Source organism: Drosophila erecta, unplaced genomic scaffold (genome assembly GCF_003286155.1).
Source record: "Drosophila erecta strain 14021-0224.00,06,07 unplaced genomic scaffold, DereRS2 tig00000092-arrow-pilon, whole genome shotgun sequence".
NCBI lineage: Eukaryota > Metazoa > Arthropoda > Insecta > Diptera > Drosophilidae > Drosophila > Drosophila erecta.
This window is the reverse complement of record NW_020825207.1, coordinates 1,978,326-2,086,436: the sequence shown is the minus strand read 5'-3', so window position 1 is coordinate 2,086,436 and position 108,111 is coordinate 1,978,326. Positions and strand designations below refer to the sequence as shown.

At 48.3% G+C, this 108,111-nt stretch overlaps 24 protein-coding genes across 36 annotated transcripts; 11 read left to right on the top strand and 13 right to left on the bottom strand.

The window, feature by feature from the left end:
- Positions 1-9,781: 9,781 nt before the first annotated feature.
- Positions 9,782-13,979, bottom strand: LOC6547444 (aminopeptidase N). Its single transcript, XM_001976344.3, has 6 exons — positions 13,603-13,979; positions 12,299-12,759; positions 12,084-12,239; positions 10,614-12,018; positions 10,063-10,559; positions 9,782-10,005 (listed from the first exon to the last, which is right to left on the bottom strand). Exons 2-6 carry the CDS (start codon positions 12,748-12,750, stop codon positions 9,789-9,791), a joined length of 2,727 nt encoding a protein of 908 aa, XP_001976380.1. The 5' UTR covers positions 12,751-12,759; positions 13,603-13,979; the 3' UTR covers positions 9,782-9,788.
- On the top strand, positions 12,911-13,791 carry LOC6547445. The gene has a single exon (XM_001976345.3). It carries the CDS (start codon positions 12,956-12,958, stop codon positions 13,787-13,789), a length of 834 nt encoding a protein of 277 aa, XP_001976381.2. The 5' UTR covers positions 12,911-12,955; the 3' UTR covers positions 13,790-13,791.
- Positions 13,980-17,838: 3,859 nt separating the features above from the next.
- LOC6547760 lies at positions 17,839-18,372 on the top strand. Its single transcript, XM_001976346.3, has 2 exons — positions 17,839-17,964; positions 18,026-18,372. The coding sequence occupies exons 1-2, from the start codon at positions 17,945-17,947 to the stop codon at positions 18,288-18,290; spliced, it is 285 nt and encodes a 94-aa protein (XP_001976382.1). The 5' UTR covers positions 17,839-17,944; the 3' UTR covers positions 18,291-18,372.
- Positions 18,373-21,205: 2,833 nt separating this feature from the next.
- LOC6547762 (ribose-5-phosphate isomerase) lies at positions 21,206-22,224 on the top strand. Its single transcript, XM_001976348.3, has one exon. It carries the CDS (start codon positions 21,254-21,256, stop codon positions 22,085-22,087), a length of 834 nt encoding a protein of 277 aa, XP_001976384.2. The 5' UTR covers positions 21,206-21,253; the 3' UTR covers positions 22,088-22,224.
- Positions 22,225-22,445: 221 nt separating this feature from the next.
- LOC6547763 (protein TEX261) lies at positions 22,446-23,651 on the bottom strand. Its single transcript, XM_001976349.3, has 3 exons — positions 23,351-23,651; positions 22,987-23,288; positions 22,446-22,763 (listed from the first exon to the last, which is right to left on the bottom strand). The coding sequence occupies exons 1-3, from the start codon at positions 23,418-23,420 to the stop codon at positions 22,539-22,541; spliced, it is 597 nt and encodes a 198-aa protein (XP_001976385.1). The 5' UTR covers positions 23,421-23,651; the 3' UTR covers positions 22,446-22,538.
- Positions 23,652-23,901: 250 nt separating this feature from the next.
- On the top strand, positions 23,902-24,783 carry LOC6547764. Of its 2 annotated transcripts, none has more exons than XM_001976350.3 (3): positions 23,902-24,094; positions 24,164-24,449; positions 24,500-24,783. In XM_001976350.3, the coding sequence occupies exons 1-3, from the start codon at positions 24,015-24,017 to the stop codon at positions 24,605-24,607; spliced, it is 474 nt and encodes a 157-aa protein (XP_001976386.1). In that variant the 5' UTR covers positions 23,902-24,014; the 3' UTR covers positions 24,608-24,783. The 2 variants fall into 2 exon arrangements, with proteins under 2 accessions (XP_001976386.1, XP_026836032.1); XM_026980231.1 differs by having other exon boundaries at positions 24,507-24,602.
- Positions 24,784-24,844: 61 nt separating this feature from the next.
- Positions 24,845-25,436, top strand: LOC6547765 (ATPase inhibitor A, mitochondrial). The gene is made up of 3 exons (XM_001976351.3): positions 24,845-25,008; positions 25,074-25,212; positions 25,273-25,436. Exons 1-3 carry the CDS (start codon positions 24,959-24,961, stop codon positions 25,339-25,341), a joined length of 258 nt encoding a protein of 85 aa, XP_001976387.2. The 5' UTR covers positions 24,845-24,958; the 3' UTR covers positions 25,342-25,436.
- A 34-nt stretch (positions 25,437-25,470) lies between these two features.
- Positions 25,471-26,496, top strand: LOC6547766 (5-formyltetrahydrofolate cyclo-ligase). Its single transcript, XM_001976352.2, has 3 exons — positions 25,471-25,838; positions 25,901-26,156; positions 26,213-26,496. Exons 1-3 carry the CDS (start codon positions 25,641-25,643, stop codon positions 26,443-26,445), a joined length of 687 nt encoding a protein of 228 aa, XP_001976388.2. The 5' UTR covers positions 25,471-25,640; the 3' UTR covers positions 26,446-26,496.
- On the bottom strand, positions 26,484-32,534 carry LOC6547767 (protein virilizer). Its single transcript, XM_001976353.3, has 6 exons — positions 32,369-32,534; positions 31,629-32,305; positions 28,688-31,569; positions 27,938-28,634; positions 26,814-27,875; positions 26,484-26,751 (listed from the first exon to the last, which is right to left on the bottom strand). Exons 1-6 carry the CDS (start codon positions 32,432-32,434, stop codon positions 26,577-26,579), a joined length of 5,559 nt encoding a protein of 1,852 aa, XP_001976389.1. The 5' UTR covers positions 32,435-32,534; the 3' UTR covers positions 26,484-26,576.
- A 441-nt stretch (positions 32,535-32,975) lies between these two features.
- LOC6547768 (little elongation complex subunit 1) lies at positions 32,976-37,596 on the top strand. Its single transcript, XM_026980014.1, has 2 exons — positions 32,976-34,536; positions 34,594-37,596. Exons 1-2 carry the CDS (start codon positions 33,219-33,221, stop codon positions 37,515-37,517), a joined length of 4,242 nt encoding a protein of 1,413 aa, XP_026835815.1. The 5' UTR covers positions 32,976-33,218; the 3' UTR covers positions 37,518-37,596.
- On the bottom strand, positions 37,529-43,202 carry LOC6547897 (golgin subfamily A member 4). Its single transcript, XM_001976355.3, has 8 exons — positions 42,974-43,202; positions 42,697-42,784; positions 42,456-42,631; positions 42,199-42,402; positions 38,413-42,123; positions 38,279-38,350; positions 38,099-38,215; positions 37,529-38,036 (listed from the first exon to the last, which is right to left on the bottom strand). Exons 1-8 carry the CDS (start codon positions 43,055-43,057, stop codon positions 38,019-38,021), a joined length of 4,470 nt encoding a protein of 1,489 aa, XP_001976391.1. The 5' UTR covers positions 43,058-43,202; the 3' UTR covers positions 37,529-38,018.
- An 881-nt stretch (positions 43,203-44,083) lies between these two features.
- On the bottom strand, positions 44,084-49,564 carry LOC6547898 (ATPase inhibitor A, mitochondrial). Of its 2 annotated transcripts, none has more exons than XM_001976356.3 (4): positions 49,456-49,564; positions 49,127-49,201; positions 48,695-48,839; positions 44,084-44,377 (listed from the first exon to the last, which is right to left on the bottom strand). In XM_001976356.3, the coding sequence occupies exons 2-4, from the start codon at positions 49,174-49,176 to the stop codon at positions 44,249-44,251; spliced, it is 324 nt and encodes a 107-aa protein (XP_001976392.1). In that variant the 5' UTR covers positions 49,177-49,201; positions 49,456-49,564; the 3' UTR covers positions 44,084-44,248. The 2 variants fall into 2 exon arrangements, with proteins under 2 accessions (XP_001976392.1, XP_026836631.1); XM_026980830.1 differs by having other exon boundaries at positions 49,407-49,501.
- Positions 44,563-46,563, top strand: LOC6547899 (protein yellow). Its single transcript, XM_001976357.3, has 3 exons — positions 44,563-45,460; positions 45,515-46,264; positions 46,320-46,563. Exons 1-3 carry the CDS (start codon positions 45,056-45,058, stop codon positions 46,452-46,454), a joined length of 1,290 nt encoding a protein of 429 aa, XP_001976393.1. The 5' UTR covers positions 44,563-45,055; the 3' UTR covers positions 46,455-46,563.
- On the top strand, positions 47,243-48,673 carry LOC6547900 (protein yellow). The gene is made up of 2 exons (XM_001976358.3): positions 47,243-47,536; positions 47,589-48,673. The coding sequence occupies exons 1-2, from the start codon at positions 47,341-47,343 to the stop codon at positions 48,629-48,631; spliced, it is 1,239 nt and encodes a 412-aa protein (XP_001976394.1). The 5' UTR covers positions 47,243-47,340; the 3' UTR covers positions 48,632-48,673.
- Positions 49,565-49,825: 261 nt separating the features above from the next.
- Positions 49,826-50,822, bottom strand: LOC113564254 (transmembrane protease serine 2-like). The gene is made up of 3 exons (XM_026980133.1): positions 50,603-50,822; positions 50,441-50,534; positions 49,826-50,210 (listed from the first exon to the last, which is right to left on the bottom strand). The coding sequence occupies exons 1-3, from the start codon at positions 50,811-50,813 to the stop codon at positions 49,826-49,828; spliced, it is 690 nt and encodes a 229-aa protein (XP_026835934.1). The 5' UTR covers positions 50,814-50,822.
- Positions 50,823-50,940: 118 nt separating this feature from the next.
- On the bottom strand, positions 50,941-52,395 carry LOC6547902 (serine protease grass). 2 transcript variants are annotated; one of them, XM_026980829.1, is made up of 5 exons: positions 52,372-52,395; positions 51,897-52,137; positions 51,793-51,835; positions 51,556-51,737; positions 50,941-51,500 (listed from the first exon to the last, which is right to left on the bottom strand). In XM_026980829.1, exons 2-5 carry the CDS (start codon positions 52,114-52,116, stop codon positions 51,076-51,078), a joined length of 870 nt encoding a protein of 289 aa, XP_026836630.1. In that variant the 5' UTR covers positions 52,117-52,137; positions 52,372-52,395; the 3' UTR covers positions 50,941-51,075. The 2 variants fall into 2 exon arrangements, with proteins under 2 accessions (XP_026836630.1, XP_026836629.1); XM_026980828.1 differs by having other exon boundaries at positions 52,284-52,391.
- A 244-nt stretch (positions 52,396-52,639) lies between these two features.
- Positions 52,640-53,233, bottom strand: LOC6547903. The gene is made up of 3 exons (XM_001976361.3): positions 53,149-53,233; positions 52,869-53,069; positions 52,640-52,803 (listed from the first exon to the last, which is right to left on the bottom strand). The coding sequence occupies exons 2-3, from the start codon at positions 53,047-53,049 to the stop codon at positions 52,736-52,738; spliced, it is 249 nt and encodes an 82-aa protein (XP_001976397.1). The 5' UTR covers positions 53,050-53,069; positions 53,149-53,233; the 3' UTR covers positions 52,640-52,735.
- Positions 53,234-53,238: 5 nt separating this feature from the next.
- LOC6547904 (translation initiation factor eIF-2B subunit delta) lies at positions 53,239-55,809 on the top strand. 3 transcript variants are annotated; one of them, XM_001976362.3, is made up of 5 exons: positions 53,239-53,375; positions 53,546-53,583; positions 53,732-54,361; positions 54,427-54,987; positions 55,045-55,809. In XM_001976362.3, exons 2-5 carry the CDS (start codon positions 53,554-53,556, stop codon positions 55,726-55,728), a joined length of 1,905 nt encoding a protein of 634 aa, XP_001976398.3. In that variant the 5' UTR covers positions 53,239-53,375; positions 53,546-53,553; the 3' UTR covers positions 55,729-55,809. The 3 variants fall into 3 exon arrangements, with proteins under 3 accessions (XP_001976398.3, XP_026836627.1, XP_026836628.1); XM_026980826.1 differs by having other exon boundaries at positions 54,430-54,987; positions 55,045-55,764; XM_026980827.1 differs by lacking the exon at positions 53,546-53,583 and having other exon boundaries at positions 53,242-53,375.
- Positions 55,767-63,482, bottom strand: LOC6547905 (myotubularin-related protein 6). 2 transcript variants are annotated; one of them, XM_015156068.2, is made up of 10 exons: positions 63,202-63,482; positions 60,097-60,213; positions 58,524-58,686; positions 58,167-58,450; positions 57,965-58,099; positions 57,665-57,894; positions 57,085-57,597; positions 56,786-57,028; positions 56,499-56,721; positions 55,767-56,442 (listed from the first exon to the last, which is right to left on the bottom strand). In XM_015156068.2, the coding sequence occupies exons 1-10, from the start codon at positions 63,223-63,225 to the stop codon at positions 56,305-56,307; spliced, it is 2,070 nt and encodes a 689-aa protein (XP_015011554.1). In that variant the 5' UTR covers positions 63,226-63,482; the 3' UTR covers positions 55,767-56,304. The 2 variants fall into 2 exon arrangements, with proteins under 2 accessions (XP_015011554.1, XP_001976399.1); XM_001976363.3 differs by lacking the exon at positions 63,202-63,482 and adding an exon at positions 61,690-62,183.
- Positions 63,483-63,548: 66 nt separating this feature from the next.
- Positions 63,549-69,121, bottom strand: LOC6547807 (focadhesin). 3 transcript variants are annotated; one of them, XM_001976364.3, is made up of 8 exons: positions 68,918-69,121; positions 68,432-68,707; positions 67,129-67,347; positions 66,042-67,065; positions 65,775-65,986; positions 64,637-65,715; positions 63,916-64,574; positions 63,549-63,860 (listed from the first exon to the last, which is right to left on the bottom strand). In XM_001976364.3, exons 2-8 carry the CDS (start codon positions 68,701-68,703, stop codon positions 63,711-63,713), a joined length of 3,615 nt encoding a protein of 1,204 aa, XP_001976400.1. In that variant the 5' UTR covers positions 68,704-68,707; positions 68,918-69,121; the 3' UTR covers positions 63,549-63,710. The 3 variants fall into 3 exon arrangements, with proteins under 3 accessions (XP_001976400.1, XP_026836625.1, XP_026836626.1); XM_026980824.1 differs by lacking the exon at positions 68,918-69,121 and having other exon boundaries at positions 68,432-68,856; XM_026980825.1 differs by lacking the exons at positions 68,432-68,707; positions 68,918-69,121 and adding an exon at positions 67,410-68,418.
- A 5,214-nt stretch (positions 69,122-74,335) lies between these two features.
- On the bottom strand, positions 74,336-81,175 carry LOC6547808 (PE-PGRS family protein PE_PGRS26). Of its 3 annotated transcripts, XM_001976365.3 has the most exons (7): positions 80,976-81,175; positions 80,742-80,810; positions 76,689-76,857; positions 76,356-76,624; positions 75,400-75,657; positions 74,908-75,027; positions 74,336-74,648 (listed from the first exon to the last, which is right to left on the bottom strand). In XM_001976365.3, the coding sequence occupies exons 2-7, from the start codon at positions 80,799-80,801 to the stop codon at positions 74,523-74,525; spliced, it is 1,002 nt and encodes a 333-aa protein (XP_001976401.1). In that variant the 5' UTR covers positions 80,802-80,810; positions 80,976-81,175; the 3' UTR covers positions 74,336-74,522. The 3 variants fall into 3 exon arrangements, with proteins under 3 accessions (XP_001976401.1, XP_026836633.1, XP_026836634.1); XM_026980832.1 differs by lacking the exon at positions 75,400-75,657 and having other exon boundaries at positions 80,976-81,171; XM_026980833.1 differs by lacking the exons at positions 74,336-74,648; positions 74,908-75,027 and having other exon boundaries at positions 75,619-76,252; positions 80,976-81,172.
- On the top strand, positions 77,385-78,974 carry LOC6547809. The gene is made up of 2 exons (XM_001976366.3): positions 77,385-78,129; positions 78,193-78,974. The coding sequence occupies exons 1-2, from the start codon at positions 77,920-77,922 to the stop codon at positions 78,382-78,384; spliced, it is 402 nt and encodes a 133-aa protein (XP_001976402.1). The 5' UTR covers positions 77,385-77,919; the 3' UTR covers positions 78,385-78,974.
- Positions 81,176-82,945: 1,770 nt separating the features above from the next.
- On the bottom strand, positions 82,946-94,177 carry LOC6547810. 3 transcript variants are annotated; one of them, XM_001976367.3, is made up of 4 exons: positions 93,895-94,177; positions 83,828-83,959; positions 83,379-83,681; positions 82,946-83,319 (listed from the first exon to the last, which is right to left on the bottom strand). In XM_001976367.3, the coding sequence occupies exons 1-4, from the start codon at positions 93,922-93,924 to the stop codon at positions 83,134-83,136; spliced, it is 651 nt and encodes a 216-aa protein (XP_001976403.2). In that variant the 5' UTR covers positions 93,925-94,177; the 3' UTR covers positions 82,946-83,133. The 3 variants fall into 3 exon arrangements, with proteins under 3 accessions (XP_001976403.2, XP_026836780.1, XP_026836779.1); XM_026980979.1 differs by lacking the exon at positions 93,895-94,177 and adding an exon at positions 87,162-87,311; XM_026980978.1 differs by lacking the exon at positions 93,895-94,177 and adding an exon at positions 84,031-84,111.
- A 7,314-nt stretch (positions 94,178-101,491) lies between these two features.
- Positions 101,492-102,686, bottom strand: LOC6547811 (odorant receptor 59a). The gene is made up of 2 exons (XM_001976368.1): positions 101,962-102,686; positions 101,492-101,906 (listed from the first exon to the last, which is right to left on the bottom strand). The coding sequence occupies exons 1-2, from the start codon at positions 102,684-102,686 to the stop codon at positions 101,492-101,494; spliced, it is 1,140 nt and encodes a 379-aa protein (XP_001976404.1).
- Between the last annotated feature and the right edge of the window lie 5,425 nt (positions 102,687-108,111).

Here is a 108,111-nt window from a genome sequence, read left to right as displayed (position 1 = left end):
AAGTGGGTCAAAAAGAGGAAAAATGCGAGGCATTTCTCGCGGGTGTCACACACACACATATACGGCTGCTCCTTTGCGCACATGTTAAACATCCTCGCGCCCTTGTCATGGCCTCCACCCACATCCCACCACCCACTAGCGACCCCGCGCCCGCGCCTCCTGCCACAAAGGCCCAGCGGTGTCAGCGGCGGCACTTTGACATTTTTGGAGCAATGTGCCCTGCGGCTTGAGCGGAATGGGGGATGCCGGATTGGGGAGCTGGAGAACTGGGTAACTGGAGAGGGGCAAGGATGCGGGACACGCTCTCTGCTCGGGTGAAAGGCAAATCATGTGCGGCAACAACAGCATATGAAACAAAACAACGCAAGTTCAGCGGCGGGCAACATAAATCGAAGCCCAGATACCCTATAATGCAAATGGACGTGAAATAATTGGAAGCTGTCCAAAAGTGTGCAACAGTCCTTATTCACTTTGGTGTAAGGACTATACTTCTTCACTATATACAAATATGACTTTTTTCTTGATAACTAGCTGCTTTTATCCATTCTGTGAAAGAGGCAAGTCGAGGAATGTGCCTTCTGCCAGTCAGGAAACACCAATGCAACATGCAAATAGAATAAATGGAGCAGGAGGAGGAGGAGCGCTGGAGTGGGGATAGCTGAATGTCGTGGGGGGAGGATGAAATGGGGAGCGGGAGCCGCCGGGGGAATCAAAGGAACCACGACATTGATTTCGCATTTGGCATTCGGAGCCGCCGTTTGGAGACCGGAGTTTGGGGATTCCCCCGGGGAGCGGTGCGAATCAGTTTACGTATGTCAATGGCGTTCGTTTCCTTTTGTAATAAAATTTTATGAGCCGCCGTCGCCTCGGCATTGTCAATTTTTATTGTTATTGTTTCGGCAACATAAACTTGAAATCGATTAAGGGGCGGTGGACGGGGACGGGGGGCGAGCTGAGGCAGAACCACAAGTTTCGCAAGTCAAAAGCTCAAGTGACAAAGTTTTATTTTGATTTATGGCCCGGAATCAGGAAAGCGCATAGAACAGCTCCCAAGATCACCAGGCACCAGGCAGCTCCCACTCCCCGCCATTCCTGGCCAGAAATCAAGAGTCATCGTCAGTCGGCCAGATAAGCGAGGGCCAAAAAACGAACCGAAACCAAAAGCCAAAAACTTGGCCAGCAGGCTGAACAAATAAATCACACAAATTAAACACAGAGTCGAATGCAATTTGACGTCGCAAGTTGCAAAGTTCTTCCGCACGGATGGGGTGGTGGGCAGAATGAGTGGCCTGGGTGGTTCTGGGTGCTTTTCGGTGGGTTTTCCGGCTGGTGGCGCCGCAGAAATGAAGACGCAGCAGATTGCGACCGCCGCTTTTATGATGCGGCCAGCAAAAGTTGGTTCTTAGCCCGGCTTATTTGCGCGTCGCCTTCGTCCTCACTTCGTCCTTTTTTTATGCATTTCCCTTAATTGCATCAACTTGGGAATTGTTTGACCAGCGAATTGGCCAAATAAATTGTTGACGAAGCGGGTAAGCGATATGCCCCCTGGCGTGAGTGCTTTTCTAAGCTCCTGCATATAAACTAAATGCACCAAAGTCCTTTAAATCCTTGCAAACGCAGAGCTAAACTTGAAGCTACCTCCTCTAATTCAACATTATTTACCCACTACACAGTCACACGCCACATCCACTTGATTTATCATATACCCATTAGCAATCGATAAGCTCGAGTCGCCAATTTCCGCTATCTGCCAGTCAATGATTGTCGCACTCCGACTCCAGAGATGCCTCTTCCGGTGCCGCACCAGAGCTCCCAATCCCCAGGGGGATGGGGATGATGATGAGATGAGGTCTCAACGCATTCACACGTAAGTCGTTTGTAATTTGGTCGAGTTCATAATCATAATAATTATGGGGTGTGTGGGGTGGGAAAAGTGGGGCTTATGGCCAAGTGCTGCTCGGAGTTGCTTGCTGCGGAGTTTCCGCTACAGATTCCCTTTATGAGCCTTTATTTTTTGCCGCATGTCCGTAACATGCGCAAATAACATAATTTCTGGCATTAAAATCAATTTTCATCTTTCCCCAGACACCGTCAATTGTAGCAGCTGCTTCCATCCGCTTTCCCAGATTTTCCCTTAGCTCCCTTATTTTCTCCGCTCGGATTCGCTTCCGTTCTATTTGCCATGAATTGGCCGTGGCATTGTCGTGAAAATAATGCAAATAGTAATTTCTGGAATTGCCATTTTGGCTGCCATAGTCAACTTCTGCAAATAGCCATTGCCATAGCCGTAGCCAGAGATTTCTGACTGCGAAGGCCTCCTCTCCTCTAATGACAATGGGCATCATTTTCATTCCCATTCCAAATTTATTCCCTCGTTGTCTGCGGACTGCGGACTGCGGTCTGCGAAATGGCGCCCAACAACAATGTTACCCGAAATTGTCGACCAGACAATATTTTCCACACGACAACAATCATAATGGACACACAGGCTGTGGGGAAAAGGAAAGTTGGGGAATGGGTGTATGCATACTGCCAGGCACTTATCTCTTAAAGTTGCAGCGTAAAAATTCCTCTAAACTATTCGGGATATTATATTTTCAAGTTTAAAATAAGACTACCCTAACGCCAAGTGAAGGCACTTTGAGCCACAAGTTCCATTTCGAGGAATCTGCTATCTGGAGACTCAATTCCTTAAAGGCTTAACCGAAGTGTCAAAGCCAAGAGGAGTGGAAACTGGGGAGTGGCAGTGGGTGGGGAGAGCTTTCCCGAGCGGGTTCTCAAAGTGAAATAAACATTACAAAATAATATAAATGCGAAATATATGCGGCAGTGGAGCGGGCAGGGTGGGGCGCACTGAATGTGTGAAAAATGAAGGGAAATGCCGCGACGCAGGAGCGGAAATGAAAAATGCACGAGTAAGAAGGAACGGAAATGCTACCAACGGCGATAAGAATGCTTAACAGCAGCAGAAGGAGCAGAAGGAGCGGGATCGTGAAGGAAGTAAGCCCACAATGAAGATGGAGTAATGCTTCCGCAGTACTACTAAACATTGGGTCTCCAAACGGGGCATTAAGCGGGGAATTAAACACTAAGAATGCATTATTAAATAGGAGATTGCACTACTAAAGAGGAGGCTTTCATGGCATACTTTTAGGCCTCTATAAAAACCTCAACAGGTTCCAATTTTCTGATTTGCCCCGAGGCAATTTGGCCATCGAAGCGTGTGGCAAATGCCCCTCTGTTTGTTTGTGCTATGACTCCTCCGCTTTCATCCCAGTGGCTCCACTCATTCCCCCATTAGCCCAGCTTGTGAGCATGTGTCACTCGATTGCAGGTTAAGCGCCAAATTGGGACCCCGAGGGCCATCCGACATCGCCTGATTTGCGCTAATTGCGTCCTTGAGTGGGAGGACTGCACCTCCACCTTCGACGGCAACTCCTTCGCGCCCTCCAGCCCACTCAACCCACTCCAAACGGGAAGCAGAACGTGCCATTTGGCCAGATCGTCGGAGCACGGCGAAGTTTTCCTAGAACACTGTAACAAATAAAGTTGCGCTGCTCATTAAATGTGCAGAAACAGTAGTTACCAAATTATTATGATGTATCTACTAAGTACTACATTTTTCAATACTTTTTTAAAAACGGTAGTATTAAAAGTAGTATCACCTTTCTCTCTGTGTGGCAGCCTTACTCCTTTTTTTGAAGTTATTGCTGCAAGCGGATCTCTCAGGGTGCCAAATCAATTTGTGCAGCGTGTCTGTTTGGCTTTTCACACCCGCCACCAACTCTTTGTGCTGCGAAAAGGGGTATCCCTGAGCAAAAACAAAGGACTCGAAAGGACGCCAGCGAGACAAGAAGCGAGTCATTAGGCAATAAGCAAAAAGTAAAGCAGTCAAGAAACAAAAGCCAGAAATTTGCACACGCGCTATCAATTTGAGGCCCAAAACAATGCCACTTTTTAGCCCTTCTACGGGCTATTTGTCTCCTGTTTTCCGCTTTCTTTTTATTGTTCTGAGCGCTGTGCCCGAAACGCGTGCCGGCCATCAAAAATAATAAACACCCCTAATTTCGAGGACCAACAGGACGAACTGATGGCGTTGACGAGCTCAGTGCCCCAACTCCATCCCCCAACTCCTCAGTTTCAGTCTCTCATTAAAATCAACACCCAGCGCTGCTGATGATATTTCAGACCTCGTCATCGTCGACGATGCGTCATTAATATTTGGCGCTTAGGCGAATGCAGCCGCATGAATTGTGGCCAAGTCCTCCCCAACAGCAACATCCTGTTTTGGGTGGAAGGACCACCCGGCCGGCGTCGTACGCTGGAAAAAAACAAATTAGTCCTGCAATCTATGTAGCACTTGACAGCGTAGCTAATGATTGCGACAGTGATCCATTACGGTTGGGCAGGATAAATGTATTCGAAGCCTATATTCCTCACCTACTTGGGATTTCTTGCAGTGCACTCCGAATGGCAGGATGATGCGTTGTTTTGTCCCATTTGCAGCGGGAGCTGCAGCACACGGAAAAGCGACAGCAGAAACAGGATCAGGAGTAGGAGTAGCAGCAGGAGCAGGAGCAGCAGAGATTTGGATCTTTTGGTCTATTGTTTGCAGCATCGAAATAATGCCGTTTCATGCATATGCATTCACGATGGGGCATCGGGCCATCGTGGATGAAAAAAGGGGGTTCCGGGATATAGAATAGGGAGGAGCTGTATGCAGACAATCAAATTTGATGTCAGAATGTGCCGGCGAATGAAAGCGGTCTGTTTAATATGCATATATGCATCGCAGTCCCAGTTAGGTTCCAGTTTTCGTGTCATTCCGCACACCCCACCTCGATAATAGCCAAGCCCAAGCGCTCATCCTTTTTCTCGCTGTGTACGCGTATGCATGGATTTGCCAAAGCGCATCAAAATAATGAGCAGCCGCCCGTAAATATGCTTTAAAATTTTACGAGTTGTCATGGGGGATTAATGGGAGCCAAAAAGGATATTGGTGGATCCATTGTTCGGCGGAGTTTTTCCAAACGAAAATTGAAGCTAGATTAGACCAGTATCATGTGGTGAGAGCTGATGCCGAATGGGTGCAGAAAATGTACGGAAAATTCTTATTGCTTAACAGCGAACGGAAAATCCCAGGGAATTACATTCAATTTGGCATGCCTGATGTGGCACTCATAATTTTAGTTGCAACAGAAACTTGTATAAGTATAGTTTCGCACAAAACCGTATACTTAATTAGGGGTTTTAAGTTTGTTGGGGCCAACAAATTAAATCAATCAGCGTCCCTCATCGACCCAAATGTGTGGATATCATGGCTTTCCATTCTAGTCTGTCCTGAAGGCAGGTGGGGAAAGGGGAAGGGGTGGTCTTCCAGTTCATGTGCTCGGACTTTGGAGCCTGGCTGTTGCCTCTATTGGTTTTCCTTCGATGCGTGCTAAAAGTGTTTTTCCTCAGACGCTTTACTTGTGTTGTCTTCGGGGGTAAACAGAAACTCGACAATAACAACGGAATCAACTATAAGGAGCACTTAAAAGAAACACGTAGAGGAGCAGTAGAAAGTGGTTGCAAAAAGGAGGAGAACGTGATCCGAGGAGTGGGGAACTCGATGCCACTCCTTCTCGGCCACTCAATGCTGTTTTTGTTGCCAATGTTGTCCTGAGTGCTTGCCGTTTTGCACTGCCAAGGTCACAACCCACTCAAAGTGGGGCCAATCTAGTGCTCGTTGAGGTGGTCAAGTGAATTATTGGACATGGACATGGGTTACATGACTTAGGCGAGTCGAATTTGCATTAGCATCAAGTGGCTGACACTCTCAATATTTATTGAGGTGTCGAGTGATTCCATTTCGATGATTGCTTATCGATTTAATGGAAATTAACCATCACAGCAATTACCCGCTCAAGTGAATAAAATACTGAAAACACTTCTGTTCAGTTGCTCAGCCAAGACAAAGGTACAGTGTTCCGAGTATTTAGACCTAAATGGCAAAAAACCCACCTCGGCTTAGCTAAAATTATTACTCTAATTCCTTGTAGAACAAATCTCATAAATCTCGGTCTTAATATTAACTCCAATAACTTACTATCGCAAGTACCCGAAACTTTAAAGTACTTACTAATGCTTTTACGCACTCACAGATGGAAGCACACACAGTTTCTAGTGCCAGTTGCCTGTGCCAGATGGCGCCACACGAATTTAAACTCTACAAGGCGAATTTCTGTTGCAAGTGCAGCAATAAAATATTTGCAATTTAATTAAACGAAATTAAACAATCCTGCCAGCATTTGTGCAAACATGTGTGGCAATTGTGCTTGCCTCGTAATCTAAATTTGTAAGTTGCCATCTCTGTGTCCCTCTCCTTTCCCTCCGGCTCTGTCCGTCCGTCCGTCCGTCCGCTTCTCTCTGTTGGCCGGACAAGGGGAAGTTTTTGGGCTTCTGGTCCCGTTCCCACTTTTGTGGCAACTTTCTTGAATGTCTCGCAGCCTGAAGGCGCCAGCAAGGAATAGTTTTCACGTTCTATTTCTTTCGCCCAGAATTCAACAGAACTCAAACAAAAGCACCGAGGCCCGGGGAAGGAAGCAATAAATGTAAAGTGAAGTAAGAAAAGTTTTCACTCTGATTATGAGAAGACAAGAGCGGTCGGCGGGCGGCGGTGGGCTGCAACACTCGCATTTGGTCAGCAAATCGATTCAATTCGGATTGTGAATATGCAACAGACCCCGCACAATCAAAACATGCTAGCCAGTGCATATTTGCATAAATATTTGCACACGCAACCACCGAACAAACCGGCCAAAGTCAATAGAAAGGATTTTCACATTGGCCAAAAGTTTTTAATGAATTTATTTTCCCTTGGCGGCATTAAAACAACGAACAATGCCACCCACCTAACCGATCTGCCTTAATTTACGACATCAACAAAATGTAATACACAAGTTAGACAATAAAAAGCATCGACATCTCCCATCGAAAGCAAACAAACAAGCTGCACAGCACGAAAATGGAAAATGGAAAATCGGAGAGCCCAAGAACAATGAAGCTACAAAGCTTCCACAGCAAAAAAGTGCACTAATTGAAATATATTTCCCCAGTCACGGACTTAATTTCAAAGAAAACTTGCCAGGTGAAAAGGTCAGTGCAATGAAAAGGCTCCAAGCTGTATTGGGGTCTTTAAAATGGATTCAAAAGTGATGTATTCAGGAAGTTATGAAAGGCTTCTTTCCAAGGAACGAAGCTTTTGTAAGCCCGTCAATAGCGCGCACATAAAACAAATGCAAGCCATTTAAGCCCTATTACTGTTTCATATATATATCGAAAAAATCGTTATCGTTCGAATCGAACGAATCTATCGAGAGCAACGGAAAGCATTTAGAAGCGTGATAAAACCAAAGGCCATCAATTTGTGAAGCGCCTTGTGCCAAACACAATAGTAATCACTTTTACAACTTCTTGGGAGTAGCAATTGACCCGATTGCCCGCCACAGAGCATAATCGACAATCGAAGCCTTGAATTGATAATCTAAACACTCCAATTGAATTGCAATTGCAGCTACACGCAAATAATTTGTCCTCTTGAAGGGGCAACGCGGTGGCCGTTGGTCGAAAGCTTCTCCTATTCAATTAGGGGCAATTAGACCATTTTCCATTTTCCATTTTCCAATGGACAGCGAATGGCGCTCCCCGCCTCCGTCACCGCCACGTGAACAGAAGCCCAAGTCCAAATCCATATGTATATTCGATATGCATTCGCAGGCGAACTCCCACACGGCACGCATCGAGAAATTTAATTTGAATGCGGCTATTACATAATTTGATCCCTGCCCTGCCAGACACTGAATGCATATTAATTAGGGTTCACAACATGATTGTGTGCCAAACTGCCGCATCCGAAGGATGCGACTATTGCATGCAGGTTACGCGTATGTGCCAGCTTAAATTCAGAACTATCCCCAGGCCTCAGGAACTCAGCCAGGCACACACTTTCGTCTCAGATTTCTTGGCCTCGAGATATATGTACATCCTTATCCATTTCGGATTGGAAAGCATATAACTTGCAGCGGCCAACGCAGCTTCAACTCTTCAATGCCGAATTAAAACTCGTTCATTTTAAAATGAGGATAAATATTTCCGATTCAGGAAAGAACAATGGGGCACGAAAAAATGTCTTTAGATGCTGCCCGCATTTAATTGGATGGCACATTCCACAGCTCTTTGAGGACACTTAATTTGACATTTCGATCGCAGTTTCCCTCTGTCGGCGCTCGGATTCAATTAATTTGTGATAAATAAATAAGTTAAGAGCAGCGCTAAATTCCGATGTTCGCCGTAAATATTTAACATGAAATATGTCTGTTTCTGTTCTTTTTCTGTTCTACACGCACGTCAAGCTGGGCATCGCATTTAATTAATTTAATAACCGCTTTTAACAAGCATTAATAGCGTTAATTTTTCTGACAGGGCCACTTTTCATTTGCATTCGCATTTATGTATGCATTTCCCAGCAAATATATTATAAGGCAGCACATGCTGGTTTCCATGCTGACCCATAGGTCATCAGATGATTGATTCAGCGCAATTGTAACTCCAATAAACCGTACTGTCCATAAATTGGCGGCCATTTTTTCGTGGCTCGTGAAGTAACAAAAAATTTTATTGAGCCATTTACTTTGTCCTTTTTCCAATTCCAACATGAATATATTTTCCGTTTGCTATGCATCCGAACTGAATAGGCCATCTTCCCCCGAAGTATTTTCTATTAATTGTTTTAATTTCAATTTAGCATGCAACAACGTGCTTAACTCTCAATCGGATTAGCTTTCATCATCTCCGGGCGATTGACAGCCAGTCCTGCTAAATATTCCTTATTGTTTGTCCAAGGAGTCAACAAACAAATAGCATAATCCGTGATGCTTGGGAGCTGCAAGAGAGCATCATACACGACTGAATAAGCCATCAAATTGGTTGCAGTTGACAGATACTTTCGCCTGATTGACGCCCTCAGTCTCACTTTTGCAATGCAATCCACTTGGCCCACGGCACATCAATTACAGACGATTAATTTATCTAATTGGCAGCTAGTTGCGGATCCCGAGTCCTACTCCTATTCCCAGTCCTTTTGGATGACAAACAGCTGGAAGCGGCGAACAAAGGGACAACCTAATGCCGGGCCGCCATTTCCATGTTCTTTCCACATGTCATCATCGGCGGATGCGGATGCGGATGTGAATGTGGCGGTGGCAGAGGCAGTGGCAGTGGCAGTGAGAAGTACATATTTTGACGTACCCGTGTAAACGTCAAATGCCAGAAAGGACCAAGCCGCTCCGCCAAAACAAAGGAGCTGCTGCATGGCCGAATGGTGTCGGTGTGTGTCCCGTGTCAGGCAATCCACCAGTCAAAGTCGTGACAGGACCCGTTTCTGACAGCCAACCTCCTTGAGCCTTTGCCCTGACCTGTCCTGCCCTGACCTGCCACCCAAATCGCATTCCTTTCAGTGCTGGCTCCAAGATTTCATCGCCATTGGCTTAATTAATACCCAGAACGTGGAGCCTGACAGCCCGCAGAGTCTTGGCCAGAATAGGTTGACACAGGTGGCAGCCTTGAAAGTTGCTCAAAAGTGGGGTACTAATTAAACTAAATTATGACCAAGATATGAGAAAGATTGCTGAATTGTGGGAAACGTGCTTAAAAGTGTATCTACTTTTGGAAAAGCAGAAAAGTAAATGTCACTCAATGATTTATTAAAAATCAAGAAAGGTAAAACTGAACTTTAAGTGGGAAGCTGCTTATAAGTGTTTCTCCATAGCGTCGATAAAATCGCTGGAGCAATCTGTCTGCCATTTCTGGTTCATTTTGCCCTGATGAAGCGCTTTCTGGAGAGGTTCTTCAAACTCCTTGAGGTCTTTTAAATGCGCTTCAAGTCGATCAACTTGCTCCGAACTCTGAAGATTCCTAGCCAAACTGAGCAAAAGTCCCGTGAGCTCCTTCTTCTTGAATTTCTCACTACAAATAAGGGTTTGTTAATGGGTTATATGTAGTGCTAAACTATTTGTGGCTTACCCCAGTGTCTTGGCATGGCTGAAAATATAGTTTTCTGTGGCAGAAACCAAATGTTCCCTATTTAGGGCAGATTTCACGCCTAACATATAGCAATCACTCAGCAGTTTCTCCTTGGATTGCAGTGTATAGTTCAGAAACTGCTCGAAGTTCCCAAAGTTACGAATGCAACCGAGGGCAGATGCCAATATCCTTCTCTGAGATCCATTGGTGGAGTTCTGGAACAGTTCAAATACCTCCTGGAACTCCGCATCACCGCCTTCATCCAGCAGCGAGCAGTATGCTACCTTTTGGAAATCGGATTGCAATTGACCTCCATGTCTATGGGTTATGGCCAGTGTCCTGGCCTGATTCGTGCAATCAGCCACGTGGTAGCGACAAGCCTGTGAATATGCAAAGTGGGCAAATGGAATGTCCTTGATGGCGGCACTAGATGCTGCTATCCCTGATAGCTTTGGAAAGCGGTTATACAATGGCAAAAGTAGCTTCTGCATGTAGTTCTGTAACAGAAATTGCGTTTAAATAACAAATAAAAAACCTCCAATTGAGCTCACCTTAAATGTATTTGCCTCCTCCACGTGCAGTAATGCTCCTAGGCGATTGAGGATACCAATGGCCCTCTGCCAAGGCAGAAAGTCCTGCTCCTTCGCCAGATATTCCAGCAAATCAAAAGCTTTGTCATATTTATGTACCTTGACTGCAGCCAAAGCCATGAGATCATCCAGCAACTGAGCTCGGTTCAGCTTGTGGATACCACCAGAATTGGGCTCATTCCTCAGGCTTTCTATTATCAAGCGCCAGTTGTGTTCATCGTAGTTAACTCTGAAGATGGTGGCTACTTGGGGGTTCAGTAAGAGCCACTCGTCAGGAGATGGCAGATCGGGCAACTGCAGAACTTTTGTGTTCAGGGGACACTCCAACCAGAACTGTGGGGTAGTCTGATCAAAGTCGGGTAGCTTTTGCCTGACAAACCTCAAAGGAACCCACCAGCAGGATGAGTCCTCTTCGATCTGCTGCCCCTGCAAGAACCTGCTCTGATTGAGGGTTACCTCGCCAGTTTTGTAGTTCCGAGTGAGGGTTACCAAGGGATAGCCGCCCTGCAGGGTCCAAGAATCCATGGCTCTACTTAGATTGAAGTCGGAGGAAACAATCTCGTTATTCAGAGCAGCCTTTTCGAGGGCACTCCAGAGATCAGCTTGGGCCACATTTGTGAAGGAGTAGCGCCCCAAAAAAGAGCGAATTCCCTGGAGGAAGGCGTCCTCTCCGACAAGTTTGTGCAGCATGCGGATGGTCAGCGATCCCTTCTCGTACACATACTCCGTGAATTGGCCGAGAACCTCGGCAGGATCCTTTACGTCCTTGGAGATAGCAGGCACAGTTCCATTCGAGTCCTGGCTAAAGAATTTCGCCAAATCCGCCGATATAAAGCGCTCTCCTCTTGACCGCTCGGGCTCCAAAGCATCGAGTGCCAGGTAGCCAAAGTAGGTAGACGGACCCTCCTTCAACCAGAGATCGTTCCACCACTGCATGGTGACCAAATTTCCGAACCACTGATGGGCATATTCGTGGGCCACCGTGAAGGCAGTGCTATCCTTCTGCTTCTGCGGATAATCACCCTGGTTTTGGGGTAATCTCTCCTCATTGTAGGTCACCAGACCCCAGTTCTCCATTGCCGTAAATCTGTGAGTGGGCACCGTCAGTTGATCGACTTTCGCCAGCGGAAAGTTAATTTGGAACAAATTCTCGTAGAAGGATAGCAGCTTCGGAGCCATTTCCATGGATATCATTTCCTGACCCACCAACTTCGGCTGCATCCAGTTGCGAAAGATCACTCTGTTGCTGGTCTCGCTCTCCTCGGTGGCGGCATTTTCCAGATCATGGACAGCAAAGGCTACTAAATAAGTAGAGGTCCTCAAAAGTGTATCGTGATCGCACCATACATAATCTGTGAGGCTATCACTGGCATAAAAATAATAATAATGACAGATAGAGTCCTTTATAATAGTCCTATATTCCATACTTACTGATCTTGACAACCGAGAACAGGCATGCCGCTCAATCCCGTGTAGTTCCTATGATAGCCCAGGGTGATGTTAAAGGTGGCCTTCCAGGATGGTTCATCGAAGCAGGGAAATGCCTGCCTGGCAAAAGTGGGTGAGAACTGGGTGACTGCCAGCTGACTGAGGCACCACAAAGGTTATTCATTTGACCCATGAAATGTGAAGATAAGATAACTCACTGAACTTCCTTGGTAATTACATCCGTGTAGTTACTTTTGTAGTAGCCACTTTGGGAGTCATTCAGGCCAGCCTTAAAGTGCATTTCCAGCTGGTAGATCTGATCCTTTTCCAGTTCCCGACCCAAGTGCAGGATGTAGAAGTTATGCACCTCACTAACTTCAATGCGATTGACTCCGAGCTTTTCCTGGCCACAAGCAACTGATGTTCGATTCTCATCTATCTCCAAGTACGCGGCGTGTAAGGTGATATTCTTGGTGGTCTCCCGTGCCAGAAGATCTATTTTAACAGATCCCTCGAATCTTTGATCGGTGTTACTTAGGTGTGTGAGAATCCGCAGGTTGTAGTGCAGAGGTTCCACGGATCTGGGCAAGCGATAATCCTCGTAGGCAGCTCTGATGGACGAAACCATCAAAGCCAAGAAGATCCAGAGACTTGGCTGAACCTGCCCCATGATGAGATGCTATGAAGGAAAAAGATACTACGGATTGGTTTGGATTCCTTAAGAGGGTATTAATCCTTAAGATTATAGGCTTAAGAAACTAGCAATCTTGTAGGATTACTTTGAGTAAGCCCACTTAGGAAGTGGGACTGAGATGCCTTTACTAATTTAATCTTAGTTTCCCAAATTATTTAGACAACAGTGATTTGTTTGGAATATGTATTCGAGGTGTTTCCGTGGTTCGTCCACCTCCCAAATTATGTGTTTAGTGCGGGGTGGCGGCTGTAAGTCAAACACATTGCAATCGCTCTGCTCCACAGCACTTCAGCCACACCGCAACATAGGTCATTTAACAGGGAGTCGGCTCCGCTGGAAGCTCGGCGTGATGCAGTTGCTCAGTGGCCTGCGACACCGATACTGCCTGTGGCGTCTGCGGCGCCTGTTGGGCGTGGCCTTCGACGAGGGCGGATTCCAGGAGGGCACTCGCCAGGCGGCGGTCACCATGATCGAGGCAGTGCGCCAAGCGGACTGGCCCTGCATCCGGAGTTGCTGCACGGAGCGGGGATCGGCCGATATCTACGGCTTGTCCCAGATGAGGAGTCCCTACTGGAGTTTGGTTCGCTTCCAAAGGGAACACCTGCGTCATGCTCTGCCCCTGAGGGTGGTACGTCGCTGGATCGATGGTCGCTATTACGTCCTGGTGGACATGCTCTTCGTCGGCCTGCGCAACCTGCTCGATCTCGGGACCGAGCAGGAAAGGGAGGAAATGCTCCAGCGGATTCAGAGCGTTCTGGTGGATTCCCGGATCGATGATCAGTTCGAACCGAACAACTGCCGCCTGGCGATCGCCGAACTAGTACTCACCTTCTCCAAGGAACTGGGACACAGCCAGTTGGATCCGCAGGATCCTCGGGATATTGAGCGTGAGGATCAGGAGAGTGGCTGGCTGGTGGACTCCTACAAGGTGCACCGCTTCAAGCTGATCAGCTTCAGTCCCAAAACACTGAACCTTCGCGTTATTGACTTTCTGAAACCGGTTCGCCAGAGGTAGTAGCCCACAATTCTCCGTTCTGAAGGTGGTGTCACCTGGTGTTGTTGCAGCACTCAAGCAATTTCAGTCACGTGCTGTTCTCCGGTTCATCGATCCCTCGCATTAGCATTACTCTAAGCCCACAATCCACCGATCGTCGCTCGACTCCGGTCCGCAGTAAACTGATCCGCTGGGCGGGCACGCTGGCATATTTATGGCATGGAAAGGTGTGGAGAGTTTGACTATCACTGTGATTTTCAAATTGCTTCGAGTTACTAAAAACGCGAGAAACCCACAATTAGTTGCTGGGAAGTGTAGGTCATTAAGTCGTATGAATAAAATGGAGTACCCTTTTTGCCAGTACATGATTCTAGCTGCACTTGCCACAATTTGGATCTGCAACTACAGGCAGCCTTTCATTTAAACCGCGGAGTACAATTTCGATAATTTGTCAAGCTGCGAGCTTTTAGCCAGATGGTGTAAGAGTTAACTATCAACTTGCAGCAGGAGTCCAAGGATGCCCCATCCGCATCCAAGGGGCTGGGAAATCACGGCGTGTCGCTTTCGAATGGAACATAAAAAATTGAGGGCTTAATTAAAAAGCAAAAATGTGCTGAGATTTTCCGCTTTTTTAACGCCAACAGCAGCAACTTCGGCAACCATGGCCCTTTGCCCGTAGTCGTATTTATATCCGTAGCCCGCACCCATGGCCCCAAAAAAGAGGGAAAATGCGAATGTGAAAACAACACATTTTCCGGGGCCAGGGAGTGAAAACTACTTGCCGACGACTTTTTATGTGGCCCATGTTCCTTGGAGGCGAAGGAAGCACTGCCAGCAGTTCCATTTGAAATTTTCCGGGCCTCATGTGTCTTTTTATTTCGCCTCCCTTGCTCGTACAAATTAAGCTTTCCCTCGCTTTGTTCCCTCTTTGTTGGCCGGGCCAGGAGGAGACCATGACTTTTGTTGTTAATTAAAGTGACGGCCAAAAACATGAAACTCTCAAGTGCTCATTAAAATTGAAATGCGACTGCAGGAACAAACCAAATATGTGCCAAACAATGATGCTTCCCATTTACTGCCATTCCGTATCCGTATTCCGTATTTCAAACAGCTACGTGTAGTTTGGATCACTCTACTGAATTTGGCTACTGATAGGTAACTGTGTAAATCAGTTAAAGGTTCCCTTTTAATTAGTGTATGAAAGTGTTTAATCTGCTTAAATTTGATAGTAAATTGTTTTGATGCACGCTGAATTCTGGTAAATCAATAACTTCTTTGTTACGGCCAACCTACATAATATTAAAAGTAGCATTCTTGGGGTGCCGCAGTTTCTGCAGTACTCCTTCACAAATCATTTGTTTTGCCAAGTCCAGTGCGAGGAGTCCACATAAACCAGCGGCAATCCCCACCCGAAATCAGGGCGATTGCAGAGCTTTAAAGTGCTCCATGGCAGGCCACATAAATAAATGTTTGCACATTTACTTTGCCGGGCTACCCACTTTGAGTTCCTGCTCCTGGATTGCGGGTGTTGTGTTCGCTCGCTTTGTTGCTCCCAGCACGTTCATAACTCAACTCCTGCTCCAGCCACGGCTCCTTCTGCAAGGATGCAAGGATTGTGCGCGGATGTGCCGGAGGTGTTGCTTCCCAGACGCTTTATTTACTTGCAATTCGAAGCGGGCAATCTCGATAGTTTCAATCCGAGGATACGCCCCGCATTGTTTCCTGGCGCTCCGCTGGCGATGATTCTCCGGGGAGAGATTGCCATAACTTTGTATAGTGTAATGGCAATGCAATTGGATGAATTTGGCAGCAGGAAGAGCTGCACCCATCACGGGCATCGAGGGCAGTTAGTGGGAGCTCAAATTGCAAGACAAAGGCTGCGAGCCCAAGTCAATTTGGCCAAGTCTCCCAGGCGGTCAAGGTGGCGCAGTGATGCAGTGATGCAGTGGACCCACTGAATGGGAATCGCAGCAATCACGTACCCAATGGGCATATTACTAGCTGACGAGGATGCGAATGGATTAGGTTGACCTGGCAGTGGCTGTTCACTAACTGCAATCTAATTCTGAGCTGGGGTGTCACATTTATCGGCATGGTTTTCCAAAACGGCATCAATCGGAAGGAGGGGTAACAAGCTTTTCGCAAACACTTGCACATGCTCAAACTTAATTTACCCTTTTTCGTCAAAATATTTTTAAAAATAAAATATAAATATAAATCCAAACTAAAACATATAGAACCCACAGTTCTAGGAAAATGCCAAAGAGCACGCATATTATTTTGAAATCATTTTCTAAGTTAACTGGAAGTAACATACAACGAATTTAGTTTCAGACACCTTCAAAAATGTTTTCCAAACTCTGCTGCTTCCTATGCCGTCCGCTTTATTGAGTTATTACCTATTTTAAGTAAACTCAGGGTGCTCGGAGCGTTGATCTGGCCATGGGGTCATAAGCTGGCCGACAATGGGCCGTGCGAGATGAGGTCTGGCTCCATTTTCAGGGCAGTTAGCACAATGTCACGTAGCAAATGCGACAGCGTGGTCAACATAATGAACGGGGCGGCCACCCGCTCCTCCCGGCCCCAGGCCACGCCCCCCGCCCGCTGCTCCTTTGGGATAAAGAGTGCAGCATGTTGCAGGTGCAGACGGCGAGTCCTTCGCGCAAACGAGTGCTGCCCGTTCGACTGTTTTACAAAATCTCTGGCGTTCTTACACTATGAATAGATACTTCTTTTAGAATGTAGAGTTTACCATTTTTTAAGGGAGTTTGTGAATTTTCTAGAATTCATTTGGACATACCTCATAGAAAGTATAATATATAATTCAGCTGTGGCTTAGGCTTCAATGTGTATCTTACATGAGTTAGCTACTTTCTCACGCCCTCCAAGATTCTGCACCTGAGAGCACCTCTAGCCACGGCTTTGGTGGCATCCATTCGTGTCTGGTGTCCACTGATTGCTCTGGCGGCGATTGCAATAACCTTTGCCCATGTCGACCATGTCACGACAACTCAGCTCGGTTTTCGGGCCAAAGGAACCCTCAGACAGTTGGCTCCGAAAAATGTGTCGATGCACGTGACATTCGGATGCAATTTGCAATTTGATTTCGTTCCCTGGGGAGGGAGTGGATGGGCGTGGAGCGGAGGGCTGGATCCCATTGCCAGCAGGTTGCAAGTTGCAAGTTGCAGATTCAGATTCGGCTTGTTGCCTAAGTTCAAGGATCAAATTGATTCCCCGTTCGGCAGCAGCAGGTGTGAGATGGAAGCTGCGTCTTTGCATTGTTACACTTGACCAATTCGGATTGCAATTACACACCTGACTGTTTACCGCCCCACCGCCCCAATTTTGAACCTGACTTTATGTCTGGGAAATGGGTGGGGCAGCCGGACTGTAGTTATTCTGGGGGCCAGGGGGGTCTTGCCTTGTTTTGCAATCTGCTTTCTTTGTTGGCGCCATCCCCACCCCGCCACTACTTAGTCTGTTTATCGTTTGTGCGATTGTTTGTGGCTTAAGTGGGCAGGGAGCCGTCGAGTAAGTGACAGACAGGCAATAAGAAGACAACCGAATGGACACTGGGCTAATTGAAGTCTTCTGTATGACAGTGGCTTAATATGATAACATTCAAGGCATCCCATGTCCATTCTTTTTAAACTGCTACTCATAGTATGACTGCAATCCTTATTTTGAAACCGATTTCAAGACATCTACAAAGGATTTCAACACCCTTTTACAGCCTACTCTTGGGCATCCTAATGAGCTACTCCTCTGCACTCGGCATTATGTTAAGGATGGATCAATTTATTCGCATTTAAGCCCAAAGCACCTAGTCAGCAATCCGAAATGCAAGTTTACGTACATCTGCACTCAGGCCCCGGAGTTAATAGCGCTCTTGTTATCGGATGTGGATATTCCGTTCACCCCGGATGCGCAACAGCTCCTCCTGCGTCGCCTGATTGACCTTCCATGAGTGGCAAATGGTGTTGGGTGTCAGTCAGGCGAAGCACTCCGCCCAATTTCCATCTCGTCCGGCAGTCCTGGGACTTCGACTAGGTGGGAAACTAATTTGGGAATCGAACCTGGCGCGGAGAAGGCTGTCGGCTGGGTTACATTAGTGTTTCAATCACCTCACATTAGGCACGCTGCTTTGTGTGCTACTCAGTCGAGCAAGTCGGCAAGATGAAGAAATCCGGGGACTTGTAAGCGAAATCCAGAGGGATTAGCACTTTGATCACCTGATTACCCTTACCCTCGCCTTAGCCTCTCACTGCTCAACAATCGCGACCTTCTGAAGACACCGTCCGGGAACTCCATCGTGAACTTCCTGGTGAAGCCCATGAGCGTGGAAATGAACACGGCGGACAAGCTGATCACGGGCGCCAGGCGCCAGCGGATGATGGAGCTCTTTAACGAGGATCGCGCCTGGGAGGCCGCCGAGTTGTCCCGGTTCGGGCTGAGCTGCATCAAGGCGCCGGATTGCTATCCCTGCTGCACTCCCTTCGAGTGCTCCAAAGCCAAGTTTTAGGCCTAAACGATGCGATGACCTGGTATTTTGTTGCACTCGCATGTGTAAGAATTAAATCCTTACGTTAATCGGACTTCAAAAATATGCCTTTGTGTAAAATCGGAGGAAAATGTTGTTCAGGATTCCTACTTTACAGAATTGTTCCGATTGTCTAGAAGATTCGAGAGCCCACCGCAATTCTTTTAAAATTTATTTATTTATGCGTTTTCCCTGGCCATGCGGTCAACTGTCGGCCGCGTAATAAATTGATTCGGTGGGCCTTGTCTGCGGCCATTAATCTATTTCCCGGGCAGAGGGCCACGCCCCCAGCTGGATGTGCTGTTCATTGTTTAGTGAATGGCAGGCAAATTTCGGCGCCTTTGTTTCGAGATAAAACCCTTTGGGCGGATCGTGTTTTTTCGGGAATGTGGGCCTCACCCGCTTTTTTGTCTTGCGGGCAACAAAACACAACTGATTATGGCGGCAGGCCACTTGGCCGGATTAATTGAAAGCCGAAAGCCTAAAGCGAACGGCAGGCTTTTTGCTCACTTCAGTTGGGATTCATTTCGGGCTTGAATCGGTCCTGCGACCGCTCCTCCATCATCATTTGTCATTGTCAGCTAACGGAGTGTGATGGCCGCTCCATTTCGCAATAGATGAGATAAGAGGCGGCGCTCGGGCTCAGCCGGTTTCGCTCAGTGCACTCGGCTGCACTTCCCGCCTGACTTTTGAGCGTGATTTTCTTTTCCGTGTGCAGTCAGCGATGCGCTAATCAAATTATAAATCGTGCCCATTGGAAAGTCGTTCGATGCCATCCATGGCCCCCAGGAGTCGACATTGTCATCATCAGCCCGGGCAATCATAACTCGCACAAAGGCAAAGCCATCCTGCATTTTTCTGCACTTTTCCCCACTTTTCTCCCACCGCATGCATCTGCGGCACTTTTTCTGCTCCCATTCGAGGTGCTGTGGCGCCACCATAATGGATGTCGCGGGCCAAGTGCAGCTGGGTCGGTCCATTTGCACTCCTCGGACCCTTTCTGCATTTGCGCACCCTCTCCTCCTCTGGAAATGGCGAAAATGTCTTCGATGCGGCAGGCTGCTAAAATAATATAATCGATTGTGTCTGCAGGCCTCCAGTTCCTGAAATGGAGGCACAGTGCATTTGCATTCGGAGCTTACTTCACTTCATTCAAACATTTCACTCATTACCCAAAGGAACTCGTTCTTAAATGGAAGTGCTTGGCTACCACACAAAGTAGAGGGTATCCCCAGATTCAGGCACCAAAGAAGGGCCTTCCTACATGTACATGCAGATGTACGAGTATATGGTGTTTAATTCATGTATAATGTTTTTCCACGAGCAAGGGAGGAGGGCAGCGAGGTGGGGAAGGAGTAAGTGAATGCATAGGAGGCGGGTTCAGGTGTTGGCCCGGAACAATTGGGAACATGGGTCGCATTAAACAATGCCCATTTCTTTAATTAACAATTTGCATTTGCCGTGTTCGCCGATTTTTTGCTGAGCCCTCTGTGTTGCTGTTAATTGGTGTTTACTTTGGGCGGCTTTTGTGGCACGCCCACTTGCAATAATAGAGCTTCATGTGCGGCGATTCCACTGGGCGATTTGGTTGTGGCAGCTGTCGATGCAGGACTTTCCCCCCTTGAGCACCTTGTAATCCCCATCTGGGGATTATCCCACATTCCTGCATTCCGGCTGCCTTTGAGCGGCATCTTTTTTGCTAATGACTCGAAATCCCATCCAATCATGCAAACTGCTTGGGACTTTGTTTGCGGATTCTCCCCTCCGGCCGGAGATAGTAATTTATTTCTTAAAAAGTGAAATCCATTAACACAAATTCTTTGGCCCACTATCTTTTCACCTCCCCCTCCTTTTTCCTTTTTCCATTTTCCATTTTCCATATCTTTATGTCTTGGTCAGACCATTCACGTGGCTCTTATGTTCCGGTTTTCCAGCTCTCCAGCTTTCCAGCTTTTCCGCCGCTGCCTGGCTAGAGGAAAATTGCAATCACCTTTGTGATTGTGTTCTGCTTTTCAGCTCTATCGCCCGGCATTCAACAGTTTTCGCTTTGTGCACTAAAAGTATTAAATTTCCTCAAATATTCTCGGTACATGTGTGTTTGTACATATATGTGTATGTATACAACTCTTTCCATTTTGACCGAGTGCAAGTCACTTTGAAATCGCACAGGATTTTTGGTATTTTTGTGGTCAAAGATTTGGTTTGAAAGACACATTTTCATAGCACTGTGTTTTGCTTCCGTAATAATATTTATTTATTTTTAGGAAATTCATTTTAATACAATTTTTTTCCAACCAGTACATGGAGTTCGTCAGCTCCAGCCAACTGAAGGATGCGGCCCAGAACACCTTGCCCTTCGTGGACGTGCAGGAGGTGGTACCCCAACAGGCGGTGCCGCTGGCCGGGCTGGGAATCTACTACAAGGACGCCCCGGCTACGGCGGCTTCTTTGCCCCCAAGATAGTGACATACGATTTGTCCAGCTTATTTCTGGACCCTCGCGTCTGAAGACCGCGAAAATCTATAAGTTTACCATTTAACAGTAAACTAAGAACTATGGTTTATCCATTTTTTTCAGTGAAAAGAAGAATAAGTTTTTCAAATGTTTGTCACGGTCAATGTAATGTAATTACATTACAATCACTTAATGTAATATTTACATATATCGATATAAACTAAGCAAAATGCGCAAGCTACTGAACTGCTTTTAATATCCAACTTGGATTTCAACCTAGCAACCATTGATGCTTTGAGTAGCGGATCAAAATATTTAACTATTTTACGCATAGCAATTCGAAAAGCTAACAGCTCGCGCGCTGTTAACAGCTCTGTTAACCTGGCCAGCGCAACGGCGGGAAATCCCTAGCGCCACACCACAAATCCCACAGTCGCCGGCTTGATCTCTGTGACATTGAAGTTGCGATTGAAACCGAAGCTGTTAACCACATGTTATCTGGGTTATTGCGTCGAGGCGTCCAACCAGCACGGTTCACCCAGCATCTCGGCGAAGATCTCTTACGCAGCGCAGCGGCATTACACTCCCAGGTTCGCAGGATGGAAGACATTGCTTTGGACGCGGCCAAGAAGACGGCGGCCCGCACGGCGGTGGATCAGTGGGTAACGGAGGACACGAAGATTCTGGGGATAGGCAGTGGGTCCACCGTGGTGTTCGCCGTGCAGCGGATCGCGGAGCGCGTGTGGAAGGAGGGTGAGCTGACGGACCTCATCTGTGTGCCCTCGTCCTACCAGGCGCGCCATCTGATCCTCGACTATAACCTCAACCTGGGCGATCTGGACAGGAATCCCAACATAGACGTGGCCATCGACGGGGCCGACGAGGTCGACCGACACATGGTGCTCATCAAGGGAGGCGGCGGCTGTTTGCTGCAGGAGAAGGTGGTGGCCTCCTGCGCCAAGAACTTCATCGTGGTGGCCGATTACACAAAGAACTCCATCCGTCTGGGGGAGCAGTGGTGCCGCGGAGTGCCCATCGAGGTGGCCCCCATGGCGTACGTGCCCATCAAGCTGCACATCGAGGCGCTCTTCGGCGGGGAGGCCTCTCTACGGATGGCCAAGGTGAAGGCGGGACCCATCGTCACGGATAATGGCAACTTCCTGCTGGACTGGAAGTTCATCGCCAACCGGGAGTACGACTGGGACGAGGTCAACCGCGCCATCACCCTGATCCCGGGCGTTCTGGAGACGGGTCTGTTCGTCAACATGGCCACCAAGTGCTACTACGGCATGGCCGATGGCCAGGTCAAGGTCCAGAATAAGTAGTTGCAGAAGCATTTGAGTAAGGGTTCCTTGGGCGGAGTTGGGGGAGCGCTTTTGCATTTATCTTTCACCAAGCTGTTCCTTAAATTTAATGTTTGCCATTTGCAAAGAATTTAAATACATATTGATTTATAACCCAACACAAACGATGATTTTAATAATATGTGCATGATATGTGTTTCATGTAGTGATTTATTCAGCTTCTTCAATGCAAGTACAAACTCGAAATTCGTCAAAAGTCCCCCAAAAGGTGACCTATAAAACTGAAATCACGCACATATAGATAACGACATATCATTTCAATAATCTGTCTTTTAGCCCTAAACTCGATGGTTTCCACTACAAATAAGTCGGTGACGAATGTCAATGCATAAACGTAGTTCACATGCGCTTTGTATACTTTTGTCTCGATTGCTGCCACAAAAATAATAAATAAACATTAAATAAACTACGCCTAGAAGGCCTTCTTGGTCCGCCCAGGGAGCAGGGCCTCTTTCAGATACTGGAACAGGGACAGCAGGCCCTGCTTCTTGTTCCGCGAGAAGTAATTGCTGACCACATCCGGACTGCGCCGGCTCTGATCGCTGACGGTGGTGGGCAGGACACTGTCATTCGCACTCAGCGAGACGAACAGGGCGAAGGGCACGATCCACAGGCAGATTGTGAAGTAAGCCAGCACCTGTAAGTACAAAATGAACTTTAGCTCTGAAGAGTACGCGTTTTCCGGGGCTCAGATGAAGTGGTACATATGATGAGGTAGATAAGCAATGCAATACAATGCACTTTATATCATAGCAATATATTATGTTTTTCAGCAATGTGATGCAAGAGCCAAAAACATGAATACAGCGAAGCAAGACCAAGAAATATTATATACGTAGCGAATAAGGTAATAGGCTCACCTGCGTGAAAGGCACGTAGACGGAAGTGAAGTGCTGGAAGGCCAGGAAGTGATTGGCCACCAGCATGGCCAAGGAGCCCAGCAGCGGCAGCGAGAGCAGGCGCACGAAGGGGAATCCACCCATGATCCCCAGGTGGAAGCCCTGCGCCACCAGTCCGCAGATTATGAGGCTCCACGGCAGGTCCTCGAACAGCATCAGCAGGATGTAGACGAAGATTGTGAAGCTGATCAGGAAGAGGATGCACTTCCTCGCCGCCGTCGTGTACTCCTCGGCCAATTCCGCCAGATAATACAGACCAGCCACTAGAAAAAAACAATTGCAGACGTTGCAATTGGGCAAGTCCAACTAAGAGGCGCCAGCTCACCAATTGATAGGGTCAGGAACACGATCTGTATGCCCATCGAGACCCAGCCCAGTAGGTACAGGAAGGCCATAGTGCGTACTTCAGCCGGAATCGAGCGATATATACGCAGATATATATACGGCTGAAATCGGCCGACAAAACAAAACAATGGGATTGGTGTGGCGTGCGGTGCGTAGCTGCAAATACCACACCCTATATCGGCTCAACCAAATGTGGTCACACTACGCGCAGAGTTGCCAGATAACCATTTTCCAACGTTTTTTCAAATATGAAATATGAAATTTTATGAAGCAAGACTGAAATCTAAAAGCCAGTTAGTTACCATCTATGGCCACCATCTCGAATAATTTCTAACTATCCAATGCTAGAAATATACTAAATCATGGCGATCATAGCGATCATAGCGAGATAAAGTAAAAATGCATTTAGAAATAAAAAATATAAAACAAACTTGCAGAGCCCGTTGTTTCACTTAATACGATGATACAATAAATATTAATAAATAGTCGGCATCAATAAAATGTCTCGTTTCGTTGGTCGGATATCAAAGCCAAATATTTTAGAAAGCAACCGTGTCATATTCCATCTGAAGCTATCAGTCTAGACTCAGCCGTCGATATCCTGTAATTTCATCAGCTTTTTCGAAAAATCTGTAATTCTTCGTATGAGTTCCATACTCTCATGTGCAAAAATGTTTTGTGCCGGAATATTGCAGCGGAGACTGAGCGTCGGTCTTACTCAAAAGTGAGTTGCGTTTGCCTATCCCTCTCTCTCTCCCTCGTTCCGATAACTCCCAATCCGAAATCCCCAAAGACTCGGCTGGGCGCCCAAGAAACTCTACTCAGAGGAAAAGAAGACCCCTAGTGTTTTCCTGTGGGGTGGCGGACTCGGCAAGCTGCAGGGCGGCCTGAAGGAGGAGGAGTACTTCATTTCACTAACCCATAACCTCATGGACAAGATGCGGGACAAGAAGGACCCCGGCGACTACATGCCCAACTGGGATGAGTTCCAGAAGACCCTGGACCACGCCTCTCTGGGCAGCACCTCCTCCATGAACAAGCACAAGAATGTGCTCGAGGAGGCCTTTTTCCTGAACGAGGTAGCTATGAATGAGCTTTTCAATTCCGAATACACTATCCTTACTTTCAGACCGCAGACGATATCAAAGTATTACACGACCGTGCTCTAGAAGACCCCAAAGGCCTCAATAATGCCACAGAACTGGAACATAACTCAGATCCACAGAACACCAAATAGTTAATTGTTTATGTTAATTGCCATCCACTCATTCCTTCAGGCGTATCATCATCAAACTTATCCACATGGCACGGGCTCAATAAAATTGTTAGTTACATAGCTTAACCAGATTTATTCGTTTTTTTAGGAACAGTGAAATAAATGAAACCTATTTGGGTGTGTTAATTAAAGTTGAAGTTTTTTGCCCCCAAGAAGTGATTGTTTCTATTTCCGTCCCCACTGAGTATTTTTAGCCGCGCTCATGTCCAATTTTCAGCAGTTTGTTTTCACAAGTCGGCGAAATCGCAGCGACAACTCATCTCTTATATATAGCTTAACTATACTACATAAACCGATCCTATAAAGACAAACATGTTTACACTGCGCCGATTCAGTCAGCGCTGGTATCCCAAGCAGATTCAGTAGGTTTCGCGAATTAGAGCGGAGTTGCGTAAGATTCTAGAACCGCTTTCGAATCGCATTGCAGGCACTTGAAAATGTCGCAGATCGGAGAACTGGGCAGTGGAGCCGGCAAGGGTGGCGGTGGCGGAGGATCCATTCGGGAGGCAGGCGGATCCTTTGGCAAAATGGAGGCTGCTCGCGAGGAGGAGTTCTTCCATAAGCAGGTAAGGTCATCCTAATATAGTAATTTGCACAGAAGCTAAGGCTCCCAAGTTTCACTGCAGCAAAAGGAGCAGCTGAAGAACCTGAAGGCCAAGACGGAACCCAAGGCACCAGAGGCTCCCAAGAAGTGAGCCCAACTAGGAGTCTGGAACTCCAGTAGCTTAACTATTACTGAATTGTATTTAATGGGAATGGTACTCCAAATATAGCGCAGGCATTAAGTTCATTTGAACACTCGTTTGGTATGGGTTGCATGATAACTCCCATCCCTGATCAGCTGAGCGCCTCTAGGGTCACTCACTGGAAGCCCGAACTTTCCCCAGATCGCTGCACTTCCATTTGTTTACGAACAGGGCTCCGAAGCGGAGCAGCCGACTGATAACAGCGCAGTGTAAGCGCAGCTGATAACGGGCAGCGGAGTGGCAACCTAATGATGCCTGGACCGGGCAGGCAGATGGAAACAGTTCGCACCGGTTCGCACGAGTGTGCAGTGGATGATCCAGCAGCGGGAATGGCGGCCACGATCCAAAACAGCCTGAAGGTGGCGCTGCGAAAGCGCATAAAGGATGCACTGAAGAGCATCGACCCGGAGGCTATCGCCCGGCAATCCCAGGCCGTCACGGCCAAGGTAACGTTTGGCTGGATAACCTTTAGGTTATCACTAATCTGCAATCGGCTCGATCGGCACAGGTGCTGCAAAGCGAGATCTTCCGGCATGCGCAGCGGGTGAGCATTTACCTGAGCACCACCTCCGAGCTGGACACCACGGCGCTGCTTTCGGAGATGTTCCGCCTGGAGAAGATGGTATTCGTGCCCACCTACGAGGGCAGCAGGATGAAGATGGTGCGACTGCGCGGCATGGACGAGTACGAGAGCCTGCCCCTGACCAAGTGGAACATCAAGCAGCCGGACTTCAAGGAGGCGCGCGAAGATGCCATGACCAATGGTGAGTTTCTAGAACCACCCCAGGGCTCCTTCTAAAGATATACTCCTTTGCCGCAGGGCACGGCATCGATCTCTTCATCGTGCCGGGAGTGGCCTTCACCCGCTGTGGAGCTCGGATGGGCCATGGAATGGGCTACTATGACAAGTTCCTCAAGCAGCACGCGGAGAAGTATCCGCACAAGAAGATCTCGCTGATGGCGCTGTCGCTCAACGAGCAGATAGTCAACAACGAGGAGCTGCCCATGGAGTCGCACGACGTCCGTTTGCACAGTGTAATTACGGAACATTAACTTTGAGCTTACATACAAAGTGGGAAAATACAACGAACTAATACAAAATCAGCACAATCAGCACGTTTATTAAGTAATGGAATTCAAACTGCCCAGCCAGCATCCATCTGGTTCTTAGGATCAACGTCCTCCTATCTCATGTAGGATGGCCTGGAGCGCAGGCCTCGTCCACGCGGCCGTCCACTGTAGTGGGGCGAGGAATAGTGCGAATCGCTGCTGCTAAAGTGGGCGTCCGAGGCAGACCGATAGGATCCGGAAGACTCTGCCCAGCTGGAGGGCGAACCAATGCGCATTAGCTTCTTCTGCCTGTTGGATAAGTAAAGTAGCCCATTAGATTCAGCCCACAAAGTGGTAATTGTGCACTTTACCTGAAGGCCGCTGCTGCCGAGATGCGAGATCCCCGGTTGCGTCCCACCCGGGAGCCTCTCAGCATGGAGGGTATCTTGTTGTAGCCGGTGGGTCCTGTGGGCTGGGCGCCACAAGTTTCCAAGGCCAGGAAGTCATCCACGTGTAGGGATGGCGGCCTTGAGGTGTTGGGCGGCCGGGATCGGAACAGATCTCCCCTGGAAGGTGGTGGCCGCGCAAAGCCACGACCCCTAACTGATGAAACAAACATTTTCTTTTCGGGCCGACCAGTCGCGGGTTCCACTTCCACGCGGCGCGTGCGGAAACAAGGCGCCGTTGGCGTCATCTCCCGATTGGATTGGGGCGAGCCGGATAAATTCATGACCCGCTTGCTATCACCAGCCACATTCAAGTCCGGATTGAGGCACACGTTTGCCAAATCCGTGAGATCGCAGGCGATGCGCTCGTAGATCGGCTCGTTCATGTCTTCGATCAGTTCTATGGGCAGCGGGTCCAACCAGTAGCGAGCCGTAAGTTGGGCATTCTCGGCTGTGGCACAGAATCGCGTAAAGATCGGACGCGCCTCGTACTGTGTGACAATGCCCTCGGCCTGCGGCAGATAGGGTTCCACGGTCAGAGAGCCACTGCAGCTGCTGGCCGATGGATTGGCTTCTCCCTCAGCTTCTGGTGGCGTCTCCGTACTGATCCCGGCGAGAATCTCCTGCTTGGAGGCCTGCAGCAGTATCAGTTGCTTAAGGTCGCTCAGCGCCGCCTCATTGGCCACTGCCTTATGCTTCTCCATTACGGTGAGAATGCGGCTGAGCACCGGTGGCTTGGCCAGCTCAATGTCCTGAAACTCCACCAGCTGGGCGAGCTCTGTGGCCCCCAGTTTCAGAGTGCGGTGTGGCATGGCCGACATGGTGGGCGGCGGCTCAATTTGGGTCAGAGAGCGCAGCAGTAGGATCAGAGATTCGATGTTGGCATTGTACTCCACAGTTTCGTTGTGAAGGATCACACGCTCCATCCACGCCTGGAACTCTGTGATCTTCTGCTTCAGCAACTGAGCCAGATGGTAAAAGGTGAAGCTGGCGTTATAGATAATATTATTATTATGACCATTAAAACCGCAGTCGTACCCAGAACTTACTCGTGCTCCGTGAGGATGACCAGATTGCGCACCGCAAGAATTGATATTCCATGGGTTACCTCCACGCTTGTCAAGTTACTAAAGACTGCATCGATGATTCGCGGAATGAGTTCCTTGGGTGGCAGTGCGGCAGCCAGATTCAACGCGGGCGAAGCCGTACTCTTGTGCGAGATCAGCGAAATACCGGAGTCTAGGAAACTGTCCAGAATGCGATGGACAGCCTCTTGGCAATTGGAAACCACGTCGTTAAACTCGTTCAGTGCCAGCAGCGACTGAAAGAGTTCCCAGAACTTTCCGGAAAGAATCGACAGCATTGAACTCTTCAAAGGGGCAAAAGCACACAAGCGAGTGGAGAAACGAAGCAGCCGTTCCAGGTTGGTGGTCGGAATGCAGTTGGATGTCTGGTACTCATTACACAGCAATTCCGTGATCGTCTTGGCGATCAGCAGGGTCATGTTGGGTGCCAAGTCGGACAGTTGCATGCACACTCGCTGCAGTAGTTCGGACAGCTGTGGAAAACTGGACGGAGCAAGTGCCTCCACCAGCTTGGCGATCTGTCCGCTCTGGGGATGCAAGTGCGCGGACCACAGTTTCCGCTCAGTGATTAGACGCTGCTTGTGCTGTTGCTGCAACTGGTCGCAAAGGGGCTGGGGCATCGGCAGCGGGAGTGGAAGTAGCTCCGCCAAAAGCTTCAGTCCTGTACGAAAGAAGTTATTAGATGGTGTTCATATTCTTCATAGTCTAACTTACCAGGAATGAAGTGCGCGGGTCCATCGACATTTTTTAGCACCTCTCTGATCATCAGGGTCCAAAGTGACTTGTGCAGCGACTCCTCGTCTTGTTCATTCGGCTGGGTGTAGGCCAGAAGGGTCTGGACCACCTCCATCTTGCATTGTTCCACCTCGAGGCCCGCCTGACAGCGCGTGGGAAAGTAGTAGAGCAAATAGTACACTTTCACCAGGTGATCTATGGCGGTGAGGTCTTTGTAGGTGCCATCTCTGCACAGGATCGCGTACGAGAGCAGTTCCCGGAGGATCTGCAGCGTGGGCAGCATGATCTGACAGCAGTGGACTCCCTGGATGGTCATTAGGGCGGGAGCATGTGCACCCGGCTGCTCGAAGTATGCGCATAATCGCTCCATGATCTGGATACAAAGCTGGACACCATCCGCCGCGTACAGCTGCAGGGCCACAAACCTATGTTTCAGCTCCTCGGTCACTGGAGGAGCTTTTTGACCTGCAATCGGTTTGCTTATGGAGAGATATCGCAAAATCCGCAGGGCCATAATCAGGTCTCCAGGAAATGTGGTCAGGTAATCCAGAGAGCGGCCTATCACCTCCACCAGCGGCATTATGTCATCATATACGAACACATTAATAGCCTCTAGCGGCTTCATGTACACGTACATCTCCTGCAAGACGGCCGACACCGAGGGCTCGAAGGTCTCGTGGTTCTTGGCCAGCTCCAGGATCACACCCCCATGTTCGATCAGGTAGTCCAGCTGCTCGCAGTAGCGAACACAAGCGTCCACCATGTCCACGGCATAGCTCAGCACCGGGCTCTTGTACTTCATGCCCGGTGAGCTCAGCTGGCGTTGCGTCTGAAGGCGCTGCTCCTTCTTGATCAGATCCATGAAGATCTTCAGATTGTTATTCAAGCCCAGCACCTCCACGGTGTGCTGCCGTCCAGCGGGATCGCAGGTTTGCGAGTAAATGGCATGCATATGAGTGGCCAACTTGACGGCATCGTATTCGGGAGCCGCGGCAGCGTAGGTAATGGCATCCAGGTGGTACCGTGTCTGCACCTTGTACGACATTTCAATACCCAATCTGGCAAGGCGTGGCAGCACTGGTCGAAGGATCGGCCTGGGTCGCACTTGGGGAGCAGCAGCTGGAGCAGAAACGGGAATCGAGGGAGGAACTGGCTTGCCCTCCTCGTCTGCCGTTGGTGGCTTCTCGCCTGCAGCCTCCACAGCTTCATTTTCGACCTCCATTACCTTGTCCTCTAGATCCGACTTCTCTGGCTTTTCCTCCTTTTCCTCTGGGTTCCGAGGTACCTCATCTAGGCCCAGCAGTATGGCCACAATCGTCTGCGTTACAGGAAAAGCATCATCCACGAAGTAATCGATGCCGACATGCGAGCGCAAAAGGGTATGCATCAAATCCAGCATGCTTAGATACGTCGTGGCCGGTAACTCCTTGCAGTTTCCCAACATGACCAGCAGAGATTCCGCCAGTGAGTTTTGTCCCAAGTAGGATTGAAGGGCATTTCCGAAGCTGCGCTGCGCCGTGGGATCGGATACCACCTCGAATTTCTTGGACACGGGTAGGAAACGGCGCGGCTGCAAGTAACTCAGTTGGCTGGAAAACAATGCATCCATCAACATCTCGAAGGTAAACTCTATTTGCTGGCAAGTTATCACTGTGTCCTCCATTTGTTCGCGATTACCAGGTATGATTATTCGATCCACAAAGAGACGACGGCACCAAATCTGTATGCTCTCCAGGCCCTCCCACAAATGTAGTTTCTTTATTATCGCCTGCAGTGCGTACTTCGTCCTTGTCAGCTTGGCTGCCTTGATGGCTTCCACAATCATCTGATAGCCGTTATTTTTCGCTCCCATAAAGTGTTCGATGCCCATCCTGGTGTCCAGCAAGGCGTACACGGCTTTGAGAAGCTGAAGCTTAATGGACAGTGCCATGTACGGTTCGTGATACAGCTGGAATACCGCATCGAAGGTATCAAATTTGTGTTCTTTCAACAGGTGCTGAAAGAGATCCTCGCTACTGCCCAGAAGTTCAGCCATTCGGGCACCCAGCTTTATATGACGGATCTTAAAAGCAGGCTGTGGCTGCATGCATGCCGCCTGGAAACTCAGGGCAATCTGCATCACATTAGCTGCCTGACGAAGATGTACCTCATCGTTTCCGAAAAACTGCTGCAGGACAAAGTTCCTCCTTTTGTAGTGCTGGGCTAAGTAACCCAACTGATTGTTCAGTTGCTCACCCAAGTACACAAATTGTTCCCGTTCGTCTACACTAGCGCCATGTTCCTCGCTGAAGGCAGCAACATTCTCACAACGGGTTTGCAGGACCAACTTCTTAAAGAGCAGCTTTAGAGTTTCCAGCTCCTTGCTGAAGTGGGCAGACATGTCGCCTTCAAAGACCAACAGTGGCTTCTGCCATGGCTCGAAAGCATCGATGGCTGGAGGAGCAGCGACAGCAGCTGCCTCCAACTCCCGCTCGTACTCCGCAATGGCAGCCGCATCAACTGCATCGTCCTCCTCGTCGTCGCCGATGATCTCGTCGTCACTGAGAATGGGCTCAAACTGCTCTTGCGGCGTGCATGATCGGTCCTCATCGTCCCGATCCCGATCACCACGGTGCAGTGACTCAGAGGAGTGCCTGTAGTGCGATGACTGCATCTTGTAGTGGGAACGCGAGTCCTCGTCATCGTAGTCCATCGTGTCGGGCGAACGCGGACGTGTCGGTGAGTCAATCGATGCAGGCGGGGTTCTGGGCCACTTGTGCTCGTCCACATCGGAGCGAGATCTCTCCGAGCGCTTTCGACGCGACCGATGGCTGGAGTATTCCGGTGAACGCGACCAATCCCTAGAGCCCTTGTCGCGCGAACTGCAATGAAAGGATTGTGATAAGTTTGAATTTAATATATAGAAAAGTTAACCACTTACCACCTGATGTACTCCCTGTCGTTGCTCTCTGAATGCGTGTGTGATCTTCTGGGCGGTGGCGGTGAGTGATCCGTGGAGTGCGTGGACCGACGCAGTCGTCGCATCTCTCGCTGCTCTTGCTCCTCGGCGTGCTGGTGGTAATGATCCCGCGACATGCCGTATTCCATGTCCTCCGGATCGTAATCGCTGACATTGCCCTTGTGAGCGTTCAACAGTTCCGCCTGCATCGGCTCCTGCCACTCGTCCTTCAGCACATCCTCCTGGAGGAGCACCTCGCCACTCAGGTTGGTTATCTCCGGGCCCACGGGCTCGCAGGGCAGCGTCGGACTGGCAATTGGCTCCGTCACCGAGTTGGTGAAGATGCCGTAGATGGCCAGTGTGATGGTGCTGTACCAGCCACGCAGCACCAGGCCGTCGGTGACGATCTTCTCCTGCGAGCAGTCCAGGTGAATGCAGTCGTTTTGGTTGTACCGCAGCAGGCCGAGGTTCTCGAATGCCGACGCAGCCGGCATTCCCAGGTCGTTGACGAAGAACTCTAGATCGAACTTTGAGGGATTGGTGGCGCCCAGGCGAACGCCGCCGGGAAAGTCCGCCTGGACTCGGGCGCCCAGGGGAATGATTCGCACCTGTGTGATGAAGACCGGCTTGGGAAACTGCACCAAATCCAAATTAATGTCCTAAGAGGAGACGGTAGTGGGGGTTAGCGAATGCTTCGCGTAGAGGTTTATTTGGGCTCTTACCGTCACTTCCTCGTGCGAGAAAGTGTCGAAGAACAGCAGCTCAGACCCGTCATCTACATCGGCCATGTTGTGTGCTTAAATCTTGTCTTTTTCAGTAAAACCGTCTATAGTCTGGTAGTTTTATTTATTTTCCTCAACTGCTAGGGATGGAACTGAAATCGATTGCACTTACTGCATTTGGTAGGGGTATTCAACAAGCCATGCGGAAGAACATTTTGTAAGTTAAATCTTAGCAAAAAATAAGATTGTCTCAGTTTAGTAGTTTGCGCAAGACAATTATCACAAGTTAGGATCATTTATGGCTTATTTTTAAAAATTATACTTATTAATACTTGGAAATTAATTGGATTTTTTTCTCTAAGTTTTTTTCCCAAGATTGTGAGTAAAAAGAAATACAACCCATAGGAAAAGCAATGACACAATGGACACACAAAGTCTAAGATGTATCAGCAGTTCAGAATTAACTTCTCCTAAAAACAATTTAAACTTAAGATTGTCAGTAGAAGCTGTTATTGTGATTGAAGTGTGAACGACCTAAAACGCAGTAGCAAGAACGAGCTATCTGAGTGCCATAAAAAAATACCACACGTATATCGATAATATCTTAACGATAACTCAGTGAAGGAAAATGTTTTGGTGACCGGCTGCAGAGGAAAACGCGGATTTTGTTTTATTTCCCTGTTTTGTGTATTAAATCGCCAGATTCAAAGCGGAATATTGTCCAACGAGAGCCCGACTAGCGAAATGTGTTGAAAATGAGATCTTTCACTGCTTTCTGCATGGTTTAGAATCGCTGTGGCGCTTGAAAACGCAACCACGTGAAATCCAGCAACAACAAGTCTGCGGGAACATGAATTCGGACGAGTTCTCGGACTTCAATATAGATCACCTTCTGGGCACAAATGCGCCGTTGCAAGATGTTATGGTGGCGCCGTACAAGCAGGGACCGCTGCCCAGGATCAACCAGGATGTGCGCGATATGCGAAGCCGGCTGGCCGAGCGGATAGCCCAGACCGACGAGCTGATCTGCCAGGTGAAACAGCTCCAGGCCCAAAACAAACAGCTGGTGGACCTGCAGCGCACCGCCCAAGAGGTGACGGATCTGTACCACAAGGAGAAGCAGCAGAGGATCGAGCTGGAGAAGAGCGCCAAGAAGATCGGCGAGCGATGCGCACAGCTGGAAAATGAGTTGGACGCACAGGTTGGGAACTGCGAAAATCTGCAGGTGCAGTTGCAGGATCGCGGACTGCCCGTGGATGCCAAGGATGTGCTGTCCATACTCATGCAGTTGGCCCAGCGACTGGGCGACGATTGTGGGCTCTTGCGGAGGGATCAGAACATCATGAAGAAGCTAAAGGAGCACTGCAAAACGATAGACGTAAGTGTGCCCACGCCAAAGAGTCCCAATCCGCGAAGCAAACGGAAAGGGCATCAGCCCGCAGTCAACCAATCCACGCAAACCGACGAGGAACCCCCTAAGGCCAAGCCCGTACTTTGTTCCGTTGCTGTGCAGGTGGAAGGTCTGATAGAGACCCGCAACCAGGGCACGCAGCACAAAAACACCACCACAACCCGAGGAACCACTACAGCCTCCTTCATCAAACAGCACGATGTGGGCACCTGCTTTCCCGAGCCCAAGCCCCCGCCAAATATCCGGCAGATACTTGATGAAATGCTATCGTGGCGGAATGATGTTATTGAACCCATGAGCCCGCAGAGCGATCCGCAGCAGGAGTTAGAGTTAGAGGACATACCAGCCAAAGCGAGTGTGTCGACCTGCACCACACTGTGTGGTATACACCGCGAGATAGACTTCATTGCCGACCTGCCGACACAAATCAAGGTGTCTGCCTCAAGGCCGCCCTCACGAACAATGCTGGATAGTGTGAAGGAGGAGGCTAGGTCCTCCAGGGAGCTCGCCAAGGAGCTGCTGAACTTTCTACCTGAAAACCAAAGCTGCCTGACCAATCTGCCGCCGCAGGCCTTCGAGGAGCTGTGGCAGGTCTTTGGCCAAATGGTGCTAACCCTGCTGCAGAGGCGCACTAATCCGTCCATGGCCACGCCACCAAGCGTCAGCCAGGCGGATTTCACCAGCTGTTTGTATGAGCTCGTTGAGGGCACGCAGAACCAGACGAAGCACACCTCCAGTGGAAGCACCAGCAAGAGAGGTAAACCCATTCAAAACGCATCAGCAAGTGCAATAATTACGTCCACATTCACTTTAGATTTCGCCACTAGCACAGAGTGCATGGATGCTGGAACGGATCCTATCATTAAGTCGCCAAACATCAGCCACGGAGGACATATCACGCCAATTCGCCTGCCCTCCCAGCCCAAAGAACGAAAGCGGAAATCCAAGAAGCGCAAAGCGTCTATCAGATCGAAGTCGATAGCCAAGCGAAGCTGTCTGGAGATGGAGACAGTACATCTGGAAATAAACAATACGTTAGAAGTAGAGCGTGAACAAAAGCCGGAAACGGCAATCCAATTCTTAAGCAATTTGGAATCTTTTAACATGGCCAACTGTGATAATCTCGAAATGAAACTGGACGAGGAAGAACTTTATTTGCTTCAACTGACGTCCAACGCGGAAATGAAAGAAAATGAAGAAAATACTCCTGCTCAGAATTCTAATTTCCTGCTGTCAGAAAATAAGGATCAAAATCATTTGCCTGCAGTCGAAAGGGAAACAGAATCGTCTTTGAAAGAAAATGACGAGCAACAATGCCTCCTACTTGATGAAACTGAAGAACTGTTGCATAAAAAAACGTTTGAAATAAAAGAAAGTATTGGGAGCCTAACAGAATTGGCTCCAAATAAAGATGCAATGTCAACGGTAGACTCCTCAATTGAACCAAACGAAATTGAGGCGAATGCATCAGAAGACTTCGATTCGCACCTGCTTAATAGTGTCTCAAATTCGGAGAGATTTTCAATTGAAAACCTAAATGATGAAACAGTCATGGAGTTAATTCCCTGCAAAGAGCCTAAAAGCTTGTTAAACAAAAACGATGGCGAATTGTTACCGACTTCAATGATGTGCCTATTCGGTAGTGATTCTGATGTGGAATCCGAATGCAGTGTAGAGCAGATGGCTCCCGAGCTAAGTGATTCGGAAGCCAGTTTTGATGAAAGCGAAGAGGAGTGCAGACCTGCGGATGAGCAAAGCAACACCAAGAACCGAAAGAATAGTCCCTTCTTCGGCAGCGAATCAGAATCAGAAGAAAACGAGGAACGTGCGTTGGAAGCTGCTCTTATCAAAGCAGATGGAAAGCCAGAAGAGAACGAATCGGAACCGAAGTCATCTGCTGGTGCTCCCGCAGAATCATACGAGGAACTGTTAGTAGCTAAAGCTAACTTAGTAACCTTAAAGCAGCCTTTGCTCGTGGAAACCCCGGATCCAATAGTTAAAGCTTTAAACAACGCGCAGCACGCAAGTACTTGTGCCACGCCAAACTCAACGGATGAATCCGAGGATGAGGACGGTCTAGTTATCGACGAACAAATCCGTATTAGGCAGCCTGAGGAACCACCTTCGCCTGTTCCCGTAGTCGCAAAACGAAGGAGAACGCAAAGTGAGATGAAAACTTCTTCGCCCTCGACGGAAGTTCGTTTGACTCGCCAGAGAGCGAAACAACTGCTGAACGAACAGAAATCCTGCCCAGAAAAGGGTATTTCGCTCGTAGAACAAATAAGGAGACAGCTTAAACAAGCGTTTACAAGATCGGAGTCTTTGAAAAAGGATTTCACTCCTGATTTGAAGCCAGTAGAACACGAAGAGCTGAAAGCATGGCAACCAAATATAAATCTAGATCCTGTAAAGGTTACCTGTACAATTAGCGAAGAGTCACCAGCCTCCCCAGCTTCGGAGCCAATGGACGAGCTTGACCCTCCACCCGTCGAAATCCCTCTGGAGCAAGCTGCTTGCAACTGGGAATATGACCAACCCGAATCGATCGTACAACACGTACTTAAGATGGACAAGGGTCTGGAGAAGCTTAGGAAAGCGAATAGAAAAACTTTGGGGAAGACCCAACCCCAATTGTGCGCCTCGATAGGCAAATATCTTCAGGAGAACATGCAGCTGGAATCCACCTGCAGTGACTTGGCCTTGGAGATCTACAAGGTGACCAAGAGTGAAGCTGTAATCGTGAATGCAATGATTACAGTAATCTGCAAGATCGGCTTAGATGATGGTCCAGTGGAACGTCTGCTGAATGCATTGAAGTATTTGAACTTCGCGCAGAGATTTCTGGCTGAGCTAGAGGAGCGTCTATTCCGCAACACCAAAGAGCGACCAGCCACCGAGCTGGCTCTCAACTACGTCCGGCTCTACTTGAAGGCAGTTGCTCTGCAGGCGGCTATGTCACCAGGGTACGAGAATCCGGCGAGACTACTGTTGGCCAAAATTCTGTATCACTTCGACCGGGATATGCCGCCGCTAGTGCTCGAGGTGCTGCGTCAGTTTCCCACTGTGCTTCCCCACCGCGAACAGCGGGAGTACGACCACTCGGATGCCCTGATCACAGTGATTAAGCACCTGCTGATGAGCCGGCAGTACGACATGGTGGATCCGAACGGCGCCGACCGACTGCTGTTATCCAAGCTGCGCTTTGAGTACCATTTCCAGCCATTTGAGCCCACCAAACAGCAGGTCTTGGAAAACCTGGTGGGGAAGCTGAAGGCCGGCCGTGAGGAGGAGTTGGGCTACGCCTTTGCGCTCTTCTGCCGGCGATCACCGCATCTTAAAGTTGTGGAGAGCGTGGTGGGGGAACACCTTATGCCGCTCGCCACCAGTTATTGTGATATCGCTACTCAAAACAAGTCGTACGATGCCCGGCTGGTGCGTCTGCTGCACTGCATCTCCTTGGTTCTGAAGCCACTGCCCCTGGATACAGATATCTCCGCCTTCGTGGGCTTCCTGAAGCGCCTTCTCGTGGCAGTGCCACGATCTAGAGTTCAACTGGCGGCCGTGCAAGCCAGCCTTCGTCTGCAGAGATTCGGATTCAAGTACACTCTAGATGCCCTGAAGGACTACAGGCCCAACTATGAACTCGATCCGTTAACGCGGGCCATGATGCGATGCTTTGCGGAACGGAGGAGGCATTTCCGTCACGTAGCGGCCACTGGGAAGGGCCCAAGAGATTAGAGATTCCCTTGTATGAATTGCAACTATTTATTTATGTATGTACTTGTATAGATTTTGAATTAAACTAAATGCCAACTGCGCTGCGGATCTTTACAAATTTTAACTTACAACTAAAATACACAAAACGATTGCACTTAGGTTAGATTGGGGTTAAGTGGGGGACATGGGGCATGAAACGCAAGCAAGTGAATGCCGGAAACAAAGGAAAGCGTAATTAAAATGTACAAAAGTGCTTGGCATGGATTTGGACAGAAGTAGCTATAGTTCATTCGTGGACTGTACAATAACATTGATCTAGTATGGGGTATACACACACATCCGCCGCTTCTACTACTCGAAATGCCTGCAGAATCAGCCGGAACCACCCAACTCATGCGCTAGGGTGAGGTATAAGGTACTTGTGATCTCGGGCCAATCACACCGACTTCATTTCCGATCTAGAAGCGTCACCGGGCAGGGCTCCCAGTTCCAGTCTCCGCCGTAGAGAGCCATCAGTTCATGCTAGATCAGTTTGTTCAGCTGCAAGTGTTTGTATGGAGTTAGTTAACGACGTGGTATGGAACTCATAAAGCCGTCCCTACCAGAGATCTCCGCTGATGCTCCTTTTCCAGGGCAACCTGGGCCTGCTGCGGCGAGAATTTGAGCACTGCCGATATCACCTTGACAAGTGTCTCGTTGTTCGTGTTCCCAGTTAGGTACTTAGAAATGGAAGATACCAATTAGGGGTGTTTACTTGGACATTATCCAGTTTGATTGCTTACCTGGAACATGATGTTGCGCAAGTATTCAAATTCCGTGTTAGCCGGAACAGCCTCGCTGTGTTGCATGGATACCTGTCGGCAAAAAGAACGAATCAGCAATGGAATCAAGGGGTGCACCGCTGCCATAAGCTCACCAGGGTTTCATCCAGTTGCCGCGAGAGTTTCGCATTCTGCAGCTTAAGTCGCTCGTTGGACTGTTCGAGTATCAGGAAGTTCTCGCATTTTTGCTCCAGGAAGAGGTTTCGATTCGTCACGTCCTGCACCTCGTTCATAATCTCTTTAAGTTTAGTCTCTAGTTCCGCCTTCTCGCCAGCAGCGGCCGCCTCCTGGACGTTTTTGGGCGCCATGCTGGCGAGGAGTTGCTGGGCTTGTATGCCGGCTCGCAAGGTTTCCAGCTCGTTGATGCGCTCTGCCATTTGCTGGTTGTTAGCCTGCAACTCCTCGATCTCCTGCTGCATATTGGACTCCGCACCGGCGCTCTTGTGTGTGAGATCCTCCAGTTCCCGCTGCAGTCGCTCGTTGAGGCTGCGCAGGCTGTCGGAGTCCGTGGAGGCGGATGACTGGTCTTTAAGAGTAGTCAATTCTTGCTGTAGGCCTTCTACAGCAGCCTGCAGACTGGACTGTTCATCCTGGCTCTTTGTTAATTCGATTTCCTTATCGTGAAGCTGCTGCTGGACTTGAAGAAGATCCTTTTGGACCGCATCACTCTGCTGGGTGACAAAGCTTGCGTGCTCCTTCTGCCGTGTCAACTCTACTGCCTGTTCCTCGATGGCTTTCTTCAGTTCGGACACCTCTGCCGTTGCCGTCGCACTCTGCGTTTCCTTTTCGGACATTTGGGCGGCATGCTGCTCGGCCTTTTCCTGAAGAACGTACAATTCACATTGCAGGGATTTCAGTTTATCCTTCAGCTCCGCACTCTCAGCCAACTCCGTCTCCAATTGCTTCGTGTGTTTATTTAAATACTCGTTCTCGATCAGGATCTCATCGAATTTTGCCAATTTTTCTGAGGCCTCAACCTTCTCCTGTAACTGACGATCCTTTATAGCCATGGCTTCTTGAAGCTCCACCACCTGCCGGTTTTTCTGGGCTATGGACTCCTTCACTTCCTCGCGTTCCTGGCCGTGCTTAATCTTCAACTGTTCCATCTCCAACTGCAGGGCATCATTGGCTTCGTGAAGGCGCTCTACGTCGGAATTGGCTGCGCTCCAGCGAGCTTCCAATGAGGCAATTTGCGTGGTGTAGGACGAATTGGTGGCTTGCAACTTCTCCTGGATGCTCTGTTCTGTCTGCTTATAAGCATCAAGTTGCTCGCGAAGATTGCTGATCGTGGCCTGCAGCTGGGTCTCACTTTCAGTGTTCTGGGCCTCCAATTCCGCGCATCGCTCGGCTTGGTCTTTCAGCTGCTGCTCCTGTTCCCTTTGTCGCATTCTTAGCTCTAGCAGTTGTTCTTGCTGCTCCTGCAAATCTCGATCTAAACTGGCATTAAGAGACTGCAGATCCATACTGGCCGCTTGCAGGCGGTCCAGAGTGCCTTCGGTCAGCAGCTTATCCTTTTCGTAGGCATCGCATTTATCCTGCAGCGTCCGATGGTCGTGATCCATCAGTTCCTGGGCATTTTGCAGCTTCGAGTGCTCGTGCAGTACCTGTTGCAGCTTCACCTGGATCTTGCCGATCTCGTCTTGTTTTGCTTGCAGTTGGGACTCCAAATGATTCGCCTGCTCCTCCAGCAGACAGTTGCGTTCGGCCAGCTTGGTGTTTTCGCTCTGGATCTCCTCCAGCTTAGCTGAGGTCCTTTCGTCCTGGGCACTGCTGTCCACCTGCTGCTGCTGCAGTGACTCGATGCGGGATTCCAGTTTGCGCTTTTCCCGTTCCAGTTCGCTGTGTGAGTCCTGCACCTGTTGCATTTGCGCCTGCATGGTGGTAATCTCCTCCAGAATTCCGGTTACGCGTGCTTGCAACTCTTCCTTTTCGCTCTCTACTTGCCGAGAGTGACTCAATCGATCTGCCAACTCGCTTTGCAGAGCTTCGAGGCGAGCGTTTTGCTCGCTTGATTTCGCCTGGTGCTGCTCGTGTTGCTTCTTCATCTTGTTCAACTTGTTGCCGCTGGCTTTCAGATCTTTTTCCTTGGCCATCAAACTGGCCTGGCTGGTGGCCAATTCCTGGCTAAGAGCCTCCAACTGCACCTTTAGAGCAGCCACAGTTTCGCTCTCCGAGTTCGTGTGCTGATCCTGCAGTACTTGAATCTCTCGCTGTAGCTGATCCAGCTTAAGCCTATGCTGTTCCTCCTGGGAGACTTTCTCTGAACTTAAAGCGGCCAAAGACTCGCGCTCTATTTCCAGCCTCTTCTCGAGCTCGAGAGTATGTAGCTCCCGTTGCGATTGAACAGCTGCTAATTCTTCTCTTGCTTGACCAAGCTGAGCTTCCCAGTAGTTTTGTTGATGGCGCTGGCCAATTTCGAGCAACTGATCATTGTGCAAGCGCAGGTCCTGCAAACTATGCTCACTTTCGATTTTAAGCGCATTCAAACTCTGTTCCAAGGATGCGGCCTGTTCTTCTTTGGCCGAAAGTGCGGCCTGAAGGGCGCTCAGACTGAGTTCTGTAGAAAGAAGTTTTGCTTCGGCTTCGTCCTTAGCTGCACGTAGTTCATTAATCTTATCCTGGGAATCAGTACTTTGAGCTTCGCTTTGTTCATTAATGAGGCGCAATTTTTCCAGATTCACTTCGTTTTCCTTGGAAAGAGTTTTTAGCTTATCTTCCAACGTAGCGACTTGATCTTCCTGTGCTTTGTAATCATTCTTGAGGGAGTGCAAAATGTGTTCCGTGGCTAAAAGCTTCGTTTCGGTTTCGTCCTTGGCTGCTTGTAGTATCTTTTGTTTATCCTGTGCTTCGTTAGTTTGAGAATCGCTACTTTCCTTGTTTTCTCGCAGTTTATCCAAGTTTTTATCGTTTTCTTGTTTTAATTTACCCAACTGCTCTTCCCGATCCTTCAATTGTTTCTCCTTGGCTGCGTGTTCGCTTCGGAGAGATTCCAAAAGCTGATCCTTGGACAGAAGCTGAGACTCTGCATCCTGAACGGCTGCTTGAAGTTTCTTCAGTTGCTCGCTCAAATCGCTTTCTTGGTTATTTCTTTCCTCGTTCTGTTGCTGCAGTTCTATTATTTTCTGCTCGTTTTCCATTTTTATCGTTTCTAGTTGCGCTTCGAGTGTGGCCACCTGCTGCTCCTTGGTCGCATAGCTTCCTTTCAGTGTGTTCAGCAGGTGCTCTGTTGCCATAAGTTTGGCATCGACTTCCTGCTTCGTGGCCTGGAGCTTTTTAAACTGCTCCTTGGCTTCGTTGTTGTGGGACTCTCGCTGAGATTCCAACTGCTTGAGTTTCTCCTGAAGCTGACGCACCTCGGTGTCCTTCAGCTCCAGTTCCGTATGGATGGCCTGCTTTGTCTGGGCCAAAAGCAGAACGTTCTCCTCCTCTTGTTTGCGCAAAGCCTCGTATTTTTCGGACACACTTTTCAGCTGCTCTTCTCGCTCTTTAAGTAATCTCTGTAAGTCGGACACACCGGAACTACCATTGGCAGATGGCGGCGACTTTCCGGCCGACTCCTCCAGGTCGATGAGCTGTTCCGTCTCCAGCTGCTGGCCGCTTCGCTCCAGAGCCGCCGTAATATTCTCAGGATTTTCGCCCAGCAGCTGCAGCTTCGTCTGATAAGCCTGCATTTTGCAGCTCATGTCGTCCATCTCAACACGCAGCGCCTCCTCCAAATGCGCCTTGGCCTGCTGCTCCAGTGTGCACTGCTCCCTCAGCTCGCTGATCCGGCGCAGCGCCTTGTCTTGCGTCTCCACCAGCACAGACTGCAAAGCGATATTATCGGAAACATAAGTTACACAACCTTATCAATCGGACCGATTAGATAGGCAAATAGATACCCGCGCCTTGGAGCTGTCACGTTCCAGTTCCTTGTACTTTTTGGCCAGATCCGTGTACCGACAGCGGTACTTGTGGTAACGATCAAGAGACTTCTTGTACGCATCGTACAGCTGGTCCTTGGTGATCACATCCAGCCTGGCTGTTGAGGCGGAGTCATCGAACTCGCTGCTCGTCTCATCCAGATCCGATTGCAAGTGGTACACCTGGAGTAGACCGCATAATTATTTGTAATTCCGACTGCTTTTCGACCACTTACAGCTGGCGCTTCATAGGTGGGCAGGCGGAAGGACACGTCGCTGGCCATGGATGAGTTGGAGAGCTTGCGCGACCTGGAGGTGGAGCCGTTTAGGGATTGGGTCGAGCGTCCGCGCAGCGCCGATGCACTTGTGGCCGGCAGCTTTTGGATGCGATAAGGCGAGTTCTGAGGCGTGTCTGCTCGGTGAAAATATGCGTGGTATGTGAGATAAGGAACCCCAGGTGACTCATGGACTACTTACCCTCCTCCGTGATGCTGAAGAAGTTCTCATTGTTGCTGGTGTTCGTTTCCGAATTGGGTGTTGTGCTCGACGATGAGCTCACGGCGGCCTGGGAAAAAAGGGCAAGGAAGAGTCATGAGCAGCTGGTCCCTTCATTTGTGCACCCAGATTTGGGTCACAATCGCACCATTGGGGACCCCTTCACCGACACATATGCAATTCCGTGTCTGTGTGCGTATGTTTTCCTCAATTTGCATTTTTCATTGACAAGCCGCCCCGCCCCCGCACCCAAAAATACCTGTGCAGCATTCGCAAATTGCTGGAACTTCGATGGCGACGCCTTCACCTCCTCGATCAGCTTATTCTTCAGGTTGGCAAACATTTCGGGGGCCTGCTGCGCTCTTTTTCAACTGGCTGCGCTACCTGGTTTAAGCACTATGCAATTTGTAATTAAAAAACATCTAAATAAATACGTGTCTGCATATGTTCATTCAACGGTCACACTACCGATACACTCGGGAGTTATCGATAACAAACGGAGGTTTTACTAGAGACGAACGCACTTGCGGGTCATAAAGTTCATAAATGTGACGAAAAATGTTGATATTTTTTTGTATATATAATTTAACTTTTGTATTTAATATCTGAAAGAGTCGCACTTAATAATATCTTATAAATAAACAAAACATGTTTTACCAAATATTCCGTGTTATTTCACTGTCTTCCTCGGTTCAAGATATTTTCGACAGGTGGCGTTCGTGGTCTTAAAAAATCTATAGAAACCTGAAAGGCCGACCGTCGTTTAAGTTTCAGGTGTAGAAAGTCCCTAGGTGGGTATTCAAGTTTTTCTAACAATACTATTATAATGAACTGTTTACACGCTAAAAACTGAATGAAAGCTGGTCAAGTTTGCTAATTAGGCAATGATTTAGCATTTTAAGTAGCCACTCGTATTTGGGGAATCCACATGTTGTGAGGAGCACAACATTATTTCAGCACCCTACAGCTTGTTTTTCTACGAAGAATATGTCGCTTATGTTTAACTATTGGATTTAGTAGTAGTACTTTGGGATAACATTTTTAATCTTTAATACGTTTACGTAGAAAGTTTTAATTAATAAGTAGTTCTTATAAGTGAATTTTCATGTAAGTTCTATTTTAAAATTGTTAATAATTGAAACACAGTCTTCTTTAAAAATGTTCTTATAGTTTGTTTTCCTTATAAGTTAATTGGTTTTCAGTCGAAAATGAATGAAGACGATAAGGCTATTGACGAGTCAATTATGAAGAAATACACCATGCAACTTTATGGTTCTGTAACGAAGCTATTACTTGGGATACACGTCTATAATCTTTAGTAACCTGTTTCCAGCACGAGCTAAAATCTTTCGTCACATTAACACTGGGATTAAAGCATTCAAAATATGGATGGTTTATTGACGCACTATTCAAATACACATATCATTTTTAGGTAGTAAGCACTTGGGAACATACAAAAGAAAGTGAAATGCATTTTAGTAAATGTCTCGAGTTCATCCGTCTGTGCGGTCGCCTTCTTCCGGTGTATCAACGCTCACTTGTTCAGGTTGTTGAGGAACTCCTTGTGGCGCTGAATGGCCTCCTCGTGCTCCTTGATCTGCTGGTGGTGGAACTCAGCCTGGTGGATCTGGTCGTTCTTGAGGCGATCCAGCTGCTCCCTTTGCTGCAACGAAGCAAACCAATATGGATTCCCGATTAGCCGGTGCGAATACAATTAGTGGTAGTAAGTCGTAAAAAGCTAATTGCTGGTTAGCTAAGCCCGCCCACCCTTCAAGATCCCCAGCAATAATGGACTGTCATTATTAGCTGCCAGCCATATAAGAGGCTTACTATAAGAGCCAATATTTGGTTAACAACTTTCAGCACGAACCCGTCACACGAGCCGACAAAAGTTCGGATATCGCCTGGGTGACCAAGACAAACAGTCGACGGAAGTCTGTAAAGAGTGCGAAAAATATCGGGGGAAAACCACCTGCCAATGAACCTGAATCAGCATCGATACCCCAGCATTGTGTGCCGTTCTGCCTGCTCGTCTTCAGGCCTTCAAGCCTGTTTTCAGTTGATAGTTGGCTACCGAAGTGAGACGTCGAAGAAAGTGTCGTCAGATCGGGGTCATCGTATTCAATAATTCCGCGTCGTTAGCCCGCATCTGGGCAAATACAGACCCTTGCTCTTAATTGTTCGTCCAGAAGTTGACAAAGCCAGGCCGCGCTCCACTCTCCTCGATCTCCGCCAGCCAACCTGCCTCTCTGGCACTTATCAGCGCGTCAGGAACCAACTGGGTTGATAAGCAGCTGCCCTTAGTTCGAGCAGAACATTTAGCATCCAACTCTGCTACGGAATGGTGCCCCTCTGGATACTGCTGATCGCCTTTTCGCTGGCCCAGGGGTATGGCGCCGGCGGTAGCGGATCGCGTCCCGTGCGCACAGTGGAAACGCTGACGCAGTGGGGCCAGCTGGAGTTCGGATTTCCTACGGCCCAGGATCGGGAGAACGCGCAGGCGGCGGGTAATCTGGTGCCCGAGAACGGCACTCCCATCGACGTGCAGCCTCAGTATATGGCCAATGGCCAGATCAGGCTGTTCACTACCATTCCACGATTCGTCACGGGCATTCCCTACACGTTGGCCACCGTTTCGACGACGCAGGGCAGGAATGGCCCTCTGCTGCAACCGTATCCCAACTACTCCTGGCACAATGCCAACGGCGAGGACTGCGATCTGATAACTTCCGCCTTCAGAGTGGCTGTAAGTGCGAAATTGTCATACAGCTGAGCTTTTCCTACACTGAATCTCTTCCAGATCACCGAGTGCAACCAGATGTGGGTGATTGATTCGGGTGTAATTGGAACTACTCAGCAATGTCCGCCGCAGTTGCTGCAGTTTGACCTGGCCACCGATCGCCTGCTGCATCGCTTCCGCTTTGCGAACAACACATACATCCCAAGTGGGTCCCTCTTTATCACACCAAGTGTGCTCGTCCAGGATCCTCCGCCTAGGGGAACTTGCAGTCGCACCATGATTTATGTGGCCGATGTGAGCTACCATGGCTTGGTGGTTTATGACCACCAGGCGCAGACATCCTGGCGGGCAGAGAACCGCTTCATGTATCCCGATCCGGATTACGGCAAGCACACCATAGCGGGCGAGAGCTTCTACCTGATGGACGGCATGTTTGCGCTGAACAATGACAAGCGCAATCTGTACTTCCATCCGCTTGCCAGTGCAGGTGAGTACTCTGTGCCTTTGAGGGTTTTGAACCGGCAAGAGAACTGGGCTAATGGGCCGGACGTTCTGCCGGAGGAGTTCAAGCTGCTGGGCAGGCGGCGGAGCGAGTGCGCCGCATCTGCCATCGATGACAGAAATAACGTCTACTGCGTCACCCTCAATCCCGTCAAGCTCTTTGTGTGGAACGTGAACGTGCCGTATAATTCGCGAAACTTTGGTAATCTGCCGGCCAAGTCCGATGAGCTTCAGTTCGTCAGCGGCATGAAGGTGGTGCGGAATCGAGAGGGGCAGGAGGAACTCTGGATGCTCTCCAATCGTTTCCAGGTTTGTGGTTGAGTAGGCTTTAGTTTGCTACATAAACTGATGATCGTTCCCTTAGAAAATCGCCGCAGGTACGCTGAACTCAAACGAAGTCAACTTCCGCATTCTGCGCCGCAAGTTGGATGATGTTCAGGGAGGCGTCTTCTTCTCCAACGACGAAGATCTAACCAATCGTCTGGTGTTTAGCCAGTGATTTTGTAAATCCACTAAATTGATGTATGTAAATATTATTTTTGTTGTGCATTTTACTGGGGGATCGTCGCAAATTCCGCGTCTAATAACAGACAGTCTTGAATTGTAAAGATTTCGCAAGTATTCATTATCTTGAAAAATTTACATTTTATGACTGCGAAACATTTAAATTTACCCTAATGATTAAACCTTGCCCAAAAAGCCATATAAAGGCACATAAAAACGATCAAATTGGTTTGAGAAAGCTCAAAGCCTTCGAAGAAATGGAGACTACTTGATAAAAGGTTTTGTGGGAAATGCGAATTAAGTTCGTAATGAATCAGTTTGGCTCGTCCCAGGCTTTACTGTATTATTTTGATTTTCAAATTTCTTGCGGCATGAATTTGTGGCAAAGTTCAGGGTCGCTTGTTATCGCCACAAGTCCGTACTCCCAACAGTCTAGTCCCGCAGGCCAGTAGAAGCCTCAGTGGCTTGAGATTAGACCTGATTTCCCGCTATCAACTGACCTTAACCGTTTTGGGCAGCAGCAGCAACGATTGGAACTGGATTGCGAACTAAATTGTACTGACTGGATAACTGATCACACTTAATGGGGCGACGAACCGAGCAAACGGTCCGAATGGGTGGCGTGCATAATTAGCCAACACCAGCAACTTGTTTTCCGAGGTGGACACCAGTAAACAGTAAACAATCTGCCATGGCTCGACCAGAATTTCAGTGCACAGTGTTTTGGGTGTGCAATTAAACCAGTTACAAAAGCTGACCCGCTTAGCCTGCTGAGTGGCTGGCTGGATTAGAAAGACATGGACCCGCAGTTCGGCGCGCATGTGCAGTATCCGCTTGGTCTTTAAGTGGAGCAGTTGTCGCGAAAGTGAAAGGATTACGGCATGGAGCGTTGGATTGTCTACGGTGTCTGCTGTTGCTGGTGGCTGGCAGCATCCGGCCAGGCTTTGGAAAGTGTCTTTGGAGCCTATAATCTGGAGCTGGAGTTCCCATCCCCCCAGGAAAGGGAGCGAGCGCTGAGGGAGGGGCTATACGATCCAGCCAGCGTAATCCCAATCGATGTGGACGTCTACTATAAGCGTGAGAGTTCTCCCTTTCAGCACAAACGCTTGCTTTATTTGCTCTCCTTTAGATGGCGATGCCACGCCCTCGATATTTGTGACCATTCCGCGTTTCGCCAAGGGCGTTCCATACTCTCTGGCCTATGTCACAAACGAAATGCGACCGAACGGAACTCTCCTGCAGGCTTATCCCAGCTACGAGTGGCACAAATCCCACGGAGCCGATTGCAATGGCTTGACTTCGGTTTACCGCACCCAGATAGACGAGTGCGGGCGCATGTGGATCCTGGACAGCGGGGAGATCGACTTCATTCAGCACTGCCCGCCGCAGCTGTACGCCATTGACTTGGAGAGCGGAAAAGTTGTGCATCAGTACAAGATGCCCAAGCGATTGTACAAGGAGGGCGTAAGTCGCTTTGTCACGCCCACCGTGGAGCTGGATCCGCACAACTGCGATGTGGGATTCGTGTACATGGCGGACTCCATTGGAGATGGCATTGTGGTGTATGACGTGGCAGCCCAGCAGTCATGGCGGATTGAGAACAAGTTTACGTATCCCCATCCAGACTTCGGCACATTCACGATAGCAGGCGAGAGCTTCCAGCTGTGGGATGGCACTGTGTCCACTACTATAACGCCCCACGGATTGGGTGGCCGGCGGATGATGTACTTCCACTCGCTCTCCAGCGAGTGGCAAATGGCCATTCCGCTAGATGTGGTTAACAACGGCAGCAACTGGCGACTTAATGATGTGAGCGCTGCCTTGGATCAGTTCCAGTTGCTGGGCAAGCGGGGAAGTCAATGCGTTGCGGCGGCCATGAGCGAGTCCGGCTTCCTGATCTGCGGCCTGGTCCAACCAGCCAGCATTTTGGCTTGGAACATCCGGTCCAGCTACAGCCATCAGAATCTGGTCATGCTGGTGGAGGATGAGCAACGCCTGCAGTTCGCCAGCGGCCTGAAGATAGTGCGGAATCACGACGGCAAGGAGGAACTGTGGGTGCTGTCGAATCGGCTGCAGAAAGCCTTCGGATCGGGTCTTGACTACAAGGAGATCAACTTTCGCATACAAAAGTGCGGGCTTCAGGAGCTGCTCGGCGGCAGGCCCTGCTACTAAGTTGCTTTCTATTGCTGCTCAATAAATCTAATGATAAAATGAGTCGGTCTCTGGGTTACTCACCTTCTTGTAGAAGTACTCCTCCTCGCGGGCAGCCTCCAGCTTGCCAAAGGCTCCTCCTGCTTCGCGGATGGATCCACCGCCGCCACCCCCCTTGCCGGCGCCACTGCCGAGGTCACCCACCTGGCTGCCGCTCATCTTGGCCAGCCTGCGGAGCGGAAAACGGAGGGGAACAATAAGAATCTTCTGGTTTTGAGGAGTTACGCAACAGTGAAGTCAGCATAGCCCGCACACACACATGCGCGCAGGGTGAAAGCGATTTTGATGGGATCGAAATTGTTTATCTTATCGCACATTGAGGAAAGTGTAAGTGCGGGGTATACATAACACTTTGAATATGGCGAATGAGAAATGAGTGCTGGTGTGCTCTGTTAATTCTTGTAAGCCAATTAGCAGGTAGTTATGTACGAGTGTGAAATGTGGGTAGAAACTCACTGGACTCCTGCGGGGTACAGGCGGGATGCACTACGACGTACGACGAACATGCTGTTTGAATCTTAGGTAGTTAAGCTGCAAAAGAGAAGCACAGTAAATACAATGTATTAGGCAAACTCCCTTACGCAAAGTAGTTATGCGAAGTAACTGTAAAGCTGTCCGCTTAAAAAGCAGAGTGCATTGAACTTCTCCAGCCCAGTCGCAATGAAAGCGCCGCTATTTATAGCCGATTCTTTGTTTGCATAAAATATACGAATATATACACGAGTACCCAACGTACATATTCGATTTAATGCCGGAAAAGTGCGGCGCGATTGAACTCTACTTACTTTTTTTGCGACGACAAAAGTTTTCTGCAGGGTGACCGTAGGCGCACACTTAAATAATACCTTCGCGGCAGAGTGTGCACAATCGGCTTAGGCTATCGAATATTTGGGCTAACGATAACAGCTTCGATGTCGATGTTAGTCGATAGCGTTAATCACGTTACAAATATAACAATGTTCTCAACTAACTTTCTTTTGTTTCTTTTGGTAAATATGGTACAAATATAACAATGTTCTCAACTAACTTTCTTTTGTTGTTTCTTTTGGTAAATATTGGTAAAAATGGTAAATTAATATTTAAATTGCAGTTTTCCAAAGACCAGTATAGGAGGTAGTGCTCATCTTTCTCAATTCATTTGGACTCTAAATGATTTTAATTGAGATTTTGTTTAATTGTGTCCTTGATCCAGTCCCTGTAGTGCGGCACATATGTGGACACCGAATAGCCCTTACAGTCGAAACTCCCGAAGCTGAGGATTCCCATCAGGAAAACCCGTTTAGTTCCATTGTAGAAAAGGTCCGCGCTCAGTGGACCTCCAGCATCCCCGTAGCACGAATCACCGTTCAGACCACTGGTGCATATTTGCGACTGATCGATTTGATAGTGTGTCTCACTCTTGCAAAGTAGAGGATCGTCGCCAAGCAAAGTGGTCTCTTGGAGGATGCGGGCGAGCACATTGTCGCCTTTGGTACCCCAGCCAGTGATGGTGTAGCTCTGAACTCTCTCCAAGCGCTGAGTGACGGACAGACAGATGGGCCTGATGCGGTCTTGGGAGCAAATAAGTCACTTAGTGGATCTGTGGTAGTCCTGTCACCATTTAGTTACCTGAGAAAGAAACTTCTCGCTCCATTCGAAGCAGACCTATGTCGCCGGGTTTAAAGGGATTATGCGGATCGTACTGTGGGTGTAAGATTATTCGATCGATAATGACCTCCATGAATGTTTGCGGCAAATCCCTGTCATGCCCGCCAAGCAGGACTTTCCTACAAGAATAAGTCTTTAAATGGGCTCGCAATACAGCAGTCGTGTGCATACATAGGCTTCCCGGCATTGAGACATTGTGCTGATGTCAGCACAAAACCTGCAAAGGTTGGCCATTAGGCATTAAGCACATCGCTCATTCCAAGTATATTTCTTTGGGTTACGTACGGGAGGTGATGAGCGAACCGCCGCAGACATACATGGAATCTCTGTGCACCATAACCATCCATGGATGCGCTAGGCTCACGGCTTCATGGCCTCCAACTAACCGCCGAAATCTGGAGCTGCGCAGCGCTGTTCCACAGTTCTCCTCCAGCAGCGAGGCCGATCTTCCGAAGAGTCCAAGAAAAAGACACGCTGCCACCAAGAAGATCTTCATGTCTAAGCGAAGTATGAGCAAATGACCGAAGGAATTTCCTTTTATAGCGCGCCGAATGAAGATGTTTTTATTAAACAAAGAAAATCATGCTTCTAGGTTCACCCGATAAGGGAATGGGTCAATTAAATTGTGCTTATACATATATTATGTATAGCGTTTAACTCGCTGCAGCTAGACTTCGCTTCTATACATACGAATGCAGATATTATTGACCTGACTTGTACATTCCTGGAGATAAGCTCCAATGCGGACTTGATACTTTTTAGAGAAGAAAACGAGCTACAGGCGAGATGGATTCGCTGTGGTGTTCAATGCTCTCCACTATCCACTTCCTATAGTGTGTTACATTGGTGTAAACGCTGAAGGAATTGCATGTATCAGTTCCATAGCTAACTATTCCGTACTGGAAGGTCCTGAAGCTGTCGCCAAAAGCCATCTGTGCGCTAAGCGGGCCACCCGAATCCCCCATACATGCATCTTCCTTATTATTGGCAGCACAAATCTGCGATGTATCCACCTGTTTGCAGAACTTCTTGCGGCAGTACTTGAGATCGGTGTTGAACACTGGGGCTGCCTGGAGCGTCCAGCTTTCCTCGCCAAAGTCGGTGATACCCCAACCGGTGATATTGTAGTCGGGACTGCCACGCATGTGCCCATTGACCAGGAGACAGATCGGCTGGACATAGTCTGAAAGAGATTACCAATGCTTAAGGTGCTCTGGCTGCTGGATCAATGTCATTACCTGAGTACTGGACCGCGTCCGTCATGCGCAGCAGACCGATGTCATATTTGTACATGCTCCTATAACCGTCATGCACAATTTTCTTGTCCACAGTGAGTGCATAGCTATTTGGCACGCTGACGCCATCAGACCGGTTGTGCATCCCTGGATAGCGGGTACGGTACTCGCCCAAGTACACTTTCCTGCGGAAATGGGAATATTAAAATCTCCGGGGAAAGGCTAAGCTGCCACACTCACATGTGGGATTTCACGATGCAGTGGGCTGCGGTCAGAACAAAACCTAAAAATATTGGTTGTGACTGGACGAACAATTCATTCATTTGTCAGATTTGAGTACGTACGACTGGTGATCAGCGTGCCACCACATGTCCCCTGGCCAACCACCTTTACCATCCATGGATTTAAGGTCAGGTCTGTGCTCTTGCCCCCCGTGATCCGGCCGCGAAGCTCTTCCTTCGTCTGACCACAATTGGAGTCCAGCAGCTGGCCATATTCTCCTTCTCCTTCAGCCAGATAAATTGAGCAGGCTAGCAGAGCAAGTACTGCTGCGATGAACTTCATCTTTCCGTGGTAATGGAGCGGCTGGAAAAGCATAAATGGGTTTGAATTTATATAAGCGGAAGCTAATTTTGAACTGCTGATAACAGTTCATGTTAGTTTTGTATGGCCACTAAAAAGAAACGGATGTAAACAGTGATTCATTCACTGTGTTTTCGTGCGTTTATTACTTTTATGTTTGGCTCTTTTACGTAAAATCTTTAATTTTTGTTTTTCGTTTGAATATTTTCTTTTGCTTGGCTTCTTGATTAACCCTACCAAAATCAGTGAGCGTAATCGATCTTATCGAATATTCGACTTCTGTTCCCAACCAGTTCCGAAAATCAAATAAAACTAGGCGGCGTAACTCACTCCAATTTAATGATACTAGTTATAGATTTTAATAGTGACAAGAAACTATGTTCGTATATCGTATAGCAAATCAATAATAACAAGCCATGAGAGGCAGTTTATAGTAGTGTCATAGCTGCATAGTAGGACCGTATTTGCGTATTGAGTGCACTCTCCAATAAGAATCAAGTTTAACCTGGTTTCAAATCATTTATTCGCCGATTTCACGTTAGGTCCAACACAAACAGCTCTGAAATGTTGTTGCGACAATTAAGACTAATTTACTGGCCGCCTAGTGGTGCTCGGCATGCTCCTTGGCCTGGGACTCGGCCCATGCCTTCTTGTTTTCGGGCGAGTTGGCTGAAAGTGGAGAGGGAATAATGCATAAATAGGGGCCCACAGGGCGCTAAGCGAGTGTTACGCACCCAGCTTGCTGATCTTGTAGAACACGGGCACGCAGGCCACGGCCGCAATGAAGTAGTAGCGCCAGATCCACTGGTTCTTGATGTAGTACTTGAGGGGAAATTGGGCTAGCTTCGCGGAGAAGGTGTACGGGTAGCGCATGGGGCGTCCGGCGGGTTTCTCGGCAGCAGCTTTGTCGGCCATGGTAGTCGCAGAATTCGCAGCTGCAGCGGGTAGATTTAAACGAATTCAGTTTACGCAAAAATTATGTAATTTTCGGCAGCGGCAGGCGGACATACGAACCTCACAAATAAAAGACAGCTATGGGAATGCCAACTTGTGCGGCGAGGAAAGAACCAAAAATGACATTGCCTACTGACACATCTGGCAACGCCGTCCATGTGTTTACCGCTGCCAATCGAAGGGGTTATCGATTTACTTGCAGCACTATCAGCTGGTGGACGTTTTTTTTGCCATCGTGAGCAAAACTTTCAAGTCTCTTTTCTTGAATAATTATAAAGGATCGTAAGGTAAAAACAGGGAGTACACTGCTTAAGCTGTCAACCATTTTAAGGCAGCCTCATGCTTACCAAGAGCCGTAAGATCCAGCTTGGAACTCAATAACACCGCCAAAGGAGTCTGAACCTTTAACCTTTCACATCCTTTTGCACCTAAATTGCCATGTATTTCTCTTTTCAAGCTTGCAAAATGGTTTTAACTAGCGAACGGGTGCCACAGGTAGCTAGCTTGAGTCTTAGCAACTTATACACCAAAATTTGGTTTTGATTTAGCATGTCTGCCGATTTGATTTCGTATTGGATGCAAACAGTTTGATAGTCTTAAATGTTGTCACATTGAAAACTAATTCCGTATTCCCCATCTGCAGACTGACGCCCAGACGTTGAAGAGCAAGCACAAGAAGCAAAGGCAACGCAATCGACCGCGCAACAAACGAAATCGCCTGGAAGACAGCCATCCAACGCACCCAGAGAGCTCAGCCAACGAGGCCGCGAGTGCAATGCCCGGAAAGCAGGATGCAGTGGCCACGGAGAAGACTCGTGACCAGATAATTGCCGAGCGGGAAGCGAAGAAGCTGGCTAAACAGGCTAAAAAACTGAAAAATGCTGCGACTGCTACTGCCGACGCCCCTGCCGCTCCCACTGTTCCGACCACTGTCTCGACCATTCCCGCTACTTCGGCCACCAAAATCATCACCAAGGTGGAGCAGACGACCATAACCACCAAGCTGACGACCACCACCACAACCAAAAAGGCGGATGCAGCTGCTTTAAAGCCGACTCAGCCAGCTGCGGTAAATGGCAAGGATGCGGAGGAGGGGGAGAGATCACGCGAGCAGATCAAGGCTGAACGCGAGGCCAAGAAGGCGGCCAAGAAAGCTGGCAAAAGCGGAGGAGCCAAGGTGGAGGGCGTCTTACAACAGCTGGCTGACTTGAAAGTGTCAGAAAAAGTTACAGCCAATGCTGCACCTTCGGCAACAGAAGCAAATCAGCAAATGGTAATGGCCCCCTAACTTAAACTTTTGTTGCTTTGTAGTTGAAGTTGTTCTCGCCTCTTGCACAGAAGAAGCCGGCACTCAGCAAAGCGGAGCGGCGAGCCTTGCAGGAAGCCCAACGAGCAGCCAAGGCGCAGGGACAGACTAAAAAGGCTCAGCCTGCAGGCAAGACTCCACCCACCGCTGTTCCCAAGGAATCGAAACGAGAGAGCGTTTCCCCCACTAAGGCAGCCGTAATCAGTTATCCCAGCAAATGTCCAGCAAGCACGGCCAATGGAGACTGCCGGGTGAAGCTGTTTAACCACCTGGTGTGCGCCAAGGAAGACAGCCAGTTCATCAACGATCCACTCGTTCATCCGAGCATTGCGCGCTTGGGTGTCCAGTACGCCAGGCGCACGGTGGTCGGGTCCAATGCTCGATGCATTGCCTTCCTGCACGCACTGCGGCAGGTCGTCCACGACTTTGAGACGCCCGCCAAGAAGGAGTTCGGTCGCAGCCTAGACGCCGCTGTGAAGCACCACGTAGACCACCTCCACAAGTGCCGACCGCTGGCTGTGTCTGTGTCCAATGCCTACAAACAATTCAAGAACCAACTGACCCAGCTACCATCGGATGTTCCCGAAACGGAGGTACGTTTGACTTTACAATATTGTTAACTCAATGGGTAATATGCATTTATGCAACAGCTAAAGGAGCTACTTGTCCACTTCATCGATACTTACATTGAAAATCAAATCGGCAAGGCGGCCCAAGCGATCAGCGGCTTCCTGCAGGAAAAGATCACCGATGGCGACGTGCTGCTGACCTTTGCCTGCTCTTCCCTTATACAGTTCATCTGTGAGGAGGCCAAGCGGCGCCAGGTGGCCTTCCGGGTGATTGTAGTCGATTCCCGACCCGGATGCGAAGGCCAGGAGCTGCTGCGCCGACTGCACGCCAACGGAATACCGTGCACCTACGTGCTGATCAACGCCGTGGGCTATGTGATGGCGGAGGCCACTAAGGTGCTGCTGGGTGCACACGCCCTGCTGGCCAACGGATACGTGATGGCGCGCACGGGCACCGCCCAGGTGGCCCTGGTGGCCAATGCTCATAACGTGCCGGTCCTCGTGTGCTGCGAGACGCACAAGTTCAGCGAGCGCTTCCAGACGGACGCCATCGTCTACAACGAGCTCAGCGATCCCAACCAACTGGTGCGCGGGGACAAGTGCCAGCTAAGTAACTGGGCGGCCAAAGGGAAGCTGTTGCCGCTCAACCTCAGCTACGACATTACTCCGCCGGAGCTGGTGAGTGCCGTGGTAACCGAGGTGGCCATTCTGCCCTGCACCAGTGTTCCGGTCATTCTCCGCATCAAGCCAGACATTGGCTACTAATCAGACGTCATCGATCGCTCAGTAGGAACTCGCAGTTGTTGAATAAATAATTTTTATTACACTTTGATCAAATCGACAAACAAGATTGCATAGTTTTCATAATTTACGGATGTGTTGCACGTTAATGCTAGTGGAATATACTGGATGCCAGGGCCGCTGCTGCGAAGAAGGGCTAGGCCCAGGAGTCTGTACATCCGGAGAACTCGCTCTTCGGAAATAATAAGTATTTCGATCAGGAGCAAGTTTGCTCTGACAGCTAATTGTACTTTCCTTGTGGGGGGCTGGGATTGGCAAATTAGTAGCTCTAGATTCTAACAACAAAATACAGTTTTGTGCCCGGCTTATAGACTAGGATGATGCCTGGAAGCTAATCGCTGGTGGATTGATTTGGTTTTACTCTTTTGATTTCCATTTGCAGCAACTAGAATGCGCTTCTACAAGCAGCTAAAGCTACAAATGCAACAATAAATACACACAATATAATTAATAGCGTTTCCATGTCGATCGCACATCCTAGCTCCGCTCATTCGTTCGTTCCACATTCGTTCCTTGATCCTGCCCTCATTTTTTGATACTCTATGGGCTCTGCTTTTGCATTTGCCGGAAGCAGCCCCGGCACACTGGCACCGGCTTTCCACTGTCGTGTCCTGGCAGAGCCACATTCTTGTCTATGCAGCGCTCGCAGAAGATGTCCCCGCAGCGCCAGCAGTGTGTCTATTCGAGGATTGGATAAGTATTGGAAGAGTTGTGTGAGTACGTGGAGTACCCACCTTTTTGCTGAACTGATCGAAGGGCGTGGAGCAGGAGCAGGTTGTCACATTGCGCATGGGCTTCCAGTCTACGGCCACGGAGTTGATTTCCTCGGGCAACGCCTGCGGCGGACTGGATTGTTCCGCGCTCAGCGACAGGCTGGCGAAGGACATGTTGCTGGCCTTAAGCGGATGGTCGTCATCGGCTGCAGACAGTTCGCTTAGCTTTTTATCGTAGTTGTATCTGCAATAAAGGATGGATTGTATAAGATTCATCCTGAACTCAAAAATATGGGCTCCTTTCGCACTTGTTATCATTGATCTCGTTGCTGGGCAGCTCCTTGCTAACTTTGCCAGGTGCACTGGTGGCGTCTTGCAGTTTCTTGGCCGACTTGGAGATGTAGTTCTTAAAGCTGGCTATGCGCTTGGTCAGATGCTGCACGTGGTCCTCCAGAGAGTTGCAGTGCTCCTTGCTATCGAGCAGCAGGTCGCCTAGTGGCTCCCGCGGATGAATGCCGCTCTCAAAGCGACTGTACATGCCGCGCCAGAATCTGCACGAGAATTGAATAATTTATATAAGATTTGGTTCACTCTAGGAAGTCCTCACTTGATGCACTGCGGTGCCAGGTTGGCCTTAATGGCCTCGTCCACATTTGGTTTGTACAGCGGGTTGATATACTCGTTCAGGTGATTGGCCATAAAGCCCCACAGTGAAAAGGTGCGCTCGGCCAGCTTCAGATCCAAGCGGTCCTTCTCGCAGTTGCCCACAAAGGTGCCGAATTGACATGAGTGCACATGGTCGTGCAGGATCAGCAGGAATCGCTCGTTGAATTCGAAGGCCTCGCTGCGCTGCGACATCAGCTGCCAGGTGCAGTCCAGGAACTGTGTGAAGATCGGCGACACCTCGCGGGCATCCGTCTGGATATGGCCGCAGCGCTCGCTGAACTTGTGGCCGAAGGCCAGCCAGTCCTTCTCGATCAGCGCCTGGAAGCCCTTAATGGTCCGGTAGTAGGGGTTCAGCATCAGCTGCGCCAGCGAACAGACCTGGGCAGTACGGTCCCAGCCGTCGGAGCAATGGACCACCACCGAGACGCCTTTGTCCACGGCGTTGGCGATGAAGCTGCAGGGTCAGAAAAGGGATGTTTACAACTCAGACCAGTAGGATTCTCCTGTCTGTTCTCGCTCACCTCGACGTGTCCAATATGGAGCGAATGTGCTTCAGCCAGCCGGATGACTCCAGGGCATTTATGAAGGCGCTCATGGTGGGCGACTTCTGTTCGCAGGCCTCCAGTACCTTTTGCAGGCTGGCGCGCTGCACGTGGATGTTCTCGATGCCGAGGAAGTGGAATTTGATGTTCTCGTAGAAGGCCTCGTTCTCGTATCCCTTGCCGGCGGCTCTGTTGGCCATGGCATTAATCTGCAAACGGCGTAAATGGATTATTTGCATATGCTTGCTCCGGGGGATTCCCGGGAGGATTCACTCTCACCCGCGGTCGTGTGTCCACCACATACATGTAGTCCGTGTTTGAGTTCGTCTTGCGTATAGCCTCCAGCATTTGCTCATCCTCCAGACAGCGGGCACTGAATCCGGACAGGGGCTGACTGCAGCGGCAGATGGAGGCCTAAGCGGTTCATAGTCAATTATGTTTGCTCTTTATGCTGATAATAGCAGTTCTATTCTAGCATCACCTTGTTGTTGTGCAGATAGGTGAGCGCTGGGAGCCGCCCCTTGGAGCGGAACCGCGAACTGCTGATGAGCATCAGCGTTGTGGCCTCCTTGGGCACGTAAATCTGACGCGGATAGGTGTCGCACAGCTCGTACTTCTCGTTCATGGAGCACAGGGTCCAGGCCTCGTTGGGCACCAGCATGTGCTTGAACTCGGCCTCCAGCTTGAAGTAGTCCCAGCCGGCGTTCTTGGGGAAGTCATCCTTGTTCGGCTGGTAGTTGAAGCAATACAATTTGTTGATGGACACTGCCCGGGGTTATATGAATATTGTCTTATGAATGGCGGCCGCACTCTTGTGTTGTGTTTTGTGAGTTCTTACCCGGCTGGAACAGTTTCAGCAGCGAGGTGTAGACATCATGGCACTCGGAGTCCTTGGGAATGACGAAAGTTACGGATAGGAAGGTCTTGCAGCGGATGAGCAGCGGAGATCCTGTCGTGCTCAAGGGAAGCTTCTCAATGCTGGCCACGTGCATGTGCAGGATCTGAAATGGCAGAAAAGCGTAAACACACGGATATAACGTCCAGTGCGGTTAATAAAGCTATAGAAAATGGGTTTACCAGCTACTCGGATGATTGCCGCTTATGGTTTGCTCCCCTTGGTGAGCGAAACATTCAAGAAACCAGCTTACGACCGTGACTTCGCCCAAGGCGAATGTCGCTTATGCAACGCTCGCAGTACCAACTCCCCCTTGGACATCCCGGCTACGTGCCTGGCCAGAACTGCTTTCGCCACTAAATAATTGATGCGCCCCAGTGGCGGGTAGTAAAAAAAACAGAGCCAGCTGAGTCAGGGGAGGAATGCCAGCGGGGAGGAGCTGCCGGATTATGAGGAACTAAGCAACCAGTTTTCAGTGACGCAGAAAATCGATAGCTGCCTGCTTTTCGCCCCCTCACGGCGGCTCGCTTACTCGGATCGTAAGTGTTTTCACTTTTAATTAACCACTTTGCGCGGCCCCGCAAGTGCGTCTCATCCGGAGTCCCGACACCTACGCTCCTGGGCCACTTGTGGCACTCGGATACGCCAACTTGCTCCGGGGAGTGCATAATTAATACAATTTTGGCGGGGCAATTAAAATGCAATGCTTGCCTGCTTCCGGCCAGAAAGCTCGTTACGTATACGCAGTGGGCAACTTACACGGATGGAATAATTAAACGCATTTAGTGGCACTCGCATGTGCAGGGATTTGAGCAGCAAAGGACAGCGGCGGTGTGCCAAAGGATATGAGCTTGTCGGGCACTTATTGTGCAATATGACGCTAAGCCAGGGATTTTCGCGACTATTCAGGCCGCCTATTGTCACTTTATCCTTTCAATTTCGCTGGAAAAAATCGCATTCGCCAACACAAACAACGAGCACTGAGCTGCAGCAGCTTTTCAACCTATTCGCAGCGAGTTTAAAGAGATGTTTCCTGCAGCGACAGCAAGGCTGAACGAATTCAATTTGTTTGCGTGCAATGGGGCGTATACGCAACACGCTTGTGCAAACATTCCTTTGTGTGCCAGATTGCAGCGGGCGAATTAAATGCGCTGGCAAACAAGAAACTTAAAGCGCAGACTTGTTTGAGGAAACTTTTCGCCACTCAACCGCTGTCTTCCGCTGGAGGAGAAGGCGCACAGGAAATGCAGCGAACCCAAGACATTAGTCGGCATCCAGAGGGGCTCTAAACTTTTTGACAGCTGCGAGGTCGGTGCTAAACCGAAAAGAAACCCATTTGAGCACGTTCGCCAGCAGCAGTCTTATTTGCAAGCACAGTGGTGACTCACATAAACGTTTTGTGGGCCACGCAAATCCACATTTGCCACTCCAGCCGCAGAAGTTCGAGGAAGTTGCCAAACGACGCCAGTTTCGGTTGGGTGCTACAGCATTGATGATGTCATTACGGGCCACTTACCCAGGTCTCCTTGTTGCTGTCGGGCTCCACGAATATCAGATGGGTGGCCGTCAGATAGAGGGTGCCCACCGTGGGATTTTTGGTATTGTAGCGATCTATCATCCGCACATTTTCCACCTGCACAAACAGAGAGAGAGAATGGAAATGGTTACAATTCGGTTTAAACTTCCCCGCTTCACTGCAGCTGAGCCCGCTGACGTCAGCGGAATCCATATAGTTTTGTGGAAGCCCACTCGACATGCGATAAGGAATAAACTGCATGAGCGCGAAGAAGGAGTAAACTTTTTCAATCAACTTTCAGCGAGAAGGAAGCTTCATCAAGCATTCACCAAAGCCGAGGATATGTCAACTTTAAAGCACCTCCAAGGATAGGCACATGTGCCCCTTGCGGTTAGTTGGCTTGCAACCGACCGGCGGCTCATGAATTTCTTTGATGGTCCTCCAGGCCAGATTCCCCAGCCCATTTCATCCATTCCCGGCCATGCCACCCACCGCTTCCCTTTTTCCGTTTTGTCTGCGCCGGCTTTTATTGCCCAGGAGGCTTACATATTCCATTTCCCGAGAGCCGTTCATCATCGGACTAATTTCCTTTCATGTCACTTAGATTGAGGCCTTTGTTTGAGCCGGGTCCATTGTCGGGCTAGATAAGGTTAGTTAATTGCCTGATTTAGCCAGTGGGAGTTCATTACTCTCGCCCAGCGGGCAGGCAGCTAAACATGCAAATTGAAGCCTGAATATAAGCTAACAAATTCATCCAACTAAGCATAAAAATGGTTCGAGCTTTAATGTCGTTGAAAGGTACGAACTGTTAAACAGGAAAAACCTTCAAAAGCTGGCAGATCAGCGAGATATTTCAGTTACTACATCAAAATGTCATTCGTGTTTAGGATGAGTTACGCCTGCTTCCATTTATGGTTTTGCACCCATGCACGAGTATTTAATTCGATTACAAAAGCTAAATTGCACATGCAGAAGCTGAATCATGGCCACCAGTTTGCTGGCAACGTGGCGCATACTTGATGTAGAGCAAAGAGAATAAATAAAGCATTTTTAAACGTGAATTATTAGATACACACAAATAAGGCTAAATCAATTGCATCCATTCAATCTACGTATAGTGCACATGGAGTACCATGCACTACCAAAGTCCATTGGTGGTCAACATGGGAACCTTGACCATTACCGTCCGCTGGCCTGCACTTGATGTACGAGTGCAATTTGCCAGCCGATGGCTGTTGCATCTGCGACTTTGATGGAAAACCCATCCCATTAATTGAGCGAGCTCCGGAGCCGAGTGTCCTGCTGACAATGCAACAATCTGTCAAACTTGTGGGTGCCCCAAGGAGTGATTGTGGTGACGCACATGGCGCTCGATGCAGTCGGCATGGTCCTGGCCAGGACCTGCTCCTACACATGACCCAAATAGGAAACGGGAAACGGGTTTCGGGAAGGGGCGAAAACAGCTTTTGGCAGCCCCGGGCTTATTGCCTGTGTGCTCGATGCTGATTTGCATATTTTCCGGCCAGTAGCCGGTGGCCATGGGTAAAATGGGCAAATTAGCTCGATTTCCTCGACATGATTTGCATGGGTTACCTTCTTGAGCACACTGTTGCCGTTGTAGAAGAGGGGAGCCTCGTTGAACTCCTCCTCGATCCAGGAGACCACCTTCTCGGAGACAAAGGGCGGCACGGGTACGCCCCACAGCCTCTTGTTGCCGTCCGGCGGCTCCTCCGTCTCCGGCGAAATGTTGTCGAAGCTGAGGCGCAGCGCGGAGGTGGGGGACAATTGGCGCTCGATCTCGTTGAACTTGTTCATGAATCGGGTGAAGTCCATAATGGGATGGCCGCTTTATTGATTTTGAATCAGCAGCAATCGTGTGCTGGCAACTCGAATGGAATCAAACCGAGTTTGTATGGGTGGAAGGGCTTGGGACTTTCACTTTTCGCCTGCCTCACGAGCGCGAAACTCGCGCTATACACTGCGACTTGCTGTGCGATTTTCCCTTTTTCTGCGATTTTCCCACACCAATATGAGTGTGTGTAGTTTGGTTGTGGCAGCACGAAGTGCTCCCGTCGAGCGATGGATTGAAACTCAATTGCCTGCGATGAATGCGCGCGCTTAAAAGCGCGCTACGATTTTGTGTTGGGGAAATTTGCCTGGGGAAATTCTCTCTCTAACAAAGAGAGGACAAATTGGGCAGTTTGTTACATTGAAATACCCTGTAAGGACTGGGTTCATCCTAAGTAAACAGCAACATGATTTAATACTTGATGATTAAGTAACAAGTTACTGGTTTAATATAGGTCACAAAAACCCATCAATAATAAGTAATGCTACATTTTGTAGATAAACAATATTACCTATGAGGGATTTTTATTTGAAATGACTAATGCCTCGCTTTAATTATTTACTTTACAATTACTTAAAAGGTGTCTTTGAATACGCAAGAATCTTTACTATCTGTGCTAGAATGCAAATAGCTGAGCACAACATTTGGGCATTTTCTAGCGATTTGTGTAAGAATTTAAGAATCAATTTAAGTTTCGTTGCCTTCTGAGGTCCAAATAAGTTTGTACACTTGCCCTGATAACTAACTCATTTCGGGGATGCGGGAATCCTATCAACTTCGGCCACAACACGAACCTAGTTAAATAGGCCACGTCAAAGGGCAGAAGTGTATGTAACCTTCCTTTTGGCCGCCGAGAGAACCTTCCACTGATTTAGATGAACGACTTTTCACGGTTAAAAATTGAGGCTGTGTGGGTGGATTTTGGTTAATTTTACTGGGAAGAGAGAGGGGCCGAAACCTATTTACTTTTGCATTCTCTGCGCATGTTTTGGTTCCGCAATGATAGATTTGAATTTCTGGGAGTGCTCCCACCTTTCCGGGCAGGAGCTCCCACCTGTGTGGGCGGAGTAGCCGGTACTTTTCCCACGGAAAGGGTCAGGTGGAGCACCCATTCCATCGATTTCCCAGTGGCCAGCCCCCCAGTTGGATGACTCACTGCCCCTTCGCGGCATCCCGGCCAGGTGCTCCACAGTGGCCGCCGAGTGATGACCCTGGCTGCATTTCACCCTATCGCATTGATTAAGCTGATAACTAACCTTGGCGAGCTTTATTTCGTCCATTGTTTACGTTTTGATTGGGTTTTCCTGTTGCCTCACGTGAAAACGAGCCACAAAGTCACTTAGCACTGATTCGACAACCGGTTCACAAGCTCACGCAAGGGATCCCCGTTAATTTGGTTGAAATGCACTTGTGTTTTCTGTTTTATTGCATTTTTTTTTGTAATTATTCCGGAATAATAATAAATTCTTCTAAGCGATTGTCCGAACTAGGGGTGTGCTCCAGTCGATAAGAACCATCCCCGAAGTTATCGGCTTTCGACTGCTATCAGCGGCCACACTTTTCGCCCATCTGGCAGCCCTTGGCAGGTTCAAATATTGTGCGCAAAAATGCATTTAATGTACGTTAAAGTTCAAACACATACAAGTAACAATCGCGATGGCTATCAAAAATTGACTAACATTGACGGTAGGCGGTTGGTTCTAGCCATTTAAGTGCACTTCAGGCGTGGGCGGAAGGGTCTAAATGCGGTGAGTGGTCGTCCTGTTCAGTTACGCAGTCCTACGTATTTGGTCCAGACGCCCTTGCTATCAAAATAGGGTTTGTTCCGGGAGCAGATGATGGCCTCCCTGAAGACATCGGCATAGGAGGACGGCATGGTCGCGTGCTTATAGAGACTGAAGAGGAATTCGTATATCTGCAAGTATGCTCATTGGTATTTTGAGGGGAACAGCAACCAGAGTGTTTCAAACCTTAGCCTCCTGATCCTTCCAGAAGATGTGATCGCACAGGTACTGCAAGCTCTCCGGGAACAGCGACAGTCGCTGTTTGTCGTCCGTGGCTACCACATCCACGCTGCCCAACAGCACGGCACAGCCCGAGAGCACATCCACGGCTAGGATGAAGATGTCCAGCAGGTAGAGCGCCCTGTTCACCTTCTCCTTGTTGGATGCCTCGGCCAAGAGCATTTGGATCTCCAGGAACATCTCCGCTATCCAGTTGCTGGAGTGCTCATCGCTGGCAAAAGCGTACAGAGTGGCTGCCAGGTGGCGGTAGAAGAAAGGCCGCTCCTCCGCTCGTTTCTCATAGGCATCTATTATGGGGGTCAGCCACTTGAGAGGATTTGGAAGCTTGTCGTTGTACAAAACCAAATAGCATCGAATGATGGTGGCCTTCTTCAGCTTGCCCACCGGCGTCTCCCACCAATTGGCTGGCGTCGTTAGACCATCGATGGCATTCGGATGCAGTGTGGCCACCACTTCCGTATAGCGTTCGAAGAGCCTTGAGTCCAGGTTCATAGAGTCCATGTAACGCTCAACAATCAGCGTGAAAACGTCCAGCACCTCGGGTATGTCGCACTTGCCGGAGAAGATGTACTTGACACTTTCCAAAAACTTTTCGAACAAGCATCCTAAAAAGAAGTCAAAGGTTTCAAGAAATGTTTCATTCAAATCAAAGCAAATTTGGACGTACCTTCAACAAAGTCATTTATCTGCGATTCCTTGAAGCAGTAGACAGCCACCTTCTCGGCAAAGTTCTTCAGAATCTGAAGGCTCACACTGTTCGCAATTTCTGGCAGCAATGAAAAGAGGAGCAACAGATCCTCCTCGAAGCAGTTGGGCTCAAAGTCGATCAGGAAATTTTCCAGGAGACGCTTGGCGGTTCCCGAATTAACGGCCTGATTCTTGGCAATTATGATGCAATATCTGCGCGCATCGAAGGACAAGTGGAAGAAGCTGGTGAGGCAACTCCAGTCCAGTGGCGGAATGGGCTTGGGAAACTTCTTCGACAGCGACCGCAGGGCGAATGTTACGGCATACGGTTCTGGGACGTAATCTCCAAAGCGCGCTTGGCTCACCAGGTAGTTGGTCACAGCCCGGAGTGGACTGGTGGCAAACAAGCCCACGAGCTTCCGAGGCTCCGGCTTACCCTCGGGCAGGCGGTAGACTCCGCTGCGAAACGCGCCAATCTCACTGCCTATGTGATGGGAAATCAAGTCCGCCGCGGCGTCTCCGCACTCCGGACGTATCTTCTGCAGTAGCTGCACCCACACCTCACCGGGCACCGTCTCCTGCTGCAGATCCACAACTTCTCGACCTCCGGGACCTCCAGCTCCTACTCCCCCTCCAACGATTTCAAATCGAAATTGAGCCGGAATGTGGCGTAGGTTTAAAGTAACTCCCGGTTCGTAGTTCTTGAGTGCAACGAGGGCATTCCGCACCTGGGCAGCATCCGTGCCCGGCCGACTAATAGCTTGCCACAGCTGCTCCAGTGCATCATCCGCCAACTTCTCGTACTCCAGGGTGGGAGTCTGCAGCAGCGGTACGAGACCAAAGAGCCTGTACAGCGACTTCAGCGTCTGCGGACGCAGCTCGTTCCGAAATTTACTGCCCAGCGCCTGCCAGGTGGAAGCAATGTTCACGGTGTGACTGTCGCACAAAGCGTATATGGCATCCAGGGCCAAGGATGTGGCCAGATCACCCGCCTCATCGGAGGAATGGTTGAGGGTGTTGCTCAGATGCGGGAGCAGCTCCGAGCCATGTAAAGTGGGCCTGGAAATGAGTGTCAGTCGATCAGCAAGTCTGTTGGGTTAGGGTAATTTCAAAGCTACTTCTCCTGACAGATCTCCCGCATAGCATGGGTGCGGGCTATCTGCAGCTCCCAGCGTTTGTCATTGTCCGGCAGTGGTTGGGCAATCTGCTTCAGCAGGAAGGGATAAGTACGCGTCTCCACTCGCCATAGGCGCACATATAGGTCCACGCAGAATGTGCCGTTCTCGGTGGAAAGATTTCGTATGGTGTTAAGTATCATGGGCACATTGTCCTTAAAACAATATATGTATAAATCAAAGGTAAGGGTGTAGATGGGGCACACTTACCTTGCACACTGCAAAGCTGGCCAATCCTCTGAGCAGCTCCAGCTGCAGCTCAGGATTGTTTTCGTGGGCGAGCTTGAAAATGTATGTCATAAGGAAATCGTAGGCGATGCCCTCGTTGACCTTAACGATTTGCAGTATGACCTCGTAGATCTTGAACCAGCAGTCCACAGGCGGCTTCTTCGATAGGAAAAGCGCGCGCAGAAAGAGGTGCAGGCGCTGGCAGAATACCGAATTGGCCTTGACATTCAGGGCGTCCACAAATGCAAACACATCCTGGTTGTCGGAGGCGTCGAAGGACTCCACCAATGTGGCCAAATCGAAGGCGATCGCAATGTCCGGGTGATAGTTGCGCATATGGGCGGGCTTCAATTGCTTGGTGGAGATTACCTCTGCCTCCTGGTCCGAAGTCTCAGTGTCCAACACCCTTTCGACTATCTGATGGGCCAAGGCCAGGCCTTCTGCGGGTATGAATGCAGTCTGAGACATCCACTGAATAATTCCGTCCAGACACATGTTCAGAATGTATTCATGGCCACAGCGCTCCTGCACCACCACGAAAACGATAATGCGCAGCAGATCCGCCAGGTAAAATGGGGACAGAACGTGCAAAACCTCGGCAAGAAGAACCAAGAGGACATGGTAGTGGTCCTTCGTGTGCTCGCGCGTGGCATGGAGCACTCGGAGCAGGCACTGCAGGCTTGGACGCGGATCGATTCCGTAACTGGCAAGCTGTTTGATGAGACAGGCTTGATAGATTCCCAAATCAATGGACTGCGCGTGGTCCTCCCGCTGCAGAAAGTGGTCGATGGCCTCAATGACCAGAATGCTGGTGCACAGGCAAGTGTTCGCGTTGTTGAACTTGCTCCACGCCAATAGCTCCTGCATCAGAGCTCGCGCCTCCGGTTGCTTTCCACTGAGATTTAGCACACAAGTCCAAATGGGCTTTACATCGTGCAGCGTTTGGGGATTGCAAAGCACGTAAAGAAACACGGGTCTCAGGTATTCTATGCTGTAGTCCCGAATGCTGCGAATGTAGTTAGGATATGTGATTCACGCTCCGCCAATCCAGTAGCCAGGTTAAACTCACCCCTTGTCGTGGTGCTGACAAATGCCAATGATCTTGTTGGCCACATCGTGCATGTTGGCACTAGAGTGCTGAAGCAGCGAGATCAGCGGATGCTGTTGCGTCTTCAGGCCATAGGAGCACTGATAGGACTCCTGGTCCTTGAGGGACGAGGTCCGGCGTTTCAGGCTTAAAAGCTGCAGACCCAAGATGCTCTCCGTGATGATGGCAAAGTGCATTGGACTGGAAGCAAAGGGATCAGCAAATTGTGGTGTAAGGTAGCCATAGATTACAGGTTAAGATACTTAAACTAAGAGTGACACTTTTGGGCGTTTACAATTCCTGCAACCATTAGGATGGAACGACTGAAACAGCCGCTTAGCGTTCCCTTCCGGAGTAGCAGCTGCAAATCAGCAATCAAGGACGGAAGCCTCTTTTACGGCGGAGGTGGAGTAAATCGCTTTGCGTTTGACGAGGTAATTACAATTCACGCTGTGGCCACAAGTCGCCTGGGTTTGGCCTCTAATTGCAGGCCAATTAATATGCAATCCTTTTTGCCTGCACTTGCAGCTCGACCGGACTGGCTTATCAAGGTTAATTCCGGTATTACATGACCGCCTGTTCGTCCTTCGTCGCTGCGCAAACATTTCAAGTTCAATGCCAGACTTTTCAGTTCTCAGTATTGCTTTGCATACATCAAATATTTGCCAGTCAAGGCTGAGGGATATGATATGTGGGTGTAGTGCTGCGTGGCGGGAAATGGCTAATAGTTTTTACGGGCCCCAGCCATAATCGCTGTTGATCCACAAGATTGACGACTGCGGATTGCGGCCAAGCGGAAACCGAGTCAATGCCAAACAACTGGGATTTTGGATCAACTGCGAGTCATAATTCATTTGCGCATTTGCTACATGACGTGCCAAGTGCTGGGCAATTAATTTGGGGCACGCGTCCAGCGGAAATGCGAGGGATTGCGTGCGTCGACGGCCGGAAGGAGGGTCGACAATGTTGGAGGCACTTGGTGGCGGGCGTTAAATGGCGCGTTAATTAACTGGCTGCTCTGGGGAATCCACGCTGTTTGAGTTTCAGCCAGACTCTGACTGGCTAATTTATGCACCTTAGTGTGCAATTTTGCAATTGGAATCGCTGCGCTCCACTTAGCCTGATAGACCAGCACGCCAGTCGCCCTGCTGTTCCACCTCCTGCCTGCTGCAGACCTCCGGAAGTTCAAAGGTGCGCCCTGCGGAATCGAGCCACACACGTATGTACATATGTATGTGGGTCGTGGGCGGGTTCTCTGGCCAGATAGCCGTTCCGTTGTCCTCACCCCGCGTTCGCCAGCATGGAGAGCAGGCTGTTCTGCACTCCGTTGGCCTCCAGGACGCCCTCATCCACCAGGCGCACCAGCGTCTGACAGCTCATCAGGCTGAGCTGCATGTGGTCGTGCTTGCACTGCGCCTTGAGGAACTCGATTTCCTTGATTTGGTGCTCGGGCACCTGCTTCTCCCGGCTCTCCACCACCTTGGCGTAGATCTTCTCCAGGCAAGAGGCCAGTTTGACCACCGAGCTGTGCGGCTTTATGCTGGCGAAGTCCTCCATGGCGCTGAAATAGCAAACACAACTTGAAGTTAGCTGGCGTTTTTTCGAGGCGCTGCGATTTATTGTTTGTTTGGGTCCTAGGATTTGCTGCCCCAGCGGTGCGCGGCGCGTGTCCTTTCTGCTGCTCGGCTGCCACTCGAATGGAGTGGAAAATCCGAAGCGGTTTGAACGTTGCCGCGTTTTCCGGCGCTTTCCACCCCCGCCACCTACTCACATTTTCCTTGTTTACCGCTTTTCTTTAAATCGGTTCGTGTTGGCTCATTTCATGCGAAGGCTGCAGGATGTGGCAGGTCAGTTGGCTGCTTGTTTTCCACTCAAGGGGCTGTTTTAGCAGGGAAATTCGGAGAATGCGTGCAAAATGAAAAGCCGGTCGCGTATTGTTTTCCTTTGTTGTTAAAAATCAGCTGTTAGAGTGGCCAGCCGTGGACTTGGGCTTCTGCAAGGTGGCAACGCTGCGTGCTGCAATGGTTTCACAAAGTTGAATTTCAAAATTTGAATTCCCACCTTAAAGATATCTTTAAAAAATGTTTTGCTAAATTACTTCAATAAAAAGTCCTACAAGTGATAACTTCATTCAAAAAGTATCGAACGTAGTTTTATGTGTAAGTAGAATCAGCTTTGGAGTTAGATTCATTTTAAATTTAAGATCAAACTTTAAACAATAAATAAAGCGGGCTACAGCCCGTAATTAATACAATTTTAAAACTTAATCCGCATTGCAAGCGAATTTCGCAGTTGTTCAGGAAACAATTCGTTTCAATTGGATTTCATTAGCTCCGCCTGGCAGCCTCTGTGAACTCGGAGTACGCAAGTTATCATTGGGATAATGGACTTCTCTCGCCGAGGAACCAGTGATTTTTGCCCGACACCGAGTTGACCCGTTGAGATATTAACGACATGCTCTGTTAAGCCACTACAAGCTCATCATTTCGCCTCGCTACTCCGGGGCAGCTTCCTCTGCCCGGAATTGGCCAGGAGCCTGGAGCCTGGAGCCGGGAGCCGGGAGCCGACTGCCTTTTCAGTTAATTGACTTTATGCATTTTTGCCAACGCGCTCCGCCGTAAAATGAAATTAATTATGCCGCCGTTGCAGCTATAAAAATGTTGCGAAGCCGAAAGGAGCATCATAAATGAGGCTTCCACAAGGAAAACTCCACGAAAGTGCTACAGCGAGCTTGGCCGAGTTTAAACTGCAATCATTCATGGCCGCGAATCCTCGCAGCCCGGGCACAAAGTGCGGAGAAGACAAAGGTTAAGTCCAAGACGGGCCAACATAATTTCCGCTTCCTGACCCGAACTCCGTATTTTCGGCAGCTCCTTCCGTTCCCCTTCTGCTCCGCATGCTCCAACTGCCCCATCTGCTCCTGCCCACTTTTCGCCTGGGGATTTATGATTTTATTACCGAAAGGCACTGCACAACGGAAACGGAAACACTTTTTGCCCTACGATTTCGGCGTGTTTTTCAGCGTAACTCGACTCCGCAGTTTATTTTTTCGCCGAGGTGGCACACCAAAAGCTGTTGCAATTCAATCGTTTCGCTGGCCGCAGCCTTAAATTATTCGGCTCGGATTTAAATCACTGTCTTTTGGGACCCAGAGGGATTTTGTGGTTTGGTCTTGCGGTTTATCGCGCGGCTCTTCATAATTTTCATCGCTTGCTTTTGAACATTGAACAAAACATTCAATACAATATTCCAATGAAAAATATGGCACATTAAATGCCATTTCACTCACCGCAATCGCTGGAGGGGCCAAGGAAGCACATGATTGCAGCCAGGACCTGTTGACAGAGTTCTCAGAACTTGCGGTTGGCTTGAGCTCAAGAGGGTTTACGATTTCCAGTTCCGTACACGAATTATTGGGCTGTACATTTGGCGAAACCTCACCTTTTATTCAGTACCCCGGCGCAGAAAACAAAGGTTTCCAGAACACCCTTAAGTTTGGGTTATTTACGTTTCAACATAAAATATTTAAAGTGCCTTGGGCGACGAATATCGAGGCGGGTAATACCCTGAAATGTGTTTGCAAATGAAGGTTACATTTGAATTAGTTCTAAAGTTGCAGTCTTATATTGAACGTTACAAATAAATATTTATTTAAATAAGCTTTTGCTGAAGCAAAGTATACACCTATCTTAGAATCGTGAAACATTTTCTGTGGAGCCATACCCAAATATTTTAAACATTCTTACTTTCCTATCCGGCGAACGTATGTTAATTAAATAAACAAACAAGCGGTTTAAATTCACATTTCTCTCCCTGAAACTTTAATTGTTTTGCGGCAGAACCACATGCATCCGCAGGATATAACTCGCGCTTACAGCTGAAAGCTGGCATTTGAAGCTTCCGTGGAAAGCGGAGGCGGAGAGTTGGGTGCCCGGAGCACGTGGCAAGCGCAATTTGCATATGCCCAGAAAAGACAGGTGCTTAGCCCGTCCGGATCAGGACACGCCCCCGCAGCCACCGCCCCTTCGACCCTTCGCCAGCTGTCGCAACGGCCGCAATCACATTGCTTCAATTAAATGGAGTCAACTCATTAATAATGCAGACGGCGCATACTTGGATGCCATGTACAATGTACTGGTGTGAACTCGTGTGCCACGTTTGCTTGTTGGTTGGGCAGTCAGTGTTGCCGCTTAGGAACGGGAAACTTTAATCAAAAGCGTCGGCGGCGACTCGAAGTTCGGCTTGCTTCCATTTTGGAGCTGCCACACAAGGTCCTGTGGAATTTATGAATATTTATGCTCTAGCAGTTATGCACTCGATCTGCGTATGCCGGGCCACTGAATATTTATAGCTGCCGCAGTTAGTTACCTGGCGATGAAGTTGAATAGCAAGCATACGCACCGTTGTCCCGGCAACGATTTCCTTACGGCTGCTCAACTTCCAATCTGTTTCTACTACTTAATGTGCATAGTCAAATTTATTTTTAAGATGATTACGGTAATAACTGATAGTTAACTCGTAGAGTAAAAGGGCATATTAGATTCCTTGAGAAGTATGTAACAGGCAGACTTTAGAACTTCAGCCTTGGGATATTACTTCCTTTTTTGAATTTCTACAACACATCGGAATAATTACAAAAAAAATTAAAAAAAATAAATTTCTAAATTTGAATGCAGATTTTTACAGAATTGCGCCAGAAACATTTAGAGGTATGCCACTTCAAAATCGGATTAAGATATGTTGAGTTATGGAGCTTAGAACTTCAGCCTTGGGACAAACAGACAGACGGACGGACAGACGGACATTGCCAGATCGACTTGGCTATTGATCCTGATCAAGAATATACATACTTTATATGGTCGGAAACGCTTCCTTCTGCCTGTTACATACTTTTCAACGGATCTAGTATACCCTTTTACTCTACGAGTAACGGGTATAAAAAACGAGGAGTGTTTTTCATTCCCGAAAGGTAATCTAATACAAATGAATTCCTCAGCCGTAAATGATATTATATTATATCCTTATGCAATTGCAAAATTATTCACTTACCTTCAATTAGGCGTGGACTTTCGTTTTAGTAACTGAATCAAAACATATGAACAGGTAATTGATGCTCTCTAATTAGGACGATTTAAAGAATAAAACCAATATGCTTGCAAATTCGATTCCTTTGCAACTTAAAGTTCACAGCTCAATTTGGAGTACGGCCCTCGTCAGGAAATTACACAAATTTTATGTTGCCTACCTTCGGGCGCTTAAAGAAGGCAACTTAATAAGCACAAGTGTGTGTGGTTTCTCTGTACGTGTGTGTGTGTGAGTGTGAGTGTGTGTGCGGGTGTGGGTGTGGGTGAGCACATTTGTTGAATGATTTAACCTGCCACCTATTCATTCGTTCTGGTGGCCCACGTAAATTGTAGACAAAATAAAAACCAAAAGAACCTTTTCAATTCTCCACTAACGTTTTTCTTTGTGCCGAACTCTAAATTAGGAAAATGTTTAAATGTGCGTTGGTGTCGGCCAGTGTACGTCTGTGTGTGTGTGCGTGTGCGTGTGTGTGTGTGGGTAAACATAATTTGTGCGGCACGTGCGTTAAATTTAATGAGGCAACCGCGACCCACGAATCGAGCTCGATTTCGGACGCCTTTGACCCCGGGCTCTTGGTTTTTCACCGCTTCGTTTCTTGCGGCTCGTCGGAAAAAAGAGCAGCGAAAATCGCAGAAAACGTCCTGTTGATTTTGGGCCACCACACATAAAAAACCAACTATGTGTGTCTATATGCATAACATTATAGGCCATATACTCGCATCTGCGGGGCCTTTTGGCTTTTAAAGAAATTTAACTTATGTACGTGGTGTCCTCACTCGACCTCCTGGAAAGCTCGCAAGGATCTTACTTATGATTAAAGTGATGTATGGGAGCTCATTTCTGAGCTAATTGGAAATACGGTTTCCAGGTAGGCAGCAGCTAAAAAATGTTTTTATTCACGCTTGCTGCTCTTCGCAAATTAGCATTGTAAAGTTCGGTTTCAAGAAAAAGCCATTAGTGCTTTCCTTTCAGCTCATATTGTTTTCTTATTTTGAAGCTGTCTAAAAGTACGCAACGAAACTTTCAGCAAATTAAACTTGTTATATTAAGGCCTCAGTGACAGCTGTGCCACTACACTTGATGAGGCGCCTTTCTGGGGCTTACAAATTATTTTTAGGCCTGCGAAAAGCCCACTGAAACAATTTCCGATTAGCCTATAATGCGCTCTGGCCGGAACAGCTTTTAAAACCCAAATTAAAGTCTATCCGATAGGCTTTGTCTAATCCGGCAAAAGCTGAGGCATACAAAATTCTCTTTCATGTTTTATGGCAAGCAACAATGGCCTGTTTCCTCCCGTTTTCATTCAATTTAACGTGTCCTGCGAACTGCAAGCCTGTTGCACAGTCATGTGCCCATCAGAACGGCATTAAAGAGGCAGCCCATTGAGGGCTTGGTAGCCCGACCAACGGCCAATAAATTCTCGGCCAGGCAGTAATTAAGAAATTTAAATAGCGGCAACTAAACCGCCAACCGGACCTAAACAAACTGACCCCCGGACTCCTCGATGGCTAGGAGCATAAAAGCCCGGCCAGCATTTAAGCACACTCACACAATGCTTGTATGCTACACATACTTGTAGTGTCGTGCAGTCGCTTAGGTGCGAGCGCCACACTTTGTGCCCCACACGCCATCTAAATTTGGGGCAGCCGAGTGCCTGCGGTTGCAGAGTGTGAAATATTTTGCTGCCCCACACTTAATGTGTGTGCCATATCTCGTCTGGGGTCGGGATCTTCCGCATACTCACACATTGTCTAAATAAACAGGATGGCGGCCTGTGCCTCGGCATTTTCCGGCTCCAGCTCCCAGATTTTCCAGCGAGTTTCCACAGTTCCCGTCTGCTTGTGGCGATGCCTTTGCGATTCATTTGCCTGCATTATGTTGCGGCACTTGATTTAATGGCGGCTGACAGGAGCCTTTAATCACCCACCAACAAATGGGAAAGATTTGAATTCTACGCGTCGGGTAATCAGCAAGTAAACACTTGGAAGCCAGGAGCTGAGCGAATCTATAATGGCGACTAAGCTAGAAGTAAATTGTTACGAAAAAAGCTAACTTCTTATGAGTTAGTTCACAGCATGTTGGTTAGTTAAGTGAAACAGTGGAATACCCTAAAAAGTATTTATTCGCAATCAAACAAGTTATGTGTAGACTAGCAGAGTAGCTTAAAGGTTTTCCCCATACTTAATTGGTCATCTTCCATTTTCACTGAATTCGTGTGCTCAGCAATTAATCGCTTTCCAAGCTCGTGGGTGGATTTTGCATAGTGACCAATGGCAGTCCAAGATACATCTCTACCCATGCTGGGCGTTGACCTGGCCACCTGCAGCTGCAACTGCAGCTGGTGCGGGCTGAGGAACTACTCCTCCGGTCAGGGCGCCCAGGGATTGCTGCAGGGATCGCAGGATGCCAATGGGAATCTGAGGGCGGAGAAGCAAGATTATTCAATTTACAAGTTAAGCCATTAACCCTAGCAGCATATATTCGACTTTTCCCATTACGATTTAGTTGAATGCTTCTGCTTTCCGCTTTACAGCTGAACACTAGATATTTGTATACAAAATACATTTCGTGCTTTAATTATCAGTTAGCCATTAGTGGAAAACCATTTACTTTTGAGCATTCTTTTCAATTAAACACAGCCAGGATAAGCCGCGTCCTGCGCGACTTCGTACTTACATCGAGGGCCTGCCCCACGGTTCCGTGGGCCTGAGGTGCCAGGAAGCGATTGCTCACGGCCTGGGGTCGCTGGACGAACTTGTACTTGTGGGCCTGGACCACCTTGGCCTCGCTCCTCGTCTGCGAATGGAGGAGTTGGAGCAGTCGTGAGTGGGGCGTTACGTTCAAAGCACGGGGCGGGACATGCAGCAGGCGACGGGGGATAAATGAAAGTTGTATTAAAATATATTTCACGGAAATAATAATGCTGGGTAGCAGCTGACCCTCCCCCTCCCCCTCCCACGCCCGCAAATGTTTTCAAATAAAATTACGGCCACAAAGCGAAAGTTTCGGCATCCAGCTCCGCCAAAAAGCCAAACAATTTGTTTGCGCTTAGAGTGCCAAGGTGTGTGTGTGCCTGCGTGTGTGTGTGTGTGTGCCAGTGTGCGAGTATCTGTATCTGTATCCGCATCCGTATCTGTGTATCTATGTCCGCACCGCATTTGCTGTTACCTCAACGCTCGACTGCGGCTCGTCCTTTTGGGCTGCCTCCTCCGGAATTTGCTGCTCCTGCTGCTCCAGCTGCTGCTGCTGCGGCTGCTGCTGCTGCTGCATCACGTATACGACGCGTTGCCGCTGTCGTTGTCGCTTTGCATGTGCGCGTGGTCGCTTGACAATTATCAGCGGGGTGGGCGGCGCAGGTGGGCGGGGCACCGCATCGGCATCTGCGGCCGCTTTAACATGATTTTCAATGATTTCACTGCGGTCCGGCTAAAACATCAATGGCGGGTGGATTTGGTTGGATTGGATTGGATTGGATTGATTGCTTGTTTTCGGTTGGCCGACACGGGGGCGTTGATCAATATTTAACCGCACGCCCTAGTTAAATACTAGTCGGCGATTTATTGCCAGGAATTTCGCAATTGAAAAGCCGTAAAGCACCGAATTCCCTCTTCAATTTAACTAGGTTGGCGTACCAGCGAAATTATGTAGTTTTAATTTTGTGGGGAATCTTTTAAGCGCTCTTCGACTTCAAAGGCTGCGCAAAACTTTTGGGCAAAACACTTTTAATACTTTCGGAAGCGCTGTAAACATCTTGCTGCAATTTCGATAGCCATACTTCTAAACTTGTTCTTAAACTTATCTCGGGAATAAAACGTAAGCTGGCTGAGTCTTCCACTACCTTTCTTTATGTATAGATGGATGGGTTGGAAAACAAGCGGAGCTCTAACCAAATGCTGGCTTCAAAGCCATTTAAATTAGTTTATGAGTGTACCCTTACTGCCCTAACTAAGCACTATTGTTTCACATTGGATTTATTAAACTATACTCGTAGCTAGCTCGGCAAAAGCAACTAAGCACGGCCCTGAATTTATTTCAAAACGCGTTTTGAATGTTATGGACATGAATAATAAAGATGCAGACCATAGTACTCGTTCCTTGTATATGTTTGAGTAGCATTTACTTACATCTTGTCTGGTCAGCGAGTACTTCTTGGGTGGCTTGACCTTCTGGATGTGGCTGGTGACGACCGGACCGGCGGTTGGTGAAGCGGGCACAGGATCAGCAGGATATGCCGGCTGGTCTGTGTGCTGCGAGGAGGAAATCAGGCTGTGCCTCGGGCTGTGGGCCTCGGCTCCGATGTAGCCGTGCTCGCCGGCGCTGCCGCCCAGAAGGGCGCTGGCTCCCACCGAGGGATTGGCCTGGGCGGCGGCGTAGCCCACGCCGGCTGCTCGTCCTGCGGGAGAAGGGGTGGCGGTTTAACCGGGATGTAAATCGAATCAATTAGGAGTTGGGCTTACCATCCAGATTGCCGCCCAGACCGGCGGCTGCCCGGGAGCCCCACGGAGTTCCGGCCGAGGCGCTGAGTCCGCCGTGGGCAGAGTTGCCCGTCAGGAGTCCGCCGAGTCCCGCATCTGCGTGAAATCCTGCGAAATTCACGCCCACCTTGCCGTCGCGCAGCGTCAACAGCTGCGGGGGTGAAAATGTGGGCGCTTTAGCACAAAGTTCTGGCCACGTTGCGTATACTTAATGCTATTCAAAGTTGGCCGCGACCTTCGCGTTTCGCCCCCGGCCACCATTCGGCCCGGCCCAGGATGTTTTGTCCGCTCTTTTCACTAATAGTTGCAAAGTTGTTGCCCAACTTTGGCCGGCCCGGAAAAGCGGGCCAACACCCTTTGTGCCCGCCTAACCGAGTTTGTAAACATTTCTTGTGCTGCACTGTGTTAATCAATTTAAGCGGAATTTCTCGGCGGCTCAAATCGGTGAAGGTCGCCAGCTCTGCTGCGCAGATATTTGAACAACTCCGAAACACTGATAAACATTTGCACAGCTCGTTTGCCCGTCGTCACAGAGCAACGAAAACTAGAGTTTACAGAACTACAGATAAGCTGGCATTACACCCTGCTACAAAACAGCGATCCACTGATAGCACAGTTAGATAGTGGAGCTTTGGTAATGAGCACATGAGCAATGAGCGGGCCCAAAGAGTTATCAATAATTGTGTCACTTAACAGGCAGCTCAACAGACCCAGCAAATAAGTGCTTTGAAGTTTTACTATTTGCTATTAGGAACTATGAATACCCTGGCTTAATAGGGTAGTTAATATATCTAGTTATATTCATTGGGAACATATGTCCATACCTATCTTCCATGTATGATGTGTGTACTATCACTTTGGCAAGTGTAATTGCCACTTTGTTGCATACCACGCTGTGTGATTTCAATGCCACTTGTATTAGGTAACTGTCAGCCTGATATACCCCGCAACAGCAGTTGGTTAGAGTATCAGAGGTGTGCGACAATCGTGAATGGCCCGGCCAAGAGAGAGCCAGCTGGAGTGCCTATCACACCTGCCGCCGATAAGAGTTTTTCCAGGCGACACAATGGCAATATTTAACCTCTGACGGCAGCTCATTTGAGTTTCACACGCCGCTAGAGGAGGAGGCGGAGGTGGTGGCCAGCCCAGCATATCGAATCATCAAGAGCAGAATCCGAAAGGAGCGGGGCATCGTGGGCGAACACATGTTGCCATGTTGACAAGGGCGCGGACGTGGGAGTGGGAGCGGTTGCCAGCGATGCGGCTGCTGTGGCTGCTCTGTTTGCTAGCTGGTCAGGTGCTGCTCGGCAACGGCGCCTCGGTCACCTGGGGTCATGTCCACAAATACGCCAGCGTGCTGCACACCGAAGATGTTTACCTGCCGCCGGGCAGCCCCGGCCGAGATGTGGCCTACGGCTCGCAGGTGAGACCTACAGTGCGGCACTTGGCTGGCAAATTGCTTAATCTCCTTGGGAATCTCCGGCAGAATGGCAGCGATAACTACCGGATTACGGGCGTGCACGTCGAGGATCTCGGCGCGCAAGGAGCGGAGGCAGTCCTCACGGCTGGCGGCATTGGCCAGCAGTTTGTGGTCCTTCACTGCCGGCGACTTCGGGGCGCCGAGGAGCAGCCACAGGCGGCTCATCTCGAGGTGTCCATCTATGGGGTGGACTTATAGGCTGTTTGCTACTGGTGGGGGCAGTAATCCCCCATTGTTGTAAATATCAATTGGGGTGGAGAACTTTCAGCCTGAGTTAGTATATCTTAAGTAAACATGTGACTTCATGTAAAGTATCTGTAGGATGCGGATAGCATTATTTGAGCATCTGCAGCACTAAGCCTCCCACGCCAACCTATTCTAGTGCTATCTGTAGTGAAATCGAGCTGCTCAGATTGTATTTACTACCTACGCCCTACAGTCGCTATAGTAATGATGGGTTTGGGCTTTTTATCTGCTCTTTGGACTGAAAACTTTGCAACTGGCACTGAACAACGTAATCATATCTTAAGTTGGGAGTTGCCAGGGGTTGTGAAGTCGGATGTCGCTTATGACCTTATGGAAATGGGCCAAAACTATGTTGGTTTGTAACTTTTTCCTTATTTTTCCATGGCTGCCAGATGCACGGGCTTAAATTTATTTAATTGAAATGTAATAAGACCAACAAGTCGGAACGGACGTTATAATAAACTTCCCTCAAACAAAACATGAATTGTAAATCATGTGTGTGTTTCTGCGGTGAGCGAAATGAGTTGTGGGCTGTGTGGGCAAATTAACACAATAATTGATTTATTTTATTGTTCTGTAAACAACAAATGTAAATTAATCGTATGCATGTAGGTGTGCAGCGCTTTTGTTTGCTCTTCAAATCATTCTGAAATTTCAGCAGTTAGTAAATGTATTTACCATGGTTGCCATTTTGCTCGGATAAAAATCGCAATTGGCAGTAAAACACCGCAATTGTGTGCGGCTAATTCAAGTTGACAGTAATTGTGTTCTTGCGGCCGGGAGATTAAAGATTGGCCGCAGTTTCCAAAATTCATAAGCTCGGGTCATGACCCGCAGAGCTGAGCAAAGAAAGCAGTGAAAGGATTTCTTGCTGGAACCTGCGAAACGGAATGAATGGCCAGTAATTTGCATGAATTCCAGGGAAAGGCCGCCTTCGAGGCTGGCGAACAAAACCCTTCTCAGGACTTTTTACGTGTGCTCTTAATTTCGATTCCCACGACCCACGACCCGCACGAAAATAAACAACAGTTTTTCCGGGCTTTCCACTTAGCTGGCGAATGCAAATTTCATGCATGCGTTGATTAAAATCTAAGCTCTTGTGGCCCTCGGGCCGCAAATAGAAATAAACTTTTGAGCCAGAAAAAATCTCAACAAAACAGAACAAGAGATGAAGGCGACTTGAAATATTATACGCAGCAAGGTGTGCAAATTCCTTTGGCCAACAGAGTTTACCAAAAAATACAAGCAGCGAACAACTGAAAACATTTGGCTGCAACTAAATCAAGTCAGCTTGGCACACACATTTAAACAGGATTCCCACATATTTTTGATTACCTGTTTAATGAGCCCACGAACTAATGAAATAGAAGCCATTGAACACGATATTTGCGCCTTAAGCCTTTAATTACCTCGTGTGCAACACGGCGTATGAGTAATCGCTGCTGAAAAGTGCAATTAAATTGATATTAGGTAGTCAGTCCAGGCCGCCAGAGTTCAAGGTGGCCACTAAAGCGCCAACGACTTCGTGGCCATTAAAATGATGCATAGTAGTTGGTCGTAGTTTTAGTGATAAGCTCAAGTGTTGAGGCGAGTATACCGTGTAATTGCAGGTAATCCCGCCGGGCGTTTTCGCCTTGGTCCGCAATTAAAGACGGAATCGCGCACTAAAATTCTTAATTGCCGGTCGACGGGCATTGTGCAAAGGTTTGGGCAATGCGGCAAATGTTGCACTTTGACCTTCTCCCTCCAGCAAAACAAAATCATCGTCGGCCATTGAAAATGGCATTGATTTTCGCACTCAGCCCCCGATGGACAGCCATTCTAATTTGGTCTCACATTTCGAGTAATCGCGCTGAAAGCCGGAAAGTGGGACGCAGGCATGAAAATCACATTTCAGGGCTTCACTTTCGCAAATCAAAATTGCGACAATGCCACACTGAGCACTGAGTGTTTTTAAACATCTAGAAATTACTAAATGTACTTGTAGCACGACATGAAATGTACCCCACTAAATCGAGAGTATCTTCCTTTAGTCACACTGTCATTATTTCTGGCTCAAAATATGCAACTCATCGATTGATCTATTAATTAAGTTAATGAATTCACTGTCTGTTTGGCTGATTGATGCAATATTAGTGGGGCAGCTGGCCAGCAGTTTGGTCCCCGAAAACCGACGGACTGCCTGGTAATTACGTTGATTTCAAACCGCACTTGGCCAACAATGCAGCTCGGTTTCTGACTCGGATTTAGTGGCAGGTGGCATGTGGCAGGTGTCAGGCTGTCGCCGCCTTAATTAATTTCGGACTCACCTGTGCCGGCACCAAGCTGCCCGCCTGCAGCAGACAGAGGACTCCGAGTAAGACGAACATACTGCGCACCTGGAAGACAAGAATCCAAAGTCGCCATCAGTTCCACCTTCTGATCCGCTTCTGTATGCCAGTCGCGTCTGCGAACATTCTTGCTCGCACTTTTCGCTGGGAGCGGCTCAGCATAATTGCGCGGCTTTCGACTTGCTGATCAATTATTAATTAACAAAGCCGTACCTTTCCTAGACTATTGTCTTGAGTTACTTCACTTGGCGAGTCCGAGCTGCGCGTTGTTGACGCGACGCGTTTCGGATGTGAACTGAGTGGTCGAGCGGCTCGAGTCGGGCTTAAACTTGAATTCTGGCGCGGGGAGTGGGCAGCGGGAGCTGGACTGCGGCTTGTAATGGCTCGCCAAACTGGAAATGTGTCGCACTCAGCAGGCAGGGTCTATTTATATAGGATTCTGGCTGCTTCCTCTTGCCTGGCTGGCATATAGCAATGGGCCATTATCTTGGGAAGCGAGTCACTGTAACCGGGAACGCTGGACGCTGCAATGATGATGCAAGATTTTCGGAAACTTCCAGCCACACTTGGCTTCGGCGACCTATTAGCACCTGTCTCAACAGCTCGGTGAGAATTTGGCAACAACTCAGGCACGACGCGTTGTTTTGTGGTCAGAAATTAGAAGAACCACCAGGTTTTGAGCGTTTGAGTCAAAACTCCTGAGTGATCTTGCGCATTTATTCATCTCTGTGTCTTACACACACAATTTTTAGAAATGCATAAATTAGAAAGCGATCTTACGTGTATGTAAAATGCCCAATAGAAAAGGCTTAAACGAAGGCAGGGACTGAGCTGAACTTCTCAAGCTGTCGATTACAGAACACAGTTCACTGCCATGCGCAATCACTTAAACCTCGGAGATAATCAAACTAAGTCAACTTCAGATTTTCCACGCCTAGCGCCAGTAGCACGCAAACAAACAATGGCTGGAAAACTACGGCATTACTCATGGGCCGCATTGAAGTGCATCCGATTTGGCCAATATTTGCGAACCGGTTGTGGGCCTTTTGGTTTGCTTTTAAAGCGGTGTGCAATTGCCTGAATTTGGGCCATAAACTAGGTTTTTGGTTTCATTTTGCACCACGCTTCAACGGAGCTGCAGGCAAATGGGGCTTGCCAATTGCAGCCGGGCAAGTTAATAAGAGTTGAATGGTCGGGCTTTTGGCCATTATAGATGTTGGATGTGCTCCGCTTGTGGGGTTTCTCCAGTTCGCCTCGCTGCCCATACGTTTCCAATAGAACCCAAGCCCTCCTCTTTGCTCCAGCGATTTGTTCATTAGGTATTCAAATGACAAACAGAGCCGCCTGTTTAATGCGATTCTGCCTCCGACTCCCACTTCTGGCCAAATCCGAGGCGCACGTGCTGGATAATTTGGAATGCCAGGCGATGGCCGAAATCAAAAGGCAACGAAAAGGGTCCGATAAGAAATATAATTAAATTCAATTCAGTGCCTGTCCCTTGCAACACGCATGATTAGTTCGGCAAAGTCGTTGGCTAACAAAAAATCACTCGATGTTCTTTTCATCCTCTGCCCAATTCCCATTAATTACGCGGGCGTTCTTTGCCTAATTGAAATTTCATTAAAAGTAAATCAATTCACTTACTGCAGCCGCGTAGGTGAGCCTATGAATTCAATTCCAGGAAGTGGCATTGCTCGCCGCTCTGCGATAACCTTTTCATAATGCTCAATCGATTGGGAAGTGGTGATATGCGTTTATTGACTCGCCATCGGTCATCATATCTGCCAAATCCCGAAAAAAGCAATATTTTAATTGAGTGCCATTGAACAGCGAATGCTTGCATCAATGAAATAACAGATATCAGTTTCCGTCGACGTATGCAAATCCGCATGAAGAGATTAAACATTTTGCTGACCGGGCCAAAAGTATGCAAGGTTTTTACAATGCACGTTGGCGAAAAATCCTAACTACGTTCATATTTTATAGAGCGCCCTTGGGCTGTATTCAATTCATTTTGGATTGTAAACAATTGTCTGCCGCTTTGGCGCTTAAAAACTAATGGGAACTTTTAGTTCTTAGTTCGGCAAATGCCGATTGTTATGTTCAAAGCTAATGGCTGTTTGCTGCAATAACACTCCACACATTTACTTGCAAGTAAATCTTTAATGGCAAAAATACGAACGTTTAGAAATAGCATTTATTCCACATACTTGTATATTTTCTTTTGGAATTTTCTTGTGGATGGACATAAATATCCTTAGTCTAGGCTTACAGCAAGTCACATATATCACAAAGGTCACAATGCACACGAACATACACTGACAGAAACTACAACATTCACGCACAACTACTGGCTAAGGTGGGCCCAGGATTACGCCATCTCCTCGCGCATCTGTGGGCCACTGGAATGGCCACTCGGCGTGGGACCTTGCCTGCCGGGCGGCAGCGCCGTTCCAGCTGCCACGGATTTTTGCGCCACTTCCGCCGGCGCCTGTCGGTAGCCGCCGGTCAGGCGACCCACCAGATTGTTGACAGCACGCAGCGTCGAAATCGGAATCTGCGGAGGATGCGGATTAGCTGCTGTGCTACTGTACCGGCCGGAGCCGCCGAACTCACCTCGAAAATGCTGTCGATCAGGGGGCGCAGGCTGAACATGGGGTATGTGCTCTCGGCCGCGTGAGCCGGTTGGCTATCGCCGAGGGCCAAAATGGCCGCATTGCCTCCGGGCGCCGCTGCGCCCGCTGCAGCTGCTCCATTTCCGGGACTCACTCCCGCCGCCAAGCTGCTCAGCAGGAAGGCGGCGTTCTGCTGCAGGCTGCTCATGGCTCCCATGGAGGGGGAGGATCGCTGCTGGTACTGGCCGTACTCCTGGCTGGGGTAGAGCACCATGTTCTGGACGGGCATGGGCTGCAGCAGCGTCTGCAACGATACCAAAGGCCATTTAATTTAAATATTCATTGAGCTACTGCATCAAAATGAAACTGCACACATTTTTGGATGAGTATTTCCACTGAGTGCCAGTTGCTGCGCATTTGAATAAGCGGAGATCAGGTTTCGGTACTCACATCGTTCAGCAGCACCAACTCGTGGCGCTGGCCACGCGCGTATCCAGAGACGCGGGTGAACTCGGTGACCAGGTGGGACATGACCACGAGCAGGACAAACCAGACGAAGCGGTCCATGGCGGTGATGATGATCTGGAAGAGAAGAGGCGTGGCAAGCGTCATAAAAGGAGATCCAACAGAGTCACCTCCAACTGCGGCCCCACATCGTTGTTGAAGCGCATGCTGGCAACACATTGATCTTGGCAATCCGCACTTGAGCGGCACTTGTTTGGTGCGCCGCGGACGAAAACGTAGTGAGTTGCAAAGTCAAGTTGCACGAATGCAGCGGCTGGGTTTTCACTCTGGCCAGCAGCCATGGCTGAAACGTAGGCCAAGCAGTCGCGTATCGAGTTTGGAAACCGCAGTCGAGATCTGCTGCCGCGACAGAATCTGCTGCCTGTTCTGAGCTGCGATGTGTCTGCGATGTGGATTAGACCAAGGCCGGGCAACCAGTTTGCGTTTCCAGCTGGATGCAGCGAGTTTTTCCACTTGGCAGTGAGTGAATTTTCCCGCTCCGAGCATTTCGAAAGCCGTCCGTCCAAGGCGAAAGGTTAAGTCAGCGGACTGCGGACTGCGGCCCCGCATTTAGTTACGAAAATAGAGCCAAGCCATCCATCAATGGCCGTCTGGGCTTGTGTTTGCTTTTGGGTTGTCTGGCTGGCTAGTAATTCGTAAAACAGCAATCAAAAATGGCAACATAAAAGCAGCAAGTGCAGAGCAGGTCAAAAGCAGCTCCACCGGGCCATGACACTCCACCACTTTGGCAAGGGGGGCTGAGCAGTTGACCAGTTAACCCTGCAGTTGCTGTTGTCTAATTGTGGCTCGAATGGCATTTAAGCGAAGCAGAGATTCTGCGGCAGCCCTGACACAAATGCAGCCGCCTAATTAAACAAATAATTGAACAAATCTCAGCCGTGACCCTTGCTGGCCAAAGATTCTGTTGGCTTTGTACTTGAACACATCAATAAGGGCTTTCGTGTTCGCTGGACTTGAACAAGAGAAATACATTTTTTAGAGAATATTTCGTTCGGTTGGCATAATCATGCGCATATCAATTGGAGCTGATATTTGTCATACATTTATTTATTTACTCTTTAAATGCTCACAAATTTATGCGAAAAGTGCGGGGGAAATGTATTGAAAATTGCTTAGATATTCCATACAATTACCACATTTTTATGTCCATTTAAAATGCAAATAGACATAGGCTTGCAAAACGAAAATTCTGGCCATTTCAGTCAACAAATTGAGAGATTTTGGCACAGAACCGTACGTGCAATTAAAATAACGTAAAAACTATTCCCAGCAATATAAATTACAGGGCCAAAACTCAAGGACTCGAGTGGTGTCCTTTTTGATGCATTCCACACCCACTGGCTTAGTGAATTGTGCGTAAGAATGTGAGCTTCCATTTGCATGACAAAAACCCAACGAAATACTCGAAATAAAGGACACAAAACGGGGGTGTAGGAATAGTTGTCCGAAGCCAGACCTGAATGCGGGATTTTATTGTGCCCCATGCATTTACATTTTGCAATGCAAATTGAATCTGTTTGCAGCTGGCCAAGTTGAATTACGGTCAGCCAACTCTGCAGACTCGGCCAAAAAAAGCATTTGCTCGCCGAGACGTTTCCGTTTGCATACGAGATACGAGGCGTATGCGTGATATCTCGACGACCAGTCGACAACCAGTATCACGCATACGCCCCGATGTCTCGTAATTGTTGCCATCGATAGCACAGCACCGCACACAAATCTGTGCCACCGAATCTCTGTTGACTTGGGCGCGCAAAATCTTTTTGTTATTCTTACTCAAAATTTTCGGGCAAATATTGGGCGAGCAAACAGAAGTCTAAGCGTGCGGCAGGCAAACAAAGGCGCACATTTGGCGGGGGCGTGGCCAAATGGCAGGACACACACATATGCATGTATGCATGTATTCAAAAAGAAGATTGAATTTACGAAAATAAGCAGAGTGTACTTCGGGCGGCAGTCCACGAACTTCTTGTTTGTCCGCAGCCAATAAGCGTTAATTACTTTGCCAACAAAGTGGGCTGCAGCGCATGGGGATGGCAGGTGGCAGGTGGCAAGTGGCAGGTGGCAGGTTGTAGGTGGCAACTAGCGTCTTCCTCCTCGCCACTCGAGCTTAATTATAGTTTCGGTTGCATATTAGTAGGCGAGGGCATTACACCATCTCATTTAACTTTGCTAATGAGGTAACCGCAGCAGCTCGCTTGGCCATCTGAGTGATTTGTATTGAAAGCCGCAAGGAGCCCAAAGCGCTTCCTAATTGGCCACTAAATGCAGTGGTTGAATATACAATTAAATCACTCTTATTTTGTTAGGCAAAAGAATAGGCCCTTAGACTTGTTCTGATGTTTAATCCATAAGTTTTTGGAGAACAAAACCTCCGTGAATTGAATAATTGGATTTGGCTCTTTTCGTTTTGACTACTTTAACGTTTTCCAGTCTGTTTTCCACTCCACTGCTACTGCCACTGACCGGTTTTTTTCGTTTTGTTCTTCTTTCTGTTATTTGATTTCCTGAAATTTCACTCATAATTAGCCACATTATTATTATTATTTCTTTATAATTTGCATTTGATTTTGTTTCAGCCTCTGTTTCGTTTCTTATTCGTTTTGCCCGCAGGGCGGCTCAACGAATCGGGATATTTGTTGTTTGCGTTTTACTGTTGCTTTCTTTAAGCTTTTGGCCGCCAGCTGTTTGCCCGCCAAAATGAATACTAATTTATTCTAATCATCTCAAATCCAATATTGCGCCAGGTTCTGGGCGCTGCAAGCCCTTATCCGACAGCAGGAACGAGTTTTCCCCGAAAGCATTCTGCGCCCTAATTGTTTTCATTGATTATTAATTTGGATATTCTCGCTCCGGACGGCAATTCTGACCTGGCGTAAATGGGGCTTTTGTTTCGCAATTACGGGGAAGCCGGGCATTCAGATCCAGATTTGTTTGCTCGACTTTTTGCCGGTGCTCTTCGGTTCCCTGGTTCCCTGGTTTCTTTGGTTTCCCTGGTTTCTGCCTGCTGGCTTTTGACTTTCCCGCTGTTCTGCTGTTCTGCTGTTCTGAAGAGCGGTCTCGAGTGCCGAGCAATAGTTTCGCTTGTTTGGCCTGGGCTCGCTTTTAATGAGCCAGCACTAATTAGCAGCCAGTTTCGGAGTGCCACTCGTCGGAATCAGCATCAGAGAATCAGCCAGAATCAAAAGTAGACTCATAATGGGCGCATTCCATCTGTACTGCTGACTTTGGCTTATTTTTTGGCGAAGCAGGAACTCACCTCGTTTGTGATGTAGAGGCCGCGCTGCGGCGTCGTCGTTGTGGTTCGCATCGTCAATTTGGCAGTGATTTCCAGTCGGTGTTCCCTTTTAAGGCAGAACTTATCACCGGACGAAGTGTTCTTCTCGAGTGCAGCTGCGCGACTGGGGAAAACGCGCAGCGCATGCGCCGCTTTTATAGCTTACGGTCGTCTGTTACAAGAAGAGAGCAACAGCCCATCTGCTCTCATGCACTGCAATGTAAAAGTTTGCACTTGAGTGCGAGCTTAACAGGTTGCATGTGCATGCGAATGCAATGCGGGTGCGAGGGAGAAAGTGCACTTCTTTCACTCTCAGCCTCTCCGCTGTTCATGTAACAGAGGAAGAGATCGCTCGTTCTGTTACAATATAGCAAAATTGCAATGTGTACGTTAGCTGATGCAAAAGAGAAAGGAGGGAGCAATAACTACTTTCGTTGTACTCTGTTATTTTTTTTATAGAGCACGGTCTTCTGTTACAAGAAGAGAGCAACAGCCCATCTGCTCTCATGCACTGCAATGTAAATGTTTGCACTTGAGTGCGAGTGGGGAGAGGGGTGCAAGGGAGAAAGTGCACTTCTTTCACTCTCAGCCTCTCCGCTGTTCATGTAACAGAGGAAGAGATCGCTCGTTCTGTTACAATATAGCAAAAATGCAATGTGTACGTTAGCTGATGCAAAAGAGAAAGGAGAGAGCTATGACTACTTTCGTTGTACTCTGTTCTTTTTTTTATACAGCACGGTCTTCTGTTACAAGAAGAGAGCAACAGCCCATCTGCTCTCATGCACTGTAAATGTTTGCACTTGAGTGCGAGTGGGGAGAGGGGTGCGAGGGAGAAAGTGCACTTCTTTCACTCTCTGCCTCTCCGCTGTTCATGTAACAGAGGAAGAGATCGCTCGTTCTGTTACAATATCAGCAAAACTGCAATGTGTACGTTAGCTGATGCAAAAGAGAAAGGAGAGAGCTATGACTACTTTCGTTGTACTCTGTTATTTTTTTTATAGAGCACGGTCTTCTGTTACAAGAAGAGAGCAACAGCCCATCTGCTCTCATGCACTGTAAATGTTTGCACTTGAGTGCGAGTGGGGAGAGGGGTGCGAGGGAGAAAGTGCACTTCTTTCACTCTCTGCCTCTCCGCTGTTCATGTAACAGAGGAAGAGATCGCTCGTTCTGTTACAATATCAGCAAAACTGCAATGTGTACGTTAGCTGATGCAAAAGAGAAAGGAGGGAGCAATAACTACTTTCGTTGTGCTCTTTTCTGTACAGTGTTCTGAATGGCCTATTGGTTATATTACTTGAAAACAACAAAATAAACAACTTGTTTCCCTCGTTCAAGTGAGAGGCATACAAATTTAATTTCACTGGAGTGATGAGAATTCAGCACTACAATGTTGAGACATTGACCATGTGAGACTGTGCAAATCGCATGAAGAGAGAGAAAGAGAGTTGTGAATTTCTTTCTGTGCGCAGCTTTCTCAGCATCTGCCGCTGGTAACTGCAAACGGGTTCGAGGAAAAGTGGACCGCCTACTTTCAGTGTAATTGTCGGCCTGACCCACATACTCGCGCCCTCTCGCTCGCACCCAATGCCAAGCAGTAGGCGACTGCAGTTCAGTGAACCCGTGCCCGCCTATCTATACCTCGTAGTCCCAGATGTCAATGGCTGCGGATCAGTGAAGCCACCGCATCACGGCAAGTGGCTCACCTCAACTGTCTGACCGAGTTTCGATCCCAGACCAGGTATCGTTGCCCCACCGTTTCGGCCATCAAAGGTTTATGGCTTTGAGCCGGAGAGGAGTTGGGTGCACAAGGAAACTGCACCTGGGATCCACCGGAACCGCCTTGAACTCAACTCCCTGCGAGAACCGGATATGGAGAATATATGTAGATAAGAGTGCCAACAAGGAACACGTAAAGCCATAAAATATTGGAATAACGAATACCATTTTGTATTTTTTGTTTAAGTAAACGATAAACTCGGATCAATACAACCCAAACTATGTATATGACGGATGTTGAATAATGATCACCAACAAATTCGGCCAGAAATAGAATCAAACGTGAAACAAGTTCAGTAAATTCGGCAAGAAACTGTATCTACGAAGGCTAATTTGCATAAATCTGCATCAATACGTATAATTTGTGTTCTGCGGTCGGAGGCTTAGCAATAAACAATATTTATTCCCGCACAATCAATCACTTAAGCTAACAGGGAAATAAACTTACAGCGCTATTCGTCTCTATCATCTTTCCGCTCAAGTCGCAGATCGTGCGATTGTCTATTTCTTAGACTAAACCTGTTTCGATTATGCCTGATCTACCCCAATAAAAGGCGATTTGACGGCAGACAAATCACTTGCGCGCGATGGTTTCAATTGGCCAATTAATAATGCCTGACAAAGGTCGGCAGGACCTTTGCCCCGTGCCATGACTGTGCCTCAGTCATCCGCGTAATTGTTTGCTGGTCTACTTATGCATACATTACTAATCCGACGCACAGCTCAGCAAGTCACGTGTAGCCCCCACTCTTAGCCTCCACTGCTTAATTTATTTCCCATTCCGTATGCCGTTTTCGAGTGCCGCTTTCGTGGACGTAACCTTCCCACCTCTGGAAAACTGAATTAAGTCGCTGCACTGGCAGAAATGCACTTTAATTGCGCAAATAGGCGTCACGAAGATGGCTCCTCAGTGCCAAACCTAATTGGGCATAAGTTCCGCACTGAAATGAAATTACTTTCAAATCCATTGGTTCTCACTTGGGTTGTTATTTCGGTGTAGCTAGCTCGGCAATGATGCATTGAACCTGGCAGTGAATCACGCTGAACCGGCTGCGCCCTTAGGAGCACCTCACCTCGAGCTCCCTGTACAGTTTGCACTGGCTAAATACAAACATTTGAGGTGGCGCGTTGGGGCGGGGGTGGGGGCGTAACTGCGAGATTTTCGCACACTTGATAAGCAGACAGGGCTACGAGTATTTGAATGCGCCTTTTATCCCGGCCAATCAATATTTGTCTGCCAATTTTACAAATTGCAAGCAAACACATCAAGCCGGGCCCAAATGCAGGCTCGCAGCAGCTATTGACCCTCAACTTGAACTAGAAAACCAAATAGCCGGGCGGTTCGCAAAGCGTTAAATTGAACTGTATGACCAGCGACCCCCTTCCCCCCTTCCCATGTTTCGGAGCACCATTTGTTGTTGGCCGCTGACAATGCATAAAATTTGAATAGCCAAACAACGATGCTCGGCAACAACAACAAGGCAACACAACAAAGCAACAAAGCAACAATCAAATTTGGCGCTCAACGATTCTTGCACCTCTTTTATGGCTGGCTGGCCACACTTATGTATGTGTTTCAAATTCAAGCTGGACTTTATAATGGGTGTCAGCTGTTGGCATCAGGGGCTCGCGAAGGGGTTCATCCAGAAGGGGGTTTGCTAAGTGAGTTAATTTCAGTCATTGAGGTGGCCTAAAACTATGTCAAGCAAAAACTGTAACAGAAAAAAAAGATGTCTTTGAGAAAATATAAAGATTAATGTTTGGCACCAAACATACCCTTTAGGAGCAGAGATTAATAATAATATATTAAATATATTAAATATATGGGAAATGCCCCAGAATGCAGAAGTTAGCCCCCCTTTTGCGAGCCCCTGGCTGACATTGCTCAGGGTCACGGAGTAACAGTACAAGCCGATGCCAATCAGCATGGCGAAAGAGCGAGCGAAAGGGCGCGCGCGTGCGAGCGAGAGGGCCCTGACTTCGCTTGGGGTTACCGACACTCACACACGCCCATAAAAAACACACTACCGTTCTGTAAGCGCGATTGCCGGATTTTGCTTTAATTTCATTACGCGTTTTTCTCGCTTTCGCTGTTTGTTTGGATCGCGGCTCTTGGCCTTTTGTTTTCCGCTTTCGGCGTGGGCTTCGATATTGTTTTTGTACGTGACCTCTTGGCGGAAAGAGTCGGTTGATATTTGTATATTTTTAGCGTGCCCTCCCCACCGCACCCCACCCCACCCCTCCACGAACAAGAAAAGAGTAGTACGAAATAAAATAAGAAACGAACACGTGCAGATAAACGCTACTAGAGATACTCATAGCAATAACCACATATTTTCGCTTTCCACTTTGATTATTTGCTTAGCGGCTTCGGCGTTTGTTGTTGTTTATGTTTGCTCATGTATACAGATACAGATATACATGCATATGCACATAGGTACTATTTGCCATGCTAACGTGTTCCCCACCCCCGGACGGATTTGATTTAATTACAGGCCAAGTTTGTTATTGTTTCGAGTGGCGGCGGTTAGCTAACCCGTAATTGAGATAATACGCCAAGTGCTCTGGAGAAATGAACAAGGTTCATTCGCAGAGTTTAGCTGCAATTAAAGAGGGCTCAACGAGCTATCGTTAATCAGGCGGCTAATTAAAGCCAAAAGCAGCCACCTTCGCATCGGAATTGAATAAGCCCGCAGGATAGAGTATCGCACACACTCGACGCCAATAAAATCGGTTTAATTAATTCGCTTTGTTTCGATTGCCTGGTAAAAGGCGATATTGTTTGTTTGTTTCTTCTACTACTTAGAACGAATCCCATTTGCATTCTACTATGGTCACTGTGTTTTGGTATACTCGTAAACATGAAATGGAAACCTTTAGCAGCCAACACGAATTCAAGTGGTTCATGAAATGCATTCACTTTAAATTCATTCACACCTTACATTTAATTAAATCTGCCAGAAAGGAGTTCACTAAGGCGTTAAATGAGAGAAATAAAAGCGACTGCATTTATTAATATAAATTCGGCGTATAATTTAATTGGGCGAACGTGTGTTGACCCCTTGGTTCTATAAAATACAATTTAGCATCGTAATAAAAACTTGTAATCACTTAACGCAATTTACATTCCAAAAAACTGCATTTTATATCATATGAAATTAGCAAATTATTGCTTGATGGGAATTGCGATTCTAATGGCTTCATTTTGGAATTTTAAATTTAAAAGTTCAAGAAAGAACTGAAAACAAACTGTGTACTGTATCTTTTTTCAAATAATTAGCAACCCGCTGGGAACCAAAGTCATTAGTGTGTCTTAACATACAATCGAAATTAGACAATTGCTCATTCGGTTTTGGGGCCTCATTAATAATATAACTTTATCTCCTCTGCCTTTTTCTCAGAAACTAAGCCATGGGGTTCCCAAAGCTCCCAGCCATAAGTATAAGTAGGATTATAGGTACGGGTAGACCTATGTCACCTATGTGACGCGGAGTCCAAGTCTACGTGACACGGACCACGGCCCAGAATGTAGAACTAATCTTGATTCATTCGGAGCCGACTAAAAGCTCCATATGAATGCAGCTGGGCGTGCGCAGTGACGCAGATCCACTGACGTGTCGCTATATATAGCTTGATATCGTTCAGTTGGCCAAAAATACAAAAATACTTAGCCGTTTCCGCTGCATACTGGGTATCTGAGTGACGCGCGGCGCTTTAAATACCCTTGAATACATTGTAAGCGAGACGATCGATGGGAGTACGCATAAATTAGACAGCTGAGCGGCTGCTTTCGTTTCGCAGACGGAACAACTTACGTAATTCGACACGCACATAATTAATTAGAAGCGCAAACATTTTTCAGTGCCCCAACTGGCGGCCAAACAAAAGCAAAAGTTCTTAGCTCCAAACAAATGCAAATGAGCTGGGCTACGACTGAGTCACCTCCGAGTGTGTGAATACGAGCGACTCACTCGCTGTTGCGAATATTCAGATAAGCAGACGCAGATTCAGATTCAGATACAGATACGTGCGAGTATGGCGAGTATGGTATCTCGTATCTGCCAGAAGCTTAGAACCTGAAAGGAAAACTCGCACATGGCTGATTAATCAGACTGCTGGGCCCAGAATAAAACCTGAATCGGAGGTTCGACCACTATGTGAATCCACTTAAACCCTCCGCGATGATCGCAATCAGCAAAATAAATATGTTCTGTGTCTTGTATCGTTGGGACCATATATCAAACACTTTAGCAGTCGTTGGCCATCAGCATGGTTTGCTTTGGCACTTGGATGCCCTGCTGCCCAGTGATATAATACAATTGTTTGGGAAACCAATCGATGGAGTCACAGAAACCTGAGGGCATATATTATAGCACCAGCGCTCTGGCCAAGCTTCTAATTGAAATATAATTCAATAAATTATACAAATTGTCCGATATAGCTGAGCATATACACAAACATTTGTTTAGCAGAAACATATTGCTCTCAGACCACTAAACAAATGCTATGTTTACAAATGATTATATGTCGGCATACCTCGGCCAGTTTTGAGCTTAAGTTGAAGAATAAATTTGTAAATAATTTTCCACTTTTCCCCAAATATGCCCCACTTACATTCCATAAAGTTGTTAGCCCCAAAGTTAGTTTAGCATAGTTGTATTTACTTTAAGAACTCGTACCTGACTTTGCTCACATATTGTTTTTGGGAATTTATTAAGTTTGCAACTACGAGATTCGCAAAAGACTCACAGGCTTTGTTTAAAGTTTGCATTTGTGCAACTTTCACAGACAATAACCGAATCTCGAATGCGAACAGGTTGCGTGAATGCAGCCCGACAAAGGCAGAAGTTTCTTGTAATTTGAGCAATATTAAATAGACCGCAAACCATTTAGTTTAATGGAATTTCGCCCAGAACGCGGTGTGGCAACTGGCCTTTACCTTATCCAGCTGACTGCGCCGCTCAATCATTTTGGCCACTCAATCGATTGACACACTCTCGACTTGAGGTATTCCAGCCACTTTTCACTCGCGACCACTCACACTTGACTAACTATTTGCTCGACTAATTTCCGCCTAATCGCGAAACTTCTTTTCTCTGGCCACTTTTGCTTTTATCTGCTCCTCTTTTTTTGGCCAATTCTGTGGCGGAATCGAAGTGCTCGACTGTAGAACGCCGACCGCTCGAAGGCAACCGTCTCGTGTTGTATGAAATTCGCAACTGAACTGAGCTGAGCTGAGCACTTAAGAGACTCTTACCCGCCACTAGAGACCCAGACCCCGCACCCCGCACCCGCGGATCTCCGTTCCGAGCCACAATATACAAGCCTGGCTCTCGAGCGCTGGCCAATTCAAGCCGGCAACGAAGCGTCTCACGTTTTGTTTTCTTCTTATTAAATTCCATTTTGCGTTTTCTGCTTCTTCGCAGCGGCGAGAGGGTTGCCAGGCGAGTTTCTCGGCTTCGTTGGCGCCTAACGTGTTTGCTCCGGGCTCTCGGAAGGGTGGAGGTAACTGGGGAGCTGTGGAGCTGGGGAGCTGGAGCTGGGGGCTAAGTAGCCGAGCACGTAGCTCAGCTGTTCTGCGTGCGCGCTGCGCGTGCGCAGATCAAACCCTTTCGCAAGTCGACTGGAATAGAGTGATACGCACTCGCTGATACCCTGCGCAAAGTAAATGCTATGCATTCGAAAGCTGCCACTTCGATTGCCATACAGAATACTTGGTTAGCAGTGCACAAGTAGTTCAAAGCCACTATTTTCAATATTTCAGAAATTATTTAAGTAGCAGTCTGCCTAAAACTTGCCACACAAAAATAGCTAACATTTTCTCAAAGGTTAGGGATCTCAAAGCTGGAGGTAGGGTATCCACCAATCGGTGCACTCGTCTGCTTTTGTTTAATACGCTTGCGCTTACTCTGGTCGAGTGGTGCGAAAAGGCAACACTTGGCCCAAACCGACTGACTGACTGACTGACTGATTAGTTGTCGTTGGCTATTTGCTGTTTGGATGTGTTCGAGCTGCCCAGCCTCGTGAGTAATTCAATTTTATAAGCAAGCACTCGCAATGGTGGGCTGGTCTGCGACTGGGGCATTGACGTTTGTTTGGTTTGGGCAGCCGGTTGGGAGCTTTCCTTTCCGCATATGCGGCAATCAATTCGCCGTGCAGCGCGAATCGCAGACTGCAACTGTGGCTGGGGCACACCACTTTCACCTGGTCCACGGGGCGGATGAGTGAGCTGCATCACTCATACGCCGCGTGGCCCGCTGGGAGGTGGGTGCGAGTGTAGGTAGCTTACCCTGTTTGCAATTGGTTCACACTTGACTTGGCTGCTGGCGATAGTGTTCGCTATTTGACCTGTTTCTTGGTCCACAAAATTCACGCAACTGGCATTCACACGAGCGAGCGTATTGTTATTTATGCCAAAATAGGGAAATTACTGGCGAAATTTATTGATATTTATTGAACCAGCGATTAAATTGCTTGCCACCCATGCTGCGTGTGAATCAGAGTGTGACGAAAGCATTTGACCAAAAACCAATCGCTAATGATTCTGGGCGAGATGCGGCGGCTTCCTCGAAATCAAATTTGATTTTAATTTGCGCCCAGAATCTATGCATTCCGAATTTCGAAGTGGAGCGGAGGACAATAATTGGTCCAGGACGCGTACGTGATCCTGTTGCGGAAGTAGGTTCGCCTGTGGTTCCCGGAAATGTTTGAATAAACCGAGAATTCCGGGGACTGAATGGCTCACGCAGATGGATGCCATTGGGCGGAGGAGATTTCGGCACACACGTGAAGCCATTTGGCATCTCAATTATGGTCAGTTGTGCGTGGGCTCCCCATTTCGCTCCCCATCCTTGCTAGCTGGCCTCAATCAGCAAGGTTATCTTAAATGAATACACTCCAGTGCGAGCTCATCAGCTTTATCCCGAATATTTCGGTCCGAAAATGAATGAAAACAAATAGGGTGTCTCGACTAACCGATACTCTACAACGTGAGATATGTAACTGCTATACTGGCACACTGTGGAGCAATGCGCTTCAGCTTATGCTTATTGGCTTGTGTAGCAGTATACCCCAGAAACGCATTTAGCCAGGTAATGCACGGCTGAAATGTGCCAAGTATGAGGTAAGCTTATGCTGCTTTTGGTTTCTGGCCTGGCTCGCAGTGCCTCTCCAGCTGCAATTGTGCCAATCTCGTGCACTACGCTTCAAGTTCACTGTACTTTACAGCACGCAGCTTTTAATCACAGCCAGCAGTGACCTTAAGCCCCGACTTCATCTGATCTTGGGTTGTGAGTAGTTGGGTTTGGTTGGGTTTGGGTTACGGCATTGGCGGGCATTTACTCCAGTGTGCTTGCTAGGGGCAAGCGAAATCAGTGGGCCAAGTGATAGAATGGATCGATTAACTAATTCGGGCCATTCAATTGCTTTTACCTAGCACCCTATTATTTATGATTGATTGCGTCGAATGTAGTGCAAGCCAAAAGCAGAAGAAACATCTTTAATGAGTATTGATAATATACATATCTGCCGTCTTATAAACTTAATGGCCATGTGTATTCACTGGGCTTTAGTTGTTGAGTACACTGTGGTCCGCTTTATCTCCATATCTGTGCAATTATTTCATCTGCCTTGGTTGTGGTGGCGTTTGATGATCGCAAAATTAGTTTTAAATTGCCCCTCGTCAGCCAACATTCGTGTAATTTTATGTCATTTTAACAAATGTTTATCTGTTCGGACGTGGGCAAGTCACTAAACCAAAACATGTCAAGGTCGCCACGAATGTGTACATGGAGTTTGGAGTTTATTTATTAGGAGGAAAACTGCTTAGAAAACGCTGGAAAATAAAAGCATAAGCATTGAGTGCCGAGCTGAAGTTTGGCTTGCGAAATGCCAGTTTAGATTTTCGGTTGGCAACTTTGGCCATTGACCAAAATAAATAAACTTACCAAAAATGAAAGTTGCAAGCGGATTTGGCACAAAGTGCATCCAAGCAATTGCTCAAATGCTCCATTGAACTTTATGCCACAAAGTTACCATTTAAAAACGAATTTATAACGCTTTAAATGATTCCTCTACCTGTTACTTGCCGTTCAAAGAATCGGTTATAAGTATAATAAGTTGGAATTACCTTTTACCAGCTAACCCTGTTGGTTAACTTAAAGGTGAGCTAGAAACTTGAAGATGAAACGGCTCATTAAACGGGAACCGGCATTAAAACGCGCTTAAATTACATTTAATCACTTGTTATCAGTCAAGCAAGGCCATAAAAGCCCCACGCGATTGTTTGTTTGTTTGTTTGTCGATGGGGCTGGGCAATCGGATTGGGCCCATCAAGGGTGTGGGTTTTCATCAGCATAATTGTTACCATCCCCCGGAAAATCGCGGCTTTCAACTGCTCATTATTGTCATTGCGATTCGGCGGCATTTTAAAATTCAATTGTCGAGGTCTGCACGTGGCGCGACCACGCCCCCAGCAACACAACGCCCACTGCGCAGGCGGTGCACAGAGGCACTGAGAGAAAATATATCGATGAGCAAATACATTATTAAGACCTTCGGGTCTTGAAGAACTTAGGCCTGTACTGTCCAATAATATTTATTATTTCTAATATATTTAGCTTAGTTGGGTTGGGCAAAGCTTGCCCACTAACTTAAATAGCACAAATTTGTCCAAGGAGATCAAGATCATAGATATTTCTCTGGATGCACTGCCATGGTTTCCCACGTACTCGCTGTGTATTTGCGTTTCCATCCACATTTTCCGCATATGTGGCCCGCAATGCCTTTTGGCCACGTTTGTTGCCACAGCGCAGAGTCGCCTCATTTGCATTTCAACGGCACCGAGTTACCTGTGATTAAACGAAGCTGCAGGACGCAGGACTGCTCGTAACCAGCTCATTCAGCCGGCGATTCATGGCGATCATTTAACTCGTAATTGTGGGTTAATTCCGCATCCAACATTCGAGTTTTGGCAGGGTAAGTCGACTTCATTGTTTTTCACTTTTGCATCTGGAATGCCGCACTTTGATTTGCGTAGCACGTGGGCCAAAACAAGGATAATCGCTGGATGGGTGTAAGAAACCTGGATGAACCACTTGGAAAGCACCCACTTACTCCCACCCCAATTACGTCAGTGTAATCGAAGTGCATTCGATTTAAATTTAATTAATTACTGTTGACGGATTTGCGCCTGCTGCGGCACATTGCAAATGCGACAAGTCCACGTGAGTAGCTTTGCTTGCTGCTGTCCTGCTCTGTGCGGTGAGTGCCTCTCTCTCTGGCGCCGTCTCCCCGTCTCTCTCTCTCTCTCTCTGGCGACTGTGTCTGTCACTTGTTGTCGCTGTCAATTAAACGTAATCCCTTCGGCTGAGTTAAGTCCGCTCGTCTTTGTGAATTTGCGAGCTGTGCCAGAAGTCAAACTAATTTTCGACCCGCCTCAAAAGTGGAAAAGGAGAAGTTTGCTGGGCGTCGGGGCGCAAATAACGCTCATTAGCCGTAATGAGTTATAGTTGTGGACTACAATCCACATCGGACGCCAAACACGCTTTAGCGGCAATTATGCTGGGCGCCCGGCTTTTTATGGCCTGGTAGTCATAAAGTTTTGAGCTATAAATACTTTGGTCCGAAGGCCTTTGAGCCAGGCTTAAAGCGAGGCGGGGGGCGTGGCAGTTCGAGTGAAAGAGTTGGGCAGATTTTCGGGCTAAGCAGACGGGCAGCTCGCTGAGCTGACCGCAAATTGTTTGACATTTGGCACTGGGAACCCAACGAACCCAAGGAACCCCAGGAACCCCAGTGCTGAAACCGAGTAAGCCTGCATAGCTCCTGCTGACGGGCCGTCCGTCTCGCTCGCACGCCAAGTGCCGTCTCGCTTGCGCACTGGCAGGATAGTTTCGCTTGTGTTATTGTCACTTGCCAGCGGCAGTCTTGTGTTATTCTATCCAAGTTTTCCGCCACACAACAAGGACGAACTTTTTGTTGTTAATTCGTGCAAGTTTTGGGCAAGTATTTACGTGCCTCGCCGAGAAAGAGAACGAGAAAGAGAGGGCGCTAGGGCCCTAGAAAGAGAGGGCTGGCGTCGCCCACAGGCCGCCTGCTGCGAAAGTTTTGTATGTTAATGGCATAGTTTAGCCAAAATGTTTTCACTGACGCCTGCCGCCCACTCCAGATTATACATCCCCATTCATGTCCTCAAATTTTGGCAGATTCCCTGGCTCTGCACATTTTCCACGGCTCACATTGCCCGACCAAAATTAACTTTCACTCGCCACATCACCCCTCATCGCTCACTTAATGTGCCATTGCCCACGTTAAGTGACTTTCTTATGTCGGTTGTAAAATTTGCCGCTTTATATGGGACCATATGGATCCTGTTTGCGCCACCACCCATGTTTTCGGTGCACTCAAAGAAATCTGGCGCTGCAAGTTCAGTTTTTACTGCTTGAAACTGTTATGGTAGCATATAAACCAATGTTTTTCCAGCTATTATTTCCCAATGCCGCTGGGCTTTTTGATCAATTCACACATACTAACTACCAATTCCTTTGAGTGGAAGATAAAACCTAAGCCAGCATAGCTGCGGTTAAATATCGCAGCACTGAGAAAGCTTGTAATTTACTGGAGTACACCGCGCTGCAGATGTCCTTTTGGCCCATCCTCAGGTCGCATGTGGCTGTTGGCCAAGTTAAGCCATTGACAAAACTTTCGCCGAGCTAGTCTGAGCCGTTTTTCTTTTGATTTAGTTTCGAGAATTCGAAACTTCTCGGCCTGCTCACTCGAATGTGGCAACTATTAATTTGGAGTCAGGGCTGCTGGTTGTTTGTATACAGTTTTAGCCGAATTTATTTAGTTGCTAATTAAATATAAAGTTGGCCAGCCCACAGGGGAGAACTTACTGCCCGCACCTGTTTGGTTCTGTGGCTCCTCATCAAGCGGCTCGAGTGGCTCACGTGCGTAGCCACTTGCTGCTCGAGAGCGGAGGATTCCTCAATCCCCATCAGCCCGAGCATCCATTTGCCACTCCTGGCTGTCACAGTAACCCGGGCAGCAGCCACTTGCTGTTGCAACCGCATTAACATTCTGCTTAGCAACAAATTACATTCGGACGGGGGATGTGGGCAATGAGCCACTTCATCTGAGTGTTCTGCACGGCCAGAAATCAGCTCGCTGTCTTGGGGCAAACAAAGGGAAGGATTTCGGTTAAGTGGCAGATAGCATACAAGTGAAATGCGCTAGAGCACTCGCACTTCTCCCAGTGCACGAGACTGGCCAGCTCACTTGAATCATCTCCCCCAAGTGCAATGGACTACTCAAGTAACCGCTTTCCTGACTTGCAGACCGCTGCTTGAAGTTGTCGGGGAGCAACGATGAGCACGGAAAATGATGATGGCGATGACGAGGTACCGACGAAATGAGCCAAGTGACCAAATACAATTTCCGGGTGAAGGCAAACAGCTGAGTCTGCTTAATGTACACAGCACCAACGTGGCGAACTTCAACAAAACGATTTTAGCAGCTTGAGTTGTTGTTTGTTTTGATTAAAAATTAAGCATGTCCTGGGTGCTGGGTCAGTTGTGGGCCAGTTGTGGGATAGGGACCTCCAGTACGTGCTCGGCTTGGGGAATTAGGCGGCCTGCAGAAGTAAATGCGTTCCGTAATAAATTCAAATCAACTTTGGATGCCCGGCTACATAGTCATCAAATCGATTGGAACACAAAGTCACACCCACGCACACGCACACGCGCACATTGGAAAGTCCTGTCCCAGGATGCTCTTTAGTTTTTGCCAGCTATAAATTTTAGCTGCTGGGTCCCTTTTTGGCTTCCGTTTTACAATGTTCACTTTGCAGATCCAGCGCGGACTTTGGACCGACTTAAGCGCATTACGGACTCGGACTCCGGCTGCGACTCCGGCGGAGATTCCGGGACTCGGACTTGGATTCGAATTCGCACGGAGGGCGCAGTCTTTTAATGTCCTATCGCTTGTGCAAATAAAGTAGAAGCGGGCAATGGCATTTGGCTCAAGTCTTGTTAGCCGGGCTAAGCAATTGATTTGTTCGTTTACTGCCTTATGCAAATTCGTTGATGGATTCGTTGATGAATAAACAAACGTCCAGTGCAGCACACGTGGCGTATACTTAATAAGTTGGCAGGATAACAGGCAAGCGGCCAAAGGTCACGACATCTGTTGAGATAAGCGAGCTATTATTCTTCTTTATTCCTCTCATTACCTTTATGAGTTGGCGTCCACTTCCGCTACTTCGCTTTTGGAACCGGAAGCACGGGGCGGCCATTTTGTATGCAAGCACGGCCAATGGCTTCCGGTTGCAAATGCCGTTGCTTAGTTCCAGGAATTTAAGGAAAACCCCATTGCACTCAAAAGATTAATCTGCTTACAAATGATAAGATGCAAAGCCAAGCTATTAAAGAAGAATTTATTGGAACTATGCTTAAGCATAACTTAATTTAATAACTTAAATGAATAATCTTCTTAGGATTTATTTAAAGCATTTCACAGAGTGGAATTACAGCACTGTAATCTTACTTTCTCATGCGAATAATGATGGTAAAAAGGGAGTAGGCCCCCTTGAGGGTGGAAAAGAACGTGTCCAGGTGGACTCTCATCATGCCGCCAGCCACAGCGGTGCTCCTCTTCAGAGATCGCTCCACGAACAGCATCATTTTGCGCTTGAAGCTCCTCTCCTGGTTGTGCCAGTTGCAACTGAAGGCCGCGTAGTGGAGCCGTCCGAACCAGTACTCGTTGTCGGTGCCGAAAAAGCAGGACGGGAAGATCTGCAGCGGCATGGCCATGGAGTAGAAGATGAAGTATATCCGCGACATGGGCTCGCTGACGAAGAAGACCAGGGCAGCTATGCCGATGCACACATTCAAGGCGGTCACTGTGAACTGAATGAGCATGGGCAGGGAAATGAAGGCCTCGACGCGTCGGAAAAGTCTGGAAAACAGTTGAGCAGTGAATGGAACAAGGGCGTTACGAGGTGGCTACCCACTCCAGAATGTGCTTGTGATCGGTGATGCAGGCCTCCAGGTCCTTTTCCGCATCTCTGGCCGGATCCAGCCCCACCTCCTCGAATCTCTTGTACAGCATTTTGATGTGGGACGAGATCAGGCACAGCACCACCGCCGGAAAGCAGTCGCTCACATAGTTCTGGAGCAGCTGGAACGTGATGCCCACTATCTGGTAGGCGTTCGCTATGTAGTAGTTCCGGGTGGAGTGCAGCCAGTCGAAGGGAAACCAGGCAGGGTACATCAGGCCGCGCTCCTCCTTGAACAGAAAGGAGAGCTCGGCGAAGAGGGCGCACGGCAAGTAGATGCCGATGAAGACGTACAGCACGTTCCGCAGCTGGACCCTCACCTGTCCGTAGATGCCGCGCTGCACGGGACCCGCGACGCGCTCATCCAAAAGCCTCAGCAGCCGCTCCATCTCCAGCACATCCTTGATGTTGTAGGCGTAGAGCAGGCACTTCACCGAGCAGGCGGTGCAGGTCGCAAAGGTGGTCAGGTTGAGGATGTCCTCGGTGAGGGTGCGATTGCGAAAGAGCAACATGCCCAGGTGGACGGGGTAGCACAGGGTCACGAGCACATTCGCCAGGATGCTGTAGCACACGTATAGCTGCTTCCAGTTCTCGATCCGCAGAGAAGCCACTCCCAGGACGCGCCAGGCGGTCCAATGGCTCTTGAAGAACTCCAGACTGTCCACTCTGACCTCCGGCATGGTTCCTTGAATTCTCAGCTTTAACTGGCGTTCTGCTCACTTAAGTAGCGTTTTGCTGATGGCTCAATTGGTGCGATTGCCCAATTAGGTAATTAGACTTGCGTGGCCAGCTCAATTAGAAATAGAGCCACCTGCCGATGAGCCAAGACTTCCCAGTGGGCCATCTTACGGGTGCTTAGCAATTGGTTTTAACGCATTGCATTGAGTAGGGCTTTCACTAAATTGGGCATCCATTTTTAGGTAATAATTCGGCAGCTTTAATTGGCTATTTTTAAAGATGAAAAGCGCTGCATTTCAGAAACAAAGCAGAGCTAGTGCGGGAAATGAACTTTTTAATGTGAAAAAGCATGAATGCCACACAAAGGTAAAATGGAAAAGTTGTCAAAAATTGTGGCGACTGTGACGACATTGTTGCACAACAATTTGCACTCCATGCTGATTTCAACAATGGCAGCAACTAAAATGCGAAATTACACGTGTCATAGTTTCAGGTGAGCAGTTCGGCAAAGCTTTCGTCGCTTTTATAATTAATAAAACCAGCGCATAAATCTCCATTATCGTTTTCGACCCACTTTGCATTGCTGCTTTTGTCAGCGGTTTTTGTCGCTCAAAACGCGCGCGCTAGAAAGTATGCTACAGAATTTATGGCGCACTCGCTGTCAATTTTACAATTTCGCAATTTTACAAGCGAACATGCGAATTTATGGCGCATTAAATTATTCGCTTCGTGAAAGTTGCCGAGCCGAGCCGGGACTTACTTGATATTTCCACATGGTGCATGCAATTAGCATGTCCAGACGCAGCCGAGCAAAAAACATGTTGCCATATTGTTGACAGCCCCATAAATTGTTGCATGCACGTCGAAATGGCAGCGGGCCAAGCAGGACAACATCCGGAAAAGCGGCGGAAAATCGGGCAGCGGAGGGGCGGAACAACCTCATCGCACACATGCATTTAGATGCATCGCAGCTCGCCGTTCGAGCACAATCTAAGGTCTTAATTGTGGCATTTTTCCACAAAATTCCCAGCGACATTGTCACACTCTGTCTCGCATTTACTGTATGCAAAATCCCTTGCCGCCATGTGTGAGTTGCGGATGTGGATGTGGATGCCATAACCCAATTACGGCGCATGCCGCAAGTTGCACGTCGGATGTCGAGATGCATTGACTATTTCTGCGGGGAAGCGTTGCTACAAGGCACTAAATTTGATCTCTTAATTTGGGTTCAATTAGGCGGAAACCTGAATCGCTGATTGAAGTTTCAACAAATCCTTTACTCACTTCAAAACAAAGGATGTTGGTCTCAGTTTTCGCTGTGCAAATGTGTTGCATGTTCTGATTTTGGCAGCAACACAATTAAATGCGAAAATAATACGTATACAGCAAAATGTTAGCTGCAGCATTAAGCTAGTGATATGTTGATATAATATTTCACAATTTCCCAATGACTTCAATTTGCTGTTTAAATTTCACGACCAATTCAAGCTGCAGCACCCTCTCGGCAGCCAGAGGACCCATTTGCCTTCCACGTGCAACATGCATTCAACATTAGCTCTAATGGAATGGGTAGCATTTAGGGGAGCATTCTTGCACGGCGCCTGAGATCGTGTTCCAGCTGCTGTCAGCAAATTAGAACGACAACAATGTAATTATCATAATTAAAAGGCAGCCCCAGTCGCCCGAAAACCGAAAACCAAAAACCCAGAACCCACCCATCCACGTGCTCGCCGAGGGAAAAATGCTGTGGAGCCCGCCGACCGGACACGGCGGCCATGAATTTCCTATTAACAGCCGTTCCCAGAGACAAAAAAAACAACGTGCAACATTTACGACGGAGCTTTTTTGCTGGGTACTGGGGGTATTGGGGGTAGTGGGGTGCTGGGGTGCTGGGGGGCAGCTGCATAATTGGGCCAGGTCGCTAATTGTAAAACGGTGCGCATTAATTGCGTCTGCAGCGTTGCGCATTTTGCGGTCACCTTCCCGATCCCCGCGAAAGCCGCGCTCCAACCGCTGGGGACCGCAAATTGCGATGATGAAAGTCTTATGCAATTGCACCCCATTTATGAAGGAGGCGGAACGTGTTGCACTCGGGCGGATGCAGCTGCTTCCGCAGTGCGTTCTTATCAGTGCTTCTTATCAGCACGGTCTGCCGACTCGCAACTCACCACACTGGAATGCCGGACATGCCGAACAGCTGAGCAGGAGGCTCCTTACCGCTGCGCATGTCCAGGAGGCGGGGGAAAACATAGAAATTTGCGAGGTCCTTACAAGTCTTATCTATTGTAAGATTGCTCCTGAAGAAGTAGAATCGCAGAAGATTGGAATCGTAGCAAGATTGGTAATCCTTTTGGTTTCTTAAGATTCTTAAAATGACAAACTGTCGATTGTAAGACAATTGTGAGGTCCTTAATAGAAGTCTTATCTATTGTAAGATTGCTGCTGAAGAAATAGAATCGCAGCTAAAACAATTCACGATAAATTTCCATATAGCAAGATTGGAAATCCTTTTAGTTTCTTAAGATTCTTAAAATTACAATCTTAAGATTGTAAGTCAATTGTAATAGTAATGTTTTCTGATAAATAATATTACCGTCTAAATCGTAATTGATTAGTAACTGATAGCAGTCTCACGTGTATTGATATACAAGCTTAAAATAAATCCAATAACCCAATTGAGTTCAGCGGAGTTGCATGCAACAGTTTACTGTGCGCCAAAGTCTGGCTTATCAGAGGCGAAGCCGCCGCTTCCAGTCTAATCAGAAACATCGCTGGAAGGCTCTCGCAAGAGAGCGCGCGCGATTGGGAGAGCGGACACTAACCTGCCTCAATTGGGTACGGCTTTCACTTTCTCCGGCGCTCAGCTGCTGGTCCACAGACCCACAATCGGCGCCTCGGGTCGCCAGCACTCGGCTTTACCGTTCGTTACGGGGCGTGGTGAGTTCGCGAGCGCACGAAGCCGACTTTAAGGCTGGAGTTCCGAAGTCGCGCGCCGCCTGGCAGTTCGCTCTGAAGCGCGTCGCGGCGTGGTTGTGCATCCATCGTGGGGTCCTCCAGGTACTCCCAGAACTAATCCGATTCCATCGAGCCAGGATCGCGTGTTTGGTGAAGTGATCCCAGTGGTTTAAGACAAGTCTGCGACCATGGCAGCGACAGTTTAGTGACAAAAAAGCGGTTTAAAATCATATAACTAAAGCCCACCTATAGATTAACTCAACGCGGAGTAGCCTGTCAAAGGTACGTAAGCACAAGGAAACTTGAAGCAGCCGAATTACACAAATCAGGTTTATTCCATGCCCATTCATGTAAGCCCCAACGGCCACTGTGGCTCAACCAAAAAATGCTGTGCCCTGCTCCGCAGCAAATGAATGCTGTGAAGACCAATTGGTTATCTGTGCGGTTGGCCTGATCCTCTGACTGCTCCTGTGCGAGCAGTTGCTGCCAAATGCCTGTCCATTGGGCATACGTATACGTAATGCCATTGTTCCGACAACAGCTTACGCAAATCGCATTCGCCTGCATCTGTGTGCATTCATGGGGCAGCTGGGAACTTAAATACCCGTGCACGCGTTGTGGGCTGGATGCGAAGGGCAAAAAGTGCGGCTTATAAATGAGTTAACAAAAGCATAAAAATGTAGTGCCCCACTCGATGCACAGAAGCCAGCTGACAGCGGATTCGAAGGCCGCACAGGATTGCTGCCCAAGCGAAAGTAAATAATAAATTTCATTATCTTCCGCTGGGAGATTATTTTCAGACTGCAAATACTGCAATACAGCGCGGAGTGGGTGAAGAGGCACCTGCAAGTCAATTAATTAGGCGGAGGCCAGGACGCCGCTCCATGTCAGGAATCCGGGTGGAGGGCACACCGAAATCACTCATACGCCGTGTGTGCGCTGCCCGGCCAGGTGTAAAGCTGTACTGACTTTTACTCGGAACTTTATTTTCGGCCAAGCTTTATTTTGGGCCCACCTTTGCTTTCGGCCAATTAATGAAACTCCTTTGTTTGGTTGGAGCATTCGGCGTACCAATTAACTCGGCGCCATTTAGCCAAATGAAGAAATTATGCTTCTTTGATGTCAGCACATCGCCTTGGCAAAGTGCGAGTGCCAGAATTCGGGATCCGAACGACTTATTATGCGCTTCATTCAAGTTAATTGCCATCCTCAAATCCCGAGCTTCTGTTCCAAGTCATTGTTTTAATTTGGGCATTTACCTGCACGCTCTTAGCCGGTGTTTACTTTCACTTACCCCCACTCATCCGCCCCGTAATACTTTACTTTGCATACAAATGGGCCAACTGGGCGCTACTGCTTTATGAATGCAAATTTGCCCAGCCTCCTGCTGATGCCTGCAGTTCGCCATTGACCCATGCTGCGAAGGATGACAGGATGGGGGATGGAGGATGGAGGATGGCAGGACGCTGTGGTGTCACTGTCAGCTTCAGTTACTTATTTGCATACAGTCGGAGAAATGTGCAGGGAAAGAGTTCTGACAACTTTTCGAGTCGGAAAGGCATGGGCAAATAGTGGAAACTTGCACAGAAAACTATTGTCCTTTAAGACTACATGATAGCTTCGTTATGTCCTCGAAATGGCAATGCAATTAAGAGTTATTGCTTGTGGGCCTGATAATGTATCTAAAATGTTACAATGGTAGTGCTACTTTTGTTGCCTGAGATGAATCAGTGAAGTATATTACGTATATCTACTTTCTCCGAGTGTTTCCCTTGTCAACAAAAGCAGCACAATACCGAAAAAGCTGCGAATAGCTACAAAACTCGGAAAAAAGCTGCAGATACCAGCACGCAACGCTCTCCGTTGGCAGCTGATTTGCCTTCCACTTACTCGGCGTTTACTTAGCAAAGTCCTTTTTTAAAGGCTGTTCTAAAATTCAACAGCTATTCCAGGCGCGGACTTCGCCGGAACGGATTTGGGGCAAACAACAAAGTGGCAGCGATGTAAAGCCGTAGAAAGCTGCAGCAAGGGCATGAAACGATGGCTACACGTGTCTGGGCTCAAATTTCATTGAGATTCGCTTAAGCAGATTTGATTTTCACTACCTAGGGGCCTCCAGTGGTTTTCCAATTTATCCGCATTGGTCAATCGCTGACTGGGCTTGCATAATGTGCGAGACATCTACTTAATCCTCCTTTCGGAAATTTAATTACGGAGGCGGCATGTTTGCATTTATCCACTTGTGTACATTGAAAACAGCAACGTGTATTTAAATCAAGACTACACTTTTAAAGTGGATTTTGCATTTCGCCAGCGTGGCTGTTCGCGCAGTGTATTTGTGCTGTCTGTGGATGTGTGTTTCATTTAATTATTATTTTGACTAAGACCTTAATTCATTTGACCATTTACACAAGCCTCGTAAATGTAATTAAAATCAAGTGACAACGCCATATTCGAGTGTCTCGACTATCA

What these genes read in the sequence shown, in the direction of transcription:
- LOC6547444 (XM_001976344.3), bottom strand. Translation starts at nt 12,750, where the DNA reads ATGGGGCAGGTTCAGCCAAGTCTCTGGATCTTCTTGGCTTTGATGGTT. An exon ending in GTAATTACCAAGGAAGTTCA is followed by an intron (nt 12,240 to 12,298) that starts GTGAGTTATCTT and finishes GTGGTGCCTCAG; the next exon opens with TCAGCTGGCAGTCACCCAGT. An exon ending in GTTCTCGGTTGTCAAGATCA is followed by an intron (nt 12,019 to 12,083) that starts GTAAGTATGGAA and finishes TTTTTATGCCAG; the next exon opens with TGATAGCCTCACAGATTATG.
- LOC6547445 (XM_001976345.3), top strand. Translation starts at nt 12,956, where the DNA reads ATGTATTCGAGGTGTTTCCGTGGTTCGTCCACCTCCCAAATTATGTGT.
- LOC6547760 (XM_001976346.3), top strand. Translation starts at nt 17,945, where the DNA reads ATGAAGAAATCCGGGGACTT. An exon ending in ATGAAGAAATCCGGGGACTT is followed by an intron (nt 17,965 to 18,025) that starts GTAAGCGAAATC and finishes CCCTCGCCTTAG; the next exon opens with CCTCTCACTGCTCAACAATC.
- LOC6547762 (XM_001976348.3), top strand. Translation starts at nt 21,254, where the DNA reads ATGTTATCTGGGTTATTGCGTCGAGGCGTCCAACCAGCACGGTTCACC.
- LOC6547763 (XM_001976349.3), bottom strand. Translation starts at nt 23,420, where the DNA reads ATGGCCTTCCTGTACCTACTGGGCTGGGTCTCGATGGGCATACAGATC. An exon ending in GTTCCTGACCCTATCAATTG is followed by an intron (nt 23,289 to 23,350) that starts GTGAGCTGGCGC and finishes GTTTTTTTCTAG; the next exon opens with TGGCTGGTCTGTATTATCTG. An exon ending in TCTACGTGCCTTTCACGCAG is followed by an intron (nt 22,764 to 22,986) that starts GTGAGCCTATTA and finishes TTGTACTTACAG; the next exon opens with GTGCTGGCTTACTTCACAAT.
- LOC6547764 (XM_001976350.3), top strand. Translation starts at nt 24,015, where the DNA reads ATGAGTTCCATACTCTCATGTGCAAAAATGTTTTGTGCCGGAATATTG. An exon ending in AGCGTCGGTCTTACTCAAAA is followed by an intron (nt 24,095 to 24,163) that starts GTGAGTTGCGTT and finishes AAATCCCCAAAG; the next exon opens with ACTCGGCTGGGCGCCCAAGA. An exon ending in AGGCCTTTTTCCTGAACGAG is followed by an intron (nt 24,450 to 24,499) that starts GTAGCTATGAAT and finishes CCTTACTTTCAG; the next exon opens with ACCGCAGACGATATCAAAGT.
- LOC6547765 (XM_001976351.3), top strand. Translation starts at nt 24,959, where the DNA reads ATGTTTACACTGCGCCGATTCAGTCAGCGCTGGTATCCCAAGCAGATT. An exon ending in TGGTATCCCAAGCAGATTCA is followed by an intron (nt 25,009 to 25,073) that starts GTAGGTTTCGCG and finishes ATCGCATTGCAG; the next exon opens with GCACTTGAAAATGTCGCAGA. An exon ending in AGGAGTTCTTCCATAAGCAG is followed by an intron (nt 25,213 to 25,272) that starts GTAAGGTCATCC and finishes GTTTCACTGCAG; the next exon opens with CAAAAGGAGCAGCTGAAGAA.
- LOC6547766 (XM_001976352.2), top strand. Translation starts at nt 25,641, where the DNA reads ATGATGCCTGGACCGGGCAGGCAGATGGAAACAGTTCGCACCGGTTCG. An exon ending in CCCAGGCCGTCACGGCCAAG is followed by an intron (nt 25,839 to 25,900) that starts GTAACGTTTGGC and finishes CGATCGGCACAG; the next exon opens with GTGCTGCAAAGCGAGATCTT. An exon ending in CGAAGATGCCATGACCAATG is followed by an intron (nt 26,157 to 26,212) that starts GTGAGTTTCTAG and finishes CCTTTGCCGCAG; the next exon opens with GGCACGGCATCGATCTCTTC.
- LOC6547767 (XM_001976353.3), bottom strand. Translation starts at nt 32,434, where the DNA reads ATGGCCGATGTAGATGACGGGTCTGAGCTGCTGTTCTTCGACACTTTC. An exon ending in TCTCGCACGAGGAAGTGACG is followed by an intron (nt 32,306 to 32,368) that starts GTAAGAGCCCAA and finishes GTCTCCTCTTAG; the next exon opens with GACATTAATTTGGATTTGGT. An exon ending in GTCATCCTCACGGAGCACGA is followed by an intron (nt 27,876 to 27,937) that starts GTAAGTTCTGGG and finishes CTATAACGCCAG; the next exon opens with CTTCACCTTTTACCATCTGG.
- LOC6547768 (XM_026980014.1), top strand. Translation starts at nt 33,219, where the DNA reads ATGAATTCGGACGAGTTCTCGGACTTCAATATAGATCACCTTCTGGGC. An exon ending in TGGAAGCACCAGCAAGAGAG is followed by an intron (nt 34,537 to 34,593) that starts GTAAACCCATTC and finishes CATTCACTTTAG; the next exon opens with ATTTCGCCACTAGCACAGAG.
- LOC6547897 (XM_001976355.3), bottom strand. Translation starts at nt 43,057, where the DNA reads ATGTTTGCCAACCTGAAGAATAAGCTGATCGAGGAGGTGAAGGCGTCG. An exon ending in AATTTGCGAATGCTGCACAG is followed by an intron (nt 42,785 to 42,973) that starts GTATTTTTGGGT and finishes CTTTTTTCCCAG; the next exon opens with GCCGCCGTGAGCTCATCGTC. An exon ending in GGCAACTGGATGAAACCCTG is followed by an intron (nt 38,351 to 38,412) that starts GTGAGCTTATGG and finishes TTTTGCCGACAG; the next exon opens with GTATCCATGCAACACAGCGA.
- LOC6547899 (XM_001976357.3), top strand. Translation starts at nt 45,056, where the DNA reads ATGGTGCCCCTCTGGATACTGCTGATCGCCTTTTCGCTGGCCCAGGGG. An exon ending in CTTCCGCCTTCAGAGTGGCT is followed by an intron (nt 45,461 to 45,514) that starts GTAAGTGCGAAA and finishes AATCTCTTCCAG; the next exon opens with ATCACCGAGTGCAACCAGAT. An exon ending in TGCTCTCCAATCGTTTCCAG is followed by an intron (nt 46,265 to 46,319) that starts GTTTGTGGTTGA and finishes TCGTTCCCTTAG; the next exon opens with AAAATCGCCGCAGGTACGCT.
- LOC6547900 (XM_001976358.3), top strand. Translation starts at nt 47,341, where the DNA reads ATGGAGCGTTGGATTGTCTACGGTGTCTGCTGTTGCTGGTGGCTGGCA. An exon ending in TGTGGACGTCTACTATAAGC is followed by an intron (nt 47,537 to 47,588) that starts GTGAGAGTTCTC and finishes GCTCTCCTTTAG; the next exon opens with ATGGCGATGCCACGCCCTCG.
- LOC6547898 (XM_001976356.3), bottom strand. Translation starts at nt 49,176, where the DNA reads ATGTTCGTCGTACGTCGTAGTGCATCCCGCCTGTACCCCGCAGGAGTC. An exon ending in CTGTACCCCGCAGGAGTCCA is followed by an intron (nt 48,840 to 49,126) that starts GTGAGTTTCTAC and finishes TCCGCTCCGCAG; the next exon opens with GCTGGCCAAGATGAGCGGCA. An exon ending in AGGAGTACTTCTACAAGAAG is followed by an intron (nt 44,378 to 48,694) that starts GTGAGTAACCCA and finishes GCTTCGTTGCAG; the next exon opens with CAAAGGGAGCAGCTGGATCG.
- LOC113564254 (XM_026980133.1), bottom strand. Translation starts at nt 50,813, where the DNA reads ATGAAGATCTTCTTGGTGGCAGCGTGTCTTTTTCTTGGACTCTTCGGA. An exon ending in CGGTTCGCTCATCACCTCCC is followed by an intron (nt 50,535 to 50,602) that starts GTACGTAACCCA and finishes CAACCTTTGCAG; the next exon opens with GTTTTGTGCTGACATCAGCA. An exon ending in CCATTTAAAGACTTATTCTT is followed by an intron (nt 50,211 to 50,440) that starts GTAGGAAAGTCC and finishes AGACCGCATCAG; the next exon opens with GCCCATCTGTCTGTCCGTCA.
- LOC6547902 (XM_026980829.1), bottom strand. Translation starts at nt 52,116, where the DNA reads ATGAAGTTCATCGCAGCAGTACTTGCTCTGCTAGCCTGCTCAATTTAT. An exon ending in TGGCACGCTGATCACCAGTC is followed by an intron (nt 51,836 to 51,896) that starts GTACGTACTCAA and finishes CAATATTTTTAG; the next exon opens with GTTTTGTTCTGACCGCAGCC. An exon ending in TGCATCGTGAAATCCCACAT is followed by an intron (nt 51,738 to 51,792) that starts GTGAGTGTGGCA and finishes CCATTTCCGCAG; the next exon opens with GAAAGTGTACTTGGGCGAGT.
- LOC6547903 (XM_001976361.3), bottom strand. Translation starts at nt 53,049, where the DNA reads ATGGCCGACAAAGCTGCTGCCGAGAAACCCGCCGGACGCCCCATGCGC. An exon ending in CTACAAGATCAGCAAGCTGG is followed by an intron (nt 52,804 to 52,868) that starts GTGCGTAACACT and finishes CTCCACTTTCAG; the next exon opens with CCAACTCGCCCGAAAACAAG.
- LOC6547904 (XM_001976362.3), top strand. Translation starts at nt 53,554, where the DNA reads ATGGTTTTAACTAGCGAACGGGTGCCACAG. An exon ending in CAGAAGCAAATCAGCAAATG is followed by an intron (nt 54,362 to 54,426) that starts GTAATGGCCCCC and finishes CCTCTTGCACAG; the next exon opens with AAGAAGCCGGCACTCAGCAA. An exon ending in CGGATGTTCCCGAAACGGAG is followed by an intron (nt 54,988 to 55,044) that starts GTACGTTTGACT and finishes TTTATGCAACAG; the next exon opens with CTAAAGGAGCTACTTGTCCA.
- LOC6547905 (XM_001976363.3), bottom strand. Translation starts at nt 61,929, where the DNA reads ATGGACTTCACCCGATTCATGAACAAGTTCAACGAGATCGAGCGCCAA. An exon ending in GCAACAGTGTGCTCAAGAAG is followed by an intron (nt 60,214 to 61,689) that starts GTAACCCATGCA and finishes CTGTTTGTGCAG; the next exon opens with GTGGAAAATGTGCGGATGAT. An exon ending in CTGGCACCGCAGTGCATCAA is followed by an intron (nt 57,029 to 57,084) that starts GTGAGGACTTCC and finishes ATTCTCGTGCAG; the next exon opens with ATTCTGGCGCGGCATGTACA.
- LOC6547807 (XM_001976364.3), bottom strand. Translation starts at nt 68,703, where the DNA reads ATGGAGGACTTCGCCAGCATAAAGCCGCACAGCTCGGTGGTCAAACTG. An exon ending in TGTCAGCACCACGACAAGGG is followed by an intron (nt 67,066 to 67,128) that starts GTGAGTTTAACC and finishes CTACATTCGCAG; the next exon opens with CATTCGGGACTACAGCATAG. An exon ending in CGGGAGATCTGTCAGGAGAA is followed by an intron (nt 65,716 to 65,774) that starts GTAGCTTTGAAA and finishes ACTCATTTCCAG; the next exon opens with GCCCACTTTACATGGCTCGG.
- LOC6547809 (XM_001976366.3), top strand. Translation starts at nt 77,920, where the DNA reads ATGTTGACAAGGGCGCGGACGTGGGAGTGGGAGCGGTTGCCAGCGATG. An exon ending in ATGTGGCCTACGGCTCGCAG is followed by an intron (nt 78,130 to 78,192) that starts GTGAGACCTACA and finishes AATCTCCGGCAG; the next exon opens with AATGGCAGCGATAACTACCG.
- LOC6547808 (XM_001976365.3), bottom strand. Translation starts at nt 80,801, where the DNA reads ATGTTCGTCTTACTCGGAGTCCTCTGTCTGCTGCAGGCGGGCAGCTTG. An exon ending in TCTGGGCGGCAATCTGGATG is followed by an intron (nt 76,625 to 76,688) that starts GTAAGCCCAACT and finishes CTTCTCCCGCAG; the next exon opens with GACGAGCAGCCGGCGTGGGC. An exon ending in AGCCGCAGTCGAGCGTTGAG is followed by an intron (nt 75,028 to 75,399) that starts GTAACAGCAAAT and finishes CTCCATTCGCAG; the next exon opens with ACGAGGAGCGAGGCCAAGGT.
- LOC6547810 (XM_026980979.1), bottom strand. Translation starts at nt 87,212, where the DNA reads ATGCGAACCACAACGACGACGCCGCAGCGCGGCCTCTACATCACAAAC. An exon ending in GCCTCTACATCACAAACGAG is followed by an intron (nt 83,960 to 87,161) that starts GTGAGTTCCTGC and finishes CTTCTCTTCCAG; the next exon opens with ATCATCATCACCGCCATGGA. An exon ending in TGATCGACAGCATTTTCGAG is followed by an intron (nt 83,320 to 83,378) that starts GTGAGTTCGGCG and finishes CATCCTCCGCAG; the next exon opens with ATTCCGATTTCGACGCTGCG.
- LOC6547811 (XM_001976368.1), bottom strand. Translation starts at nt 102,686, where the DNA reads ATGCCGGAGGTCAGAGTGGACAGTCTGGAGTTCTTCAAGAGCCATTGG. An exon ending in GATCACAAGCACATTCTGGA is followed by an intron (nt 101,907 to 101,961) that starts GTGGGTAGCCAC and finishes ACTGTTTTCCAG; the next exon opens with ACTTTTCCGACGCGTCGAGG.